The sequence below is a fragment of the Pagrus major genome, chromosome 10 (genome assembly GCF_040436345.1).
Source record: "Pagrus major chromosome 10, Pma_NU_1.0".
NCBI lineage: Eukaryota > Metazoa > Chordata > Actinopteri > Spariformes > Sparidae > Pagrus > Pagrus major.
In genome coordinates, this window is record NC_133224.1 from 12693988 (window position 1) to 12838166 (window position 144179).

A 144179-nucleotide genomic window follows, 5' to 3' on the forward strand; every position below is an offset into this window, starting at 1 on the left:
GACTGCTGTGCCTGCAGTTTAATCTAATGTTGTTGTTTTCCTCTTTTGGTGAGCGGAAAGATAGCCATGCTTCATTCATTCATCTCTCTCTAAACACTGACACCCGCTTTGACACGAGCTCGAGGTGGGCCCCTTGTGTACCTCGCAGGGCCCAACACAACTTGCGTAGAGTGTGTATAGGGCCAATCAGCTGTGGCCATACACACACTTCATCTGCCTTGATTCATTCATGATGTTTATTCAGTCTAAAAAGACAAACAGACGCAGGAACACTTCCCTATAACTGTGGATACATACTGTGACATGAGCTCTTGCTGATGCATGAAGGCCTTTACATGCAGGGACAAGTTATTGTTTCTCACAGTTTCAAATCTGCTATCTTAAAGGAATAGTTCGTCCAAAAATGAAAATTCAGTCATTCTGTATTACCTACGAAAGTTGGATGAAGTTTTCGTAATCCACAAAACATTTCTGGAGCTTCACAGCAAAACAGCTTTGCAGCATTCTCCTAAACAACAGAAGTACATGGGGACTACTTGGAGGTAATTCAGGTTTCTGGAAGCCTGAGATCCCAAACTGATTTAACAAGATGTTATTTATGAGCCTGTGCATCCACTTCAGTCAAGTTTTTTTTTGGTGTAAAAGGGGGTGTAAACAATTCCATATGTTCCTCTTTTGTTGTTTGTCAGGTTTTTATTTACAGCCCCCTGTACTTCAGTGGTTTGTTGTGTAACTCCAGAAATATTTTGTGGCATATGAACTTCATCTGACTTCGGCATGGGGCTGAGAAGATTATGACAGCATTTTACTTGTTGGTACAACTGTTCCTTCAAGATGATAAAAGCCATTTTCAATGTATCAATCTGTTCAAAAGTGTGAGCAGACACTTGTAAAGATGGAGGGGTACTTTTTGTTTTGTTTTGTTTTGCGGTAAATTATTTTGAAGCATTATCATACATCTGTATTTCTGCCCTTCACTCCCTTAACACTTCTTTCTCTAGTCGTTATTCAAACTATTGCTTTTGTTGTTAAAACAATAGTTATTCAAACTATTATATGAATAAATATTGTTTCATCAACAAAAACAATTGTGAGGTTATTCAAACTATTACAGGTTTTTGAATAACCTCTTTACCCTCTTTAGTTTAGACTAAAATGAATTTTAAAAGCTTTGACAAGGTTTCTCTCACATGACATGGCCTTTATCAGCAAATGCAGATCAAGTTCAAATGCTTTATTGTCATATGCAGTGACAACAGTTACAGTGAAGCAGTCTTCTAAATTATCGGCTCCCTCCAACAATGCTTAAATACACATAAAAAGAAAATCATACTGGTAAAAATGTCGAGCCTAAGACGGTGCAGAAATTGAAATACAGGAATAAAAATAATACATAATAATATATATAAAATAAAGTGTAATACTTTAAGATAGCCTATATTTTTCAGTGGGCATGAAAATGAATGAACTGTAATGTGGAGAGGTTACTGTCAGGGGAGAACAGGAGTTTAGACAGGCAGGTTACCAACCTTGAATCCATTTTTTTTTGATGAGGAGTGTAGGATTCATAGCCCTTTGTATGTGCACATGTAAAGTTTTAGGGAAACTAAGAATTCATATTGATGCTGAAAAAGAAACTGCTTCTTCTCAGTCCTCACTTTGATAAATAGAAGAATAAACTCAAAGAGCCTCAGTTGTCTCTGAGTTTGACTTGAATATATGAGTTTCACACAAACACAAAACAGAGAAAAAAGATTTTAAAGCAGGGACACATGGGAACAGTCACATTGGATTTGTTCAGTTTTATAGGGTTTTTTTTATATGTCATACGTCACACAGATTCCTGTATCATCATGTCATCCTAAAAGAGGGCATCAGACAGTGTGTGTGTACCTCAGTATTACTGAAGGAGGCTGGATTCTCCTCAAAGCTCATCTTATCTGTACCTCTAGTCTGCTAACATGTAGCTTTGCCGCACCTATAACTTCTATAAGATTCAAAGGATGCAGGAGTAAACAACCTCACACAGGAGCACTGAGCCAAAACAACAGAAGTTGATCATACAGTGTGTCAAAGCTGAGTCGACAGCTTTGGTCCACTGCCCCCAAGTGGCTTAAAAAATGAACTAGTGCAGTTCTAATAGCAGTGATGGTAGACGTTAGCTAAGGAGTGAAGTTACCAAAATCATCAAAGTGTGACGCCTACCTGGAACAGCTTAAACATTTAAGCAAATCAAAAACTCTACAAAGAAATCAAGAGAAATTAAAGAAATCAGGAAAGAGATGACCTGTGGCCCTTTGCTGCACGTCACCCCCCTCTCTCTCATCCAGTTTCCTGTCACCTCTCACTGCTATCCGATCAATAAAGCTATGAAAAGGCCAAAATACATTACATGAATTTAGGCCGAGTGGGGCGAGAGGCCAGCAGAGCGTTTAAAGACACTGATGTGTGATTCAAATGCTAAACAGGCAGAGATCTGTATCTGTCAGCCTTCCCCTCGATGAAATGGAAATGAGCCCAGAGAGATGGAAAACAGGGAGAAAAAAATCTAATTAGATATGAGATAAACTGTGGAAGAATGGAGCCTTTTCCCTCTACTTCAATGAATTTTATATTTACACATCAAAACAGCAAATCAAAGTAGGAGGGTATGATGCAGGTATATGGAAACCAAGCAGAGGATGGGGAGACGAACAGAAGTGTGGACTGCATACACACTAAAGAATGTATCCTTTCTTTTGCTGCTTCCATAATCAAACCAATTATTACTCTGTAATATGATCAATCATTGATTGAAATAAAACAACGGTCATTGTCTAATCTTCTCATCATTCCAGACTTTGATAATGAACAAAGAATCAAACTTGAGATTTTTAAACAGTCAAAATTTTGCTTTTGAATCACAAAAGCATCTGTGGCCATGCTAGATGGCATGCTAATGATGTTCAGCAGATTGTCTTGTTGTACCATGGTGTTTTTTTTTACCTTTAATTCTTTAGCTTTAGTGTCCTTGAACTTAGCTGTTTTGTCTATCTCTGTGTAAATACATTGAGAGCATGACAAAACATACTGGGCTAATAAAGCTGATTCTGATTGTACATCATTGTTCTGGTATTATGAACATCATTCATTTGGGAAGCGGTGTATTTGGTCATAGACTAAAAGCTGTAAGCAGAGTGAAAAGTTAAAAGGTCAGGGGAATCACTGAAGTCTTTATTGTTTATCATCTGGGAAACATCAAATGTTCTCCCGATCCATCATGGACATGTGCATATATACAAGACTGACCTCATGGTAAAGGGATAACCAGTATTCATCCTCTGGAGACCATACATGTATGCACAATATACTGCATCAGCACAATCTGTCCAGTAGTGGCTGAGATATTTTAAACTGGACCAAATTGATGGACCAACAGACCGACCAACATTACCATCTCTAGAGCCCTGCTGCTTAGAACCAGGAGGTCAGTGATTTATGCACTGCAGCGATATGCAACTAGTGTTTTAAATAAGAAAAGGTGACACTGAATTTTGTTTAATACTGATGGAATGACAAAGTCTCATTAGAAATGTGTGACCCATGGACATGTGAAAACAAACTGGATGCTGCATTCAAAAAAATGTGCCTGAGCACCGTTGCTGTGTGAAGCCCTTCATTTCAAGGCCACACATTTAGCACTTTTTTTCAACCTTCTTGAAATTCCTAACCCACCAATTCATCCTTTATTGAAGGAGCACGAGTGTCATGGTAGAGGAGAATCAACTGTGTAGGGCTGTTTGATGCTGTGGACACGCGGATGGTGCACCGGTCCAAAGAGAAACATGGAAATGATTTATCAGCCCAGCATCACTTGGAATTAGAGCAGCATCTTAAGTATGAGCGTGAGTTTACTGGAATTCCATCTTTTACATTTTTTTTTTTTTTTATCGGCGTTTTGGTTTAGTTTAGATGCCATAACCCCATTATTTTCCTAACCTTGGCTACACAGCAGTTGCCAATATGCAGATATTGTAGAAAGCAGGACTGTTAAACACTTTGACGTTGAACAGACTCCAGGTTTGTAGAATCATCCAATATCAGCGTTCTTGTCTGCCAACAGAGTTGCATGCACAATTTTCTTTGCTTTTCTATGCATGCCTTTGTGTACGCTTCTTTTATTGAGAAGGGGAGAAGGCCTATGAATCCAAATGTTTTTCAGTAGAACTTGGAAATAGTTTCATTTGATCCCATCCAAATTAAGAAGTGACACTGGTTTGTGTTATGATATTATTGGATTTTTTATTTCCCTTGATGACATTTACAATATCCAACTAGCTAGTATACAGTCCAGGTAGTGTTTGTGCTTGAGTGTGTCTGATAGCTGTTTTTGGAGTTATTTCAGTGATTTTATTTGATGCCAGTATCTCATTACCTTTCACACACACATATTCTGTGGTTTCATACAAATCTAATCTCATGTGATCGCCATCAACCACAGCGTTCTTGGCATGGCCCGCCTCATCACACTCCACTGATATCACTGTGTCCAACTGTGCTTTGTATCTCAGAGTAAACTCTGGTGTTTGGACTAGTTGAGCTTCGCCTAACACGCCAAAATCCTCAAAAGGAAATAATGTTGGTGATGGTGTGGTGATCAGCATCCTGGGGGGCTCACACTGCAGATGGCATGTTCTGTATGAGGTGACAGATTGGACATTAAACACTGTTCTGGACTGGACAGTGTAGCCAACCAAAACCCAACTGACACTTGACATGTATTACATTGGAAAAGGGGATTTGATTACTGAAATTTTGCTTAAATTATAACTATCAATAGAATTAAATTGTAATTCTAATGTGATTATACAACAGCAACTTTTTAAAATGATTTGGGGGGGGGGGGGGGGGGGTTATGCCTTCAAAAGATAGTGATAAAGGTGATGACAGGAAACAAGGGAACCAAGGGTGTTCAGGGCAGGGTTAGATGCAGCACCAAAGCTGTTTTGGCTTCCACCTCAGCCAAATTAATCTAAAATCAATGTGGAGAGCATCAGAACTAACTAAACGACTTTCCTTTTATCTAACTGTTGTACTTAGTCCCCAGTGGATGAAACTGCATATTTTTTTTACTGATAATGTAAAATTTTCTTAAGGGATTATCTTCAAACCCTCTGCCAAATACATGCAGCTTAGTCTTCCACTAACCTAAGGAAAACATTGGGTTCACAGTCCATATTTAGTGTTTTTTAGCCATGTTAGCAGCATGGCTCTATATGGCAATGTCAGTCTGTTGGTTGGCGTGTTGGTCAATAGGTCCACCATTCTGGTCCAGATCCAAACTACAGGGCTGACTGCCATGAAATGTGGTACAAACATTTGTGCATCCCTCGGGATAAATTGTATAACTTGGACTTTTCATCTAACGGCATCATTAGGTTTGAATTTAACTTTATGACCAAATACCTGCAAAACTAATGACATTCCCGTTAGCCTCACCTACTGTTTTGTGTATATAAGAAAATGTTAGCATTCAACATGCTAAACTAAACATTTTACATGCTTGATATCAGCATATTAGCATTGTCAGTGTGAGCATGTTCACATGAAAATTTTAGCATCTGGCTTGAATCCCTGCTGTGCATAATTGCAGCCTCACCCAGCAGCTAGCATGGCTCAGACTCTTGGTCTAGTTCGTAAGAGACGGTGTAGTCTGCAGAGGAGCCTTTCATGTTTCTCTGTGTCCACAGCTGAATCCTTAGCAGTGCCGTCCTGATTACTGCTATCCTGTTTTCAACATCCATCCATGGCAGTTTCAGAGGACTGCTAGGCTACTTTCCAAAGTGAAATGTCTGTCTAAAAAGAGAATATATCACTCATATGTAGATTTAACCCCAGTCAGTTATCTTTATGACGTCTAACTATAACCTAACCAGCGCTAAACTAACACCCAGGGAGGATAACAACTAACAAGCCAACTTTATTGGCTTTATATCAGCCATGGCTGAAGTCGTTACACAGTGTGAGAAGTGCAGGTTGGATTGTTTTCCTCCAGTTTCTTACAGCAAAATTCACACCATATAGTATGTGAGTATTGTGTCAGGACACTCTGCACGAGTACAAATGTGATCATCTTTGAAATACAACATGAATACTTTGTCGTATAATATAAAAACTCTTTAGATTTTTTGTGAGATTGATGATGATAAAGGATCACAGGGATTTTCACCACAATACATAAATACAATCGTTTCTATCTTTATGTGGAGGAAGTACTTAATACTAATCAGAAAAGATGTTGATGTATGAGATGTGACAGGGACACTTCAAATAGCTCATCACACCTTCAGCACAATACAGTTTATTATACAGGACAGGTCAAAGAGACCAGCTGTGTTATCCCTGTTGAACTGTAGCGGCGTTTTGTAGAACAGCTGACAAGAGGCGTGCTGAAAGAGGTGGTTGTTGGTTCTATTCCCGTCCTGTCTGAAACTGTTTCCTGTCTGAACCTTCGCTGACCTTTGAAACTGCTTTTTTCGGGCTGCTTTAATCCGACGGAGAACAAAGACATAATGTACCCACCCATCACAGCAGGTGGCCACACACACACAGACACACACACCTGCGGGCACACGCGCGCATGAAACAGACTTGAAAGCAGGAGTAGATGTTGGCTGAGCACATCAATGACATGTTAATGAACATGAGTATGTCCCTGCCACTCCATTACACACAGAGAGAAATGCAGATCTGAACAGACACACACATGCACACACTCTCTCTCTCTCTCACACACACACACATGATGAAGAGAGTGGGAACTGAGCATACTTTGTAATGTATTATGGCTCTCAAAGGATCTATTCAGTAGAAAGGACACAGTCTGTTCTGACTAGTCTCTGCAGCAAAACACAGACAGACGAGTGATGATTCAAAGAGAACTACAACTGGCTTAATTTCAAGTATTTGTTATTTATATTTGCTAACTTCATCTACATGCTGTTTGTTGCTGAGCAGACTGTGTACAGTGGGTTTATCAGAGCTTTCATTCAATGAAAACAGCTGCTTGGAAGGGTTCAGGTTGATGAGAACACTGAGAGTGAAGCAGAGAGGGAAGCTGTGGGCCGGAGAACCAAAACAATGAAGCAAGAGATGCTGAAAAACCTCTGTAGATCTGAGAGGAGCAGCAGGGTTGGGTAATAATTCTCTGCGGGTTTATCACTGTTAGCAGCCGCTTTCACATTACACATCAACATCTGAGTCTTTGTTAAAGGAGAAGCTCACCCAAAACATGAAAATTCTTCTGCTCACCATCATTCTGATGAGAAAGCCGAGTGAAGTTTCGTTGTCCACAAAACAGTTAACGGTGTTGCAGCATTGTTCTTAAACACTGAAGTTTATATATATATAAGTATTTTTAAGTTTTACGTTTTAAAATAAGTCTCCATCTGCTTCTATTTATGAGAATGCTGCAACCCTGTTTTGCTGTGAAGCTCAAGACATTTATTGCGGACTACAAGACTTCACCCGACTTACCATCGGCATGGGGGTGAGTAGATAATGACTGAATTTTATTTTTTTTGGTGAAACTTTTTCTTTAATATAAGAATATCGATCAGAGCAGCTTTAAAATGACAGGGAACGTAGGCAAACGACTATACATTAATAAACATGTTCAAATCTTCTTCTACCTGATATGTTGCATACATTACATTATGATGTCTCAGTTATGAAGCTCTTGACATTTTCTCCTTTTACATAACTTTCAGCTGACCAACCTGAACTTTAACATGCAAATTTCCTTTGTTAACCAAGAGCAAGCTATCGTGACAGTGCTGACGCTTGAGAGGGATGGAATTATTTTGTTTTTCATTCTGGCCCTGAGGGTTTGCCACCAGAGTCCCTCTTGTTTATAGTCTAGTCATCTCATCTGAGACTGTTGGATGCAACCCAGGATGCAGGATAAGTGCAGTCGAGTTTTACACTGTCCCATCATACTAGGAAAAGTAAAGCAAAAGGTCAAGTATCCAGAATCTTGACATGTGAAATGAGGAGAATGAGTGACAGTGGGGAAAAAGGAGTGTCCTGGTCTGGATAGCCTCCCTGCTGGCTTGTACAGTCTCCAAGCAGGAGAGGAGGAGGAGGGGAAGGAGGGAGGAGAAAAGAGGGATAATTAGAGGGAGATTGGTGTATCGCTGGAGGCTGGTAAGGTCCCTGGTTTAGGGACATGGGGAGCAATTATTATGATCCCATCTCTGCTTCCCCTTCTTACTTTCTGACACTCTTCTTTTATTTTCTCTTTCTCCTCCAGTTCCAAAAAAGGATACGGCTAAAGCCAGAGAAAGGAGGGTGGGGGTAAGACAGAGGGGACAAACCAGAAGAGGAAACCCCCTTCTTAGACTCCATCACTGCATGTGCATAAGTGTGTACGTTGAAGCTGCAGAGGCTGCCCAGCAGAGCCGGAGGGACTTCTTTCCACAGCCATGGGGTGAGTACGATACTCAGGCGAGGATGGGGGCTGCAGAATAGACACACCACAACCGCATGATAGAATTTCCTCTGTGCGTGTGTGTGTGTGTATTTTTAAGTTTCCTGTGTGTGAGGACAGAGATGAAGCGAGGAGAGTTTTGTGGTTTTTCCAAGGAGGAGGAAGAGTCTGCAATGAAGCTAAGCGCCCCTCGACTGTGTACGTGAGCTTTCTGAGCAGACCTGTTACTATAATCGATTACATAACGGAACAATCTGAGCGTAATTCCTTTCACATCACACTGAAAGAAGAGTTCAGAAGTGTTGCTGGCATTTAAAAATAACACAACTTAACAGGACTGCTGTCTCAATGGGAATTCAAAGTCATGGCAAAGAAAAACTTCTAAGTCATCCTTGTTTTCCCCTCGATTTGTGTCCAAGTCCTTCTTTACCCTCCAGCAGTGGCGCAGCTTCATTAAACGAGTGTCAGACTGAGCATGTCAACTTTCACACTTTAACAGCCCTCCTCACTGATGATATTTCACGTGTCGCCATCGCCGCCCACAGAGGCTAATATAAATAAACACATGCCGTCACTGTAAAAAAAAAAAAGGTCGGCGCTGATCCCACAGTCCAGCATCGCGGAGCACTAGTCCCAACGAGGTCATGGGACTCTTGGGCTGACTCTGAACCGGTTCCAGGATTTCAGAGACTGAGCTTGAAAGCCAAAGCCAGGAAATCCTCACCTCTGACCTTTTTGAGAGGGGACCAGTGTGATTGGCTGGGTCAGCTAAGGGAAGCGGAGACTTTGGCTTGATGACTGGTCAGTTTTGTTTTTGTTTTTTGGGATAATGTGTGTTTTTGTATTGTCGTCTGTCCTCTGTGCCTTGGTTTCTTTTTCACCTTTTTTCGAGATCAAATTCTTTCTGTCTTAGACAACTTTTGCAGACATACACATCAGGCCTCTCAAATTCTTCCCTGTGTTTTTCCCCACTGAGCTCAGGATTCTTGACATTTTTTGCTCCTATCTTCTAAAAGTGCTCATCAGTTCTGGTGGCTTATCACTGAGCTCTAGTGAGGTCAGCATCCCGACTTGTTGGCTACCTGAGCCCATGGATAAGTTTGTTCTGACTATATAAGGCCTCTGTCTTCTCTCCTCTGGCCTCGCTCCTCATTCAGCAATCTGGCCGGCTTAACTGTGGAAATATCTCAAAGGGCCTTTTTGCTTTGTTTTCAGCACGTAGGATCAGAGATGTTTATTTGCAGAGTTCTTTTTAAACGATGTGGGAAGTGGATGTGATGTAGCACGTAGGGCTGGTTCAGCTCTGAGTGTTGATGTGTATATGGTGGAGGAATTATAGATTTGGTGGGAAATGAAGCAAAGTAGAGACTTTGTCTTTGCTGCCAAATGTCTATTTTGTTTTATTAGTACATCCTCATAAGGACATCAGAAGATCGACAGCTTAGTTGGAATTTTGCTTCAATTTATTTACACTACCACTGTTTAGAGCTGAGGGAAGCTGTAGATTTGGTGATAATTCACTGTGCTGGGTGACACTTAAAAGGAACCCTTCACCCAAAAATTAAAACTCACTCATCTCCTCACCCCCACGCTGATGGAAAGTTGGGTAAAGTTTGGTAGTCTACGAAACATGTCTGGAGCTTCACAGCAAAACAGGGGTGCAGCATTCTCGTAAGTAACAGATGCAGATGGGGACTTATTATGAAATGTAAAAAAAACAACCAAAAAGAAAAACATGACATGGCTGCATACAGCTTGTCCTGCATAGTCCAAGTCTCTGGAAGCCATGAGATCTCAAAGTGATTTGAAAAGATGTTATTTACACCTTTTCTTAAGCTGAAATCTTCACTGTAGCTGCTAAGCTAAAAGCATTAGCATCACCAGGCCTGAAGTCAGTGTAGGAACTTGATGCATGTAAATAACATCTTTTCAAGTTGATTTTGATCTCAGGGCTTCCACAGACTTGGATCATGCAGGACATGGACTCCTTTGGTTTTCACATTTTTAAAACCAGTGTCCATCTACTTAAGTTTTTTAGAAGAATGCTGCAATGCTGTTTTTCTGTAAAGCTCCAGAAATGTTTCGTGGACTATGAAACTCCCTCGACTTTACATCGGAATGGGGGTGGGTAGATAATTAACATTACACATAATCTTTTCATCCAACATTGATGTAAAACCACTGATAAGAGCAGCTTCAACTCTTCTGGCACTACTTTCTGGTCCCCACACTGCCAGAATAAATAATAACGCCTTTATTGATTTATTTATTTTTGTTGACTTAAATATTGGAATCTGCCCCCAAAGTACCCACCACGTGTACGTTTTAATTGTAGAATGTGAGCTCCCTAAATTACTAGATGCACCAAGTCCCTGCAAACATACTGAGGAACTGGCTTTATTGTTATCAGAGGTAGCAACTGTAAATAGGCAACTGTGTGTCAGTCTATAACACATTTAGTTTTCACCATATTTTACTGCCCCTAGTAGCAACAAATCAAGTAATTGTTGCCATTTATCGTTTAAATGATTAATTGTTTTTTGGTTGCTGATGAAAAGTTATCTTTGGTTTTTCAAACATTCATTCGTTACAGCTACACTGGTGTTTTTCTGCAGTGACTGAGACTGTGCCACATTTCTAAAGCCTGACTGGATATAAACACTGTGAACAGTCATGTCTGTTTATAGAGAGATATATTTGCTCTTTCTCTAGCGGGAAAAACTCTTTGGGGTGTAACGGTTTGATTAATGGCCCTGCTCTTCTGCTAGATTTGGATTAGGCCTACAAGCCCTGCTTGGAAGTTATTACTTTATAATGGGAACATGTAAGCAAAGGCCATGTGCTTTTCATCACCGCAGGAACGACAATTGCATAATGAAAAGTGTGTGTGTGTGTGTGTGTGTGTGTGTGTGTGTGTGTGTGGGTTGGGGGGGGGGCAGAATCAAAGATGTACATACAGTGTGTGATGTTTGGAAACGGGCAAGTGTCGCCATAAATCTGGGTTTTTGTTGTTTGTTTCTCTTTCCCTCGACCCCCCTCGGCTCGCTCTTCTTTTGCTGTGGCTGCAGTCATGTCTGTTGGGGTTACATGAGTCACTTATTCCCTCCGGGGGTGACAGTGATGGAGCCAAGTTCCCATTGTGTTCATCCCAAATTTCCATTTCAGGATGCAAGCTATTCCAAGCCATACTTGGTTAAAAATAAACCTGAAAAAAAAAGATGTGATGTAGAAGAAAAGTGGTGATCCAGGGGGAGAGGGGAGGGACCAGAATGAAGTGAACAGATGTGGAAAAGCTGTTCCACGTTTCATTTAGCTCATCTAGATATCTGCCAAATGTGGCAGACTGTACGCTGAACTACACAGACAGTGCTGATTCTCATCTGTGTCTTGAGATCAATACTCAGGAGGACAGAGATTGAGTTTTTCACGCCTTTGTTTCACACCTTAACACCTCTAGCAGGTTTTCTACATCAGCTCAAGAAAAAAGCTTGTGTCTAAAATGTGATTTACACTAAACAGACTGTGTTCTCCACGGTACATATCAGGGGCTACAACTGCAGGACAGAGCCTGACCAGCTGGCTGATGTGTCGAATCTAGGACACGTTTCCGCTGCAAGAGGTGAAGTGTCAGGCAGCCGGCGCCTCAGCGTTTATGTGAGCTGGGAAATTGACTCAATAAATCTGTGAATGGGTGAGAATAAACAGAATCAGGTCTGCGGGAGGAAGGTGACTGCTTATTATGGCCATGACCAGAGCTGTCCCTTGAGTGTTGAAGACAAATATTCACAATCACATCTGCTGTATGTCACTGATATACTCAAGACATAAAGATAACATGTTCATAGTATGTTCTTACACTGTCATGCCGTATCTGCCAAGTAGATATTCAGTCTGCACAGTGTGATTTGTAGAGTGAAGACAAGTCTTTAGGTCCTTGGCTGAGATAATTAATGGTAAACTGTAAATCCGGCCTAAAAAATTGGCGACTAGCAGGTCACATCTATCCAAACCATTAAGGTCCATGAAAACCAAAACAGTAAGCTAAAAGGCACTAAAAGTCTCAGTAGACCTGAGGGAGATTGTAGTTAGTGATAATTGTCTGTGGGTTCTGAACTACAGGCAACACTATTCACATCACTTGCAGTCATTTTGGATGCAGCCATTAGAAATTAATTTAAAAGTATCGTTACTCCCAGGCTTATTCTGCCAGGACAAATCAAACGTCTGCCATGAAAACAGTCATTTTTTCTTTTAATTGGCTACTACTGTTGCGTATTGTTTTGGAAATAAGAAGAACATTGTGAAATTATGTGTGTTGAGCTATGGAATTAAAATGAATATTTTGTTCAGAAACACAGAACAAGATGACATCATCATCCGGCATGCAACTAATCAAGCCCGTACCAGCTGTAACTTTCAAATTTCCAGAACTCAATGAAACAGTACGTACGAAAAGTACGAAAAGATATATAACTTTTATCAAGTGATAACATGATCAAGGTCATATGGCTGCACGTTCCAGTGTACAGAACGCATTATTTTCTTTACTTGCCTTCTTGTTTTTCCTCGTTGGAGATCTGGCTGCCAGTGTGTTTTTGAAGACAGAAAAGGAAGTGATTGGCTAGGTAGTACCACAGAACAACAAGCCAATAATTAACACGGGAACACAAGCAGTCGGCACCACAACAGACCACAGTGTTTTCAAATTTGACAAATTTATGTGACTATGTAATTAAGAAAAGTTTTTCTTTTAAAATAACCCAATATCAATGTTCATGTCGGGTGATAGGGTCAGGGTACCTACGTAATGCATGGCCAGAGTGGAGGTATTGGGGGTCAGTTGGGGCCCACTGCTTACTGTACTCCATGGACCTCCATATTGGTTAATTTGGCCATGCACACTGCTGTATTATTGCCAAAGATTACCAAGTGTTTTAGTCCAGCACCTTTGGAAATCTATAAATTGTTATTTTTAACGTTTTGGAAACAGAATATCCAATGAAATGTGCACATGACTTTGGAAAGGTAGTCCAGTCGCTGCAACGCACCACAGCAGGCAAAGGTCAGTTAATTCTAATAATACAGGAATAGAAACTCCCTCCCACTGGATCTTTTTCAAGGACATGTGAGTAAAAGAATATGTGGTCTTCTCTGACTTTCACACTTCCACGAGAGAAGTGTCTGCCAGCCCGCCCCCCCTCAGCTGAGTGCCACCTGAGTGCTGAGCATCAGCATCCAGAGCAGACCTCCCTGGTCGGTGATGATTATGATTGATGCCCAGCACCCACTCTCCCCCAACACGTTACCTAACACCTACTGCTGGCTATTCATCAGCAGGCTACTGCACCAGGGCTAATCCAGTTAGCAGAGCAGACATGGAGCACCGGAGCTCACTGAGGCAATAGAGCGCATAGGTGTATATTTTCATCTAATAAAATGCCACAGGAGTGTGGCTGCAGTGATTTATCCTCTTTGTGATCAGTGTTGAGTTTTCCCAACTAAGCAACACCTGTCACATTTTGTATTTTAAAAACAAGGTTTTCCTTTTGTATAGAGCCTGAGAATATTCACTGATATTCAGCTGATTAATGTATCAATTTATGAGGCCTAATTGATGGATGGATGGATGGATGGATGGATGGACTGATGGATGGGTGGGTGGGTTGGTACACATGATTGTAGCTTCAAAGTAAAGTCAAACAACTCCAGTTAAATTGGAATATTTAATGACAACAGCAGTTATACATCCAGCAGTCACTTTAGCATCCATTTAGAGATGTGTTGGTATCCATCTGAAACAGTTAGCTCCAATTTTCACTCCTTTAAGGTACAAATTTGTCTCCACCAACTAATGAGAGAAAAGAATTGGCTCTTTAGCTGCTAAATCCTCCATTGTGTGCACAAGCTAGTTGCTAACTTAGTTATATTTTGCTTAGCAGGTTTCGGTTGAAACAATACTCTTGAAACAATACTGTCTGGTGTGTTCAGACTACCGGTGACATAGCATCAGGCTACAAGTCATTTCAATGGAAGCTGACTATATAAAGCTATAAGCTGATACCCGTCACAGACATGCTACAAGTCAAAGTTGCTAGCTAGCCTAGACTTTCAACGATGACTTGGTGACGATGTAGTTCGCCAGGCAACTTTGCCGCTTGTTGTGTGAATGTTTCATGAGCAATACAAGACAGTGAGCTGAAACAGGCTGAAAAGGTGAACAGAAAAAAATTATCTAATATCAACTTTGGAGGGACAACCACATGACATTTTCTCATGAGCAGTTTGAAGAGGACACCAGATGTAGTGCTATAACTCTGACAAATATTCTGTCTGGCCAGCTAAGAAAAACTACACTGGTACTGCAAACACTGGAGGTTGTGTTTACAGTTCTGTATATATATTATGTAAATTGACCTAGATATGAAGCGTCCATAGCACATAATAAAGATAAAGAACAACCCTCTCCACTCCCTCTTTCTTCCCCTTCTCCTCTCCTCTTTGTGTATCTTGCGACCTAGAAATATTCACCACATGTATGATTTGGAGACAGAGTAAATAAGGCATTTACAACAGAATAATTTTAATTTCATTTTCCGTCTAGTAGTCTTTATTTTTGTGTATTATTCCGCCTTAGTTTATTGGTTAGACAGAGAGTATGATGATGATAGTGGAGTAACAACACATCATCAGTCTGCGCTGTGTGTTGGTGTTTTTTTCATTGATGTGTGGTTGCCATGTGAGATCCAGCTGCAGTACCGGGGAGTATACATTTGCCAAGTCCTGTCATCCTGAGGGTGCAACATGTACTTTTAGTTTAGTGTACATATTGATTGCTTCTTCGTATACTGTTGTCTTATTTAGCTATAGACTGCTTTTTCCAAAAACACAATCTAATATATTTGTTTATTTCTATACACTTTAGTAGTATGCTTTAATACACACTATTTCAAAATCCTACACTGTGGATGGATAGACAACTATCACTGGATTACTTTGACACTCAAGAAGACACTGAAGATGTGTGACTGCAAGAAGCTTATGCTAAATACTTACGTAGGAGGATCATTTGTGCATAATGTCTGTAGAGACATATGGCTGATGACAACCACATGCAATTGAAAAGCTTTTGCAAAAAGTACTAAGTACTAAGATGGGGAAATATATCAGAGGTAAAAAAAAAAAAAAAGCGCACTTCAATCTGCATAACAATTCCCAGAAGGTAACAGTTTTTCAGAAGCCTGAGCAGCCGTACCTTAGATTAAAGACACGTAAGTCGCTACACTTACAATAAAGCACCTTTTACAAAAGTAACTGGATCCTGTGATGGCTGTCTGCCCTTCCTTATGTCAAGCAACCCACATCTGTGATTAGAGAGACTGAACAATGACAAAAAATAAAATGATTTATTGCATCAACATATAGCTTTTTGTGCTCATTCCCTTCACACGTGACATTGAGGGTTCAGCCAAGTGCCTTAAATTTAGATGATCAGGATAGCTACACATGTATTGCCTGTATAGTGCCTTTGAATGAAAAAATAAATTATAAACTAAATGTCTTACACATTTTAATTCATAAGCAATAAAATACACCTTGCTTGTTTCAATGCCTTCAGGGGTTTTGCTCTCAGCCTTACTTAGTCTCGTATGGCCAGGACTAGGATTGGTTGCCATTGTTAGCAAACTTCAGCTAGACTAGGAGCAACTTGACCACAGTGCTATTAAAATTATCATTTGTGCAGCTATAATTAATATGTGAATAAATCTAGCAGGGAGGTATGGTGGCCCAGAGTGTCACCTGGCAGCAACCATGCAATGCAATGCAAGCCATTATGTGGAGAATCTCTATGTGATTACAGTGGCATGTTTCAAATTGTTGTGAAGAACAAATGTTGGATTGTGAAACAATCATCTATAAGAACTACACTTCTACAGTCACAGTGTTCCTATTCTTACTTCAAACCAGGTAACCACTACGTGCACAGTGCCTTTCACTATGACTCGTACTGTAATTATTGACCGGGGAGCGTGTGGATGAGCAGTTTGTTCTGATCAGGCCTGTGTGGACACAAGTGTATCATGGGACAGACACTGTGTGAGTGTGCAATTTGCATGTGTAATGTAGGTTAGTAACCAAACACCATCTGAGCACAACCCTGGGGCATCACACACACACACTCACACTCACACACACACACATGCACCTATGCAAACAGCTTTAATGAGTGTGTTTCCACTTCACAACAATTTTTTCCCCCGTCGTGTTTCCACAGAGTGATTTTTCCAAGTACATGCACACACACACACTCACGCAAACAAACACACCTGAAATACATAGGTAAAGGTAAACGAGAAAGTACAAAACTAATATTTATATAAATAATTTAAATAATTATCTGGAACATTTCAAATATAATTAAGGTTTGCGTTTGTTTTAACCCTCACTTTTTTAAACTATTTAACACCTACATAGTGAATTCATTTTTCAGAAACACTCAGACAGGTATTTTGTGTAGTTATATAGCAGGTAAATAGACTGCTTTTATATGGCTCATTTCTAGTCTGATTGACCACTTAAAGCCCTTTACAACTCAAGTCAGCGATAACCATGCATACACACACTAACATAGCGATGGAGCCACCGGGAGCAATCTGGAGTTTAGTATCTTGCCCAAGGACACTTCAACATGTAGACTGCAAGGTCCAAGGATTTAACCACCGACCCTCCGATTAGTAGACAGTCACTCCTGAGCCACAGTCTTCCCAAACAAGTAGAAGTCTGTCATTGTGTGTGTACGTCTCTAAGAACCAGAGCCATAACATACCTCAACCTCTTAGAGGTACGCTGTCCAGTACATGCTCAGTCTAATTACCACAGCTGCCATGATGAATCATAGGTGTATTTCCCTTTCCTTCATTTACCTCCAGGACATTAGACCACTGCACTGCAACATGATCCACAGAACACAAACCATCATGCAAGAATCCTCCTGCCAAATTAGGGCAGCAATCAGTGACAGCTCCTCCAGACAAGGTTCAAATTCAGAATGATGTCACAGATGAACGATGCAGTAAAATACTCGGGGTATGTTTATTTTATTTGCCTTGCAAACTGATAGATGCCTTCCAAATGGGAACGTCTACTGTAATGCTTCTTTATTTGAGTTATTGGGGCCATTACGACTATGGAAACTATCATAAATCTGGACAGTAATTGAGATCAGGACAAGCATCTTTCATGGAGTGCAGATGAAAGAGAAGCAAAGAGCCAGATGCTTCTGGGTGTCAAATGGTAATGGTGAGGGCGTTGTTGCTCTACATATTTGTGGTAAAAACTGTATAATATGCTTAAAGCCCAGGAATTCAAAAGGAAAATGTCATGTTTTTGGCAAACAAGGCATTTCATCAGCTCACAATTGAAAGGTTCAAGCCAAAAGAAACAGAAAGTATGACGGTTTAAGACAAAAGGTTAAGAGTAAGTAGAGTAGGGAGAGTAAGTTCACAGCAAAAAAACATCCGTCTGAAAAGTCAACTCCAGCTTCGTGAGCGATGCTGACCTCCACCCGAGATGACCAAAATGTTTGTTCTCCCTTTCACTCCAGGAACACTCACCTTTTTACATCAATCAATCAATCAATCAATCAATCAATCAATCAATCAATCAATCAATCAATCAATCAATCAATCAATCAATCAATCTTTATTCGTATAGCGCCAATTCACAACAAAAGTCATCTCATGACACTTTCCAAATTGAGCAGGTCTAAACCTTACTCCTTGATTTATTTTTTTACAGAGACCCAGCATTTCCCCCATGAGCAAGCACTCTGCCTTTTAACAGGCAGAAACCTCGAGCAGAACCAACTCAGTGGTGGGCGGTCATCTGCCTCGACCGGTTGGGTTTGCCAGTTTTTCTCACATGGTCTTTTCTGTTTGGTCACTGAAGGTTTGAATTGAGTCTGAAGGTGATATGATGCCTACAATAAAGCTGTCTAAGATTTGGTTGACTTCAGACTTCCCCACCTCTGCAAAAACTGTAGCAGTACAGATATAGTTTTAGTCCCAGATTCCACTGCTGAGACATATCTCAAAATGACAAAAAGAACAGAGGAGATGCAGCTGAGATGGGAAATCTTTTCTCATCAAAACAACTCCAACTCTGAGCTCATCTGCATAATGCTCATCAAGAAGCGAAGAGGCCATGCAAATGGATGATAATGTTTCAGCCGGGTGCCTGTCATCATGCGCCACTTATCCTCTATGGGGGTGGAGAGGCAATCAGTTATGGCATCACTCAAAAATGGAAAAGGAGAAGTTCACAGCTAAAGCCTCTGCATATACAGTATGTCTATAGAGAACCTGTACCAATATATTTTGACTGATGAGAGGTTTTCTTGGGAGATGACATTTTCTATGTTCATATTAAAAATAGGTGTCACTGAGGGAAACACGGGTCTCAGATGGAGGTTGCTGAGTCACTGTAGCAGCTTATTATAGCCACTAATGCTGCACACTTACCTTAGAGATTAACCTTGCCTGTGGATTTCACTTTGACTTTTCAGAGATGTTTTAAATAGTAACAATTGAGTTAGTTAGTTAGTTAGTTAGTTAGTTTTCACCTTTTTCCCCATTAAGTAACTTTAGAGGGGCATATTGAAAGATATGGCCATGATTTTAGTTTGAAACATTAAACAAATGAACTAACATTATCAACAGAATGTGAAGAACAGTGTTGATGTTATGTCATCTTTGAACTGTGTTTCCCAAAGATGTCTACTAAAGTTAGCATGCTAACCAGCTAGCCCCTAGCTGTAAATCACCTTCATACTGTATCCTCTGTGTTCAAACCTGCATTTGTCAGTCTCTAAGGCTGTGTTCAGTCCCAGTCTGGTGTCCAGTCATGTTTGCTTGGAGGCTGCTGAGTCTAGTTGAGCTGAGCTGGGTTGCACATTTGAACATTTGATGTAGCAGCAAACAACTTTTGGCTATATAAAGATATAGTGGAGTAATGGCATCCTGCAGAGAAGAAAATCACACTTCCTATGTGTGTGTTGTTATCCAAGTTACTCTGTTCTTTATTTTTGTAGCTAGTTCGGTCAGTTCACCACCTACACTCCTTCCAGCGGTGGCAGCAGCAGCCCAGGCTCAGGCTTCAGTGTCTCCACTGCCGCTTTCTATACCTGAACATTTCTCTGGAGATGAAGCCAACTGCAGAGCTTTCCTGGTCCAGTGTGGTCTCCACTTCAAGCTTCATCCAGTGGCGTTTCCCTCTGACCACTCCAAGGTGGCTTACATCATCTCCCTTCTGTCCGGACACGCAGAGGCATGGGCTACTGCTGAGTGGGCTCGTAATTCCTCCATTTGCCAGTCTCTCGAGCTCCTCACGTCTACCCTTTCTAAGGTATTGGAACAATCAACTCCAGGCCCAGACGCTGCTCATGCCCTGATGAGACTGGGACAGGGAGGGCGTTCCTTAGCGGACTAAGCCATAGAGTTCCGCACCCTGGCAGCTGACTCGAGTTGGACACTGCAGCGTCCCAGTGTTTGAGTTCGAGTTGTGGCCCTTTGCTGAGTGCAAAGACTTCCCCTTTCTGAAGGTAACACCATAGTACTCACTGTGGTGGATAGATTTTCTAAGATGGTGCATTTCATTCCCATGCCTAAGTTACCCTCGGCTAAGGAGACAGCTGAGGCGCTGTTGAAACATGCTTTCCGTCTGCATGGTTCAGTTCTCTCAGTCAAGCCTCAGTCAGCCTCACCTCTGGATACTTTCCCCAGTCCAACGGTCAAACAGAGAGGTTGAACCAGGAGCTGGAGAAGGGCCTCTGCTGTCTCATCTTGCCCCTCCTTGTGGTGTAAGAACCTTATCTAGGTTGAATACGCTCATAATTCCCTGCCTTGCTTGGCCTCTGGTCTATCTCTCTTCCAGTGTGTTTACGGCTACAATCCGCCCCTGTTTCTGGATCTGGAGTCGGAGGTAGAGGTGCCGTCGAGCCTGGCACCCATTCGCCAGTGTCGGCGCACTTAGAGTTGGGTCCATCGTCAGCTTTTCCAAACTTCCGTTCAGGATAAGAAGGCGGTGGATTGATATTAGACTCCAGCTCCCATTTACCAGCCAGGCCAAAGGTTTGGCTCTCTGCTCGAGACCTGCCACTCCACATCTTATCCCAGAAGTTGGCTCCTTGCTTCGTCGGAACCTTACCCATTTCAAAGATGGTTAACCTGCAGCCGTCTGCCTTAAACTCCCCAGAGCCTGGAGGATCCATCCTACCTTCCATGTGTCCTGCATCAAGCCAGCCAGGAAAGCTTTCTCCACTCTGCCTCTGCCTAGCCCTTGAGTACTGTTTGCCTGTTCTGTTTGGATTTCCTGTGTACCGACCTGTTTCCGCAAGTAAACTCTGATTTTAGTAAAACCCTGTTTTTTGAGTCGTGCTTTTGGGCTCAGACCTGTGTGCTAAGATTTTATCAGTAACTCCAAAGTTGTCTAATATAATGATTAATGTGACAGGTAATTAGTATTGAAATTTTTCAAGTAACTTGCACATGACATAATCATTCACATTTGTGTACAGGGAAATATTTGAGCCAGCAAAAAGGAACCAGAATTTCTCTTCAAACTAGTTTGTCAGTCAAATTGTAACTGTGATTGTAATTTCAAAATGAATTTGCACTGGAAATCACCTCCTCTTTTTTGGTTCAGCACTGTCAAACTCTGAACTTCCAAAGCAGAGCCACAGCGGGAGACTGATTTATATTTCTATACAAATAGATATATTTGCTCATTTAAGCCACTCAGGAAATTGCATTCTTGTTAAGGATTAGGAACATCAGCGTTGACCCCTACTTTCATCTGATTCATTCAAACTCTCTGAGTCTACTGTGTGTGTGTGTGTGTGTGTGTGTGTGTGTGTGTGTGTGTGTGTGTGTGTGTGTGTGTGTGTGTGTGTGCGCGCGTGTGTGTTGTTTGCTGGGACAGCAACTCACTGTAGTTCCGGCCAGGATACTTTTATAATCATACTTCCACCCCAGAATGAAAGCTTGAGGCCAGATTATGTCAGTTATTTTAACTGCTGTCACTTTGCTCATATGCTATTGTAGGCATTTCCCAAGATTTCTCAGAAAACACACTTCCATTTGAGCTGGAAGGGAATGACTCGGTGTCGCTCTCCCTCTCCCATTGTGAGATTTATTCCTGTCGTCCCCGCTCTGTGCTGACATTGTGCAGACACGCGTCTGTGTTTTCTCAAACATTTGCTGGATGGAGCGAAGCCATTAAACATAGCTCTGCTCGCAAACAGCCCTGTTTTCAGAATCTGAGGTGATGCTGAAAAGAAAGCTTTTATCTCCTAAACTGAATTTTCGAGGCATAATGCTTCTGGCACGGCCACCTATGCTGTATTGTGTTGCAGACAAGTCAGACTTTGAGCTCTTTGGCTGCAGCTTGAATCCAAATAGTGTAATAGAGACATGTGTAGACTTAGAGTGTTCGTTTTGTGTTTCATGAGCAAGGGTGGAAGATTTTTGTCAACCCTGAAAGGAACATGGAGTCCTCCAACGATAAGTTTATACAGTAGTGACAACATCGATATCCAAGCAGAGTGAGCTGATGTGTGAGTCTTGTTCAGGTACGACTGACAGTCTGGTCAGCTTTTTATTTCCTCCCTTCGTCTTTCAGATTTGTTTACTGAACATCTTCAGATAGAAAAGCAGCGGATAATGAGTAGAAATATCCCCACCTTTATGTCTTCTCACTATGTGTGTGTGTGTGTGTGTGTGTGTGTGTGTGTACTGATGACTACTCCTGATTCATGTGTGCATGCCTGTTTGCATTTGATACAGTGCCTCAGGCATATTATTGTTACATAATGCATGACTGTGTGTGATATGTGTGTATCTGCATTTGATACAGTATATTGTGATTTGAATAACGTGTGAGTACCTCCTGTTTACCGTATGCACGTGTGCGTGCATTTGTGATTGTGTGTATGCTGAGTGTATCTGGCAGATTTTCAATATGTGCTTGTATTATTTTGCTTTTTTTTTTTCATCATCCAATTAAACTATGCGTACATTTGTGTGTGTGTGTGTGTGTGTGTGCATATTTGTGACTTTTTCCCTCTCTGATCGGTGTGACATTTTGTTCATTTGATACAGTAAGTATGAGTCTGTGTGGCCTGTGCACTGTGAATGGAAAATTTGGTTAGTTATTTGAGAGCAGTTCAGAGAGACTGGTTTACAACAGCGACCTGCTTATGTATTCCAATGTGTTGTTTGATGAGAAGGTGACAGCTTCAACGTCTGGCTCTCGCTGTTTAAAAGGAAAATGTTATTTTTGTTTATTACATGGGCTTTTACCCAAACTGTCCAATGCAAACATCCACCACAGTTTACAGTATCTACTGTGTTTTTGTAGTGGTTTGTTCAGTTTTCCTTTGCAATGGTGGATTAATACAGACATTTTGTGTGCCTCAGTTTTGAATTTACCTCCAAATAAAGTGGTTTAGATAGTCTCGCTAATGTATAATTGTGACATCACAGTGTAAGTGGCTCATTTAAAGGCCCAGTTTATGAATACAGGTTGTGCACATTTCTCCATGGATTTAGCGTTTTCATACTTTTACAGTATTTATATAGCATCTAGACCAATTTAATTTTCTACAAAATGGGACCTTTACAAGGCACTACTAAATTCAGAGATATCATTGCTGCTTTTCAGACTCAGCCAAACTTTACTGCACTATCACTCCAACACACCTTAAATGGACTTGCCGTCTTTCTCTATATACACACATATATTGCACATGATCCCTGACCGCTCAGTCCAACCAGTGTGTTAGAGAAAGCCTTTCAATTATGTGACCTCTGATCTGACCACAGGGGATGGACAAAGAGAAATGGATAGTGGAGTGGGATATCAGAGTTGTTTACAGGACTTTCCTCTTAAGCACTGCATTCTGCTTTCTGTGCAGCGGCTGCAGGCATAATGTCTGTTGCTGTTCCGCTCTGTATGTTTATCACATTTACAAATCTACTATGGTCCTGTTGTAGTACTGTTTTACTTGAGATGGTTTTATCCTTTGTGGCCATTGTTTCGAGAGAGGTGGAGATGCACAGTTAAAGAGGGAAAAGCTGTGTGGTGCAGACAAGTATTTCTAAGTGCTGTATCAGGACATCTGCAGTCTCATCGTGCCCCTCCTGGGCCCCAACTGGACGTGTTACAGTTTATTGAAGACGTTTCACCTCTCATCCAAGAGGCTTCTTCAGTTCTAACTAGCTGGATGGGAGTTACAGGCTTTTAAACTCTGTGTGGGGGTGACTTTTAAACTTTGTGTGGGAGTGACAAAACAACCTCTCCATAAACGAATGGCACAACACATCCACTTACATCAGAAGGAGACAAATCATTCCTTTGAGGACAACAATGTAAACATCTTGTCCAGAGAAGACAGCTGGTTTGAAAGAGGAGTAAAAGAATAAATCTATGTGAAACTGGAACGACAGTCTTTGAACAGAGGAGGTGGCCTAATTACCTATCACCCACCTACAATGCAGTACTGAGTGCCCTCCCCAGACAGCTTAACAACCATTCACACCTGGGCTCACCTAGCCCTAGCAACCCACATGAAGGCCAGTTGGTTCAACGACCCACAAGTGGCCCTAACAACTCTGAAACTCAGAGCTCATACAACGACTTGATAAGGACACTCCCACACAGAGTTTAAAAGCCTGCAGCTCCCCTCCAGTTAGTTAGAACTGAAGAAGCCACTTGGATGAGAAGTGAAACGTCTTCAAGAAACTAAAAACAAGTCCAGTTGCCTACGATACAGCACTTAGATTTACCATGACCTGGATGACTGAGAACCTTCATCAACATGCAGACAAGCTGTGACCAGTTCGGCTCAGAAACACATTAAAAGTTACTTCAGGAGTCAAAGAGCCTGAGGGACTTTCCTTTATGTGTGTTATACAGGTGTGCAGTGCAGGGTAAAGTTACCTGAAGTGTTCTTTATGCACCTGTTTAGTAGTGCGAGGTTTTTGCTTCACATTCTAAAGCTGGTGTAAATCCTAATGTGAATTCAGGATTTACTGGGCATCAAGACATTTTTTTTTGTTATATGTGTTTTTTTTAATTTAGTGGTGATGGTCATAGCTCAGTGACTGAATACATTGTATGAATTTATGTGTTTGTATGCCTCAGGCATGTGTGTTTGTGACTTTATTTGGTTACGCAAATACACACATTTAATCATTTCAATGTTATGACCAAAAACATACCAACAGTGTTGGCCAGTCTGCCAGTCCAACCCTTTTGTATACATGGAAATATCTAGAAACTAGAACAACACTCTTGGTAGCCCTATATAACTCAAAATTTTAAACAAGCCATAACTGCTTAACCACAATTAGCCTCACCAGACATAGGTTTACTAGGATCCACATCAAGTTGTACTCACTCATAGATACTGTAACGTGAGGGTTCGGTGTGTGGTGGTTTGATTGACTCTTACTAATAGGAAAGAGCAGGATGGAGACGGATAATTTCTTTATGCAGCACTTTACTTTCCGTTCCGCACACTAGCTTTGCAACTACAACAACAACACTTCCTTGTTCTCCTCCCATGTGACTGAACCCACCAATCAGAAGCTAGAAGGACCTAACTGCGGTACATGTACGGTAACACAAGAGGTACATTAAACACTGCGCTAGTGAAGAGATTCAGACATGAAAATATGCAAACAACAACTGCGAAAACAAACAAACAAATAGTTACCTGTGTACACATCAACTCAAGGATGAATTAAATATGACTTAACTTCTAAACTTTACAATACCATCAAGATCCATGTGTTAATCCCTGAGAAACTAACTTTAAAGCAGTTCTTGCTGCTCTTGCTCACAAATCATTGGCAGTGGTGTCAGTGTGCAACACTGATATTATTCATGCACTTTATATGTATATTAGTAGGCCTTTTTCAAATTGTAGATCTTGGCTTTTATTTTGACATGAAAAGTGATCTTTGCTAGAAAAAAGTTGGTGATCACTGTACTGGACTAAGATGAATCCTAATGACTTTGGCAATCCCGACTATTCACACAGCGCCACCAAGATTCCACTGTCTTGCATGCTTTGGACAGCCTCAACTGTACTTTGTGTTTGGTGCAGCTGGTCCTCATCAGACTAACGACCACATAGGTGGACTGTGAAAGCTGCCTATTACGAGCCATATTTACGTTTCTTGTCAGGCAACAACTTCTAGTGGTTGTAGTAATTACATGAGCAACGTCATTATTTTAACCCAAACTACTTTGTTTTCCAAGAACCTAACCAAGTAGTTTTCTTGCTAAAAACTAACCAAACTCTGACAGCGCGACAAAGATGCGATTCGCCTGTTTCTGGTACACTGCAACGTGCATGTTGTTTTGGGAACAGTGTATGTTATTTTGGGAGTCACTGGCAATTGACCTACTCGGTCATTTAGGTATGAGGATGTGTTGGTTTAGTGCCACTTAACAATGTAAGCATGCCATGATAACTAGCATATTCAAAATACTTATGTCAGCAATTTGCAAGGGCCACCTTGCCGAAGTACATGCTCACAGAGCTGCTAGCATGGCTGTAGTCCTGTTGTATTGTTTGACCATTTTAAACAAGTGGAGTTTGTCTTTGCTAAGTTTAGTGAGTGTCTTTTCTACTTCCTTTAATTCATGCTTTGCATCTGTTTCCAATTATTTTAAGTTTCCAATTATATATGTAGGAGGCTATTTCAGAGTGGACAGCATAGATACTAGAATAGTACAACAGAAGAGAAATTATCTCAAGACACAGATTTCTTTAGTCATTTTTCAAGTCTGCATGGTGCATTAATTAAAAAGCTGCACAGTAAATAAACTGACCTGAAAATGTGTCATCCCTGATCTGTGTCAAACAGGAGTTACATCAGAAAGGCTCAGGTCATAAGTAACATACACAGGACAGAAAATAGCACTGGGATACAGAAGGACGAATGTATAGATGAAATATACTGTGAAGATGGGCTCTGTTGTCTCTGATTGGCTGTGCTGTAGGTTTGGTGGGAGGCTTGAAGGGGGTTGGGATGCTGCTTATGGGTTCCTCCCAGGAGGACCAGCCACCATCTGCTGGTAAGGTAACACCATCAGTGGGGGCCAAGTGTCCAGCTGAGGGGACACTGGAGACCAGCACGGCGAGGACAGACACAGAAGCTGAAAGCCATTAGACTTCATCAATAAAAGCCTGCAGCTAAGTGATTCACGGGATAATTGTTAATTATTTAAATTAATTATTGCTAGGGTTGATTGTGAATTGTTTATTTTGAATTAGCAGCTTGATTACAGTGTACAGGCTGAATAAGGTCAAAAGAGATGAATAAATGAATGATTTGGGGTTAACTCGTGAGGACTTTGCAAAGGAATTTCTTCAATTTGCTAAATTTACTCCACCTCTGAATTTCAACCAGTGTCAAAACCACTGTGACACATTTCTCACAGTTAATATTTGATTTGTTTGTGTCTACTCCTTATTGGAGTGAAAATGACCCATCTGCCTCTTTCTGGAGAATTCACGACTACAGATGGGGCTTAAAGCTCGACATTAAACAGCATCGTACAAACCAAATATCTTCACAGAAATTAACAAAACACCTCTGTATAGCCAGTTCCCTGGAGATGAAGAATGTGCATTATGATGTAAAAGCCAAGATAAATCGATGTACACAAACTCCGTCTGTGAGTGCTCAGCAGTGAGTTATTTTTTAACTGACGTGAGTTCACCAAGTCCAGCTATTGCGTGCCATGTTACACATACAGTGACAGAAGACAGCAGTTCCAAGCTCACCATAACGTCAAACAACGGGACAGACGATTAGTTTCTGACCACTTTGTACTATATCAGATCAGGGCTTCCATAGGATAGGCCATCTGTCTCTCACACATGAGTGAGCACAAGTGAAGCGCACTCACAACCATTAAGTTTTGTTTTGGCCTATAACATACTGTTCAGCTTTCATTTTCATGTACCATGTTAAATCATAGTGTAGGCACTTTTCAATTTAACATGAAATGAGTTCATGTGTACACATGAACTCATTTCATGTTAAATTGAAAACTGACATGTATACTCACTCAACAACAACAGCGTCCCCTGTTGTTACAGTTGGCTTGTAAAATAGGCTATGTATATGTGACTAGTGTCTCACCTAGTATAGAAGTAAATGTTTTGGCTCAGTCTTTTCCAGTTAATTATGCCCTTTCCAAATGTAGTGTTTTTCTCCAAGATCATCATACCCCACTAGTGGCTCTGCTGTGGACTGAGTTGAAGGTCCCGGCGGCCACTCTGCTGTGGAGTTAATGACGGCCAGGGCGGCGTCGGCTTTAAAATATTTATTTATTCATGTGTAGGCAACAATACATATTTTTATTGGACCTATTTTAGACTCAATGCAGTGACAGTTTTTAGCTGCTTTTTTTTCTCCAGGAGCCAGGCTTGTTTTTTCCCCATGCTTCCAGTCCAGCTGAGCTCAGCTAACCATGACCTGACTTCTTTCATTTCATTTAGGGATTTTACAATTTCATTTTGTTGGGATTATTGTATAAAATCTTTGACTACTAAAGCACTGTAGCTACATCAGAGGGCTACTTCAGAGAAAAATATAAAATAATAACTCTGTCATATTATAACATACAGTATGTATATATTAGCCATGTCTGATGGCTACCAATCAAACGTGTGATGTTACCCACAGATTGAACAGTAAATTCATTGTGGCCCACTGAGCTCCCTCCTTCTCTCTGATTGTACATCCGACTACCAGGTCACCCAGGTGGTGTGGACATGGGAGAATAGCCAAGAATAGGCACTCAACTGTGGATGCGGGTCCCACTGATCTCCCTCCCTCTTGTCCAGTGGAATACCAGGGACATGAAAATCTCTGTCAGCATAACTGACATGTTATCATTTCCTAACTGTATGTTCAGTGGCTGTGTGGTATAATGGGCTGTGCTCGGATTTTTCGCTTTGGTTGTTTAAAACAAGCAGCCAGCGGTGGAGCTGATACACCACCATGACTGACTGTTGCAGCTGCAGTGTCTCTGGGCTCGTTCGGTAGAGCGACAGACTGGGTGGTGAAGCAGCACCAGGGCAGCCTGCCTGACCACAGAGTGTCTCCAGAATATAAGTGACCCCGAGAGTAACAACAGAAGACTAGAAACTAGTAATTTTAAAAAAAAGTGGGTGGTAGCCGTCATTGTGGCATGTGGCATTGTTAGTTTTTAACCGTATGGGAACATCTGCCTAACGTTTCCAGAATGTTTCTCTAGAGATTGTTAATGGTTATTTTATGGAGCCCTTATGTAGGCTGCCCTTTTTTTTAAAGGGTTGGTATAAGAGAGATTTAAGATGATGCCATATACATCTGCATCAGCTTTATATGACGAATGAATAAAACTGAATGGAGCCTCTGACATGAACACGCAATGTGCGCCTTGTGCGCCTTTTCTTTAAAGGCACACTCCACCAGTTTTACACCAGAACATTAGTTTACATATGAACAGTGCAACTCAGTCAGTAAGGAAGTGTATGCTTGTTTTGTCATGTCTGGTAACATCAGAGTAATGTTATCAATGGTTATATTGGGATTAGGTTTACAGGCTGCACGTTTTTGAACACAGAACCTGTGTAACAGAGACAGGTAGCGCCCTTCATCACACTGAATGAGAGAGAGGGGGTAGTCTATTGCTTCTCTCTGCCTCTCTCTCTCTCTCTCTCTCTCCCTCTCCCCCCCTCTCTCTCCAGTAGTCTCTTCACCAACTAGGAAGCGCACAGTCACCGCTCCATGATTCGCGCACCGACCGACCGACCTGCCCCCGCGCACCTCTCTCCTTGAGCCGCTTTCTGTCCGTCTCTCTGTCTCTCTGTCCGTCTGTCTTCGTTGACATTATTCGGTACCGGATCTTCCGTGTGTAGATGTAGACGGTAACCGGAGCTCACAGTGGCAGACTGTTGTCGCCTTTGCGCCATGGATGACTGCTGTTCCCCGGAAAGAGAGAGGATGGAAGCGTGGCTGGACGACCACTTGGAGTTCACTCACTCCTACTTTATCAGGAAGGCGTCAAGGTAAAAAGAGGGGAGGGAGAGGGGGTGCTCCCTCAGTGTGGACACTGAAGCTGATTTTGAATGTGAGTGTAGTTTCCAGAGAGAAACTCAGCTTAATTTCCTCTGTTAGTTAGTTTAGATTGTTTTGTTAGGCATCACTTCACCTCTCTGGCTGTGTAACCCAGCTCTGATATAATAATATCTAACAGTAAACAATCCTTTCCAGCAGAAAATGGGTCTTTAAGTGCCATCCATGACCTGGAAACCCTGCGTCCCTGCTCAGGTAGCGTACCTGCAGAGCTGGTGATTCCTCCTCTCACAGCTCAGCTCTGTTCCATCCACTTCACAATCAGTAACAGCTCTCAGAGTTGCACACAGAGCCCCTTTAATCATTAACTTTTACTGCTGTTTAATTCTCAGCCCATACTGTTGGATAGGTCCAGGGTGATAATTATACAGCCTTCTGCAGAGGTGCCTGGGCTATAAATGAAATTGCTTTTCATCTGTGGTAGCCTCTTTGCTCTGGACCTCAGAGAGCGTGGCTAGGAGCAAATTAGCCGTTTAATTTCTTAAGCAAACACAGAATCAGTCTCAGGCAGTTAGAGCTATATAAGGCATTTTTTGCATGAGGCCATGTCATCAGCCATGGCAACACTTCATCAGGACACTCCGGGTCTGCGTTTGTTTTCATGACAAACCCCTTCAGACCCATTTATCCACTTAAACCACCATGGCAACTTCACTTAGTTTGCCTTTCATCCACTAACTGCAATGCACATTATCTCAATCCCATCCCCATCTACCGAATATTTTCCACCGTCAGAGGACACGGTTTCCCCCTCCTGCTGTTTTTGACCGCATTATGAGAGCAGTGATTGACAAAAGTTGATTGACTCAGTGCAAGGGGATTGCACACATCAGCCGTTCTGCTGTTCTGGTTGAGAGGCATTTCTAAGAGAGGTATTGATTCAGCCACACCTCCACTGGATACATTAGGGTCGGCTCTGTGGGGAGGCCGGCAGCTCAATGGGAGATGGAGTTAAGGAGAAGTCAACCTGACTGGCAGATAACAGGCCATTCTCTGTGGCGCCTGAAGTTTTTTTTATGCCTGGCTCAGAGCCCAAGATACCATGGTTAATTTCATGACTTTCAAGGATTTTGGCCTTCCACTCAGGTGAACAGAGCCATGAATCATGTGACTGACAGCTGAAAACACAGAGGAGCATGCTTGAAAGTGTGTGTGTGTGTGTGCTCGTGTTGTAGGAGTTGATTAGACAATGTGTTGGCTGATTAGAGAGCTTCTCCGTAATCACATCCAATTTAGTTTCCACACACAAACCTACATTGTCTGACACACACACACGCACACATTAGATTTGTTCCAGCAAATATTCAGAGGGCTTTCAGTCAACAGTGAAATTAGTTAATCACATAATATTAACTGTGCATGCATTCGCTTTTATTGCACACGATCATTCGTTTTATCGGAGAATTTTTGTATTTCTTTTTATAATTGTCCCAGTAATGACACTGTCAGTTGTGTTTTCATCATTTGCTGTATTCTTGCTGTTATCACTGCAAGATGATGTTATTTTCTATCCAATTTCACAGCAACGTATTTTAGCCGAAAGCCATTACAAATAAGTTCTTCTAACCTCAAGTTATTTGTTTACTTTTCCTAATCTTGGGTATATCCTTGGTCTAAAGCTAAACTTTGTCTGTTTGCTGTTTGGTGCCGAGCAGGTAGTGCTTGATGGATCTATGACAGATTTTTAGCTGTAAACTGCTGCCTGTTGATGCTGGAAATGAGGGTGATGAGAGCAGTGACAGCCAAAAACCCAAAAAAAGTAAAAACAAATTAAGTAAATTAAAGCAATTTACTAAGAGAATCTTAAAGCTACTACAAGGAACTTTCATTTTTCAAGTTCAAGTTTCTTTTATCGACCACATGGTCAGGCTGGTGGAATTCATTTCAAGTACAGATGGACTCGCTGTGACAAGACACCACATACAGCACTGGTGACATAGAAGAAAAACATAACTCCAAAAGAAGAGAGATGGAGATAAATGCAAATTGAGTGCAAAAAGAAAAACCTAGTGCAAACACATCACATCACATATTTAGAGAGTTAAAAAACTGAACGGCCCTGGGGAAGAAGGAAACTCAGATTAAGGCATTCAGTGCTGCCTCCCAGAGACTTGTCTCCTGTCAGGGGGTGATGTGCTGGGTAGAAAGGATCATCTGTGATCTTTCTTGCTCGTGAGATGGTGCGTTGTGTGTATATGGAGTCCAGTGTTGGGAGTTTACAGCCTATGATCCCAGACGCTCTAGTGATTATTCTGTCCATTTTCTTTATTGTATGTTTTGATGTGTTTCCGTACCATACAGTGATTGACAGTGACAGGATGCTTTGAATTATTGCTGTGTAAAATTGAACCAGTAGACTTTGTCTGACTGTATTTTTGAGCTGTCTTATAAAGTCTCTGTTGGGCTTTCCTTGTTTGATAATTGGCCTCGAGGTCCCATTTCAGCAGGGTGGTCGCATTCAAGGTCGGGATGTGTCGCGCCAGCTCATTAATGGCCCGATCGCTAATCTCTGTTACCTGTGTGGCTGGACAATACACTCCTGCTAGGATCACTGACACAAACTCTCTTGGGAGACCAGATTGGTTTGGATCAGCAGCAGGAGTTCATCAAACTTATTCCTGAGTGATCGGATGTTTGCGAGCCACAGAGCTTGTGACAGTGGTTTGAAGGGACATCTCCTGTGTCGGGATAGGGTTCCTGACCGCCGCCTGCTGAGTTGTTTGTGCTGCGGGGTGTGGTGGGCCTCAGTAGGATTCAATTATCGCTGTCCAGGTGAGGTGCTGTTTGTTTGTATCTCTTCAGGTAGAGGGCGGACATATGAGTATAATCCATAAGTAACGCTCCCGATTTCCAGTTGTGTGTTTTGATCATATATATACGATGGCAAAGTAGTAAAACTTTGTTTTAGTGCCATACCATCCGACTACAGAGCAGCTTCTTTCCTCAGACTGTGAGATTCCTCATTTCGTCCCCAGCAATTTTTATTTTACGACTTATTCAATTTGGATAAGTTGGAATCTGACCCAGTGACGGGCATTAAGAATAATAACTATACAGAAATATCCAACATTTTTGCTTGTTTGCTTATGTAGGTCATAGCAGAGATGCTCACAAGTCTTTTCTTGCAAGTCCAAGTCAAGTCTAAGGTCTTTGGTCACAACTCCTTTCCTTTAGTTCATAACTGTATTTTGCCTTGTAACATTAAAATACAGCTACAATATAGATCAGGTACTGACCTCTCTAGGTGCCAGTATTAAACTGAGACCGTTTCTTAACCAGTTAAAAGGATGTTTAAGAAATTAATCGAAAGTCAGCATGCCATGATTATGTACTTGAGGCCATTGTGATGGCTGTTGTGCAAAATACAAAGCCTTGCTTTAAATCCTAATTCTTAACTCAATTAAACTAGTTTCAAAGCCAAATCACATTGAAATAGCACTCTGTAGAACGCATATCTCTGCCATTCCCTTTGTACTCATGGATAGCAGCAACTTAAGCAAGTTCAGAAATAATTGCTGGATTTGTCCCTTTATCTGGATCTGCACTAAAAGTTAACAGGGTCTGTTCTGGGTTGAGACCCATCCTCCATCCAAGTTTAGTGGAAATTCATTCGGTAGTTCTGACAAACCAACCCGACCAAGAACTTTGGAAATCCATTAGCCAATAAATGGTTGGTGCTGCTGCGAAATTTTTTTGATTGGTGATTTTAAATTCATACCAATTAAGCACAATTTCAGATACTTTAGGCTAATGAGTTGGGTTTATAACAACTCAAAAAGATGGCAAAATGCATCCTCTCATTAAGTATATCTAATGTGATATATGATATGATATCATGCTATCATATCATGATCATATCCTATTTGACCTGGTTATATGACGGTAATGCTTGATAAAGCGCTAGGGGCTTTAAAACGGCAAGACGGGCCATTGTCAGTGAAACTGCCTGACCAGCTCAACAATGCAGCGCCAGATGGCCAGTCCACCACTGCACCAGGTCAAATATCAAGACAGCGCCTGACACTGAAAGCTCTTTGGACTGGAGGAAACTTCTTCGAGGAAAATTTCTTTCTTCCTTTGCTTCCATTCTGGGATGCGGCCATAGTCAGGCACCGTGACAGCGCCGTGATGGACAACTGCGGTCATTGCATATTAAAAAAACTGATGAAGATGTGGAATGATTAGATATTTTAAGTGGTGGCGGCCTGGAAATTGGCGGTGGCGCCCGCCTCCAAAATGAATATGCAGGAAAAACCCTGATGTTGTAAGTATGGAAGCACCCATCTCCAGACTCCCCAGCTCTGGTTTGCTTGATTGGGCCAAGTGTGTGTCATATTAGGGATTGTAATTGTTCACTGTTGGAACCAATTGCCAATTTTAAGAATGTGGTATTTTTATATCTGTCTGTTGGTTTCGGTACAGGGACAGATGAGATGAGAGATTTGTGTTTTTGTGCACTTTTGTGTTTTGTGTTCAGCCAGTGTGTTGTCTTGGGTATTTACTCATTTGTTCAATATGTGCTCTTTCAACTGTCAGGAATCAGAGGTTGTATGTTGGCAGAAATAGTGATAGTAAGGGGTGTCTGGTCTTCATTAATAAGGTCTGTTAGTCATGAACTACATTAATCTGTGTTGTAGGTGATACTGTGTTTCCTGACACTTACTTACTTGCAACCTACAGTACATCTGTAACAGCTGTACAGATGCAGTATCTTCTGTGACAGCAAGGCCAAGTGTCTGATACAGTTTGCTCTCTATTTCAACAGGGAGATGGTAAATGCCTGGTTCGCTGAGCGTGTCCACTCCATCCAGCCATCTGCCTCCAAAGAAAATCCTCCACAGCAGCGGGCCCACCAGTCCTCCACGGACTCCACTGCCCCCTCTGCCTCCACCATACTCCCACCCACCCTCAGCCTCCTGGACAACCGCTGTCCATCTCCGGCCACAGTCTCCAGCCCGGCCCCTGGAACCCCGACTCGCAAAATCTCAGCATCAGAGTTCGACCGCCCACTCAGACCCATTGTGGTTAAAGACTCTGAGGGCTCTCTGACGTTTCTGAGCGACGCTGACCGTGATACTGTTCCTCTCCGGGGCTCAGTGATGGGTGAGGGTGGTGTCAGTGGGGGAGGTAATGGAGGTGGATGCAGCGGGACAGGTAGCGGCAGCGGGGGTGACCGCTGCACCAGGCTGCTGGAGCTGGTGAGGGATGTGTCGAGTCACCTGGATGTGACAGCACTCTGCCACAAGATCTTCCTCCACATCAACGAGTTGATTGCTGCAGACCGCTACTCACTGTTCCTGGTAGGAATGGAAAGGGCTGTGGGTCACACTATAAACAGTTCACTTTAAATTCTAACTGGTTTAACTGGAGCACTGTGATCAGCCAGGGCAAGAGGAAGTGAGACATAAGACTCAACAGTATATATGGGTGCTGGTGAAACATCTTTTAAAAACTCATTACAACCATTATAGTGTTTAATAGTAGTTCAACATTTTTAGCTGGGATGTTAGTGCCAGTTTGAAAGCAACATATGTTCTACTACGGACAGAACTTCTTATTATCATTCTTCTGGGCCTGTTTTTTTCGACACAAACTCTTTCCACATTTTTTAATGTGGAAACATCATTCAAACATCAAAATCAACTCAGTTAGGACCATTATGCTATTACTTTTCTTAGTAATATCATTCATACTTTCAGAAATATTCAGCGTTTTTCATTTAAAATGAATGGCGGAAGGTTAAAAAATCCCATATCTTCACACTTTTTCGAGCATTTTCAAAACTTAGTTTCAAAACTAAGTATTCATGCTTTGAGCTAGAAACTCCATTCAAACTTTGAAATGCGTCACATCTTTTCTACATTGTAGTTCAGTCTTTGAAGCTTAGATATAATGGATGTCAATTAGAAAACCCTTCAAACCCACTCATTTTCAAACAGAGAGTGGGGGCATGGTTAATAGTCATACGTAGCTATTACCATCTCAACCAGAGTGCCGTTCTAGCATCAACAAGACTAGCATGCATTATCGATAGCATCGATATTAGCATGGACAAGCAATAGCATGAATATAAGCAGGGATAGTTCTAGCTGTCATTAAACAGAAGGACTTCTTGTGTATTGATGAGCTGCAGAGTTTATTCATGGTCAGACTGCAACCTGTACTGTACATTTACTGCCACTAGACAACTTCTCTGCAAAACTTTCCTCTCTGCTCCGGTCACTAACACCTATCTGCTCTGAACACAATCACTATTGCTATCTCTCCTTCTCTTGCTCGACCACTCACACACTACACACTGCCCTGTTTCATAAAGGAGCACATGGCTTTTATAACCTCTGTTGGACGATGATATATGACACCCAGATTCTATTATAGTCATACATCACCATTCCATATTAACAACAGCTTAAATTTAGTGAATTTGAGCACAAGATTAAGTTCAAGTTTCAAAAAGTATTCTACAAACAGTGTGGCTCATCAACATTGCCAGCAAAGGACTCAGAAAAATAGAAAATATCATAAAAATATCAAAAATACACTGGAGGGGGACTGAGAAGGAAATATATTTGGAGGCATGCAAATACAGCAAGATAGATAGATAGATAGATAGATAGATAGATAGATAGATAGATAGATAGATAGATAACTTTATTAATCCCCAAGGGGAAATTAGGTTACCATAGCAGCTGGTACATTCAAGTACAAATACAGTCAAAATACAAGGGCAAATATAGAAACAATAAGAAGCAATAATGTACTGTACACAATATACAAAAAACAATGAAGTACTGCTCCACTAGTCACATTTTTGACAATACAAACATTTCACTGTGCTCAGCAGCATTCATAGTTTCTACCATAACGCTATTTAAATTATAGCAGTTACGGTCTTTCAGGAAGAAGCATGATTATCTGAGGTGAACCTCAGCTGAAATCTCTATATAATCAACTTTTTTCAATCAAAGTTACAAGTACCAACTTACGTTACTATCACTATGGAAACCTTTGATTCCAAGTGGGAGCTGAGACAGATTTGCCAGTGAGTGCAGATTAACACACATGTTCGCACACACACACACACACACACACACACACACACACACACACACACACACACACAAACACAGTGAGACATGCACACAGAAGCCTGCACATTGACCATCCAGACACAAACGCAGCAGAAAATGTGCGTGTAAGCATTTTGTATTGCTTATTTCTTTACCACTTTTCCAACAACTTATACTAAATTAAACTATTATCTGCTAATGTATTCTTAAAACCAGAAACTCCATTTAAATATTAATGTTTTGGTACATTATGAAATGCGTTCAACTTTTTAATCCCATTCATAGTAATTGACTCTTCCCCACTGTTGCTCCTTCAGTGACTTCTCACTATTCACTATTCAAGCCAACATCGCAGGTTAGCTCAGAGTCTATAGTATTTTTTGAGTCCTTCATTCTCACCCCACTATTGACTCTTCATACTCTTCAGATGCAACTTCAAATAAATTAAAGCCACCAATTCAGGTCGGTCATCTGCTGGAGACGCTTTTCAATGTCAGAGTGTCTCTGAGCTAGTAAGGTAGGGTGGACAGACTGGGTGGCGGAGCAGCAGCAGGGCAGCCCACCTGTCCATGCTACCTAATGAGCCCAGAGACACAGCGAAGAGCGGCTCCGGAGGGTGAGTGACCCAGACAGGAGCAGCAGAAGACCAAGTGAGAGGCCGATGACATTAGTGTGTATTCCTGCAAAACTACAGCTCAGACACCACTGAAAACAGACATTACCAGAGCTACTGTGTAAGTTAAGCCAACCAATCAGATGCAGAGTATGCAACCAAGAAAGCCGACCAATCAGAGATGGAGTAGGGCAGATCTTGCGATGACATAAGTGGGATCCATAATAACGCAGTGTTGTGGCCTGTGTGTGTGGTGGTCACAGGTGGGCGAGGACAGCTGCAACAGGAAGTTCTTGGTGAGCCGCCTCTTCGATGTAGCCGAGGGTTCCACACTGGAGGAGTCCTCCAGTAGCTGCATCCGGCTCGAGTGGAACAAGGGCATTGTGGGACATGTAGCCGCCACGGGACAGCCGCTCAATATCAGGAATGCTTATGAGGTGAGGATGCCATATGGGTTTTCTTCTTTTATTACATTACAGGGGTCAGTGTGAATGCTGGTGAAGCCTGTAAAGAGGCGTGTTTTCTTTGGATACATTTGGTGGTTCCTGCTGACAAAAACTCAAGGGGGGGAGGGAGATCATGGAAGGGCAAGTAGGTCAAAGTGCTCCTGGGGAGGGTTCATCTTCACAAGACACACGCAGGCACACGCACACACACTCGCACACACACACACACACACACACGCAAACACACACAAACTCAAACACACCCTTCTTATGCTTCTCTAGCCGCGGTGTCTGGTGACATTTTGACCCCTGACAGTTTCAGTGCATTGACCTTCTGAGTGATCAGGTTTCAACACAATGTCACTCTCACTCTTAAATCAATGATCAAACCAACCTGACTTTAAATGTATCAACAGTGATTTGGTTTATACTCCTCTTTTACCAGGAGTTCCTAGCAAGCAACAGCAGGGTGGCTGATGAGGCTAAATTGATTAGTTGTTTGGTCTATAAAATGTAAGAAATTTTTGAAAAATGTCAGTCAGTGTTTCCCAAAATCCAAGACGACATCGTCAAATGTCTTATTTTGTCCACAACCCAAAGATATTCAGTTAACTGTCATAAAGGAGTAAAGAAACTGGAAAATATTCACATTTAAGCTTTTTCTTAAAGAATTACTCAATTTGATCATCAAAATTGTTAGCGATTAATATAATAGTTGACAACTAATCATGAATCATATAACTGTCTATTTATATTTTAATCAAATGAAATATAAAATGTCTGTGAGTTGTGCATGATAGTGAGCTTTAGAAATGATGATAGGTACATGTAAACTTTCGACACAGACGGGCTAGCTGTTTTGACCTGCTTCCAGTCTTTATGCTAAGCTAGGCTAACCACATCCAGACTTCAGCCCCAGACATGAAAATATTCTTATCTCGCTCAAAGAAAGAAAGCAAAAGTTTGTTTAACAAAAGGTTATATTATTCCTTAAAATAACAAATGATGTATTGGTTATTGGCATGAATTGACATAAATAATGTTTCCTCAAGCAAGATACTGAGCCCCAAGTGTTCATGATGGTTAGGCCAGTCGCTTGAATGGTACAGTAGCTTGCTACCATAGAGTCAAATTGTGCTAATAATTAACTTATATACTAACTATAAAAGCTCCCCCTGTGTGTGCGTATAATGTGCACATGCCAGGTTTTCATGTGTGCAGGTTTTGAGAATAAACGCCATCAAGGAGCTCCCTTTCACGCTCTTAATCAGTCTTTCTTCTTTTGCCTCTTTTTCGGTGCAGTGTCTCCTTCCTCTTCAAAACAAAAATAAAAACCAAAGCATTCTAATACCAATTTGGATGTCAATTACTATGGCAACAGTTGAACCTTTGAAGCATTCGGATCAGCCCTATTGCTTTCAATAAAAGCAGCATTTAATTGTAGTTAGTATCATAAAAACACAAATTAAATAGGTGAGTTGACTGTAAGCCCGAATGCAGAAGTCACAACACGAATGCAAAAGCTGCAGTTTGGATTTCAGCAGTGTGACCTCTGCCACTGACTAAACCATCCAGCTGCTTCAGACAGCAGCTTTCTTTTATTTTTCTGCAAATCTGATCCTCTGATAGTGAAATACTTTTATTCCAGAAGGATGAGATAGAGGGGACAGGAATGTAGTAATACACTATTAAGTGTGTAACTGTGTGAGTGCATGGGTGGGTGTGTCTTTGGCTGCACACCAAGTGCGACCTCCTGGAAAAGTTATGAGTGTCTTCAAAAAGAAGCAGATGTGGTTGTCATGTTTGTGTGTGTAGGTGGAGGACAGAGAAAGTGGGAGTAAAGGCAAGAAATATATAGAGAGAGTATGTGGCTGTAATTAAATGCATGTGTTCTGTGTGGTCATATCATTTTATTAAGTGTGTGTGTCCTTGCATGAGCGATCTTTCTCTACAATAAATAAGTGTATAAAAAATATGCAAAAAATATAAACTTACAATCTTTTATAGGGTTAAATTCATAATGTCTGTAATATTTCAAACTAAATGTTAAGACTTTGGACAATGGAATATTACAGTTTCACTTTTTCCAATGTAAATCAACTCTGTGAAACACAATTGAAGGATTTTCTTTCATATCGTGTCTTTACCTTGATATTCTTGGGCCACACAGCAGCACTGACCAACTTGATGGGTAGAGAGAGGTCACATTCACCAGATCATCTCAGCTGACTGTCCCAGGAATCCAGTCCTGGTCCGTAATGATGTATTCATATGTTAAAACACCAAAGTTACAAACAAACTAACCCTAAAACTGTTCTCTAAAATGTCGTGCTAGGTAAAATTACTGTTTTTATCAAAGTACTCTGGTGGATTTGAAGAGAGCACAGATGGATAGAACAGCTTTAGTTCCATGCCAGTAAATCCCACATATACAGCAGTCTGTCTGTGCAGGGTGCAATCGAGGTTAATCACCCCAAATCACCTTTGTCATATTGTCTATAACTTTTTGTCCAAAAACAATCAACAAGTCCTCTATTGTTATGAGTTGTGATGTTGCATGTGTTTTGCACAACATGATGGGTTGTTGCCTTTTTTGTGAGCGCTCAGAAAAGTCTACCTCATTAAAGACAACGATGCTGCTAAAAACAACATCTTTCTCATGAGTATTGCTAGATACCAAATTACTCCACTTTAATGAAATACTTTCCCTGTCTTAAAAACATAGCATTTTTATCACAACCTAACTTTCTCAAGCATAGTAACTAGGGATGTAACGATCCCAAAAACTCACGATATCACGATAAATAGTCCACGATACAATGTTTATCACGATATTACAAAAAACAAAGAAAAATTTAACATGAACAATGTGCCTTAATAATAAATCTGATTTGTATAGCATTTATTATTGGTATACAATATTTGTTTTTACTTTTCACTTAAGCTACTTCTGCTTTCCTTCTAAAACATTAAAATTAAAATAACCATGACCTAAGCATGTGCAAAAAGCAGCCATGAATTGTCTAATTGGCAATTAATGTACATTTAAATGACCATGCACATTTGCAAAACAGTACAGTAGCCAGTAGCCAGTAGCAGTCCCTCCCTCCCTCTGGTTGTACAACAGGACTACCAGGGCACCCAGGGGGGTGTGGCATGGGAGGACAGCCTGGAACACGCACTTGGCTGCAGGTCCCACCAATCTCCCTCCTTCATGTTGTCCAGATGACTAACAGGGCCATGAAAGTCCCTATCGGGGTAACTGACACGTTATTATTTCCTTACTTTATGTTCAGTGGCTGTCTGGTGTTGATGTGTTGACGTTTGTTTTTACAAACCGCGAGAAAAATACAACAGCCAGCAGCGGATTGTGAGCTGTAGTTTCCCTGCAGGTAGACACAGCTACAGTGTCTCTGGGTTCGTGAAGGCAGCCCTGGTGGTGGAGCTGTGGCAGGGCAGCCCAGCAACAATCCGCCATATAGACAGTTGGCCTATTTGCTCCACCTAAAAAGTGAAACACTATTGCAGTGAAGAGCAGCTCCGGAGGATGAGCGACCCCAACAGGAGCAGCAGAATATCGGGAGAAAGGCTGAAGAGGTCGGATTGTTACTGCAGCTCCAACTCTGCCAAAGTAGGACATTAGCAGAGCTACTGTTGGGGCAAACGGTTTGAGTCAAACATAGAGAATGCAAGCCAACCAATCAGAGGCAAAGTAGGGCGGGTCTTATGAGAATAGATTTATATGGGCGGAACCTCTGAACAGTGTGATTGCACCCTCTGCTGTTCAAACACAACAATACAATGACAAGGAGAGAGAGGAGACTGCAGGTATAATGATTACCCTGTTAGATCCATGAGCTTTACGAGCAAAATAACCGTGTGATATGTCGGTAGACACTGTCACAGTCCCAAGATGGTATCGAAATTCTTTAGCGTGAAAGTCGGTATAACGTTACATCCCTAATATTAACGTTAAACAAAACAACAAAACTTTTCTCACTAAAATATGATAATATGTATGTTGTAACAAAATACTTCCATGCATGGCTATGAGCAGGATGAATATTTACTCACTGCCTTAAGAGAGGACATGTTAACCTACATTTACATTGAATATAAAAATTGACAACGACTGGTTGGAAGTTTCGTAGTTGAAATTATTTTTTTTACAATAATTTTAACATTTATTTTTACATTATAGTGACATATTTTCTATATATTAAATGAATCTGTTTGATAAGACTTCTCTCTTATTATATAAAATGTTCTTAGTATTACAATATCAATGTGTAAGGACGGTAATATTAACGGTAGGACACTGCTAAAAAATATACTTTCACATCTTGTTAGAATGAGCTAGAGATCCAGTCAAAGACTAATCATTTACATCAGGGGATGTCATGGTGTAAACACACTTGTTATGAATTTATTTTTAAAACTCATTTACAAGATAAGATTATTTTAAATGGCTCACATTTTCCATTCCTAATGATAATGTTCGGTGTTTCTAAATATCATTCATCATCCCTTGTGCCTCTGATCCATGACCTTCTGTGAGTCCCTTGTCACAAAAAATAAAGGCTTTATTTTTGTCTCACAAAACAATTGCAGACTGTTTCTGAAACATCACTGTTTTCATGCTTCAGGAAGCACAAAACAGCACGATCAGCGTCTGACATCATTTGAGAGAGAGGGGGAGAGAGAGATTTCCTGGTTTATACCTTCCTCTGGTTGCCTGCCAACCACGAGATGATGATGATGATGATGATGATGATGATGTGACTGAGAGAGAGGAAGAGAGAGAGAGAGAGAGAACTGTGTGAGAGGGGACCAGGCGAGAAAATGACAAATAAAGAAGAAGAGTGGCTGATGGGAGTGTCCACCAGTGTCCAATTAGCTTGCTGTGTGTGTGTGTGTGTGCGTGTGTGTGCATCTTCTAAGTAAGTGCCCTTGAGCGTTCAATTGTGGTTTTGAGTGGGTGTGTCTTTGTGCACGAATGCGTGTAATTAATGCTTGTAAACACATATGAATATGCGTAATATAATAAAGTGTGTGTGTGTGTGTGTGTATCTGCATATGTGTGTGTAATTGTGCTTGCTTTCAGGTTAGAGCAGTTTTTGTGTGTGTGGAATTGTATGTGTGTATGCACATGACATAACAATGTGTATGAATTAATGTGTGTGTGGGTGTGTGTGAGTGTGGGTTTTATGCTGTGCAGTAAGTGACTCAATTAATGCACAGTGTTTCTCTCCATAATCTGAGTGTATGCTGTATTTGTGAAAGTGTGTGCGTGTGTGTGTGTGTGCTACTGCAGAATCTGATACTGCTTCCATGAAGTCCATCTGCGTCATCTGAGGGACTCCCCAGCTCTCTGATTGGATCTTTACTCTCCCAGTAGTGTTCTCAGGATTACATTGATTTCAGCCTTGCGATGAGAAACAACCGCCCCCTCTGCCTGTTTACATCAGTTCAGTCCTCTGTGGGCTGCACTAACGAAGTGTCTGCCAACAGCCTGGGTCAACCCAGTCTAAGAGAGGCTGGGGGGGCAATGGCCTTATCAATGCCTGCACTGTACTGCATCCAAAATGCAATCTCTGGGGAAAGAAACATGGGGGAGTTATCTATAATTCACTGAGGTTTGTTTTGATTTCAGCTGATCCTGACACATATTTCTGAAGTTTTGAAAGATAATTGAGTATGTAAGCTTTGTGGGCGGATAGTTTTCTTGCTCTGGAGTGAGGTTAGCAGTAGTGAAAGGCTGTTGTGTTTTTTTGTCGGAGTGTGTCACAGTGAAACAGGCAATGGTTTGTGTTGGAGTTTTGATAGGAATTATTCCAACTTGCTGATTTTTGATAGACATTAAGCTAATGCCAATGAAACTGAACACTTTAGATGTGTTACATGAGAGCCTAACAGAAAAGAGAAGGTTTACACCCCTTGAGCCACAGGAATGCTTTTAACTTCTTTTAAACATCTATGCAGGAAGTTCCCACTGCCCATCTGTGTGCGGGCATAGGGCGTGTCACTGGGCAGACCACAGCTACAGCTAGGCAGGCCACATTTGATCAATAACCTGAATTGACATGGGGGCTGGACATGCGGGCCTTGTGTTTGACTCATGTGGTTTAGAGGATTATGGTTATGATAATGGTGACACGTTTTGTTTGCTCTTCAGACACAGACTACATCCACATAGATGGACCACTAGACCACTCTAGGGCTGTAAACTGTGGGCTGACCAACATTCCTCCTTGAGTGTGTTTTACCCTGCTCCTCTCTATACTACTATAAGACACTTTAAGTGTCTGAAATAGTCAGAACTATGTGCTTAACTCTGTAAATGTATGTATGAAACTGTAACTCTAATATTTAGAAATCAAATTACTCTCTTCTAAGTAGAGGCCAGTTTTCTTTCCACACAAAGGAATTAATTAGTAATCAGTAAAAGAACGCTAAGGATCCTCTTTCTTCCGAAGCATGCCGACAACACGTGCCATCCTCCCTTTTTGGGCTCTTTCGGTCCTTTCGGGTCATCCTCTTGTCCCTTTGGGTCTCTTGGCTCTTGACTTTTGCTCATCACCCTTTTGGGCTCTCGGTGGGAAAGCCCCTCTGCTTGGCCATGCGGTCGACAGGCATGAACTCTAAACTGAGAACAAAGAAAGCAAAGATTCCTAAAAGCCACAAGCACAGCCTGCTGTTTGCTATATGAATGATCTTTACTCTTGTAATCCTCCTTTTTTATGTAGTTAACTTTTTGACTTTTGTAGACTTTTTCGCTCCATGCATCTGAACTCTGCAGCCTGTCACTGAACACAACAAGGCCTGGATAACACATACTGTGTCTCCTCTGTGGCCTCAGATAGGTCTTGCCAGTTATAAGACTGAGTCATTTGATGTGATTACGTTTCTTCATAATTAATTAATTAATTAATTAATCAATCAATCGGTTAATTAATCAATGCCTGTGGTGCCCTTTCTCACAAGTGGGCTAACAAAACTATGTATATGAGGCTTTTGCTTTGGAGAAGAGTGGAATTTTGTGAAGAATTCAGTTTCTTCTGCAAATTGTTCCTGCCTTTGTTGTCACTGCAGGTGGTTTGTTAAGGTTCATGAGATGAGATGTGGACTAAAGCTGCTGATGGCATCTAATGTTTATCTAATGTCTTTTAATTGACAGTTTGCTAACTGACTCCCCTTGCTGTCTTGTGTTTCATGCTTTTTGTCTTGTGTTTCATGCTTTTTGTCTTGTGTTTCATGCTTTTGGTTCTTGCAGTTTGTAGTGATAAAAGTGGAAGATTTACCGCTCGAAATTCTGGCAGCAAAAATGGGCGAGACTTACGGAGGGTCAATTCTCTTCTGGGCACCATGGATATCTGGAGCAAGTTTCATGGCGATCCATTCAATAGTTGTCACTAAAAACCAAATGTCATCCTGATTGTGGTGCTACAGATAGAGCACTCTGGGTACCATAAATGTTCACACAAAATTACATAGCAATCGACACAGAGCGTAGCCACTAGCATGGCTGGAAGGTTGAATTTCTGGTTTTGCTGAGTGGTATGTGCCAGAATATTTCTTGGCGGAATACATTGGCAATTTTGTTATTTATTTATTTATTTATTTATTTTACAAACTAAACAAACAAGATATAACGTACTTGTTTCTTACAGTTTTCAGTCATTTTGCTAAGATAAGCTAACAGTCTCTGATCTTCACAGCTAACTCTCAGCTGGAAAATGAAAGGTTTGGTTTCCTAAGATGTCAAGCTATTCCTTGTCAGACCATTAGTGAGGGAATAGTTGCTTGTGGTGTCAGAGGTTTTTTTTTATCCCAAATCTAAAAAGGAGCAGAACAAACTCGCTGACATTCAAACTCTGATAGTAGCGATAGCTATCAGGAACAGTTTCCACAGTGAATGGTCAATTTGAATGCTTTAGTGTTTCAGTAGGTATGCACCAACAATATCAGTGGTGAAAGACACTGACCAGAGCAGATCTGATTATCAAAAGCTGATATCAGTCCCAAAATGTATCTCTGACCCTACTGGAAAAGGTTTTTATTCTTTTGTAGATGGGATTAAATTCTTTATATATGCTTTGTCTCCCCAGGACCCACGGTTTAATGCTGAAGTGGACTTGATCACAGGTTACAAAACCCAGAGTATCCTTTGCCTTCCCATCAAGAACCACAGAGATGAGGTAAGACAATATTCACTGGAGTGGAAGATTCTGTGCAGAGTTGGCAAGCTTGCATTTAATTACTTTCAGTGGATCTGAAACCAGATGGATAGTGGTATATCTTAAAGGATACTTTGATTTTAGCAGGCAAGGGAAGGCTCACGTGTATAAAGCCAGTGTCAGAATGGTGGGCACGAGTATTTAAGTTTTTCATCAATGTCCATTACTAGCCGAATCTCATGTTCTTCTTCGGCAGATGGACTTTTCTCAGTTGTGATGGAAATGGCTAAACACAGTCTATAAGTATGGAATTTCATGAGATGGCAACTGCACCATCTCCACCACAACTGAGGAAACTCCTTACACTGAGCCCATGATGTACTTGAAAGCTCCAAAAATGAAACACTAGTAAATGGACCTTGCATTCAGATTTTCTTTCTGGTCGAACAAAATGCCCAACTATATTTTTCCATTTTTAGCTGTTACAAGAATCAAACCTGAGTTTCAATGACTTTAAGTAATATACCTTTCCTCTCCAGCAGTCAACATTACAGAACATAAACACCCAAAAATGGAGGTGACCTGCTCCTGCAGTCAGGTTGATACACTGGAGTGAAGTGTTTTTAACCCCAAAAGTTAAAAAGTCATCTCTGAGCTCTCCTCCTGATGGTAAACGGCTCCAGATAAGAGCAAACTCCGGGTCTTTATTGCGACAGATGGTCTGGCTCTGCATTTGACTTTCTGTTTCTCTATAGAGCTGGCTGGCTTTGGCCTGCTAAGCAGCACCTCTGCCTCCCCAACTTGGCAAATATCTTTTGTTTTGATAGAGAGACCACACAGCGGCAGAAATAACATGTTGTGCATATAAATGTGTTATCTGCAACAGAAGTTCTGCTCCCAGTCCTTTCTCTTTTACTCGATCCATCAATTTGTGTGTTTCTGTGTTTTTGTGTTCCGATGATTCCTTCATTCTATCCATCACAGGTAGTTGGAGTGGCTCAGGCTATCAATAAAAAATGTGGCGAGGATGGTGCCTTCACTGACCAGGATGAAAAGGTTTGTAAAGGTCACTGGTTCCCTCACTGAGACCCACATTTTGAAGCATGTGTTCTGAAACTTAAAAAATGTCATAGGCAGGAAACGTTGCTTTTCACTAATGTGTTGACAGATTGCCTTACATCTGTTTGCAGAAATATAACCTCAGCTGAACTGACCCTTGTCAAACTAGATACACTGCATATAAAAAGTCTTCCTTCACCTCTGTCCATCTAGTTCCTGTATATGGCCTTCCTCTTATCATCCATCATCTTCCTCTGCTCCTTCTTCACTGATGTATCTTTTTTCCATTCAAAAGCCCAGTCTTGTTTCCTGTAATTGCTTCCTTACTGTTCTTTGTACACGGTGCTCAGATATTGCTCTGTTCCTCTCGAACAGGACTTCTCAGCCTATTTGGCCTTTTCGGGCATCGTCCTGCACAACGCTCAGCTCTACGAGACGTCGCAGCTCGAAAACAGACGCAATCAGGTGGGTGCGGATGTGTGTTTCTGAAGGCATGTGTACTCGAGTGTGTAGACACAACTCTGAACGAGATGCATTCCTCAGGTGCTGCTGGACCTGGCCAGTCTCATCTTTGAGGAGCAGCAGTGTCTGGAGGTTTTGCTGAGGAAGTTCGCAGGAACCATCTTGTCCTTTATGCAGGCTCAGGCTTGTACCGTTTTCATCACTGACGAAGATTCAATGGTCAGCCCACACACACACGCACACACACACACACACACACACACACACACACACACACACGCACACACACACACACACACACATCGACATGCTCAAATGCTTTATTATCAGAAGGAATTCATCACTTAATACACATTTGAAACCCACAATACTGTAGAAGTGGAATCTTGACCAGGAACAAATGTGTTGACATTAGATCTTCCTGTAGAACACGTCACACCTACATACGACTTTGGAGAAATACCTTCACAAAATCAAATTGTCTGTCTTTCAACCTGCAAATGCAGCTTTTTATCAAACTGATTAAACAAATGAGTGTTATGCAACCACATTTTCACTGCTTGAAAAGAGGGCGAAAAGGCGTCTGAGACGTTCAGACCGAATATCACCCATTTTTCAACTAGAAATCATCGTTGAAATCCCAGTCGGTGCTCACTGGGATCACCTTAAAGGCTCTAAAATGAATTTTTCAGGATTTCCAACTGTGAAGCTTCTGTCCTGTCAGTCTGCAGAGCTAACGTTAGCTCAAGCAGCTAAAGTGCAGAGCTGTCAACTATAAAAAGAGAATTTAGTTTTGTTTGTTTGTTGAGTTGAGAAACACCAAGTGGGAACAGGACTCAAAAATCCACTTTTCTTACAAATTGGACCTTTAATGTTAATCAGCTGTAATGTTAGCTCTCGTAGTTTGCTTAGTTAGACAGCCTCTTGTCCATGAGATGATGATGCCCACTTCCTTCTGCTTGGTGATCCGGAAAGAAAACTGTTCTGTGACCTTTGATCCCATTACTATTTATTTATTGCAATTCTAAAATATATTCTGCCACTAGGTTACATTTTAATCTACAGGTCAAATTTTACATGTTGCATGACATAAAATGGAGAATGTATTCTATTTTCATTTAAATGAGCTTTTTAAAATATGCAGTTTGTGATGCATGTGTGGGAGCAGCACTGAGTCACTCGAGTGGTTGCTGTCACCGTTATTGATATTTATTGAGTCCGTGTCAGTGTGTAACAGTTTCTCAAGATAGTTTGCCAGTAACTATTGTTTATTTTCATATTCAGCAAAGTGGAGGAATGTGTTTTGCACGTAGAAAGAATGAACTAATGTATAACATTTGCCGAATTTCCAAGAAGGCCCAACTGAGTAAGAATTTGTCATAGAAAGTGTTTCAAAAAGTTTATGAAGTGTCTCCTAACTCAACAACATACACAATTGAGCGATTTTGTAAGGGAGTCTGGAGAATTTATCTCCCTCTTTATCTCCTTGCTGTTCTTGACTGTAGTTGATGTGGCTGCTTTGTCCTGTAGTATGTTGGTATTCAAGTTTGCCATCTGCTGTAGTGCAAAAGATTTTGTTTTAATGTGTTGTTTTAATGGATCAATCAAATTATATTTATTTAGCCTGATGTGTCTCCCTGAGAAAATGTGTCCTGCATACCAAGAGAATCACACACACACACACACAGCACAGCGCATGCTTGAACATAACAACAAGCCATTCTTAACGATAGTTTGACTAACACTTCAAAACATTTGTTACGCACAACCCCAAGGATCTGACAGGTCTGCTGTCCTGACTGTCGAGTTGCCGTAAATACTGTTACAGAATGGTATGTTATTGTAAGTACTGATAGGATCAACTTCAATGCACATCATTGCCCATTTAGCAGCTGATGTGTGGGCATTATATAAATTTAACATTGAGGGATGAAATCTTTTGTTTATCTTTGACCTCATCAGTCTCTTGAGGAAAATTCAACATGCAGGATGTTTTATTTCTCTGGAGTGATAAGTAATATTGTCCAGTAAACAGGAATATTACTTACTCCAAGAGATTGTAAGTTTATCTACACTAACCTACATCACTACACTTGGCTCCGCACACTGCACCAAGTCATGTCCAACCTCACCGCCAGTCCCAACAATAAGGTTTCATAATTCATTCCACTGGGCTGATGGCCAGCTGCACTGAATTTGAAATTAATCTCAATATTGGGCTCACAAATTATCAACTATAAAGCCAATTCTGTATTCAATAAATAACTGTGCCTGGTATTTATTATAGCCATGTGAGACCCATTGAGATGAAGGCTTTTAATAACAGATGTTTTCAAAATACTGTCAAGATAGATTAACCCAAAACTCAAATCATATCGCTTCAAGTGCAGGGGTCTCAAACTCAAATTAGCTTGGGACCACTGCTGGTATTGTCATCTCATAGGGGGGCCACTACAGTTTTCAAGTGCTATAAGAAAGTGCAATATTTCAGACTATTTGGTTTTGATATAAATGTAGATCGTAGGCAACTGGACGTGGTTTAGCTGCCTGGATGACTGAGAACCTAAATCAACAACTTATTGAAACCTTTACTGAACTAACAAATGAAAAACATTTTTACTTTATTTCTTGCCAGACACCTGGCAACACTTCTGCTCATATTTTCTTCATATTTAACACGAAAAAACCATGCAAACAGAAATAAACATCTGTACGACATTAGGTTTTGACTGCAAATCTTTTTTCCTTATAAATAATAATACAATTTAAACCTTGCACTAGGCTTGCTGTGGTAGTCAGTGTTCCCGGTGTTACATGGTGGTCGGGTGTACACACAGTACTTGCCCACCACCCACACCTGCGTTGCACACAAAAAATCAATAGTCCGATGAAGGACGCCTGGATTACAAACTGCCGCAGACGTCTTCTCTGTGCAGCAGCGGGGCCAGCAGCAGGGTCGCACAGAGAAACAGCAGTCACATTTAACTTTTAGCATGGAGAGAGTAGGGAGAACTGACTGATAAGACGATGGTGGAGGATTTGTTATCACCTGTTTGGCAATATATTGGATTTAAAGTCAGTCAGAATAGGGAAGCTCTAGATGCTGGTACATATCTATGAACTACTTTTATACTATTTAATGTTTCAAGTTAAGGTATATATGGATATGCATACTTGTATATTATGTCTGGCACATTGGTAAAATGGGTTTGAAAGTGTATGGGGGATTAATAGGGGCCCACAGCCCATTTTCACCCCAGAGCTCCCTCACAGGCTTATCTGTCCCTGCTGTTAATAGTGTCTGATGTGGATCCTCCATAGTAATAGGATATTGCTTGAGAGTTTTGGCTTGAGAAATATTATTTCCACTGCTGTGAGCACCACAAATGGAATTAAAAACCCACAATACCATTCCCAACCCCAACGAATATAAAACCAAAACCATCTGCATTTATTACACCAGAGGAAAATTAGAAATGTATTTCTTTTTGTGATTAGGGTGAACCAACTCTTTATCATAATGAATCAAGACATTTTATTTCATGTATTCTCTGACCTCCATTGGCTCTGTCACAACCCACTTCATTACACTGTATGCATGTGTTTGTCCCTCTCATGACCTCAGGTTTGCCAGACCAGCTGTCTCCCTTTATTGTATACCCTCCCCCCATCTCTCTCTTCTCTCTCTGTCCTTACTAAACATTTACTCTGAGATTAGGAACTTTTACGGGCTAAGTCTGCCAGACAGCCCTCTGTATACAGGTGTCAGTGTTAAATGTCTGTAGTTTCTCGAGCAGGACCCACAGGTCTGTGGATTTAATCGTAAGCTTTTCTCAAGGAAAGGAGCTTTTCTGTAGGAAGTATAGTAAATGACAACGCTGGTCAGACGACCGTACCAACAATAACACAGGAGTTTTCTAGACTTTGGCCTGAGTTGGCTCACTTCACTTTACTGCAGTGTGACATCTGTTTAGAAACAGTGATTTGCATGTGTTAGCATGTGTGTGTTTTCTTGTGTTCAATATATTGTACAGTGTGTATGTAATGTATTTGCCTTGTGCTGGACATGCAAAAATCATCGGTTTGTGTTTTGCTTGTATGCATATGTGTGTGTTTTGTTAGTATCTGTTTGCATGTGTGCATAATACCATGTTTGAGTGTGCTGTCTTTTATATGGTGAGCATGAATGTGTGTGTTTTGGGTTTGGGTGTGTGACTCTTATATGATAGGGTTAGACATCTGGCTCGCTTCAGAGATTGTTTTTTTTTCCTTCTGTGTTGTTTAACTCACCTAAGTTATAATCATGATTATTCAATTAATCTTTTAGTCTATAAAATGTCCAAAAAACGAGGAAGATGCTCATCACAATTTCCCACAGCCCAAAGTGACGTCTTCAAATTACTTGTTTTGTCACAACCCAAGTCCAAAACCCAAAGACTCTTTATTTACGATCATAAATGACAATGAAAAGAAGAAAATCTGTATATTTAAGAAGCTGGAACCAGCAAATGTTTCACATTTTTACTTGAAAACTGAAACAATAAATCGATTGTCAAAATAGTTGGCAATTTACTTTTGATCGACTAATCAATTGATCAAGTAATCTTTGCAGCTCTAATGTCAGGCTACCTCTTCTTTAGCTACTTAGAGAGGACCTGACTTGTGTAGGCCACTTGTTAGAAAAGCATTTGATTTAATTACAATCAGATTTTATTCCCTTTGTTTCCTTTTCCCAATGCTCAACTCCACTATTAACACATAAATCACACAGTTTGTTGTGTTATGTTATGGATTAAGAAAATGCCTGGAGGTCCATAATATAACATGAGCAGAATGCATGAGATTAATGTATATGCCCTTGACTCAGATAACTGCGTAAGAAAATCCTTACAGACATTACCAATGAACCATTCCCTTGTCCTTTCCTGACTGATCCTTTTAAAGTATATAAGAAGACAAGGCCGATTTATTTCAATATTCCTACACTCAGGAAAAAAATTCCATTGTCTCATGTCATCCTGTTATAAACTTTCCCCCTCGCCAAAACCCCCAATAAATGTCATAACATTGGCAGGTCCTATTTCTGTTTAAAACAGCTTTATTACCATCACCTAGATAGATCGAGGTGAACTAATACCACCGAGTAAAGGTGTGTGTGTGTGCACGCAAGGGTAGGGGGCAAATTTTTCCAAAACGAATAAGCCTCGTCCATCTTTAACATCCTGTCCCCACGTCTTAAAAATGGAAAAAGGATTCTTTGTGAGGGGTTGTGAGTGCAGGTTGAGAGAAAACAAGTCCCTATAAGGTGGGGAAAAGACGAAAGGCGTGCTGGAATGTCGAAATAAACTCTCCTTCTGGCAAGGCCTGAGGGATAATAGATCAACGTCCCTTTTCTTCATGCTTGGAGACGTGTTTTAGGTGGTGTGCATCGCACCACTGGATGTTGGGTTTAGCTTTAATGGTTTAATTTGAGGGAATGAGGAAATTGATACAGCCAGAAAACATACAGGGTGGACCTGCAGCAAAGCATGAAAGTCATTCTCTTTAGGTGAAAATCTAGACCATACCAAGACCCTGTCTGTATGTATGTTGTCACCTGATTCTGATGGCATGGTGCCAAGCAAACGTCTCCTCCCAGCAAGTCCCAGCTACATCACTCAGTCTGTAATATCCCACACAAATAAATGTACTTCTATTCGTTTTGCAGAACTCCTTCTCCAGTGTCTTTCACATGGAATACGAGGAGCTGGGTGAAGTCCTAGACGCCCCCAAAAGGTAAGCGATCGCCCTCAACTGAAACCCGTTATTAAATTAAAAGTCCTACAGATAAGTCTTGAGGAGTACTCCAGCTGTTTCCACCAGCTATTAGCACTAATGTTTCCCTGATTTTGTGAATTACATCAGAGGCCCTTGGATGACATTTGTGTAACAGGCACCTTCAAACAAATGCATTATCATCATGTAATTTCGAAGGACTAGCACAAAACTAATGTTTTGGCAGTAGTGAAAGTCTTATTGTGCCCATTCAGTCACTTTGAATTGCAACGAAAAGACAAGCCAAAGTGGCTCAGTCCAATAATAAGTCAGCAGAGCTGATTTGGAGCCTCATGGGATCTTTTTGAGGTAATCCGCCTTCTTCCCCGTCGAATTCCCAGACACTTGATTGATGCGAGTTTCGGCTCAAAGCTCTTGTTCTCATTAGCTGGGTTTTGTTGGCTCAATATGTAGTCTTTAGGGCTGATTTGACAGCTCCTCAGTCACAACCTGTATGTCATGATGAGGCAGGCGGTCTGAGACCTTTCCAAGAGGTTCCGACAATTGTCTGTCACGCACAGACTTTTTTATTAGGTCAACATGCATTCTTATTGCATATGACAGCTATATTAGTTGCATATGTGGAGGAGCAGTTCTGCTACAGTGGATGGAGGTGTGCGGTGAAGTTCTTCTCAGCCAGAAAATATTTGTTCATGTTGCCTGTGTAGATATTTGCAATACATATTACAGCTTACATGTGAAGCATCATTGAAACATTGTAACATACAGCTACCTTCATATCCCCACCATTAACATATGAGACCATTGTTGCATTGTTGATGTGTTTTTCTAATAAAATCTAAAATCTTTATTTTTACCGGAACAATCTTCCTTTTTTTCATCCCCCATAACCCAGCTAAGATATTCTCCTGCTGTGTCATCCATGCTTCCTACAAAATACGTTCATGTTTATGCCCCCCGGTAGCCAAATGGTTACAGAGCATGCCACTTAGTAACTGCAACATCCCTGGTCCAATTCAAGCTGGGGTCCTTTGTTGCATGTCATGCCCCTCTCCACTTATTTCCTGTATGCCTCTTCACGATCAATTGTCGAATACAGGCTAAAATGTGGAGGGGAAGAAATACCAAGAATTGGAGCAAGTGTGACTTCTTCTTGGATTGTATTCTCTGGTGAAGTTTTTTACAATTCAGGAAATGTGATGTTCTTAAGGTTTACTCAGAAAGTGCTTATGGGATGGTTAAACTGTGTCCTAAAAACTCTTCTCTGACAGCTGTTTTATTCCTCATACAACTATGTGTGCCAGTGTTTTGTGTAAGTGTGACATCATGAATTAATTTAAAGGAAAAACTGCCTGTGTCTGATCTCTTGTGAGGTTTAGGTCCACCAAAACTTTGATTAAAGTTAGGGAAACATTGCTGTCTTTCTTAAACATGTAACAAGGAACTTTTAAGTGGTTATGATGGTTGTGGTTTAAATTTAATACTGATGCCTCTATATGATCTACATAAGCAAACTAAACTAGAAGATCGGCTATATTGTATATATTTACCTTCACCAAGGAGGTTATGTTTTTCCATGTGTTTGTTTGTTGGTTGGTTGGTAGGTTTGTTGGTTGGTTGGTAGGTTGGTTGGTTGGTTGGTAGGTTGTTTGGTTGGTTGGTTGGTTGGTTGGTTGGTTGGTTGGTTTGTTTGTCAGCAGGTCTAGACAAATACTTCTAAATGGACTTCCACGAAACTTGGGTCTTGCCCCAGAATAGACCCAGGATGCAGTTAACTTACTATCCATGCATCCAGGGGATGCACTATATTTTATTCCTGATAATGCTACATTGTGAACAACAAATCTGTATTGAAAAATAAAGGGAAACTTGCTATTGAGACAGAAAAAAAAATCTGCGGGTCACCGTTTCCAACCAATCATCGAGACATGATACTTTCTGCTGCAACAAGACCAATCATGACACACAGATTTCAACAATCAAAGCTACAAACTTGGTATTGGTGAATAAACTAACTAGGCAGTTGTCAAGAATAATCAGCTCTGATCTATTCTTAATTCTCTCGTGACGATGATGACAGATGATGCTTCACCGTTCAGGAGAGAAACCATAGAAATTAACCACTATTTAGTTCATTTGAATTTTGTAGATCAGGATGGTGTGATAGGGCTGTACCTGACCCAGGATTTGGTCAGGGGAATCAGATTTGGCTGTTCAATAAAAAGATTAAACTATTCGCCTTTCTCAGTCTAGCTCACACTAAACTTCTTTATCAGCCTACATCAGTATGTTTTACCTGCAGCCACAGACTTGCATTGTAACGTCTTTCTTCATTGTCTGTGATGTGAAAACATCCGATTTCCACACAGTATCCTGCTCATAGTTCAGTTATAAAATCCCAGCAAGTGTCTCTCCTGTCGGGCTCCTGACAGAGCTGTCAGAGCAGGACTGTTGACTTCTGACACTGACTTCAAGCAAGTGATATATTAATATATATATATTAATATATATCAATATTTAACTAACCAACAAACAATGGTGTTTCGCATACTTCAACCTGCCTTGAGTTGCCTGAACATTACCATAAAAATGTCAACTGGTTTAGTTGAGGCAGCGGATACTATACATAAAAACAAATGAAGTACATTACCAGTGAAAAATTAGAAAAAAAACACAATCTGAGCAGCATTATAATACTCAGTGTCCATCTCACAGCTTTCATTAGCAGACTTATTACTGCTGATGAAAACTCCTTCTACTGACAAAGAATGGTAGATGCTCTTGAAAGCTCAGGAAATACCTAGTAAGTTGATTTTCAATTAAGAAGTATTATTTTCAATTGGAAGCTAACTGTCCCATTTGGTGCAAATTAGATGAACACAATTTTTAGGACACAAGGTTGGCTATGTTTACCAAAGCCAACCCAGTGTCAAAGAAATTATCCCCCCAGGAAATGATCATTTCTAGGAGAGATAAAGAAAAACAATAGAAGCAATAGAGGATAAAGAGGCCAATAAGAGAATCAAACGGTTTAAGGATGTACAGGCAGGATGAGTAGAGGTTCAGGATGAGAAGAAAAGCACAGCTTCCTGACATCAACTCGTGCTCCAGCCAGGAGGAGTAAATAAGCAGTAATCTGATTTCAGACGCAATGAGATAGAAAACCCTGCCTCCTCCCCTGCCCCCCTCGTCTCCAGGGTGGTCTGGCCTCCCCAGTTGCTACGCAGCGTCTAAAATTCAATCTTTATCTCAGCTGAAGCAACACAATTGGTCTGTGTGTATATGTGTGTACAGTTGTGTTTGCTGTATACTGTATATGTGTTTATTTACCAATATTGGGTCCTATATTGGTCTTAAATAGGTTTCCAATACTTTATCGGAAGATTCTCCATCCTTACAAGTATAACATTCTAGAGGATACACTTAACACTATGAATTCCTCAAAATAATATTTGGCTCAACTTGCAACTGCTTCAAAGAAGGCGCCCAAGAAATGTGACAAAGATGTCGACTTGAGCTCTTTGTCATGTTCCTTGGGCCATTCCTGAGTAGTTTTTTGCAGTATGGCAGGGTGCACTGTCCTGCTGGGTGGGCCACTGCCATTGCCATGAAGGGGTCAACAGAGTCTGCAACAATGTTTGGATCTTGGTGCTTGTCAAGTGGCTGACCTAAAAACTGTGAAGAATTGACTGTGTATCTGGAGGGGATTTTTCCCTGGAGAGTACTAGGAAGACCTGGAACGGAGTTATTGTGGAGTGGTTTTTGGACTGGTTCACTCATGCACTCATTCACTCACTACGGATTCACTGACTATTCAACATTCAATATATTTCTTGTTGCATTTAAAGAGAAGTGGTTGGAATCATCCTGGTTTAATGGGGACACCTTGCAATGTTTTAAAAGGGTTCATGAGAGTTATACTGTGTATTCTATACATGCATCCTTTGCAGGGTTTGACCAGACTCTGACTATAAAAACTGTCAGGCTCCGACCTGACTGGCACCCCAGTAACTTTAAGTCCAACCGCTACAAAGGTGAATGTGACTCCTGTTGTGCTGCAGCTCTATTGCTGGCCCCGCTGCTGCACGGAGTCACGGATCACCAGTCGTAGCATCCGTCATTGGACTTTTAAATAATTAAAAAGGCCGGTGGTGCAGTGGTGCAGTGGAGCAGTGGAGCAGTGGTGCAGTGGTGCGGTGGTGCGGTGGCCAAGTAATGTAATCTGTGTAAGCCAGAGAGCGCTGTTTGGGGTGGCGTTTCAACATTTGTAGGCGTGAAACCATTTTTAACAAGACGTTGGAACATTTTCCAGCCATGTTTGTTGTGTCTGAACCCTGCAAGCTAAAAAAAAATGTTCTAACCCTAAACCTAACCATAAGCACAGTCATAATCACAACATAAAAATGAAAACTGCGCCTAAAGAAACGTAAAGTTGCAACATAAAGAAATGTGACGTTGAACATTGCCAAATTTTATTCTGGCAATTGGGTTGATCAAAAACAGGAAGATCACAGTTAATGTCTTTTTTATATATATCCGTGTACTGGGAACAGGTCCACAAACAATACTTTCAGGTTCCGGTTTTATTGACTCTGTGTTGGCACTGACACCTGATCCTAGCAGATATAAAGCTAAGAGGCATAAGATCAATAAAACCTGATAGAAAACACGGTTGGTGACCTTTTTTTATTGGTGAAACAGATGGACCTCAGATCTTGTGAGCTTCCTGTTTTGAAACTGAGATTTAACATGTTTCTCCTGGGTCTGACTGACATTTAACTAAAGCTAGTGTATCTGTGTGTGCAAGCAGAGCTCAGTATGTAAGTGAGCTCTGCAAAAGAAAGGAAAAAGAGGCAGTTGTGAAGATTCCCGACACTGTCAGCGATGACACAAACCAGATGTCTTAACTTGTCTCGTCCTCCACAAAGTCTCATTTTTACAGCCAGCTCTCATGGCTGTTTCTCCCCTGTTTAGATCTAATAACTGACTTCAGATACTGATGTGTGTATGTGCGTGATTCCTCTGGGAGGGCTGCGATATGGTAAAACCGGGCAGTTCCTCCAACAGGGCCAACATGGGAGGGGAGGGGCCCTGCAGGATGTTAGCTTTGACCGGCTGGAACCGCAGGAGGCTTTTTATAGTGACATTAACCTCGGGCTGCGGCTCCTCAACGACAAGGCGTCTGTTTCGCCAGGAAGTTCAGTTGAGCTGAACCAATCGCAGGAATGGCAGGCTGAGCGCTTCAGGTTGACAAAGTCGGGCAATTCAGTTTTTCTGGGTCTAGATTGTGGCCCTGAATTGAAAGCAAGCATAGTGCTGTGATGGGTTTCAATTATGCCTGCAGCTAATCTGTGGCCTCATTTAAGTGAAGCACAGAGAGCAGGGAAGAAAACTTGGATTTTAAGTGTGTTTGGGTAATTAAACTCCAGCACAAATACACATACTGTGCAGCATGTCCACATGGACTGTGTGTGTGTGTGTGTGTGTGTGTGTGTGTGTGTGTGTGTGTGTGTGTATGTGGGAGTTGAGGCCAGTCTGGAGAGAACACATTTTTAGAATTAGCCTGAAGCCTTAAAGTCATCCGAAATGAAACTGTTAGTGGAGGTATGTTGGAAATCAAGCAAAACACACACACAGAAACACACACACACACACACACACACACACACACACACACACACACACACACACACACACACTTATGTACTTATTTGGTGGAGGACGTATTCAGGTTAGAATACTGTCTAAAAATACTTTAGACTTTTACTAGAGTAAAAGTCCTCGATCAGAATAATAAAATAAAAAAAATAAAAAGTAAAAAATAATGCAAAATGTACATAATGTATCAAACATATTCATCATGCAAAAACACTGCTTTCAGATTGTTATATTATTACATTTTGGGGAGTAGAAGTATGAATTAGCATAAACATAAAAATACTCAAGTAAATTGTACAAAACTAAAGTACTTCAGAAAATGTAGGTGGTTTCATTCCACCACTGGTTTCCTTTCCCTCCCTTTTCTTCTCCCTAACACACACACACTCACCCTGAAACACACTATTTGTCGTTCTTTCTCTCATCCAGTTGCACTCTCTCATATTTCCTCCCTCTGGCTTACACACACAAACACACACACACACACACACACACATAACGGCCCACCGCAAAATCCACTGGCTTTTGCCTTAACCTCATGTTATGTTTGTATATCCATTTTCCATCATTTATCATGCAGTATTATAGCCGACTCTGTGGTCGGACTGGGAGAAACTCAAGATAACAAACAGGCACTGAGAGACGTGACTGACGGCTTCAAGTCTCTGAACTGAGCCGGGGTGCAGGCTGGGCTCAGGTGCAGTTTCTTAGCTGCAGTTCTCTCATTAACCAGCAGATGTTTTATTGACATCTAAACTGCTGTTTAGCTGTGATTTTAAGGATGCAGGTTTAGATTTATAATTGTTGCAAGATAAAATCCAAGAAGCAGCTGGGTAAAGGAATAGTCGCAAGTGACTGATAGTAGATGGGAGGTGAAGATCGTGGGGTGATTGTCACCTTGTTAATCGATGGCGGATGGCGTCATTCTCATGGACGGATTAAAAAAATATAAGTAGACTGTAAAATGCTTAAGTGGGTCTTGGGCGGCCCGCTCAAATAAGCTGTATGTGAGGGAAACAATGATATTTTAATAGATGAATTGAGGAGTCTCACAGCCTGGGAAAAAGAAGCTGCTCTGTTGTCTGGTGGCACGGCACTAAAACAACATTTACTTTGTTTCTGTTTATCTTCATCATGAAGTTATAAATCTAACGTAGCCACAAAGAGATGCATTACGTCACCGTCATGTCCCATGCAAACAGCTGGGTATAAAAAAGAAAACTAATATTAGAAATATGTTGTGTCTTTCTTTCACTCACTTCTAAAACAAATTAGCCAAATCAAGATCTTAAGACACAAGGCGGCGGTGTTCATACTCAGCATAAGTTCCTTGTGACTGCTATAATCCAGGTGAGCTTGGTCAATATGAATGGATACTCATGAAGTTGTTTTGTTTTGTTGTTCGTCTCCTCAGGGACTGTGATGTCAGTCAGATTAACTACATGTACGGCCAGTATGTCAAAAACACCATGCAGCCTCTCAACATCGCAGATGTCACCAAGGACCAACGCTTCCCCTGGACGGTCAGTATATGTTTCCTTTCCTTTTGATTTTTTCATCCATTTTCTTTTCTCTTGTTTTTCAAAATTCTGTTATTATCCTTCTTACTCAATTATCTCTGACAGAGTGAAAACCCAGATCACACCAGCAACCAGATTAAGAGTTTGCTGTGCACTCCCATCAGGAATGGCAAGAAGGACAAAGTTATAGGTAGGATCACTCTCTTTCTCTCTCTATCTGGTGTAGCCCCCCTTTTGAAGTACTAAACCTGGGCTTAAACCACCTCTTTTTCATCTGTTCATGACAGCAGCTTAGCTGCAGTGAGATCTGTTGGGAGAAATTTAGCCTGTACTGACATGGACATGTACAACAGCAAGATGTTAGGTGTAGACCATCAGCAGAGACTGTGTAATTAGTGGTGAAATGTTCCTTTAAAGTGTATTTTTATTGCTAGCAGCCTCACACATTAGCCAACAGTTATATCAGAAGAGATTGCTTCAGTGATGTAACATCAGCACAGTTGTAAGAGGCTTTAACAACCTTGTATCACAGGCCTGAGACCACATTAAGCACAGCATAGTTATTACCACTTTTATGATCTGTCCATGAATAGTCCTGCCACTCCATCCATCAAAGTGATTATCATCAGCATAATTAGCTGATAGCAGCTCCATTAGTTGACTATGAACATGACTAATGACCATGGATGCACTTAGTGATCAAACAAAACAGGTCCTTATGGCCTGTCCTCCAACCTGTAAGAGTCTTAGTCATGAGCAGCTTATCACAATTAAATGTTCTGTGCCCTTCTTATCTAACATATCAGTTAAAACTACCACATTTATCTTCTTCATGAATACATTATGAGCATTTAGAGATGCAATATTCAGTCATGTGTCCTTATAAGGCACAGGTTTGTGTTCACATGTAAGCAAAAACTGGCAATCTCATTCCAGTCACGACACAAAGGTACAAGTTACAAGGTAGATTTATTTTATTTTGTTTGTTTTTAGTTAAGGTTTAGTCCTTGAGTCCTGCTACATTTTTTGTTGAGGATGAGTTCAAGAGTCTCAAGGCCTGAGGAGGCTCCATAGGCCGGTGGTACGGCAGCGAATACTTCTGTATCTTTGGCCAGATAGGAAGACAGGAAGCGAAGCAGATTTATGGCTTGCATCCTCCAATCACCTGAAACTACTGTTCTTCTCTATTAGCTCACCTCTCTCATTTTGCTCTAATGAAATGATTAGACGGCCCACCCACCCACCTGCCGTACCTGCCTGCCTGTGTGTGCTCCGCTTGTTCAGCCAATTCTCATGACCAGAGTCTTCCACAAGGCGAGGCAGGTGTATTGCTAAAGCTATTAGTGAGCCAGTCGCATGATAATGGCAGTGAAAGTTCCACCACAGTTTGTCAATACTAACATACTAGCTCGACAGCGGCGATTACTAACAGTAGCCATGTTCGTTGTAAGCATTCATTATGATAATACTAGATGTTTTCTTACGTGTGGATAAGTCATGAGGCAGTCGGATACAGTTAGCGATGACAACAACGTGCTGTACTCACAGCTGAAACTGCTCTTCAGCAGCTACACACAGCGCCTGAGCCAAAAACAGAAGTTGCTGACGCTGACAAAACAAAATTTCAAAAATGTATCTGTTTTGTTTAATGCCTTGTCATTCTTATCAGTGAAAACACCGAGCGTAATGTGCACTGACTTTTACATTTCAAAAAATACAACTTATTTGTCTGTTCCTGTTTGTGTGTGTGTAGGTGTGTGTCAGCTTGTTAATAAGATGGATGAAGCATCGGGCAGCGTGAAGGCCTTCAACAGGAACGATGAGCAGTTTCTGGAGGCCTTTGCCATCTTCTGCGGCCTCGGCATCCAAAACACACAGATGTACGAAACAGTGGAGAGAGCCATGGCCAAGCAGGAGGTCACTCTGGAGGTCAGCCTCATGCAAACACACACACACATGCTTAATATTCTTTCTTAAAATGCATCATGAAACTTTGATTTCAGTGCGTTCTGTGACCCATGCTTACCTGGGTAATAATGACCAACCCCAGAGCAGTATGGTTTTTTTTAAACATTTCTTCACAGGATTAGCAAAACGAACACAGAAAATCCTACCGTACAACATCAAAAGATGAAAGAAACCTAATTACATCACTCAGCTCTGGAGCAAAAAAAAATACACAGGTTCAAACAAGGTCACCTTAAATGGCAACCAACCCCTACAACTCCCCAACAGGGATGTTCCAGCAGCATGGCAAATGCCACATCTTACAAAACATTAAGAGACAATTAGTCAGTATGGCTGAGTAAGACATCAGAGGGTCAGTTTGGCTTCTAAGATTAATACAACATTTTTTTTAACTTACGCACTCGAAAGCTAAAAGTATTAAATGATGAGAGTCCAATTGGTGACTTATAGTACAGTAAAAAACGGTCTAGAAATACTGTACCCGTTTATAGCCGTTTAATGCAACCGAACAGCCTTGCAATACATTATATCACTGTAAAGCTTAGTCTTTTATATTATCTATATTTGTATCATCTGTCCTTGTTTCTTCCTTTTTTGCACTCTTCCATCTCCCTTTTCTTAGTTATAACTTTACCTGCTCTACATACATTGCCTGCTGCTCTGTCTTTGACATTTTATCAAGTGATAAAGTGTAGTTCCCAGCAATCACACACATTTTCTTCAGCTGACTTTTTGATTTTCTTATTTCTATCTAAACACCACTCATAATATGTTCAGTTGTGGACTTTGATATAGACAAAAAGTACATTCATCCATAATAATTATGTAACAAAAGATAATATGTAATAAATCACTATATCAGAGATAGACACCAGTAACTTGACATGAGCATAACAAATAGGTGAAGGCTGAAAACAAAAACATGTAATTTTATAACACATTGTGTGTGCTTTTCTACTTCTATCTTTGTGAGGGATCCTTTCGAAGTTTAGACTTTAACAGGTTTTGGGATTACGATCAGGTTTACGGTTAGGGTACAATTTGAAATGAGGCATTTAGATGATGTGTCATCGTGATGAGGAGAAGTGAGGGTCCTCTCAAGTATCCAAGTGTTGAAAAGTACGGTGTCTGTGAGAGAGCATCTCTAATGTAGCTGTGTGTGGGTGTGTGAGTGACAGTGATGAGACGATGCAGGAGGATTTTTCAAGCTGCTTCTGACACTTCCCTGCCTCCAGCCTCTCTGAGCGGCAGCCAGAAAAACACAAATTCATTTTAACTGAGCCCACACACACTGACAATTGACTATTTCACCTTAAATTCAGTTTCATGTATTTCCTCTCTCCAACTTTCAGTCACATGCACGCATACACACTTGCTGTTTTTTCGGCGGTGGAGCTGTCAGCTTCAGGGTGCCAGAGGTGACGCCTCCTCTCGGCTGCAGCTGACGGCCACATTCTCTGGCACCCAGCAGGATCCACTTTACCCAGTTAAAGCAGGCCTCACTCCAACTGGTCTGGACCATTGTGCTGCCCTTCTATTCGCTCTCCAACTCTGTGCATATGTCCAGCTTTGTGTGGCTGCTGTAGCCAAAAAAGAAGAGATTAAAAAAAGGGGACAGCTGATTGAAGAAACTAGACAGTAGAAATGTACAAATTATACTTTTATCACTCACCAGACATCAAAACTTTGGAGAAACTAAACCTCCAAAATGAGAAAGTTGAAAAACTGATTTATGCCAATATGGGGAGTCTTTGATCACATAAAATATCATTTTCTGATAATTACATTACATCCAAGAGGAGCAGGATGAATCCTTGGACAAATAGTGTGTTGATTTTAATTCCCTGTGCCGGTCAACGATATCAGTGTATCAGTACATGGGTGTATGTGAATCCGTGTATCATTCGTTTTTCAAAATAAAACCAAAAATAAGAAAACGAAAAAACAATTCCTTTTCTCAGTATTCGTTTCCTAAACTAAAATGAAAAAACGGATAACGACTCGTTTTTTTCAGTTTTCGATTTTATGCTCAAATGAATAATGGAAAAAACGGATAACGAGCGTTTCCCGTTTCATGTTGCAAGCATTTGGTACCTACACCGGAAATTACCGTCACCCGGAAGTGGCCTGGAGCAAAGCTAACGTTAGCAGAGCCAGTCAATTCTCTGACGTTACCAGAGCGTGGTAGAAATCTCGGCATGCGTTTTACCATCCTCAAAAAGCTGTCCAATTATATCTGCATGATCCTCAAGTCCTGCCATTATTTTTGTTTTGCGCGCCCTCGCAGTACAGAGACAGAGACGGTCACTTCCGCTTCCGGCTCATTGAACTTTTTTCAGATCAAAATGGGATAAAACATGAAACGGGAAACGCTCGTTATCCGTTTTTTCCATTATTCATTCGAGCATAAAATCGAAAACTGAAAAAAACGAGTCGTTATCCGTTTTTTCATTTTAGTTTAGGAAACGAATACTGAGAAAAGGAATTGTTTTTTCGTTTTCTTATTTTTGGTTTTATTTTGAAAAACGAATGAACGAATGATACACGGATTTATGTGAAGCTTATGAGCTGCCACTCATAACATTTCAAATCTGAATTAATAATGTTTATCATGCATTTCTTAATATGCGATATCTTGTTGATATCCGGTATCACTGATGAGACTGCCACCTTGACAAATCTCTAATCCCCAAGCTCTTAACAGACAGCGATAATGATTTAATAAGAGTAATGTTAAATTAAAGTTTGATAACTGAGGGGGACACAGGGGAGAAGTTTCGCCTCTGATGACATCACACCTCCCAGTTTCAAGACCCCTTTAAAGAAAGGGTGATGCTCTCTTTACGTTGCAACGGTAGTTTCTCTTCACCGCCGGACGCCAGCTGGGACACACCTCTGCTGGCTCGACCCCGGCCCCTGCCCAGATGTCAGCTGCATGCTGGCAACTCAAGCAGACTGTTGTGCCCACAGATACCTGTCTCCACCACAACATCTCGGATCAAGCTGGTGCGCTCGACGGGCATACCGTCCTCCAGGCCGACAGAGGACGAGGAGAGGTTGTGGAGCTTGGTGCTCACACACAGTCAAAGTTGATGGACAGTGTTTCCCAGATGTCAAACTTTTGATACGAAGATGCCGACCACATTATCATCACCATCTTGCTGCTGCTGCTTAAATACACCCTGACGCAGATCCAAAAGATGCACTACGCGTTTATGCATTTTTGTATATTAATAACTGTAAATACAGTCGTGGCCAAAAGTCTACATACACTTGTAAAGAACATGTATATCATGGCAGTCTTGAGTTTGAGTGATTTCTACAGCTCTCTTGTTTCTGTGATGGAATGAGAGGAACACAGACTACTTTGTCACAAAAAACATTCATGAAGTTTCGTTCAGTAATTAATTTATTGTAGATCTTCTGACAATGTGACCAAATCTGCTGGATCAAAAATATACATACATATACATACTTAAATGATCGATTGTGGTCATTATAGAAAGTTGTGTCAGTCAAATTTGCTTTGTAGCATGGCCTCTTAAATCCTGATTGATAACAGCTGATAACTTTTCTGGGCCCAGTTTAATAGGGACTACAATGGGAAAGTCTAAGGAGCTCAACATTGATCTGAAAGAGTGCACAAACTAACTGAGAAAATTGGTCAGGATGGTCAAGAGTCAACCAAAAAGCAAGTCTGCGCTGAATTAGAAGCTGCTGACAGGTGTCAGCGTCAACAGCGGGTTTTGCATTGCCATGGGCTGAGAGGCTGCTGTGCAAGAATGAAGCTCTTGATCCAGATGCAGCACTTTAAAGCTTGACTGAAGTGTGTTGCTGATCACATGGACAAAGAAAAAAACCTTCTGGAGGAAACCTCTGTGGTCAGATTATTAGAAAAATTGAGTTGTTTGACCACGATGAGCAGCAATATGTTTAGAAGAGAGAAGGTGGGCCTTTAACCCCAAGAACACTATACATACTGTCAAGTGGTAGTATTATGCTGTGGGGCTGTTCTGCTGCCAGTAGATCTGCCACTCTAAAGAAAGAAAATCAATAACGTGCTCTTTCAGATCAATGTTGAGCTCTTTAGACTTTCCTATAGTAGTGTTTGTGGCTGAGTCTAGTGGGTGTATCAAACAAGCCTGATTAAAATGGGCCCAGACAACTGTTATCAATCATAATCACCAAAATTGATCTTTAAAGTTACTGTATGTATATCTTTGACCCAGCAGATTTGGTCATACTTCCAGGAGCACATAATATATTCATTATTGAACCGAACTTCATGAATGTTTTTTGTGACAAAGTAGTTTGTGTTCCACTCATTCCATCACAGAAAAAATGAGTCGTAGAAATCATTGGAACTGAAGACTGCCATAATATACATGTTCTTTACAAGTGTATGTACATTTCTTACCATGCCTGTATGTTCTGTAATTTTGTGTAGCATGCAGGTGTTTACAAACTTTAATTTAGTTACACAACCCTGTGTTGTATAATGAGGAAGAAATTGCCTTGTACCTTGAACCTTGTATGCTTGGAGACAAGAACTTACAGGCCAGAGGCCTGCTACACCTTTGTGTCCTGACCCAACAATGTCAGGACTGAAGAAACTGGAGATAGCCTGCATACCTTCCCAAGGGTGCGTGAAACACCACACCAACAAAAGCCAGCTGGAGGATCGACACAACGCCTTTCCAAGGATTGAATGATATGGTAGATGGTTTACAGATTCAATAAGTGTAGGAAAACACCAAGTTCTAACTTAGATTTCTTGATTTCTTCCTGGTTACTCTCAATACTCTCAGCTTTGAACTGCACAAGCACAGTCTGTTTTAAAGTTCCTCCATTCAGAGTTATATTGTGTTGCTGTTCACAGCTCCATTTACATCTACCATCTCCAAACCCAAGAACCTCTACGTTCTTTGTCCAGTGTCTCATCACCATACTTAAGTCTGTGTTTTGTTGTTGTCACGTTTTTGTCTGTAGATAAAAGAATAAATGACTACAAGTCATTGTTTGTGGTTCTGTACATTTTACAGTTTACCACATAATGAGACAGGGGAAATCCATAACAAAATGTGCAAAAGTAGGTGTCACTAAAACGTTCTTATTACTGTCTGTTGTAGAAATGAAATTCCCAAATTGCCTTTGATCTGTTTTTAGACAAAAAAGACACAAAGTGGTCTTGTTTTACTGGCAGTGAACTCCAGAGCATGATGGCTTCTTCATATTTTGGATTTAGCTGACATGTAGGAATGATGAGCAGCACCACTTTGTCTCTTCTTCCCTGTATAAAAGTTTGTTCATCTTCAGCTTTCGCAGTTGTTGTGACAGCCTTGCAGCATCAGAGGACTCTCGTTTTTCTTTTTTTACTTTCCTGAATAAGTCAGATTCATAGATGTTTTTCAGCAGACTTCTGAAAGGAAGAATTTAATATTTGTACTTGGTCAAAATATGTTCTGTGGAAAAACCTATTAATGCTTATTTTAATCCCAAATTTTCCTCCCTGGTCTTCTGCGCACTTAAAGTAAAAACATGTTAATGTAGAATCTAATTATCACAAAATGATGGTCACCATGATGCAAAAGGCTGACCTTAAGAATTAGAGATGTATGTCAGAGAGCAGTTGTGTAGGTCCTGTGTGTGTGTTTTCCTCAGAAAACATGATACGACCCAAAGTCTGCACACCTCATCTTTTTTTATATGTGTGTGTTCCAGGTCTTGTCGTATCACGCCAGCGCCGCAGAGGAAGAATCCCGGGAACTCCAGGTAACCGCGGTAAATTAAATTTTTTTCATTTAACAATACACATTTTCACGCCCACATGGAACATTAGTCACCACCAGTGCATGGATTATTCAATACACAGCCATAAGTACAGATAGTGACACACACACAAACATAGGAAGCTGTTGTCCTTCAGTCATGTAACACAACACCACACTGCTAAATCTGCAAGAAAGCACCAGTAGAGAAATTCTATATGTCTACTCTCCCAACTAACACACAGATCCACATACACTTGTAATGGAAATGTCACTAAATGCATTGGAGTAAGTTTATTACCTTGAATTGACTTTGCTTTACATGAGGCGTCCATGTTTGATGTTTAGGCACTTAATATTTTTCTTGTAAAATATGATATATGTGACCTATTAGAAAAATCTGTATTTATGACTTGGATGTCGATATCAATGGTATTTACATGTAGTAAACAGGTCATTTTGATAAAGGTCACATGACATGGATGAGGCATAATGGTAGTACATGTAATGAGCTCCAATGTACAAGTTTGAGAGGGGAAAACATGATTTTTAGGAAACCCTGTATGGTGGCTACAAGGTGCAAAACACAAAATTTCAGAAAGAAAATTTCAGAAACATTTAACAAAGTCGACATCTCCAAAAATAAATAATAATGATAATAATAATAATAATAATAATAACCACACAACACAACACTTAAAAAACACTTGGCAGAAATATTTTTAGAAAACCAGAAATTTCAGAAAATCTTTTATGAAAAATGATTACAGAGAAGTCAACCTGTCAGAAAACCAATTAACAAAAAATAGACAACACATTATATTTCAGAAAGCAAAATGTATAAGAAAACATTTTAAATTTATGTATGAGAATGTCTCAAAATTTTACAACAATAAGACAAGCTGACATCACATGAATGAACAAAAGAAAGAGAAAACACTTTAGAAAACATGATAGTGATCTAGATAAATTACACAACTGATCTGGTTCATAAAACAGTGTTTCAGAAAACATATTAATGACAAATTGATATTTCAGAAAACAAAGCTGCATCTTCAAATTTCCAGGAAACACAATTTGAGATATGACTTTTCTGAAAACAACAACATTTCGGAGATAATTCAGAAAACATGTTACATTACATGTTTACATGTTTTCTATTTGGTTCTTTGAGTCTTCTGACATTTGCATTGCACTTAAGGATCTCAATAGCTCATGTACATTTTGAATGATGCAAAAATGCCATTTGGCAGCCATGGCAGCAACTTTACTTTCCACCATAGCTGAAATATGTTGCAGCATATCTACTGAACCAAAGATGATAACAACGTCTGGCCTCATTTAACCTATTGTTTAGCAAATATTTAGAATAACATCACCAAGATGCATGGGAATAGTTTAGATTTTCATGCACTAGAAAATGATCATGAGGCTATATTATATTATCAGACTGCAAACATCAATTAGAGTAAAAACACTCACAAAACCACAAATGACACGCTGCCTTTGGACACAAATAATACAAAATATTATTTTGACTGTCCCAGGATTTGTTAATGAACTCCCTTGTAAGTGTTAAACTGGTTTTCTGATTGCAGCTTTGACACCAGTGACACTTCATGACTGTCTCAAAAAGGTTCTGTTCTGCTCTCCTCTTCCTGTGGTGTAGTGGCTGAACTAACAGCATAACCTGATTAAGTGGCCTCAATTGGGTGCTAGAGAGAGGATTTGTCACTTGGTATCTAGGACACAGGCTGGAGTTTTTGGGTAAAATCTACCCAAGAGACTGGGTGACATATTATAGGTTGAAAACCCCTCATAATAATGTATTTAAAGCTGCTACTGTAACTGCAGCAGAGCAGCAGTCAGTTTTGTAACTTAAAATAAAATAAGAATTACATTTAAGAATCTGGAAAATGATTACAAGAGATAAGCCCGACTAAATAAAGCAGACGATACACTTTTTTTTGTTTGTAAAGATTTGTTTTATTGACAGATGCTAACTTTACAAAGCAATACATAGAATATATGAACATTTCCATTTGTACAATAGAACAGTTTGAAACAAAAGGGAAACATATATGCAGACGATACACTTAATATTCATCTGGTGTGTCAATGACTCCACAGCCTCCCTGAATTTCCAAATATTTTTGTGTGTGTGTGTGTTTGAAGGTAACCACAGTGCCATCAGCCCAGTCTTTGGGTCTCCTGGACTTCAGCTTCAGTGACTTTGACTTGTCAGACACTGAAACCACACTGGCTACTATCCGCATGTTTGTCGACCTCAACCTCGTCCAGAACTTTCAGATGAAGTACACGGTAAGAACTGTCCTGGGATGTTATTAAAGAATATTACACTTACTTATATTTACTATACATTTTATCTTTATTTAGCCAGTAATATAGTACTGGGTGTAAACTTAAATATAGTAGTTAATATAGTACTGGGTGTAAACTGGTTAACTTATGGAGCTTCCAAACAAAAGTTATGTTTACATTCACTGTTTCTCACCAAAACATGTTTTGTGTATCCACGAGCTCATAACCAACACTTGCTAAGATGATTTCTTTTTTCATTTTTAATCAAATTCTAATGTTTACATAATATTTACGAGCTAGGAATCTTCTCCCTACCTTTGTTGGTGCGTTACTACACTTTGTGCAGTACCGCCACCAACAGTCAATCAGCAGCATAGCGTTAAAAAGGCAGCGGAATTGTGTAGTTCATGTGCATGCATCTGTGTCCTTGTATGTGTGCACAATACAAACAATACTGGTCCTCGTATAAGATTTACTCCATAATGCTACTGGTGGTCCAAACTCTTTTCCATTTATTTTTGAGTACACAAACAAGCTACATCCTTTATATGAGCTTTAAAGGGGGTTGGTAGATGCATCAATTGGGCTTTGGAGAGAACAGTTTTACTCTGCTTCTAGTTTTTATTCTAAACCATGCTACTTGGCTCCCAGCGTCAGCTCAATAGTTATAGTTATAGCCAGACCTCATCTGTCAGCTTCTGCCCAACCTTTTTTAAATATAATGAGCTTGGCCATAGGGGCCTGTATCCAGTTCCACTAAGTCCGGCTCTCCTTTGGTTACCTGCTTCACCGGCTGTCCATGATAACTGGGTGAAGCTTATTTTCTTCTATTTTACTTTCTTGGGTGAACTCAGGGTTTACTAATCCAGCTCTGAGCATGTTTATATGAAGGACGCACAGTTGTTAATAACAAGCAATGTCATGACTGAAGCATTTAATATAAAATGAAATGAAACAGTGATTTGGCTTGGTAATAGCAACAACCAAAAATGATATTTAATGAGGTGAAATTAGTATATACACATAACTAGAATAGAATAAAAAGCTGTACAAACACTGGAAATAATTTCCAAATATTAAAGTTAATACCTAGATAAATATATATCTCCTCAACCGCGAACATTAGTGCCTGAGTCACGTATGATGGATTTTCATCATTAATAATGGCTGTTTAATGGTATGTTCACCACCTGCAGATGACTCATGTGACTTTGACCACAGAGTCATTTGTGTTTGCAGCCAGATTACTTTACTGTACATTAGACTTTTGTTCCTTTTTCTTTTGTTTTCTCCCTCTCCTCTCTGTAACATTACGTTCATGTAATAAAGTACATTTCCCCTCCGGCTCCAGTCAGCAGTTTCCAGTACAGAACATAAACACCTGAAAATGGAGGTCACTTCCATGGATCGCTGCTGCAATTTCCAAATATTAGAGTTAGCCTACAGCTATACAGTACATAAGTGCATTATTACATATATGTCTTCAGTAGAGTGAGTCTGATGATGAACAAGTGAGAGATCTACCGATTAATTGGGCCAGTAGGAGGTTTAATAGACTCTCGGTACTGACATAACTTGGCTCCCAGAAGGGCAGATGGCTTTGGCTAACCCACCAGCCTCTCTCTCCAATGTTCAGCGAGGTTAGGGTTCTGTACGTCAAGTGGAGGAACCGCCTTTCTGGAGAGGATGCTCCTACAAAAAACATAGACATAACTTTTAACATAAAAATGTAAGAAGAGAGGAGAAGAAAAGTAGTTAAGGCCATAAAGCTCAGAGGGCTTATTTTACAAAATTAATTATGAAAATGTTACAAGAAAATACACAGGGCTTTATTACTATGAAGAGTATCCTGGCAACAAACAACAGAGGTTAGAACTACAGACATCACCACCATATTATCCTCATTATCCTGACATGACTTTTTGTTGTTGTTCTCAGTACATGTCATGGAAAAAGACAAGAACAACTTCCTGCTTAATTGATTGCAGAAAACAATCTGCTTCTCATTGTCAGCAACATTAGACCATTAGAACATGAGTGAGTGGATTTACAAGTGAGTTTATATGTGTGTATTTGCCTGCATCCTTAACTCAGAGACCACTCACACACACACGCACAGCTCTGACATTCACCTAAATCACTCACACACTCCATTACCACCGTCTGTCAGACCCATCGTTCTCCTCGTCCGGCTCCCCCTTGGTGGCTGATTGCTGGCAGTTTGACTCGTCCTTAGTACGCTCCGTCACGTGAAGAGGTCCTCATGTGTTGGTGGCTGACCTCCAGAGTGCCTGCGGACAGAGGCCTCATAAATAGAGCTTTCAATAGGAGGAGATTAGGGCCCTCCAGTAACACATGTGTAAGCATCACAGCCCTGGTGTTAAACTGTACAACATGTTATTGAGTTACTATTCAAACATCTTTCATGTAGTGGAGTTGTTCATTATAATCTAAGAGTTCTAATTTATGAGTGTTATGACGCCTGTAGGGAAAATGAAACATAATTGGAGTTTAGTTTTAATTACTGCGTGTTTGAGATGGAAGTGCAGCAAAGACTAACAAGCACAGAGCACTGATTTGCTGGCAGGGTGCTCAGTGTTCACTTTGAGAAAAGGAAAAACATCCTGACAGTTTGCTCATCACATTTTTCTTCCTACAGCTGTTATTTTACCTCCCACTCAGAATGTTTTTGTAGCTTTTCCTGCCTTTGGTCATACAGTACATAGCTCATAGCAAGAAAAGCTAAAGTTATAACTGGATTAGTGGGCTGCAAGGCAAAGAGTCGCCAATGTGGCCAAGGTCTCCAGGTTTCAATAAATCCAGTGCAACCAGTACTCTTCTACTGGAATAATATCTCATTTGAGATATTTTATATAAACGCAACTTAACTTTGAAACATACACCGTGTTGGCACATGTTGGGACCAATAATAAAAAAATATATATAAAATTAGATTTAGTGCATACCTCCAGCAAGGCCCCATCCCCTTGGATGGCAATTAAATGTTCCAGTCTTTGTTATAGGATATGATGGTCAGTGGTGTCGAATGTAGCACTAAGATCTAACAAGACTAGAGAGACATGTAGATAGTCATATAGGTGATTGCCAACTGTTTTCTCAAGGATCTTAGAGAAAAGGGGAAGGTTAGATATGGGTCTGTAGTTGTTTAAAACCTCTGGATCAAGTGTAGGCTTTTTAAAAAGAGGTTTGATTACAGCTACTTAATAGGACTGTGTGATTAACGGACTGTGGTGTTGACACCATGTTGGCGTTGGTGACGTATATTGAGCGAGACGATGTAGTTTGCTGATTGGTTTTACACAAAACTAAATGGTATTTTACTCTTTATGACAAACAGGGACTTTCTCTGCAAAATGATCTTTTTACTTGTGTAAGTGTATTCATGGCACAATTCAACCAGGATCAAAAGTTTATTGTCTCTACCCATTCACTACTGTACATTTTTTTTTACGAACTAAGGTCCATTGGGGCACACTGGAAGGGGCGGAACTTTGACTCTCTATATCAGCCACCCTAATATGGCTGATTTTTTCATCTCTGTATGTTGCAGTTTTTTAATCTTTGTTTATCTGCTTCTGCAGGAAAAGTCAACTCTTCCTGCTCAGGTGTTTCACAATAAAAGCTTTTCTTGTTCTTGGTGAGCTTTTAATCCGTCTGCAGAAATTGTTCCGTTTTAATTTACTCCCACCCAAAAATGGAATGAAATTACTGCTGCATAATGGACATTATACCGAAATTAATATATGAGCTATTAGAGTCCAGGCAATTCAACCCCTTCTCAACGTTTTTATCTTTAGTGACTGGCCTTTATTTGATCATGCTGGCCATTATTTTAGAATGCCATCTTATGAATACCTGCTTTTACCAGAGTTAATGGTGCACAGGCCCTGAGGGCACCATCTGCATTGTTATCTGATCTCGAGGCTCTACATTGTACAGGAGCAATGAGTTTTAATGAGTTTATTATTTCTATATACTGTATTCTTCACTCATGTGGTGCAATTCCAGCCCTGGGAAAGCTGCTCACAAGGGTTAAATAAATCTTTATCTGCTTGCTGTCTTCTTTGTAGAGTTTATGCCAGTGGGTTCTGAGTGTGAAGAAGAACTACAGAAAAAACGTGGCTTATCACAACTGGAGACATGCCTTCAACACGGCTCAGAGCATGTTTGCCCTTCTCAAGTCAGGACGCCTACAGGTCAGTTATTACATACAGATGTTTTAAAGGACCAACCCAGTTATTATGCATGGAGAACAGAACTTGCTTATGATAAAAAAAAAAAATCCAATGTGGAGGCTGCTGAACCTGGTTAAGCTGAGCCTCATTGTCCGTATTGATTCCCCCCATGATTTAATGTCACGGTCCAGAAAGACTCCAGTCAGATCATTTTAAGCTCCACAGCAAACTGAACTAACTAACTAACAAAAGCTAGCTACAGCCAAAGATAGCTAGCAAAGAGTATAGTGAGCTGGCCGTATGTTTTTGGAGCTACCATGGAATTCTGGCCATATCTTACACGTCCCCCCTTTAAAAGTTTGGTATAGAATTAGAAATATAGAAATTGTAGGTATCTTGTTGGATAATCTAACCCTGGAGACGAAAAACAGAACGTGGGTGTTGTGCTATGTAAGTTTGGTCATTTCTTGCCTTGAAAAGTTGTACAGCTGTCTCTCAGATCCCAAATGGCTTCACTGAAGGCAACACAACTCCTACTTACATCTGCATTACCATGCAACAATAACTTCCCTTCAAACAAAAAATACGAATATTTGACACCATGTGATGGATCTTAAGCAAGTTGTAAGTTTCTGTTGGTTGCCTTTAACAGTGAAGTAAAATTATTGAAACCAAATTGTCAAAATGGTTGGCAGAAATGATTTGTAGCTAATAGGATACATTAAACAAGACCTATAATAGATGGTTAAGATGTTTCAAAGGATCTCCTACACCACCAAGAATAAAAGTGTTTGGGAAAACACTGAACATTTGTGGCTTCTGTGACACAAAAACAGTAATTCCTGCTTGAAATTTTGGCAACTATCAGCAGCTTCAGTCTGAAAATATTAGTATCAGCCATGCTGGAGTCCTGCTTTCAGCTTTGTTTTAAAAGCTGTTGAGTCATATGCAGAAACAGTTATGCTGTCTACACCAGGCTGCGTACTGAGCGCCCACACTGCCAACAATGTGTGGAGAGTCACAACGGCACTGTGTGTACACAGCTCCGAGGCTCTTGTTTGGTTTGATTGTGGCAACAGGTTTGTTAACCAGCTGCCGTTATGTGGATGCAGTTTCTGTGTGTGTTTTCACTCCCATCCTGTCGTCTTACTTCATCCACCTGTTGTTCCCCTGACAGAATAACCTGAGTGATCTGGAGGTCTTGGCTCTGATGATCGCAACTCTCAGCCACGACCTGGACCACAGAGGAGTTAACAACTCCTACATCCAGAGGTACAGCAGGAGAGAATTATTCATATAATTATATGTGTATGATTGTATATGCATGTGTGGGAGTGTCCACTCTTTGTGTTTCTAACTTCTTGTCTATGTGTGTGTGTGTCTAGGAGCGACCACCCACTGGCCCAGCTCTACTGCCACTCGACAATGGAGCATCACCACTTTGACCACTGCCTCATGATCCTCAACAGCCCCGTAGGTGCACTCACTGAAGTAGAGGAAAATATTTGTTGATGATTTTGTTGTTGCTTGTGCAGATTAAATGGAAATCGCAATTTTTGCTCCCAATTTCTGCATGGACTCACATCTGTGTTTGTTTCCACTCAGAGCATATCTAAAGAGACCATAAAGACCATATCTGTTAGAGCTAGTTGATATATTAGCCGGACTGATACATCAGCCAAATATTGAAAATATATCAGGAGCATACTTTATAATGAATCATTTAATTTAGAAACAATAGAATGAGCACTGACAGGGTTATTGTTTTGGTGTAAGATATCATGCTCAACATGTATCCAGTGTCAGTACACATCCAGCAGACACAGAGCAACATTAGCATTCATTTAGTGTTGTTTTTGTGTTCACCCGAGGAATCTAAGTCCAATATTCAATTTCATTTTTTAAGTTGTGTTTTGGTCTCCACCAGCTCCTGAGAATAATGTCCGGGTAGATATTAGCAGGTAGTGTTCTTGCTCAAAACCGTTGTCTGCTGCTGCTGGAAACAAGGTTGATGACAAGCAGTGAAACTGAACCAAAACTGTAAAAGAGAAAGAAAAGAGCTGAGGGGAACAGCGGAGCTAGATAACAATTAACGTTATCATTATGAGCACAGATTACACAGTAATTCAAGATAAATTACAGTTTGCCATACAGAACCATAGTCAGAATTCATGGGAACTGAGGGCACCGTTGTATACAAAATGGCGTTGTCTGTGTACAGATGAATTGTACCTTTACTAACTTTTTCACCTAATGTTTGCAAATGCAAGTAAAAATTGTGAAAGGAGCTGGTCATAGAGAAGACAATAGAACCATGTGGCAAACCACAGTGAATACCCATTAAACTGGACTGATAGCCATCAGTCACAACAGCCTGTGTTCTGCCACTGAGATATTTTCTAATCCAGTTATGAAAAACGTAGCTCAGGCGGCTATAGAGCAGGTCATCCAGTAATCAGAAGGTTGCTGGTTCGAATCCCTGACTCCCCAGGCTGCATGTCGAAGTATCACTGAGCAAGACACTGAACCCCCATTGCTCCACCTTGCATGGCAGCCTCTGCCATCATGAATGTGTGTGTGAATGTGGCAAGTGTCGTAAGGTTCTTTGAGCAGTCTGTCGACTGGAAAAGCACTGTAGAAATGCAAGTCCATTTACAATCAAAATCAATAGACGTTTTAAAAAGAGTTTGATCGACAGTAGATAAATCAATAAAAAGGGCAGCACAATCCTGTTTATTATCTAATGCACTAGTAATATCATTCAAGAGCTTTTACTGACTGTAAACAGTAAACCTGATTGATAAGAGTGTTGAGATAAAAAAAGAAAATCAGCCAGAGGACTGCCAGAGGCCTGTGGATGGCTATCAAAAGCAACTAACTGAGTATATATATAATATATCATACACAAGTATATCCACCTCATGACAACACTACGGATGTTTATGAGAAACTGATGAGATATTTCTTGGAAACCAACTATTAGTTACTAAGAATATATTTGTAAATGAATGAACAAATGAATGAATGAACCAAACTGTGAGGCTCTTTTAAATAAATACACTGAAGATGCTTTCAGTACAGGGAAACAATGTTGTGGTAACAGCTGTTTCCAGGAGCTTAATGTTATTGACATCTTAGGGTGCACTCCCACTTGGCCCAGATGCTCTGTACCTGTGGACCCACGATTGTCCCTCCCCCCGGTCCCCCTGCTGGCCTGCACTCACATTGCTCCGGACGCAACCGGGCCTGAGCACGGTTACCTCTTGTACATATGTCATCACGTTGTTGCGGGGTCACGACACAGTGGAGAAAAACACAGAGAACATGACACTTTACTGATTTTTTTTGTGGCTCATGCTGTGGCGTTTTTGGTCCCAGACGGCCCTCTTACATGTCCACGTTGCCAACCTGTGCTTGTGCTCGTGCATGAGCAACCGTACCGTGCCGAAGCACACCTCTTCCAACTGTGCCAGGGCCAAGAAATATACCGGGCTTGAGCATGGTACGGAGCACTCACACTTGTCAAGCAAACTGGACTCTGGGGGTCAAACATGCTTGGGCATGGTACAGATTGCCTAGTGTGACTGCGCCCTTACAGCAGGATCCTACATCTCTCTTACTTATTTTCCCCGTTCTGCTCATTTTCCAGCTGCTCACCTACCTCAGAACACTCTGATGGCCCGATAAAAAACAGCCCGCTCTGATCTTTATGGCCTCTAAACAAACACTACAGCACCACTTAACTGTACTGCTGCTGGACATATTCAGACATTTTCACACAGAGGCAAGCACACACACACACACACAGACACACACTGTTGTAAACCTTATCATAGGCAGGCTGATAAGCATTAATGCAAATACACACTCTTCATAGCACTCGAAATGGAAAGAACGTGGAATAATGTGTCAACTTATCTGCTAATAAATACTCAAGACATGTGGATGGGACAAGTTGTTTGGTTTATTTGTGTTGTTTATGTGTACAGTATGTGCATTGTCATGGCAACCCCTTGGCGGCCTATCACAGTACAAACTGCGGTCAACACTATCAATACATATTATCTACTCCTTATAGATAGGGGGTTGCTATCACACTGTGCGTACACACACACTGTAAATCTTCATGTATACTAAAACATGGAGCTGTCCTGCACTAAGTTAATTCTCTCTCTCTGTTTTCACTCTTCAGGGAAACCAGATCCTGAGCAGTCTCTCCCTGGATGAGTACAAGGCCACTCTGAAGATGATCGAGAGGGCTATTCTGGCCACTGACCTGGCTCTGTACATGAAGTAGGTACCAAATGTCAAGCCCAGATGGAAATCTGAGTGGAGAGGGTTGGAGAAGGGGGAAGATAGAAGAAGAAAAGTCAATTTGGGCAGAGGGAAGGGAATAGAGGCGAGTGGGTATTTTGACTGGGCATGTTCACATTCTGTTAGGACTTCACAAAACTATTTTTATCTCAACAATAAAGCAGAGATTGCACTCATGTTGTCATCCCAGGATACTGAACGTCTTTATTATTTCCCACTTTGAGCACCAGACAATAAAACTTCAGTGTTTTAGCAGCTTTACATCAGCAGCTAAGTTAGATAACATGTCACATAATGGAGGATGGGTAAATTAATAAAAAAATGAAACGTGACTGATGAAAGTTTGCAGACCATGAAACAAAAATGAGAAAGAGTTTCTTGATAAGCTTCAGTGAGTTTGTGACTTTGATCAACCCCTTAACATTGATCCATATCGCGAATATAAAATATTTATTAGAGATTATAGAGAAATGACTGCTTCTTACATCCACTGAAAGACAATTTTTAATTTTTCTAAGTTGTGTTTCAGTGTTCTTTTCCCAAAATGTTGATGCTAATATGCTCTATCTTGGTTTTGGAAATACAAAACATAGCAATAATTTTGCCAAACTTGAAAAACCTGAGGATAAATGAGAGTTTACTGTTATCAAACCTGTTCCATCACTTCCTCTTTTTCTAACTTTTTCTTTTCAGTCCTTCACCTCAGTGATTTCGGCACTTATCTCATTCCTCTTTCAGTCTAGACAGTGGGTGGCGGAGGCGGCACTTCAGTAGTTATATATGAGGATAATTATCTGCTGTGTCATTGTATGTGTGTGTTTGTGTGTCGTCAGGAGGCGAGGGGAGTTCTTCGAGCTCACTAAGAACAGCCAGTTTGTTTGGGAGGATGAACATCACAGAGACTTACTGAGGTGAGTACCAGTCCTTCAGAAAGCACAAACAATGGAGCTCAGTGTTGATGAAGGTTCTCAGTCATCCAGGTCATGGTAAATCTAGGTGCTGTAGGCAACTGGACTTGTTTGAGTTTGTTGAAGACGTCTCACCTCTCATCCAAGAGGCTTCTTCAGTTCTGACTAACTGTAGGGGAGTTACAGGCTTTTAAACTCTGTGCGGGAGTGCCCAGGTGTGAATGGTTGTTAAGCTGTCTGGGGAGGGAACTCAGTACTGCGTTGTAGGTGGGTGATAAGTAATGGAGCTCAGTGATTGGTCGTTAGGTTCACACATTCGCAGCTCAGTCTGGCTGATGGTTGATCAAGTGAACATGCTGCTGCTCTGCCCCACACACCGGGGCAAAGTTACTCAAGGGGTCGTAGAAGTCGCAAAATCTACGCTGCACATAACAGAGCTAGGCTAACTGTTTCAAGTGTTCACGCTAAGCTAGGCTAAGCACATCCTGACTCAAAGTCCAGACTTAGCACACAGACATGAGATTGATATCAATCTTCTCATCCAACTCTTGGACAGAAGGCATAACATTTCCTAAAATGTTAACTATTCCTTTAAGATGGCAACTGAAAGACTCCTATGTACTGTTGATTTGTGTGCTATGAAATGACTGTTGTTAGTTATTTTGTTCAAATCAACACTTCTTTATGAAGCAGTAAATAATTATTATCAGTAAAACAATTGTAAACGTCTGTGCGACAGCTGCAGCTTTAATTTCCCAAATTCTCTTTACACAGAAATGAATGAATGAATTAACTCACATTAGTATTCAAGATGACATTTCTGAGATGCAGTCATACACACAAAATATACTCACGTTTGACTCATAACTTCACTTAATGGTTGGATGATCAACGTGTGACAATGTATCTGCCCTTTCAGGTCGATGCTGATGACTGCGTGCGACATCTCAGCCATCACCAAGCCCTGGCCGGTGCAAAAAAGGGTAAGAATTCCTACACAGGGTTCTGATTTTCTGATTTGAGAGGCTGCTTTCAGTGATTTTAAACATTTTCACAAACGCAGTAATGTCACTGCAGTAAATATCTTGGCACATTTAATCAGCAAGAGGAAAAGCTGAAGAGGAAACTCTCCAAAGGAAACAGAATTAAACTTTTAGCTTCTGAAATAAATATTTTTCAAAAGGATCTCAGGATTTATCAGGACAGCTTCTTCATGCCAAACTATATTAATGTATGAATCTGGACTGTGTGTTTAAGCTTCTGATGTGTATAAGAACACAGAACACAACTGTCGGCGAGTCGGGACTTTGAAATAATCATTGAAGATTATCAGCTGTTCCTCATGCACAAATGTGCATGTTAATGTAGAGACACTACATTTCTGCTGCTGGAGGATCGCTGCAGGTAATGTCATTAATATTTTCCTCATATTTCAGTCCTCTCATCCCACCCGTTATTGATCAGGATGATACTTTTTATGACCCAATCCGCGTGAGTGAGATCAGCACACCCACACAGGGATGCGTAGCAGCGCTCCTCCTCCTCCTTTCTGGAGTTTCACAGCAAAACTGTGTAGCGTCATTCTCCTAAACAACTGAAGTAGATGGGGACTTGTTTTAAAAAGTTTTTTAAAAATAAACACTTTAGCATGTGCCCCATCTGAAGTGGGTGCACAAGCTTGACTGCGAAGTCAAGGATGTACTACAAAACTTCACCCAATTTTCCATCGGCATGAGGGTGAAAAGATGACTGAATTTTATTTTTGGGTGAACTTATCCTTTAAAGTTTTCTATCCGTAAGGTCAGCGCAGCACTTTTGCTTCTTATTCATCTGTGACTTTGCCATTTAACATTCTAGTTACTTCTTAACACTCTCCCTCCCTCCATCTTTTGCTCCGTCACTCACACACACACACACACACACACACACACACACACACACACACACACACACACACACACACACACACACACACACTCCTTCTCCTTACCCATCTCAGAGCTGTGTCCCTGTTGTTTCATCTCCCTGCTGACCTTTGCCAGTCTGCACCTCATTAGGAACCACAGGCACAGTGGAGTGAGGTTCAGACAGGCACACACTCTGTGTGTGTGTATGCAGTTGTGTGTGTTGACGAGTGAATCCTCATTAATTCGAACAGCTGTGCCCCGTCCTCAGATGACACCTCGAAAAACATTCAGGGCAGTAAACATGAATACACATGCAAATATGATTTCTCACTTATACACACACACGCTAGCACCTCATCCAGATCTCATTATCGCAGTGTGGCTCTGACCTAAAGGGGGGATTATTTCCTCTTTTTCTTCTTCTCCTTTTTTAAATTTTTATTAATTAACATGTGAGCTAAAACATAGCTCATAACTTTGGTTTAGTTTAACATTTGATTTAAAAGTTTTAACTTTTAGATTGAGAATGGTTTAACTCAACCTTAATCAGTTAGATTTTTTTTTTTTCTTAAGTTAACTTTTCAACCTAACCCTCTCCTTACCCTGTGGTAATACTGCTGGCGCTGCTGTTGCAAAAAGACAGCGTTAGCAACATGGCTACCTCTAACGGTCCAAAGCGAATCACAAGTTTACGAATCTGACCTAGAAACCCTGCTCTCACTGATACGAAAAAGCACAGTAAACACTTGGTTGTATTTATAAGTGGCCAGGTTTTGTTTCTTACTAATATTGTAGAAAGAATGCCATGAACCGTCTCCAGCTGGTATCAGCAGGGTAGCAGATTTTGACTGTGAACAAAAAAATAAAGGTGTCGTAAAGGCGAGGCTCCATTGCGGAATCTCTGTGTGAAAAGGGCTTTAGTCACAGATAAAGGATAGTTCTGGGTTATTACATCTTAAGTCTTATTTTCATAGCTTAGGCTTCCAGTTTTGATCGCACTCTGGTAAACAATGTTATTTCTGGGATCTGGGACTGCAGTGACATTACGAAAAAGAAGACAGATAGGACAAATAACACGAGAATCATGCAGGTTTATAAACAAACACTTACTGTCGTTTAGTCAAACCTACTATATGTGGAAGTCAAATGAGAGCAAACAATTGTTGCTGTCTGCTCAAAATGTTCATTAAAGATTACAGACTGAGTTGCAATTAAAAATGATTCCAACATTCCAGTTTGACCTCCAAGTAAAGTGGTTGAGATAATCGAGCTAAACTGTTGGTTTGTTTACAACCTGTCTGATGTTCTGACTGCCAGTGTTTCTTGTCCCATTGGACTTGGTTATAGTGATATCAGCACATTCCCAAATCTCCACAATTATTATTGGAATATTACCAAAATTCAGTTATTACCAGAATTTTGATGTTGTGGTATCAATCTCAAGTCTCTTGATGCTGACTTGATGCAGGTAGCCTTAAATGACCAGTGATCCCCACAGTTATGCTGGCTTGACCACACTGATCATGAAAGTTATGTCTTCAGTTTTCACACGCGTCCTCCAAGATAAACAGTTTGGAATGCGATCATAAATCCAGCAGTCTAATGAGCCAGTCCCTGACCACTGGAGCTGACTTGCTCTGCTATGCAGACAAAAAAAACGTTGGTATTTTGACTGACATTAGGGTTAAGTCAATAAAGACAAAGTTACTTAGCCTCACCTGTTAACATTTGCCTCATGCTCAGTGTTGGTTTTAGTCAGCTATAACAAGCTTTTCTCTCTGCTGCTCTGTAGAACTGAGCCTTGATTACAGTCAATCAGTGAGCTGCAGATGGCGTTAACACACATACACACTGAGTGATGCTGATTGGAGCCCCAGGCTGCAGTCAGATCTCATTTACCTCCCTGTAAACAGATGGAGTCCATTAACTTGTGACTACTACTCTTTTGCCATACCTCTCCCTATTTCAAACTTAATTTTACTTTGTTCTCCTCTTGGCTTGCCTCCACACATACCTTCCTCTCACTTACTCGTCTTTCTAGCTGTTTCTTGCATGCTTTTGTTTTTCCTTGTTTCTTCAAGCTGTCACAAGTGTTGTTCCTTCCTTGCCTTATTGTGTATATGCTTAGTCTATTTCTTTTCCAGTCGTTCCTCCTTCTCCATGGAAGAATGTCCCAACCTTGTTAAAATGTCACGACTGAAATACAAACTGACGCAGGTATAAACCAGAGAGGTTAAGCAGAACAACAGAGCAGCATTGTGATTTCACATACACCCATCTGAGATGGAGTCGTGTCAAAATAAGGGGGTCCAAAGGGGATTTGACAGTTTCGTTGACAAAGAAAATTGTGAAATCTTAATTTGCAAATGGCATTCTGTGCAACAATGTGTTCTCCCTGCTGTGATAACTTCATAGAAAACGACCAATCTTTCCAATTTTTGATGCAGATTGCAGAGCTGGTAGCAACTGAGTTCTTCGAGCAGGGGGATAAGGAGAGACGCGAGCTGAACATTGAGCCCAGTGTAAGTGCTGTGTGTTATTTGAATGTGTTCCTCAGGGACCCGTTTTGTGTCCTATTTTCTAATCTTCGTGTGCTGTCACTGTATCTGTAAATGTGTTTTGACTTAAACCAGGACACAAGTCAGTTGTTTGTACTTGGTTACTTGGCCAGAATTTGGACTTTTCCAGCCTCCCTAATCTCTGTATTTTTTCATTCTGAATGATATAATGAATCATGTCTCAGACACAGTCACAGAGCAACTAACCAATTATCATGGTTTTATCTGGCTTCATTTCTTTAATGGGCCCTTGTGTGGTCTCCTCAGAAAACAATAAATCTTCTGCCCCACTTTCGAGTAGGATCTTTTTTTAATTGCTGCAGTGAGTGCAGCTTTATGTGCTACATATTTTTAAGATTATTTTTTAAGTTATTAAATAATTGTTTGGGCTTGCTACAAGATATGTCTCTGTTTAGGGCTGAAACAAGCCACTGATTTCATGGACTAGACAGTTGATTGAGAAAATAATCAGCAGATTATTTGATGATGAAAACAGTTGTCAGTTGGACCCTCTATCTCCAATCTTGTTTAAGTAATGAATCTGATGCCCCCGAGATCATGTGGTAGTGTCCTTTTTATCATTTAGTAGCTTTGAGAGGCTGCTGTCAATAGCTGTGGCTCCCTGCAAGGAACTTTATGTTCTGTAAAAGAAACTGAAGACAATGGGAACATTTGTAATTTGGCAGCATTGGAATACACTTTGAGTACACTTTTGCACTTTGTTCATTTGGCTTACGTGTCATTTTTTTCTTCAGGACCTGATGAATCGTGAGAAAAGAGATAAGATTCCCAGCATGCAGGTGTCCTTCATTGATGCCATCTGCACACAGTTATATGAGGTAATGCAACCAACTTAACACAGCTGTTTCTGTCCCTAGAAACAACTATGCCAAATGAAAATCTGTAAGAAAGCATTTTGCCACTGATGGACATGTATCCTATTATTTCTCACTTGCTGGAAAGATGCTGCCAGCCTGTCTCACACTGTGAATAAATGTGTGGAAATATAAAACAATATGTTAGATGCAGGAAAATTGTGTTTAGGAACAATGTTCACTGAATTTTCCTTGTTAAATAAATCTTTTCTTTGTCACTGTCGCAGACCTTGGCTGGCATGTCGGAGCATTGCTCTCCGTTGTTGGAAGGATGTCAGACAAACCGGCAGCATTGGAAGCGTTTGGCAGAGGAGTGTGAGAAGGGGCTGGTCAACGGCTTGGTGTGATCCCATCACCAGTTTTGTTTTCCACCAACACAATTTTCCGGGGATAACCCTGTGCAACCTGGGCTCACAAAATATAATGAAATTGGCATGATACCGTAAAGGACAGAAAACATGTTTTATGCACAGAAAGTGTGTATAAAATTCCTTTCCTGGCCAGAAAAGAGTATGTTGCAAAAAGAAAGAAAAAATAAAACTCTCTCTTCCAACACTTAAATAATAATAACAACTGACAACATCGGTCTTCTTGCAACTCCATCCTATCTGTAATAATAAGGTTGTACTCACCAAGTTAATTGCTAAGATCCTGGAACGTGGCAGCATCACTGAGCAGGACTAACCTTCTGGCTACTTTGAACACGTAACATGGGTGGACAGTTTGCGAGCTGGCTGCTGCAACGCTTGCAGGATAATTAGTTAGACTGACTACACCAGGCGTGAGGCAGTGCATAAGCCACGGAGAGACACTCTACAAACATAAAAAGTCTATCTGTTTGTATTTTACATGATGTGTGCCCAACCTTTTACACAGAAATGGGTCATTTCTTTTTTTAAATTTAAACTCCTGTTAGACGGGTAATGCTGAATGGCAGAGTTTGTATGATCACATGCTTCCTGTCACCTGCTTTCTTTGATAATCGCTGATTAGAGAGATTGAAATAGCAGACAGAATGCAGGGAAATTATAAAAGTATGTTAAAATAATACTGCGTTAATTTAGAACTGGAGGAAGGAGATCGGAGTCAGCTCAAAGTTCAAACAAGGGTTTAATCTTGTACAAGAGGAGCATTCACAGAGCAACACACAGGTTAGTTACAAAGTGAAGACTCAATATCAGAAGAGCAATGCTTGGCTTATATCTGTCTCTGTGGGTGTGTTTTCACTCTAACAGCTGCTCATTCATGCCCTCGTGCAGAGAAGAGAGTGTTTACCTTCAGTGATTACTCAGTACCTTACATAGGTCATAAAACAATATAAAACAAGGTCAAAAAAGAGGTCACAAGTTACAGGTCACAGTTCACATTTAACAATAAAATCTCTCAATAGGGCTGTGTAAACGTCAATTCACATTCCTCTACATGAAGTACAAAATTCTTATCACAAAGTAAATAATAAAAGAAATGTTGAGCAATAACCAATGACCTAACGTGCATATTGGCTACATGGCTTCCAACTTGGGGTCTTGATCCAACAGGTTCACAATGACAATGCTAGCATGCTGATGTTTAGGGTACAGTGGTGAGGTACTATATGTTCCGGTATTCACCATCTTAGTTTTGTGTTGTGCTCTAAACACAAAGTAATACATTTTGAATAGTGCGCCAAAAATATGTTCCTAAAAACAAACAGCCAGTGTAGTTACTAAATTTTGGTTTATAGTTTAATGCCTTGTTTCATCTTTTTTAATGTCCTTTTGGACCAGCAGTGGTCGCCGTGTTCCCAGATCTCAGCAACACCTTTAGTGAGTACACAACAGATAGAAATGATGGCCAAATTGTTACATTATCTGAATTTAGGAGATATCTAGCTCCCATGACAAACAGTCATGTGCAGTTTCACGTTCATAACACCTAATCCTTGTTTCAGAGGTTGTGCTCAGTCCGCCACGCTTTCTGAAACTTGTCTTCCTGTCGCCACCGTTCTTTCATGGCTTTCACTCACCAGAGATAACAACAGTCACCACTAAGCTATATTTATTACCATAGCCATTTTTTATTTTTGCACAGAGTGACTTTCATCTTGAAGTGTCACCTACACTATCTCTCTCACACACACTGAATGGTAAGACATAGATCTCTGAGGATCAGCACCATTACAGTGGGATACAGATATTGTACTTGCGCTGTCTTTACAGTGACAAAATAATCTGATAGTCTTAAATATGTGTTTGTTCACAGCACACATGCTACAAGGGTTTGAGTCTTTTGTGAGTCATTTTTTTCACTCATTGTCTTAACTATTGCATATTTATTTTTGTTTTGTATATTTATTAGAGTTTCTATATTGTAAGGTCATCGTTTCATCAAGAGCACACAATTCTTTATATTGGAAATGTAGTTTTCATACTTAATAAATAATCCCATCTCTGCTTTTTGAAGGAGCTCTCTTAGTTACAACTCTTCAGATGACATTTGAAATGTACTGTATTGTGTTTGATTTCTTTTTTTTTTTATGTATAAGAGCCAAAGACTAGGCCGGCAATTTCAAATGGAAATGGGTCTAGATTTTTCCACTGCCTTGTTATGATAAATAGGACCAATTCACTACTAAAAGAAAAATCTTTATTTGTCCGTATGCTTTTCCCCTATAAGAAGTTGTTTTTTACATCCCATTTTTATAACTGAATGGAGTAAAGTTTGTGTTGAATTGAAAAAGACCGTGTTATGATTCACTTTTTTGGTGTCACTTGTATTTCAGCCAACAAAAAACCTAAGGGAGCTTTCATATTAAGGACCCGGGCCTAAACCCAAGTGCACTTGACCCTGAGGTCCAGTTGGTTACTCTCTCAAGTGTGAAAGTAACTGTACCAGAACACGGAAGTGGACTACCATGACTGTTATACATTATTATAAATCCCATGCCAGGCTGCCCTGCCGCTGCTCCACCACTAGGCCTGTCCGCACTACCTAATGAGCCCAGAGACACTGCAGCTGTGACAGACAGTCGTGGTGGTATGTTTAGCGGAGCAACTACAGCTACAGTCCGCTGCTTGTGTCTGTTTTAAGCAATCACAAGAAAAACACGACATCAACCCATTAACATCAGACAGCCACTGAACATACAACAATAATAATAATAATACAATTAAAAAAATGACGCATCAGTTTTGCTGACATAGATTTTTACAGCCATGGTAGTCCACTGGACAAGAGGGGGGGAACTTGGTGGGACCCACACCCACGGCTGAGTGCCTGTTGTTGGCTGTCCTCCTGTGTCCACACCCTCCTGGATGACCTGGTAGTTAGCTGTACAATCAGCGAGAGGGAGGGTGCTCAGTGGGCCACAATTAGTTTAATGTTTAATCAAACTACGAAAGACACAAGAATTAGCTACCTAGTGTGCTTTTTCATATTCAGTGGCTGTCTGGGTTGTGCTTGTGTTTTTCTCACGGTTGTTTAAAACAAACAGCCAGTGGCAGAGCTGATGTAGCGGACAGTGAGCCAAAGTTGTCCCTTTAAACACACCATCATGACTGGCTGTCACAGCTGCAGTGTCTTTGGGCTTATTAGGTAGAGTGGACAGGCAGAGTGGCGTAGCAGCAGCAGGGCAGCCCGCCAGCAGCCTGCCTGTCTGCAATCTTTAAAGATCAAATCTATCAATCACACAGAGCAGAAAGCACTGTACTTCTGTGAAAGCTGTACTTCTGTGTAATGGTTAAAACGTATTATTGTTTTACAATTCCACTGACACACTGCCAAACATTTCAGGCCACAGAGCAGTGGTTTCCAACCTATTGGTCAGGACCCCCAAAGAGGTCCCTTGATAAATCTGAGAGGTCACCACCACCTCCAGATGATTAAAGAGATACGAAAGAAAAACATATCTGTAATACAAAGTTGAATGAAAATATTGGAGAAACAAAATTACTGCAGGGTTGAACAGGGTTCAACTGTGTTGAACACATTAGGGATTGGTAATTGGTACATTTTGATGCTAGTTCTAATACCATATATGAGTTTCAGACCAGCAAACTCAAACAGTGGGATGAAAAAGGTAACGGTGCTGAGAAAGGGTCAAAGTTGCAAAAAAGTAGTGTAAGATAATAGATTCTTGTTGGCACATGATGATGTGTTTTGTCAATTTTTGATTCACAAGTAGCTACTGGATGCATTAGCATGAGAAAAACTGAACATGAGCTCACCAATAACTGTACTGTGTACACACATACACACACACACACACACACACACACACACGCACACACACACACAACACACAGTCTCTCATAGTAGAGCTGCTAGCTGAGCTACAACACAAGTACCCACGCAGTGACTCTCCCAAACTGTCGGAGTCTGACAGTAGCCTCCCGTGGCCGGTTAGCTCTGACTACCAGTTCTACATTTCTATCCATGCTACACTGAGCACTGGTCCGTCTCCCACTTGTCCCCTGACCCTCTGGACAAGGTTATATTGTGTGGTGTGGCCGCACCACACCACACAATATAAAAACTCATTTTGTGTAGTGAAACATTTTTCATTCAAAATGGTGTTCAGCCAGGGCAACAAACCACACTTTGCCGAAATGAATGGTCAAAAACTGAGAGAAAAGTGATTTAAATCAAGTTAAAGCTTAGAAATGTGTCCGGAAATCAACGCCAGATTTTGGTTCTTGGCAGTATTTGATACTTAGAGTTTCTATGCCCAAAATTTTTCCCTTGGAGGGCCAAAACTGAAACTAAACAGTGGACGACATGCCAAAAGTAAAAGCTTTTGTATTATACAGTATTATTCAAATTCAAAATGGTACTATTCACCTTAGAGTTAACCAAATAGAGTTGAGTAGTTATGAGTCCTAAAACAGAGTTTTTGGTTATAAGCCTGAAATAAGGTCTGTGGTTACTATAGATATTCACACGTTTTGTTCTATGACATAAAATACATCATTAAATGTCCCTCAACTGAATTATAAAGCTCTTACTTGTCTCAAAAACAGCCGATGCTAACAAGTGATTAAATGAGACTTCAGAAGTTGTCGGGGAGATTAAACGTCATCAAGCAGAACACAGAGACTGATCTACTCACTAGTCCGTCTTTACAGGCCGACTTCAGTTGCAAATTATTCTAACTCTAACTTTACAACTTGTAGATTAATCAATTTATAGACAACATGTATAGTAATTGTGTAGTAAGATGCTTAGTGGTGGTGATGTTTCAGTCATGCAACCGCAATGTAATGTGTTTATAGCCTAACATTAGCTTTTAACTTCTGGCGATTTGATTTATGCTTTGAAAATCACAAAAGTGGTGTTCATCTGTGAAGATTATCCAAAATCCAATTAAAAAAACCCTTGGCTTTTGTCGAGGGAGCTAGGGAGCAACTTAGGCTAACTTATGGGTTAGCCTACAAAAATACGTCATCCATACACCATTCTATAAGGAGCCAGAGACGAGCACAGCCATTTTTTGTGCAAGTCTTCTTGTCAAGCACTTCTGCCTACTGACTAGCTATTAGCTACCTCACTTTTCACCACCACAACTGTGCGAAATCACATGCTAACCTACTGCCTATTACATACTCAATCATTATGTACTGCATACTGCCAACTGCATAAACAATTAAACATTTTATTACCAGCAGACCATTCACACTGAAGTATAATAAAGCATACGTCTTCTCTGCATCACAGGACTGTTATTACAAATAAAAAAACAACATTATCTCAGTCACTAAATGTCATATTTCCCAGTATAATTTTAAGGCAAACAAGAGAAAAGGTGGGACCCTGTGAAGGCTATTATTTGTGGTTCACTTTTGATTTAAAGTGAATTACGGTGCCTTGGAGGCAACTCCTAGTGAGAAGAGCCAGATGGAGGTGGAGGATGAGGGATGTACTCGGCCGAAACGTGTAATACAAGTAAAATGAGTCGATATCCTCACTCGTGATGAAAGACAATCATCAGCTATGTCTACATCATTCTGTGAAAAACTACATGCTCCACTTTCACGTTGCCGCTCTGTCACCACAGGGATTCCACAGGGATTAACAACAGCCCCACTCTGCTCTCCTCTTGCTTCTACAGCTGGTAACTTCTCCTTCCCCTGTTTGTTACTTTAGCTCAGTGGCTTGGAGAACTTGGCTCGTATTGGGCGAGGTGCAGTCGTGAGCCACAACTCTCACGCTGCTGCTATCGGTTAGTTATTGGCTCATTTATAACTCGGGTTGTAGAATATCTTCACTTAGCTGAGTGCTTAGCACAAGAATACAGTCACAGGGCTGAATACATGTGTATCTGTTTGCATAAAGCACTAAAATTCACATAATCCATTCATTTCAATAATAAAACCGGAGTATATATATAGCAGTTGTTACTGTTGTGGAGGCAGATTTTTCTGTCTGAGGTATTGTTTTATCCCTTTTCCTTGAAGGTACTAGCTTTACATGGCACTTGAACACTGTTCCCCTGGCATCTCTGCAGGTGCTGTCTGCAGTCAGACCACAGCTAGCTGGAGGTAGCATTAGCCTTCTGGTCATTTTCTTTCAGTAACCGGTTGTATTTGATTTTGGTAGCTTTTCAGACTTTATTCTTTTTTTCTTTTAGTTTATCAGGTAACAAGGCTGATGGGTTGCCATATTCTTGCAGGTGCTTGGACGCTGGGTGGAGGTTTCACTTTCTTTTGCATACTATTTTGCTGTGTCTACCTAACCACTTTGGAGCACTATGGACTCACTCTCCTGCCTCCTGTCCCCCTCCCCTGTACCAATAATGTTTTCTGTCTAATTACATTTTAAATAAATATATTTGGTAATAAAATTAGTATTTTTTTACCTGGTTCATTGGAATTTTTAACAAATTCTGGCTCTTAAAAATGTAATTAATATTCTGCTTTTGGAACTGGAAACTCTCTGCTCCCATTATCACTGAATTTGTGTACTGATGGATTTGTTATTCTCTGGATCCCAGAGTGGCATTGTCAGGTCTTCACAGGCTGAAGTTTCTCTCTATATACGCCAGTGGCATAACTATAGCAACTTAAGATCAATCCATATCTATTTCAGGCTTTAGCCACACTGGCTGCGAGTCATGCTCCTCATGCCGTGTCAAGCGAGGCTGCAGCGGCGCTCAAACAAGAGATTTGGAGTCTGATCTGTTTTTACAGAGACACGTGCATGGTTCTTTGCAAGAATAGACCTGTAAACAGTCATATTGGCATCATTCCAGCATTTCACTACAGATTTAATGTCTGTCTCTGTAGAAAATGTAGCAGACAGAAAGGAAATACACTCAACAGGTGAAGGGCAATTTTTTCCTGTAAACTCTTTTTCTTTCCCTTTCCCACTTTCTCACTCTTTCAGCAGGGGTAAAGGAAAATCCTGTCATCATTTAGTGATAATTATCAAAGGCAAACTATGTAAACGAGATAGGGCAGGCAGGAGCCATGCTGCATCAGGGACACACATGAGTGAGCAGCAACAGCAGCTGACCCTTCTGGGCCACCGTAGTAAGCCGACCAAGCAAAGCAGTTAGTCAGCTGGCTAGTTAGCTACACCCACAGATACTTATGGAGCCGCTCAACTCCAAAAAGTATTTTAGAGATGAAACAATACATTGTAAATAAAACTCCAGTATGGTGCCTTAACAGTCTGCAAGGCATCGAAGTGCCACCCACAAATCTCAGATAATTGCTTATTGGTCAAATGAAAAACCACTTGGAGACAGAAAGTTCACTATATAGTCTTCTATATAGAACTCCCTAGGTCGGGGGTCAGCAGCCTTCGGCTCTGGAGCCACATGTGGCTCTGTTGCTCCTCTGTGGCAGCTCCCTGTGACTTTGACATGAAAATGGATGATTATTTCTATACACACTGTAGGCATTCATCGATTGTGAAAACTCGTATCTTACACACAGAATAGTATCTGTTCTCATAAGTTGTGATTGTGTCAGTGAATTGAATGAGCCTGAACGGATATGGATGTGCTTTATGCTCAAGCTGAGGAAAGAAAAAAAACAAGAGCATTACCTCACATTGAGATACTTTAGTCAAAATTACATTTAAACTAGCCAGATTTTTTTCTTTTAATTGATTATTTTACCTTTACTGTTTTTTTTTAAAAAGGTAGGCTGCAGCTTTGTTTTATTTATACTTTATTCATTTTACAAACACAGAGGATTCAAGTGGCCTGCACAGTTCTGTATTGATAATCCATTTCACATAGGCCTTCACATGTCAGTGGATACTTTCTTCACCTCACAAGTGTTGCAAGTGTTCAGTTTTGTGTTTTGTTGGTTATAACCTATTCCAATAAAAAATAGCATTTAAAAACTTTTGCACCAACACATCGTATTATTGTATTGGAAATGCCAAGTACATTATGAGAGTAGATAGCCCACGGCAGAGTAGCCACATGTGAAAATATTAATTAACGCTCATTAGGGACGATTGATAATCTTGTAAGCTACACCGTCAGCTAAGTAAATGGTGTGTCCCATTTGAGTGTGATGCATATTATTTATGTCTTCTGTATAAAATGTCATAGTGTGTACACTGTAAACCCAAACAGAATCGCCCAGAACCAACCAGTGACTTATGTTGCACTGCCACCAACTGGTCAAAGGTCATAAAAATCACCTAAAGAAACATTTGTGAAAGACATTTATTTATGACATTTCATAAAAGTTTAACATATAAAGCACTAGCTACTAAAACAGAGGCTGACAGTTTGAGACAAAGGGGGACAATAATAAAGAATAGAAAGAATAGAAAAAGACACACTTCCTAGTAGACAAATCACTGCTAATGAGAAATATTTACACCAGTATAGCCCGAACAGGCTGCTGCCACATCCTTCTGAAAGACACTGGAAAACAAAAGCAGGGGAACACTGAATACTCTCTACTAGTAGGACAGGGCAGTGTAAAATTTTCTCTAAGGGGCAGCTGTTGGTGCCATGTAGAGCTCCCTGGGGTGGTGGGTTTAGAGGATTACACCGAGTCGGTCCTCTTGTACGCCACCATGCTGTTCACCTTGTGTATAGAGGTGGTGAAGGAGCGTAGACGCACCTCCTCTGATTGGTCGATGATCTGCGGCCCAGACTCTTCCCACTTTTCAGGAACCACCATGTCTTTGTCTGTGTAGACGAGGAGGTCAAATGCACCTGCAGAGGAGGGGGCAAATAATTGGTCAATGAAAACTATACATGTCCATGACCCATAACTGAAACTGAGTGAAAAACCAGATTGCTAGTAGAAAGAAAGAGAAAACTGTGTGGTTACTCACATGGCGTCTCGAGAAGCGGCAGGAAAGTAACTGTGGCTGTTATCTGTCTGATAACAGAGCGGATCTCATCCTGAATGGTCTTAATAGACTTGTCTCTGGGAGCACTGGGGAAACACATGAGAACCCAGTTAACATGCAACATCTAAACTACTGTGGGAGGTAACGTCCAAGGGAGATTCGTCAGGTCATAATGGCCGTGAACATGTGTTACTTATCAGCTGTACATGAATAAAATGGCAGATGAACCGATACAAGGGTTCCTTCAGAGCTCCATCTGAACTAATGTGGTGCTCTCTTTTTGCAAGACTCTACCCGAGGACAACATAAACTCTGTGTTATAATCAGCTGAGTGATGACTTGGTAAATGTTACCACAATGTGGTGGTGCTGCAATAATTTGCTCTAACTTTAATACTGCATAAACCACAGACAAAACAGGAATTGTTCAACTACTGGTTTTAACTTTTTATAATGAAAAAGCCAAATCACCGCAATCAAGTGAACTTGGTTCTGTGGTAACAAGTCTAGAGCTGAAACGATAAGTCGATTAGTTGTATAGTAATACATTTTCCCCAACGTTTTCGGTAATCGATAAATCGGTCTGAGTAATTTTAAGAAGTAAAAGTCTAAATTATTGGAATCCAGCTTCTTAAATTTGAATATTTTCTGTTTCTTAACTTAAATATCTATGGGTTGTATAGGTTGTATATATTCTCTGTTTCTTTCTAGTCAACAAACTCAATAAGAAGACCAAAATCAACAATGTGTTAGTCTGTCTCTCACTCACTATCTTTTTCTGTATGCATCTCTCTGCTCTAAGCCCATCGGTTTCATCTGAACATGTAAATCTTTAGGGTCACAAATTTATAGTCATATTTTGAAAAAAAGACACTAATTTTCAATCAACATTACTCAAACGTGAGTGTGTGTTCATGTAATTAAGAACAGAACAGTGGAGCTCTATAGCACAGGAAGAACATATATAAGGCTTTAAAACCTCACAAAATACTTTACTAGATCGATTCATTGTTGGTTTGACTCTGCACACAGGAATGAGAAGTAGATAATTAAATATCACCAGACTTAAACAAACAGTGTGTGTGACCCTGGCAGATGGCTCATTGCTGCCACCTGCAGTTTTCTGATTGGACTGAGGCTTCATTAACACATCAAGATTGCTTTAGAAATTGTTACAAATCCACAAAAATTAATTATCACTCATCACCTAAACTTGAAAGCAAAGTAGTCTCAGATGTGTCAAGTAGACGGTAGAGTATCTGACCTGCTCTCCTTGGCCGACTTGTCACACTCGATGTCAAACTGCCATCTCTCCAGCACCTCATTAGTTTCCAGACATGTGATCACCAACACCAGCTTCTGTACTGTGCACTCAAACAGCCACTCTGCACCACAGAGAACAAACACATTCACTGACTTGTACCCTGGCACGTAATAGTCTGAATGGGTTCTAATACAGTACCAGTCTTCTTCAGACGGTACAATACAGAATTATGACAACTATACATACGTAGATTTATTTGTTAAGTCAACTTGGGTCAGTTAAGAGCTAAGGACTCCTGTTCTTCTAACTACATTTGCTCATGATAAGATACAATAAAATGTGGCCAATATTACAGTTATACTGGTATGCACCTGGTCACACATGCATTTTCACAATGTTAAAGTAATAACAAATTCAAGTGTACCTTTATTACAAGATGAAGATAGTTAAAATTTCAAGTAGGGATGAAACAGCTGTTTAATTGATTAGCATGGGGACAGAAAATTGGCAACTACTTTGATGATTAATGTGAGAATTTGTTTCTTTACCTGGTCTTAAATTATAATGAACTGAATATATCTTTGGCTTTTGGACTGCTGGTTGGAAAACTCAAGCTATCTGAAGTATGGATGCACGTTACGGACCTGTTGCACGTGGCCAATTACATTTAGAAACTGATAATTTCACATTTTTGTATTTTAAAAAGAAGTCCCTAACCTGTAGTTTATGCACACCTGAGGGTAACAAAGGATTTAATAAGCAAAGATGCATGATTTAATATTCCATTGCTCTAAAAAGATTTGCATTGTTAAAACTGGTACTTTTTTCCTCCTAACCAAACCCTTGTGTCTCTTTCTTCTGTTTATTGGTGGATTGCAAATGAAAGTTTTTAGATGCTTTATAATCAAAAAAAGATCTTCATCATTGGTGTCAGGTGTGGTTATTTACAAATGTAATGTAGCAAGAGATTTCTCTCCTTTACTGTGCCAATACTCTGTCAACTTGTGCCATGTTTTGCAAGTAGACATCCAATTTCAAATGGGAGCAGTGAGCGAGACAAGAGCGTAACCAGTGTGTTGCATTAGCATGTTGAGCAAAGTGTAAGTAATGAATGATATAAAGCAATAATATTGCTTTCGGTGTCACGTTTGGTAGTACAGGTCAGATTCAGTTAGTTTGGGTCTTGAAGACACAGGTATGAACCAGGCTCAATTAAGATTCTCTGTTGTTGTCTCTACAAAGTCAAACAAGCCTTGCAGTGAAAATTATTGTGGAAAGCACAAATGGGAGTCATTCGAGGGATAAGGAAACAATCCACCGGAGTTACCTTTGAGTTGAGACACGACGTTGGTGAGGTAGTTCTTCAGTTTGGGATCAGTGGAAAGCTGAAGGCTCATGTCATAGTGGGTGACTCTGCTGAATGTCTCTGGAGGATAGATGCCGCGCTGGTACAGGATGCTGTTGATGCCAAATGCTGCGGTGGAGAGAGTGAATTGAATGGTGCAGCCGAGATGAAAACTCAGTTATCAGAATGAGTGTGTGTGTACATATATACATAAAATATACATATAAAATGTGCAATTTAAAAACCAAAATGTAACGGAAGTAATGAAAATATACTTTACTACTCATTTACAAATAACCGAAGGCAAATTTAGGTACAGTCTAACTAGATGAGTGAAGACAAACATACAGATATATGTTTTACAGATAAATATACATATCTACGGTTAACATGTAAGTTACATTAAGTTACCACTTTTCTGTTTATTGTATTGTTTTCAGTTTTAAAGTGTCTGCCGCCTTAGCTTTTGGGTTGAAAATAATGGAGCATCGTCACAGCTGCTGTACATCTGGTTTAAATTTAGCATTGGGTGCACAGCTACCGAATCTCATCCACAAACCGACTACGTAGAAAATCTGCCAACCTTACCAGCAAAAGGTACGACTTATAGACGGCGACTAACATCTTTCCCGAAACGTTAGTCTTGTGCTAAATTCGGCATATATAAAAACACACCCAAGAACACAAGCCATGTACAATATTAACTGACAACTAAAAGCTCTCTCCTGTTAGTTTGTTACGCTCGACGTCTTCCCTATGGTGAGTGAGTGACGGGCGTTACACCCGACTGTGAACACGTTCTACCTCAAAATTTCAAATTTTAACAAAACAAAATGACTTTGATTGGTTTTGTGCTCAAATGAAGAGCGGACTGTAAGTATTTCCGACCCAAATGCTTCATTTTCATCATTATTTCGCTGCTTCTTGTGTCACATTGAGCGTAGTTCTAAAGCTGCACCACACAGGGCCTGTAGCATGTTAGCCGTGCGTGTCGACAGCGCTCAACACGACCTGCTAAAAAAACACACACCAAAAATGAAGATACTCACAAAAGAACTCGGCCACCAGCTCCGCGCTTCCTTTCAGAGTAATTCCTTTCAGTGTGCTGGTCATTTTCAGACAGCTTTGATTAAATTCTCGACGATGAACCTCAGCTGTGTTTTTTTGTGTCTCGACTTCAAGTACCCGCCTCCAGTTTGAATTCGGCTTCCGTCACCACCGCACAATCTTGCGCATGCGTGAAAGGTTTCGGCGCACTGTTGATGACGTGGAAGTTGCATTTACATATTTCTGACGATAGATGGCAGAAACGCTCAGTGTATGTCACGCATAAATTCACAAATCTTATTTATTATTCCCTGTTCTTTGTTTTTCCCCTTTTTGTCTTTCTCCTCTTGTTATGTAGTTTATTGACTGTACGCTTTCACTGCATGATGGGTAAAAACTTTCCCCTGATCTGCATAGGCCCACAATATGGGGTGCCGAATGTAAAAATTCAGTCACACTTTTCTAGCTGATATATTTCGAATATTTAGCTCACCTTTCTCACATTTAGCTCACTTTCCTCACATTTAGCTCATTTCCTCACATTTGAGGTACAAATTAAATGGTGAATCTAAATCTAAATGCTAAATCTAAATCTAAATGTGAAATCTAAATCTAAATGCTAAATCTAAATTTAAATGCTAAATCTAAATGTGAAATCTAAATCTAAATCTAAATGTGAAATCTAAATCTAAATGCTAAATCTAAATTTAAATGCTAAATCTAAATGTGAAATCTAAATCTAAATCTAAATGTGAAATCTAAATCTAAATGCTAAATCTAAATTTAAATGCTAAATCTAAATGTGAAATCTAAATCTTAATGTGAAATCTAAATCTAAATCTAAATGCGAAATCTAAATCTAAATGCTAAATCTAAATTTAAATGCTAAATCTAAATGCGAAATCTAAATCTAAATGCTAAATCTAAATTTAAATGCTAAATCTAAATTTAAATGCTAAATCTAAATGTTAAATATAAATATAAATGCTAAATCTTGGGTAGCGTGCTCTATCAATTATATTTGTACTGTGCTCTTCAAAATAAAGGTTCTCGCGTATGTCTCGGCCTTTAGACAGTGCAATGTTAACACAAATATATTGCGACAGACAGACGAGACTACGTTATGATCACAGACCATACTTACATTGGCGGCTATGACGGCCTTTAGCTTCATTATAGCTTCATTATGCTCTTACCGAGCGGTGCCACACATGATTTTGTTTTATGACCTTCAATGGCAATAAAAATGTTTTTCATATCAAATGAATGACCTTTCATTCATTTTTGAAATGTTCTGCTGGTGCATGGATTATAAAGTAATGCAAGAGAAAAAGATAGCCTAAATAAATAAATAAAATTAAGTAATGCAACAGCATATTGTATTGACTGTTAATGTGCAGCTGATAGGCTAAAACGCAACGTCTGTTTTGAAAATGAAAGAAAATGGAAGTACTATAGTACGTTACGTATAGTACGTTTCTAAAGGATGCACTGTGAACAGTGATGTCTGCTCTCAATAATTAGAAATAGCACTGGCATATGGCATGTGGCAATGGGAAGCATGCCAAAGGTAGTTGCAAAAAATGACCAGCAGGTATCGCACTATGTGAACCTTTTCATCAATAGGTTTCTTCTCTCAAAAAATAAATAGAAATATGGATATGTTTACAATCACAACAAACACAGACAGTGAGCATCATATGGAGCAACTGTTGTGCAGTAAAACTTTCCTTGACATCTCATCCAGATACTATCAGTTAGAATCAGGCTCCCACTCGACTGTAGCCCCCACAGCTGTGATCACATGAACCCACTTGATAACAGGCAAAACACACTCACTGTAATACTGCAGACTGGTTAGAGATTCATCCTACCAGATATGGTCGAGTAAAAAGAACCTCCTAGTTTTCAGGTCTACTCGAGCAGACTGACTATATATGTACTTAACCAAATGCCTGAGTAAGAAAAAAATTATGATTTAGCACAATTATGCCTGTAGCTGCTATCTATGATGTTATCCATCATGCTACCTGATGTGATTTTGAAATTAAGAGAGGAAGTAATATCTAGGTATGTGTATTAAATAAAATTGATTTGAGTCTCTGTATGTTTGCCTGTGTTAACACATATTTAAATATACAATTGACACAAATATTCAAACAGTATTTTTTATTCATTCAAAACAGAACAATAGAACACTGACATACATGGGCTCAAGTGGCACCTGACAAAACGTTAACAAAAAAACAAATTAGGACAGAACATGTCCATGGACCTCCAGGTGCGAGGAGGCATCACTGAGCTCTACGTCAACACAATGAACACACAAAACTGAACATCTCTGAACTCTTCATGGAAGGGACCTTAAAAAGGCCAGTGCTGTAGACAGTCCAGCCACCTCTGTGTAGACTGGCCGATCATGTCCGCACTTGAGGCACTGGGAGGATGTGTTCCTCCACTCCTCGATACACAGTAGCAGGAGGAAAACATGGGCTGAGAGTAGGTAGAACAGACTAGCTGTAGAGTAGTCCTTTAAAGCAATAACTGTTCAAAAAGTATTTATACATAGTCAAATTATTATACAGTCACTGTTCCAACACCAACTCTAGTACTACATTTGATTATTTGCGTGTTATATTGAGCAATATTCAAACAGATGCAAAATGAAAACAATACCTCTGCAAACCAAGCAGGCAAATGCCTGCTTGACCTCTGGTCTTTGTATTGGCACTAGGTCATGGCTGGCATCCACTATGTCATTGATTTTTTTAGTGACATCATCAAGGCCATGAGACACCTCGAGCAGGTCCTCCACCTGGTCCCTCAATGAGTGGACTGATTGCTCATTTCTGCATTTGGAACATTTTGTAAATAGTTAGCAGATCAAGTAATTTCAGTCATTGCTTTCAGACAGATTTCTATATGAAGAAATTTAGCAGTGTTTGCAGATACATATTCCAAAGGGAATAAAACTTTACTAAACAAACATCATGTCAAAAAATATTTAACATTTTTTGACATGATGGGTGTAGCTATGGCAAAAACACATGAATATAATTCTTATTTCTTACTTTCTTATTCTTAAACCCCCTAAAATCTTTGTTATCTAAACAATACCTGGTTCTCGACCTCCTCTGGCGCCATTGCCTGAATGCAGAAATAAAAACTATAAAAAAAAAAATTCTGGCGTTTTGCTTCCAGTAAAAAGACCCTTGATGAGTCAGATGCAGAGTAAAGAGACAAAAAGAGAGAATTTAACAAGACGACATATTGTTGTACTGCCATTAATTTCAGAACATTAGCAAGAATACATACAGTATGTATGTGAGAGACCTGGCGTGGCCTCCTCACGTAAAGGGGATCCGGGCAGACTAGATCCAGGTAAATGTAGATGAAACCACGAGCCAGCGAAGCTTCAGATGCCAGAAAAGGGCTTTTTAATTGTCCAAACAATAATGAAAATAACCACACATACTCTGAAGGCACAGAAAGGCAAACAATGGCGTTAACATAGCCTCACACCAGGCTACTTCCTCTCAGAGTTCCAGATAGCTGAATGAAGCTCCCTTAAATATGGCAGCATGCTAAGCCCAATTGGGGCAAACCATTAATGAGGGGGAACACCAAAACCATAATGGTCCACATCTGCCATTATACACATAAATATCCCCCAGAATAAACAATACAAAATCCCCTTTCGACTCACACAATATTTCACCTGTCACCCTAAAACCTCTGCATGATAATCACCCACACCACTATACAATATCAAAACTAACACCCCTGAGTGCCCTGGGATGCGCCCCCCTGGCCCCGCGCTCGATAAAGACCGCCCCTGCAACGGCGCTCGCTTCCGCAGAGGAGCAGTGGAGCCGGACTGTGAGCGCAGGTGAGTGTATGTGAGTGTATGCAGGACCAGAGTCTTTACCAGTGAACAGATGAAGAGCGGGACGAGTAGTGGGTACCTCACTACACGCCAGGATGATAGAAAGGAGGGAAAACTGTCACAGGTGAGTTGTGGGTGTGGTGAGTGTGAGCCGCGGCGCACCGCGCTCCCGACGCCGGCGCACGGCTCACGCCACCCACGTTAACAAAACATGACACAATACCCACATATCATAAACAAAACCATCAAAAGAACCTAGTCATCGAGTCCTTAGAATAATATGTGGGAGCGTGTGCGGGTGTATGCATGTGCGTGTGTGTGTGTGTGTGTGTGTGTGTGTGTGTGTGTGTGTGTGTGTGTGTACATATGTCCAAATCCAGTCTCTCTTCGCTCCCTCATGGGCCACGCCACACACTGGCGTTCACCCTAGGAGACTGTGAGAAGGGGGGGAAGGTTGCTCACCTTCCCACAATGTATTTGACACAAATGAAAAAGTATTTTACTTACCAGTTGTCCTTTCCAACTCCAAAATTTCATTTCCAGCACTGTCCGTAAGGACGTACTCCTCGTCGTTTGCCATGGCCAACTTGACCTTCTCAAGCATGACAGGGATTCCTGTCAAGCAAGCAAGCATTCCCTCAGCCTCCACAAACCTGACCACGACTACCTTTGTGGACACAATTTTTCCATCCACAATATCCAATACGTGAACTGACCTGTAATGCATAAAGAAAGGTGAAGCAAACCAAGCTACCACATAACAGCATGCAGTCTACACTGCAATTTGCAGTTCAAGCTGTCTCAACAGTCCTACTGTACATAGTGTTCTTTGGATCAGTTCCTCTATTTACATTTTAGCATTTTACATCTTTTTTTTGTACCTTATGATTCCTCATTAAAACGGCATTCAGAGTAGAAGGCAAAGGAAGAATTTCATTTTACATGGAAATTTGTCTTTAACTGTGCATATGACAATATATGCTTTGACCTGAAAGTGTGATCGCATGTAAAACTCAGAATACATCATGCATGCTCATCTCTAGCCTGTGGACTTTTTGGTGAATGGAAAATCAATAAGCTCAAAAACATATAGGCTACATAATTTAGTACAAGACAAGTTGTAGGTTTGTAATTCCCTCATCATAATCCACAACAAAAAATCCACTGGACCACTCTGTTCAGTTATACTGTTTATTTCACACAAAAATAATTGGTATAAGACAATTGTCCATTTTCAAAGTTATCCAAAACTGAGAGTTTTAGGCTCTTACACAAGTGTTACTCAAAGTCATGTCTAAGCACATTAATGTATAGCATGAACCTCACCCTACCTTTGAAATAACCGAGGTGTGTTCACTGATCTACACAGCTGACCCATGTTTGCAGTAGACAGTGGCTGACTATGACGAAAAGCAAACGTTGGTCGTGGCGGAGCTGGGGCTGTCGCGGTGCTTTGACCTTCCCCAACTTCTCCCCCATGAACTTCATAATGACCATGGTCGTTGAGGTCCAGGGAGCTGAAGCACCCATCATCCATGGGAAAAATCACCATGTTTGACGCATCAGTGATGTAAATGTCAGCCGTGTTGACCTAAAAGAAAATAAAACAATAATGTTGTAAATAATTTTGCAATTGCACTATAAATTCATTAAATTGTTCTAATGCCTTTTCATGTTTGCACTGTTGCACTTGCATTGTTTCTTGCTCAGTGTCGATTTCTACTGTCCTTTGTTTTGTGGTTTTAGTGACTTTAGTCTTATTAAGAACACATAAGCAGTTAAATCTTCAAAATGAAATGTCTATTCAGCCTACTTTTAATAAAAAACAGCATCAATACAAAATCTAAATGTTAACAGGCTGAAACACTGAACATCATCCAAGTTTCATCAGTTGTGTTAGTCAGGAAACATGAATTTTGAACCCTGACAAGTCTGCTAATATCTTTAAGGGCTATTAAGGCTTGAATTTCAGGGTAGGATTCGTTAAAAGAAAGCATTGGTTCATTAATCAAATGAGTCCCATCTGACATTTAAAAAAGTTATATAAAATTAGGAAGGTCAGTAGTCAGTAGGCCTATTTTATTTTATATTTTGACCACAGCCCACACCCCATCACTAACTAACACAACAGATGAAGCTACATGGATGAGTAGCGAAACATGTAAAACTGAGCCTAATTCTACAGTACAGCGAGAGATTTACTCCTTCACTATACAGGATTCATGGATAATTGGGATGAACTTACCAATTAAACTAGCAACTCAACAGTGATGAACATACCTGGAAAATGTGGGCGATCCTGTCGATGTGCATGTCATCTATTTTAAGAGTAACTCTCTTGCTTCCTCTGAAAAGAGCAAATGTTTCCATTTTATGCAAGTTATAGTGGATTAAACAACAATTTGCTTCCTATCTGCACACTGCTCTGAGGCGCCAATTCTGCAGGGGTAGATGGAGGGAAAAAAAGAGGACGTAGCGCACCTGCGTTAAGGCCACGGCCAATCAACGCAATTCATTTGGCTCGATTTACTTGAAGGTTGCTTTTGCGCATGACAGTACCTGAAAGTTCGCGGGAAAAAACCCACAGCTGGAAGTCCAGGTTGCTCAAGCAATTAATGAGGTATGCTGAGACAATAAAACGGATTATATTGTTATGATTGATATCCACATTGCACTGTGGATATTTGATATATTTTACAAAACTTGGTAACCTTTTTGGAAAAATTGAGCTATTAACCAGTGAGCAGAAACGTGCCTGTTCGTTACGGTTTGTTTGGCCTCTGTTCTGCTTACATCTTTCTCAAGAACCTCTCATCCAAACTACTTCAGACTGACTGTGTAGTTATCAAAACATTAAAACACAAGCTGATACCTGAGGGCTACCCACGAGCTGACTTTACACTCAGAATAGAGTCAGTCAATATACAGTTCAAACGAGACCTATTGACTAGGATTTCTCATGTTTATTTTTCAGACCGGACCAGCATATGGAAGAACAATGATGACTGGCTACCTGGCCTCAAAAGGAATCCGAGCATCAGAGGGACGCGTTGGTCGCGTCCTCCGACATATTAACCAGCCATATCATGCAGATCGTTATCATAGATAAGGCTGATGATGAAAAAAGATCATTGATGAACTGCAACGATGAAGGGATATGACCCCCCTGATACATGCGCGTTCATGACGCAACGGCACACGTCGTACGCGCATCAACTGCTCTTGCAAACAGTCACCACTTGGCTGCCGTCGTCGAGGCGGAGATGGAGTGGGCCGGGTGGTCGACGGATGAGCTTCTCCAAAAGCTCGAGGAGGCTGGGATACACTTGACCGGCGAAGAAGCCCAGAAATTTAGAGGTAAATTCATTTAAAAATGAACTGAAGTTGAAGATATATAGAGCTTTATATGTTCGAAGCAGCCTTTCGTCGAAACTGAAGAAACCAGTGATTAAATCTTCAGCTAGCATTAATGTCGTCTAGAACATGATGCTAGCTCGGAAAAAAAACTCAGACATTCAGCTTTAGTTTAAAAAGTCAACATGACCAAATGGTTGTTGAGACATCTTTTGTGCTTTGTAACGTTAAGTTTAATCCAGGTGTGTCTGAGTAGGCACAATGCTCAGACACACCTGGATTAATCAGTTTTTTAATTTTTAATCAGTTTTTTCTCCCAAATTTTTTCACTTTCATGTTTTTGATAAAATATAGTGAAAGTTTGGAGCCTTGATATCTGGCTGTATCAGACTGTATTAACTGATCTGTTTTATTTGTTTCACCATTGTTTTTACATTTCTTGCAGTGTGACAGTCCTTATCCAACTGTACAGCTGGTAGACGGTGATTGGAAGATGGCCTTTACCAGGAAGGTTCCCTTTTCAGTCAAGGTGGACAGTGTGGATCTGTGCCAAGGAACAGGAGTTGAAGATGGGGTAATGGCTGCCTTCTGTGCCTATTTTGTTTTCAACCTGGCTTACCCAACCTACATGAAGAAGACGCTGACCTTTCTCCAACGCACCATACTGAACATTACTTTGGTGGGTGACAAGGCCCTTCCAGTCACTGTCACGCGAATGATCAATCTACTCTTCTAGATATGCCTCGACCATATAAATGTCCCAGGTGCCCTTCACCTTAATGAAACTGATTCAGCATGTTGGTCTCATCCATGCACATGAATCCAACTTTAATAGACCTTTTACACACTTCCGCATTTTTTGACCGGAAATACGTAGACGACGTGTAAAGCAACTTCCGCTTTCTATGGAGAATGGCGGAAGCAAGAAACAAAAGTTTCTGCAGTGTACCAGGCTGTTCTTGCTCTGCCCAAAAACAGCCGTATCTTTCTTTTCATTCTTTCCCGGTTGACAGCGATGTTAGAAGCAAATGGATTCAGGCGATCCGGCGGGAGGAAGGGCCGAATTTCGTCATTAAGAAGGGGAGCACGTATGTCTGTAGCAGACACTTCACGTCTGAGGATTACATCTTGGGCTGCAGTGTTAGCCGCTTAATACCCGGGGCTGTTCCCAGTCTTTTCCCTTGGAACAACTTTACATCTCATCCGAAAAGAGAGTCTGTTTATGAGAGATCCAACAAGTGGCTGTCTGTGACGGCCCAGAACAATGAAATAGCGACGAAGGTGGCGAAACTCGACCACGACTATGCAACGCCGCCCCCACCAGGTGAAAGATTCTACCTCGAGTATGCCAGAATGTGTTATGTTGTGCTGTGTGATGTTGTGTTGTGTTAAACTTGATTACAGACTCAGGTCCATATGCAAGACACATAGTACAAAACCAGACAACACAATACCTGCGATAAAAGATGATGAGAGCTAAAAGTTCATATTTAATAACAATCATCATAAGAGATTATTAGATGACATTACAGCTACTGAATACTTAGGTATTATCTCACTGTAGGAATGAAGGGCTGAATTAGTTTCTGTCTTTCTTTTCAACCACTAAAGGTGTTCATGATGAGGCAGTGGGTTATATCCAGGACTTGGAAGCCAAGCTGAAGGAGGTAGCCTTACCATCCCCTGCCCTCTTCAGCCGATATTGTGCGTCCGACGACCAGCTACGATTTTACACAAAATTTCCATCTGAACGTGTGTTTAAGATCTTCTGGGAGTCCATTGCACCATCTGCTTCTCGATTGGCCTACTGGAGCAAGGCAAAGAGGATAGGTGAATCAGACATCACACCCAGCCCCTCTCGTAGGATGCCATTAATCGATGAGTTTCTAATGTACTCTATGCAAGTAGCAGTTGGGATGAAAGAGCAGCTCATTGCTGACATGTTTGAGGTCAGTGTAGCCACCGTGAGTCGAGTCACCATCACCTGGGCCAATTATCTCTTCCTGATGCTGGGGTCACTTCCTCTCTGGGTGCGCATGGACAAGGTGAAGTCTGTCATGCCAGCAAAATTTAAGATGCACTGTCCCAATGTCCGTGTGATACTGGACTGCACTGAAATTGCTGTGGCGACTGCTAGACTAGCAGGAAGGGCCCTCAGATTTTGAGGTACCCCTACCCAAGGTAGAACAAAACACCGCAATGTTTTTTTTAAATCTTCAGGGTCTCCCATTCATGAAATGGATTGTTGTGAACTTTCATTTTGCGGCAAAAAGGATGAAATCAATGAATAAAATGATGCATTTCATAAACTCAGAAAGAGCAGATTGAGATCTCCCTGGAGGGTGCAAGGGCCATGTAATGTTGTCTTACTTTTCAAGGGAAGCTCAGATCCTGCTCAAATTTTGTATGTGAGTAGTCAGGTATCTATTGCATATGTATCAACAAAAGTTATGTTGATAGTTAATTTAATTTGTGTGCTGTAAACCATAAAAACAGTGATACAATAGGCGGAAATCATGAAAATAAATTTTCATAGTGGAATAACATTTTACTTTTTTATGTATTTAAAATTAAATGGTTTTCAAGTAAAATTCCTTCTCAGTTAAGATTGTCTAGCCCTGCCTGAAAGAAATGTATTAATTCTTGAGTGTTTGTTGGGGGTATGGAACCCACAATAACCTCTGAAGGGCAATGTGGTTATGAGCAAAATAGAGAACCGTACTCAATTGCACTAAGAAATGTTTGGTTGTTTTTCTGTGTCTCCCTCGACAATTTTGATGCTCACAAATGCCAAGTACATCTCTACTAGAAGGTTGAGATGTGTATATTGCAGTACTTTCAACATCTTAAACCTGAGTATTATGATTGGCAAGTTATGATAAGTTTTATCCAGGGAGAAGAGATTCTTTCTTCCGAATAGGGGAAGGGCAAAATAAAACCACGTCATTTATTAATGGAAATCTATTTTGATAAGATTCACAAATTCAATATTCAGAACAATCTCTTCTACACATTCAAACAGAAAGTGTATTAATAAATTGATTTAGTTGGGAATTACAAGCCTCTGAATCCAGAGAAGCGCTGCACAAAATGGATTCCTATGTGAAGTTGCTACATCAAGTAGCATTAAGTAAAAGAGATTAAGTATAGTTTACGTGTAGTTTGCATGAAGTAAACAGCTTGAAAAGTAGTACGTAGATTAAGACATCAGAATCAGAATCAGAATCAGCTTTATTGGCCAAGTATGTGAAACACAAACAAGGAATTTGACTTGGTTTTTTCTTCGCACACAATGTACATAGACATAGACATGAACATAAACAAACATAACATTCAACTAGAAGGAACAAGAACAACAAAGAACAGTGAGTTAAAAGGTGTTCAGAAGTCCGGACTATTATAAATATATAAATATATATTTAAGTATATTTATATTATATTATTTACAGTGTGGATATATGTTGTTCAATTATGTACAGGTAGAAATATATATATATATATATATATACATATAAAGTGCAATTTGGTCTGTGAATCTAAAGACTATGAGTGGATGGTTTTTGGAGTCAGGGGGGTCACTAACACTGGGTGACTGATCAAGTGTTCATCAGTGCGACGGCCTGGGGGAAGAAACTGTTCTTATGTCTGGTTGTTTTGGCGAACAGTGTTCTGTAGCGCCTGCCGGAGGGGAGAAGTTCGAACAGATTGTGTCCAGGGTGTGATGGGTCTGCAGAGATGTTTCCTGCCCGTTTCCTGACTCTGGATGAGTATAGGGCCTGGATGGTGGGCAGTTTAGCACCAATGATTTTTTCTGCAGACCTTATTGTCCGTGTCAGTCTTTTCCTGTCCTGTTTGGTGGCTGATCCAAACCAGACGGTGATGGAGGTGCAGAGAACAGACTGAACTATTGCTGTGTAGAACTGGATCAGCAGCTCCTGGGGCAGGTTGAACTTCCTGAGCTGACGCAGGAAGTACATCCTCTGCTGGGCCTTTTTGATTATGGAGTCTATGTGGAGAGACCACTTTAGGTCCTGGGAGATGGAAGATCCCAGAAACCTGAAGGTTTCCACAGCAGACACGGAGATATTTAAAATGGTGATGGGGGACAGTATAGGGGGGCTACTCCTGAAGTCCACTGTCATCTCCACAGTTTTGAGCGTGTTCAGCTCCAAATTGTTCTGACCACACCAGAGGGCCAGCTGTTCCACCTCCCGTCTGTAAGCAGACTCGTCACCGTCACGGATGAGGCCGATGACCGTTGTGTCGTCTGCAAACTTCAGGAGTTTGACAGATGGGTCTCTCGAGGTGCAGTCGTTGGTATACAGGGAGAAGAGCAGTGGGGAGAGCACACATCCCTGGGGGGCGCCTGTGCTGATTGACCGGGTGCTGGATGTGATTTTCCCCAACCTCACCTGCTGCCTCCTGTCTGTCAGGAAGTTTGTGATCCACTGACAGGTGGAGGCTGGGACGGTGAGCTGGGTGAGTTTGGAGTGGAGGATGTCTGGGATGATGGTGTTGAACGCCGAGCTGAAGTCCACAAACAGGATCCTAGCATATGTCCCTGCGGAGTCAAGGTGTTGCAGGATGTAGTGCAGTCCCATGTTGATTGCATCATCCACTGACCTGTTTGCCCGGTATGCAAACTGCAGGGGGTCCAGCAGGGGGCCTGTGATGTCCTTCAGGTGGCTCAACACCAGTCTCTCAAAGGACTTCATGACCACAGACGTCAGGGCTACGGGCCTGTAGTCATTTAGTCCAGAAATTGCCGGTTTCTTGGGGACCGGGATTATTGTGGAGCTTTTGAAGCAGGAGGGGACTTCACACAGCTCCAGTGATCTGTTGAAGATCTGGGTGAAGATGGGGGCCAGCTGGTCAGCACAGACCTTCAGACAGGAGGGTGACACGCCGTCTGGGCCTGGAGCTTTCCTGGTCTTCTGTTGCCTGAAGAGCTGACACACATCCTCTTCACAGATCCTGAGTGATGGTGGGGGGTCAATGTAGATTAAGACATTAAGTAAAAGAGATTCTATGGAGTAAACCTGAGGCCTTGGTAGGGAAGGTTACAATGAGAATGGGAGGCATGCACATCACAATGGCCTTTCTGGCAAGTATTGGAAAGTTGTATGCTGATGGGGGTCTCTTTAACATTATAACTGAGTCCGGGGTGTATGCTGAAGCAACAGCTCGACAGATGCTTCAAGGAAAACAACTTGCAAGAGGTGTAAGGTGCATCAAGCTTGTATCTGAGGCTCTGTTCAGACTCTTCTGGTTTGCTATAGTGTCCTGGCTTGACAAACAAGGCTCAAGTCCATTGACTGGTGCACAAAAGCACCTGCTGCAAGATGTACAGCATGCCTTTTATGGCAACGACCAGGTCTCTGCCAGACATTTCTTAAATGAAGTGGAGACAGACCTTCCTGAGCTGAAAAGCAAAATACAGCAGTTTTCAGAGAGTGGAATTCAACAATCAACAACTTTTAAATACTGGCTGAATTTCATCAAAAGGGCTGATCTCTTACTAAGAATGCTACGTTCAGAGCGTGAGGCTAACTTTGAACTTCATCTCAGCTGCATGTCTGAAGCAATACCATGGTTCTGGGCTGCTGGTAGGATGAACTATGCAAAATACATGCCAGTGTACATAGCTGAAATGAAAACTCTTGAGAAAAGCCAACCAGATTCCTACAAATTCATGAAAGATGGAGGGTTTGTGGTGCGACGTTCAGCCGAGAGAAACTTTAACTGCGTAGCCACAGATCAAGCTCTTGAACAAACCATAAACAGGGAAGGAAAAAGTCAAGGGGGCATTGTTGGCTTCACTCTACGAAAGGGAGCTTTGAAAAGGTGACTCATGACAAGGCATGTCACCAGTGAGTACTGTGATGCTATGACAGAGCTCTGTGATGGAGCAGCACATGCACCAAAACCCCACAAAGAGCACGGAGCAGCCCGAATGGACAGGGATGAAAGGGACATTGTACAGATAATGGAGTTTATGCAAGACAGGCAGAACCCCTTCGATTTGGAGAAAGTTCCTGCTGAGCTAATCAATATTGCAAGTGGACAAGTGGCATCACAACAGGTGACAAAGTATCTCTCAAGCTTTCTGGAAGATGGGGAAAAGAGAAGTGCAGCTTTCATTGATGAACGCCTAAAGAGTGAAACACCAAAAAGTTTCTGGGACCCAGAGAAAAGACCAAAAATGGCAACCTTTACAGATATGAAAGCAAGCATTGCAAGTATTAAATTTAAACAGCTTCACATGGATTCAGATGTACTCTTCAGGAGGCTCCTGGCTGTTTCAAAACAAAGAGATGTGTCATTGGAAAGTGTGATGTCTCATGAATTGGCTGCTGTCCCACCATCTCTCTTCTATGATGATGGGGCGATGAGAAAATCCACAAAAGCAGACCTTGCAAAGAAGCTGGAGTCCGTAGTAGAAGTGATGCAGGAGCTGCCTGAAATTACAGAGAAATCTGCTTACATCATTGATGGCATGGCTATGCTACAAAGTCTCCACGATTCAGCGTTTGAGACTTTCAGTGACCTAGCAGAATGCATTCTGAAGAAGATATTGTCACTTCTGAATAGGAAACAAGAAATAAAATGTGTGGTCATGGTATTTGACAGGTATGACAACCCACAGTCAATCAAAGACATGGAGAGGCAACAGAGAGGTGCAACTGATGGCAGACCTACACATGTTATAACTGGGAATACTAAGGTTCCAAACTACAGGAATTACTTGAGAAGTAGTGGAAACAAGACTGCGCTGTGCATATTTGTGAGCAACTACATCATCACTGCAGCCTCACAGAGAATGCACTCAGATGACTCCATCATCTTGGCAGGTGGATTTGAGAAAGGTGAGGAGGTGAAAAGTGTTTGCAAAGCAGGTGTCAGCATTTTGACATCACTGTACAGTGATCAGGAGGAGGCTGACACAAGAATGGTGTTGCATGCCATACATCTTTCAGAATCATATTCTCGCATCATTGTTAGGTGTGATGACACGGATGTGGAAGTACTGCTGATTTATTATGCAAGCAAAGGAATGTTTGGCTCGTCCATAGTGTACATGCATGCAGGCCATGGAATGAGAGAGAGATATGTCCCCATCAACACCATATCTCAGAAACTTGGAAAAGACATGTCAAGCTGTCTTCCAACAGATGCAGCCTCTGCAAATCTGTTGTAATTTTAGATCAACTTGACTTTATGATGTTACACACATTCTGACTACATGGTCATGTAGTACAATCACCAGTTTTTTTCTTCTCCAAGTATGATGACCATTAGAGTGACCATTCTTAACTTATAGGCTATTATAACACCCATCTGTAGCCATGTTTCCATCCAAAGTGATTCGCATTACTGGGCAATGCGCATTAAAAGAAATTCGAATCATGTGTGTTTCCATCAAAAGAACGGACTTTGGTGAAAACTACAAATTCGCGTGAGTTTTCTAAGTCACGCGAGATTTTCCGCGGGTTGGCATGGCAACCAGCCTGTAAACATTCCGTCGTCTTCCTGCCGGTGTTTTGATGTGGTGTTTTAATGGTTTACAATGGAGAGAGGACACAGAAATCTTGTATCCGCCATGTTGTTTGTTGTCTTCTGAGTGACCCGCAAACACCGGAAGCAGTCGGGGTGAAAGTGCGCTACGTCACTCTTGATTCGCATACAGCTGTTTCCATCCCATTCGAATCAACCAAAACCCGGCCATAGCGAGCGTATTTCATTTTGTGCGAATCAGGGGATTTTAATGCGAATCACGGCGTTTCCATCACCATTTTCCCGATGCGATACATCTAGATGCGCATCTAAACAGCTGATGGAAACGCACCTACTCACTCGGAATGACCTAATTTGGCTGTTTTTAGAGAAAAGGTTTGTCTAATCTCTTTTTTACAGAGATTGGGGTAGTTCTAAATAATACCCCCAAAAACAAATTTTGCCCCAAAATAAAAGTTCACAACAACCCATTTCATGAATAGGAGACCCTGAAGATTTAAAAAAACACAGTTGTGTTTTGTTCTACCTCGGGTAGGGGTATCTCAAAAACTAAAGCCTTTTTTGAGGACTTGCTGCTAGACTATGCCTCTTCACTAACATTGCAATCAGAAATGTTCTCCCACTACAAAAACAGGACGACCTTGAAGGGACTGATCGGAGTCGCTCCCAATGGTTTGGTAACGTTTGTCTCGCCCCTGTACACTGGAAGCATCTCTGACAAGGAGATAACAAAGATCGGTGGAATCCTTCCCTTACTTGAGCCAGGTAACGAAGTGATGGCTGACAAAGGCTTTCTCATTGAAGATCTACTTTCTAATGTTGGAGCAAAACTCATCATTCCACCCTTCAAGCGTTCAGCTCAATTTACAAGAGAGGAAACCGAGAAAACACAAGCCATCGTCAGTCTCAGGATAGTAGTTGAGAGGGTAATAGGCAGAGTTAAGTCCAACCACATCTGGGACTCACCTGTACCACTCACTCTGATGGGCACTGTCAACCAGATCTGGCACAACTGTTGTGTTATGGTTAATTTTCAAGGACCTTTGTCCTATGAAGAATAAGTTGCTGAGAGGATCAATGGCCCCAGCAACCGACAAAAATTATACATTTGATTGTAGTTATGAGCATTTTTTCAAAGATGTACATGTTGTATATTTTTATATATAAATGTTGTGGTTCAGTGTAACAGAAATGGCAAATAATCCAACAGAAAGTAACACTTAATGTAATATAAATGTATTTACCTGTAATTATTTAATCAGAATGTGTGAAAATAAACCTTTAGATGAGATGATTTGTCAATAAATTAATTGGAGAATAGGTTGCTGAGAGGATCAACAGCAAATGATAAATTTGAATGTGAACATATTGACTAAGTAGTTTTGAGCATTTTTTTTTTCAAAGATGTACATGTTGTATATTTTTATATATAAATGTTGTGGTTCAGTGTAACAGAAATGAACAAAAATCTAACACAAAGTAACCTGTAATTATTTCATCAGAATGTGTGAAATTTTACCTTCCGATAAGATGCTTTATCAATAAATTAATTGGTGCCCAGATCAGTACTGTTATGCATGTCAGTTATGTTACCTCATAATAAATTATAATGGTCAACTTACTTTGAATCCTTTACTTTCCTCGAAATGAACCAACAACAACTGATTAAACAACTCATTTATTGAATCAATTCACCACATTTCACAGTCAGTAGGTAAGTGGGAGCATCATCATTTTGGGCCTTGTGTGCCATGAGCAAGGTGTTATGCTGTAGACAGGTAGATGAACATGAACTGATTCGATAAACATCAACATTTTGATTTTATACTGTGCAAAGATGAAAATCAACTAATTAATTAGTTAATATGTAAAATATAAAATGAGTAAAAACAAAAGATTAATTAAAATTATTCACAGTAAATTACATCAGACATCTATTGAGTCCTAAACAGTTCAGTGTGATTCCAAGTAAACATTCATGTATGTGTTGTAGTAGACAAGGTCTAATTTGTCCTTCATTTTGATTATGAATGAATCATCTCGCCAAATTCTTTCAACAGACAAACTTGTCTGTGTGTCTGTGACAAAGTCACACCACTCTAGGCCAGTTACTGCTAACTGTCCCTGAACCTGCCAGTAGTAACGGTGTGAATGCCTCAGGCTGACAGAGCCATTTTCCCTCTTAAGGTGAGCAACCTGCGAAGCATCGTGTTTAGTGGTGCTCTTCACTTCAACAAGTCCAAATGGTGGTGACTCTGAAGGATCATACACCCTACCATCTGGACTCGCCCCGAGATGTGGTGCTTCTGGGTGAATGACAAATCCAGCAGGGAGCACATTAACCCGCATTACTTCAGCATAACTTGCCAGGACCTCTGACTCCATTAGGAGTCATTGCAGCAGTTTGCTTTTTGGAGCCTCTTATCATTTGGACAGCGAGGGCCTTTGCTGCAGACTCTGGGTCCACACTTCCCTCCCAGGAAGAGCAGGCCTCTCGAAAACGACTGGCAGTTAACCGTGGTTGACGTAATTGTGCCCATGCAGGACATTTTGACTGCTGCCTGGTTCCCTTCTCAATTTCACTGGTCACTTGTGGTGACACTTGGAGTGACTGGAGGTGCATGAGCTGATGCAATGTTGGAACAAAGTGCAAGTTGGAAAAAGTATGCTGCATAAAAGGAAGACCTGGGAATTCAGGAGCCAAGTGGTGCAGGATAAGGTCACTGGACTTTTCAGGTGGGCAATGATATGACAGCGGGGATCCTTGTGGGACAGGCCCAAATTTAGATGGAGTCAGCTCTATCTCAGACATGCCATCTAATACGAGAGCAATGAGAGGCTGGGGTTGCTCCTGGCGTAGCTTGGCTCCAGATGCCATCATGTCAGGGTCAGGTACTCAAGTACTCAAATTTGCAGCCTGTCTAATCAACTGCTGCTTTAAACGTATATGTACTCTAATAACAACTCTCTTTCTGCTCCTGTTTAATGGCTTTGTAATAGAAGCTATTTTCTAACCATAATAATTGTTCTATGAAAGTTTTGTGGCACTGAAATGCTGCCATATAACATTTCATTAGGGGGTTGACAAATAGTAAGTCATAACCATTGAAATCAGCATTACAGTTTCAAAGCAACATTAAAATGACTATAAATTATCACCTGAATATGCCTGGTACAATGTGGAGCTAAGACCACTCTTGCCCACCATTGTTGGCTTTTGCACCACCACGTCATTCACAGGTTCAGGATGGATTCCCTTAAAATTTAGAATAAAATGTGATCACTTTTGCAGGATGTGCTATGACTGTGTGTGTGTGTGGATCAGTACTTAAACACCTGTCCTTAAATAATGTGAAAACAAAGTAAATACACAGCATGATCGTGAAAATAACGCTCTAAATGAAAATATTCTACTCTTGATTTCACTTATCTTACACCCACCTGTGTTCTCGGTCTATGCCAGCGTTGTAAATCACTTGTGCTGGCCAGGGGTGGTGGAACAGTCGGCAAACTGAGCTGCGAATAGTGTGCAGTCTGGTAAAGGAGGGCTACTACGTGGTTGCAGAAGCCTTTACCAGCTATGCAGCTGCAGGAATAAGTCATCAAACGTCCACTGTCAGTGGCCAGTGACATCTACACACAACAAAAGATAATAATTATATATAAAATCATAACATTGCATCACCGTCAACAGTAACATGAAGTAAAAGCCTATAGAGAGATGAAATAGAAGTATGGAAAGAGATGAAAGAAAAAGAGCTAAGTCAAGGCTGTGACTTTTGCTGGAAAATATATTTTGTCCCTCTCTAATCAAATAACATAAAACGCAGCACTCCTGGGGGCTAGCAAGGCCACACAAACAAACAAGAGTGTGTGTGAACTTTTCCACACTTCTAGCTGTGTAAGAACTCCGTAGAAAGAGCTGCAACTGCAGCAAGTGCACAGAAGTAGCCTACTGCAACGGCAGCAAGAACAGTAGGCAGCAATAAGAACCTGGAGCTTATGCCAACTGGCAACTGGCACTCTCTATTGTCAAACCTCTAGTTTGTGAGGCTCCTCGTTCTTCTTCATGGATTTGAAGCATCTAGCCCTCACAAAAACCTGCCCATCTAGTACATTTGATACTATGATCACACACAAACACACACGTAAGGGAAAAATGTTAGCTACATTAGCATTCGGCTAATATTATTGTCGCTACGTAGAAGACGTTCACTTTGACAACCATCAACACAACAATCTGATGCCATATTGCTTCACTCAAAACAGAGTATGATGCTTTAGTATGGTCGGCTATATCCTCTTATACTTTATACTTTACATAAACTATGTCTTACAGTAGACGCGCTAATGATTTGTCATTGTAGCTAACAGTTCAACCGATATCTCTACTTACCTTGATAACTGTGGACAAATTCCTCGTGGAAAAATTTGTAACCCTTGTTCAACTTGTTGCCTTTTGTGCTTGAATGTGCCTCCACACTTTTTATGACATCTGAAAAAGAAAACTTAGGTAGAACTTCTATGTTTGTCAAGTGGACTCTGCCGGTATTCATCTTTGTTTACTAGTGACCGGAAGTCACGTTACCCGCCGTCTACGTATTTCCGGCTAGTGTGTAAAAGGTCTATAGAAGTTCAACATTATTATCACATTATGTTATTGCTGATGTTTCTGTTCAACATTCAGAAGATTGATTAATCCCAGTTATGAATATGATGTATTTTACAAGCTAAATGATCTGTATTGATTGTTTCATTGAAAATGAAATTGTATTGTATGAATTTGCATTGAAATGTTTTATTGAAAATTATATTGTATCGATTGTTATCGATGTTTCAGATAAATAAATTGAATGAAACATTTTTTTGACTATTTCATGTTGTATGGAGTACAGATTTGATGTCTTAAGGTACAAATGATTTGTCACTGGGGTTAGGAAAGCAAAATAAGGCATTAGTGTGACCGCACCCGGCTAGCCATGCCTTTCTGGTGTACCAGCTACGAAAGAAGCCTCACATGTACTGCTTCCCTTTTTCGCTGGCCTGCTGTCTGATTGCGAAGTCAGGTTGTTCTGGGCCCAGCTCTTTCACCCGTAGCTTCTCCGCCAAAGTTCTCCTCTCAAACGGATCTTGAGCGAGAGATTTTACCGAGTTAGGTTTGGGTCTTGGAGGAGTAGTGATTGTGCTCGCCGTTGTCATGTAGTAAAAATGGCGCCGTACAGACTAGTCCTGACCTTAGCAGTGGCTACAGTTAGTCGGGTCAGGCAGTGCCGGCCCTGACCAATTTGGTGCCCTAGGCAAGATTTTGGCTGGCGCCCCCTTGCATCGCAGTCAATTTCACAATCAATTTTCATACACTCACACAGAAACTACATGTATGTATTCAAGATTTTATTTCTTTTAAGTCAAAAATATCACATTAAATAAAAACTGAAGAAAGAAACAAGTGATAAATTAAGAATACAATATAAATAAGGTATTGCACAAACATATTAAAGAATATTCTATTTACATACAAAATAAAAACAGTCTGTATTCTTTGGGAGGAAACCTTTTGCAGCAGAAGCAGTGCAAGCTATCGTTCTTTTTTGAGTACATCAGCCAGCTTCTTCTGATTTTTTCCCCACTGACTAAGACTCTGGTAAAAAAGTCATGTGGACACTTTGTCCCATCTTTGTTTTTGAGAAATGTGTAACTGTTTTTTTATTTGAAATGGTCCTCTGTGAACTAACTCCTTTCTTACTTTGTCAGTTAGAAGAGATGGCCAGTCAACAGGGTCTATTGGTGCAGCCTTTAGTCCTGATGCTGTGTCACTCTCTGTGCTGAGGTAGAGGACAGGAGCACCTGATGCTGTGTCACTGGGGGTGGTGGTGAAATATTTTAAAAGTGCATCTGAAGAGAGAAGAGAAGTATATGTGACCACTGGATGTTACATTTTAATAAAAAACAGATGCTTGGTGTGTGCTATACATAAGACTAATATAGACTAATAATGAAAATACGATTCATTCAACTTTATCATCATTGCAATGCAATTCAGTCTAACCAGAGTGCAAAAAGCAGTAAAGTGCAGTGAAATTTATATATAGCTATATATATGTAGCCTATGAATGATATGGGAAAGCTAAGGTATGGTGAATAAACAGTAATACACTTTAACTGCACTTTAACACTGATGTAAACTTTAACAAACATAAACTGTGACACAATAAACCAAAGTCTTACAACTACCCTATACTTATAAAGGGGATGGAAAACTTATAGCATTTTAACTGACATACAAGCAGGAAAACACAGCCAACAGGTTAAAATAACACCTGAACAGGCCTGACGTTAACTTTCCAAATGTCCCTGATGAGTTTAAGGTGGAGTAACATTAACTTACGTCGACTCAGCTTTTTACTGATTATTAAACAATGCTACTTTCTTCCGAAGTAAGCGAGCAAGCTAACACTCTGCTCCAACAACGTAACTATGATGCATTAAACTGTTAGTTTCATGCACTTCATCACATTGACGTTACTGTACCTCTTTCTTTTTCATGTTTTTCTTCCTCTGCTTTCCTTCTTTTCCTTCCTGGGCGCCGGATGGTTTCAGTCTTTTGGACATTGTGGTTCCGCTACAGTATCAATAAACGTCTCTCTTGGGTCACGGCCCGGTCAGATTCAGGCAGCTCGCCTCTCGACCCCGCCCCCCACCCTCACAGAGGGCAGGTACAGTGCAACGAAACAGCCACGAACCCAGAAGAAAGGCTCTCCATTATTTAATAGGCTTTGCTATGAAGTTATGTTGCTGTGGGCTTATATAATATTTCGAAATAATAGTAGTAATAGCACTGGTAAAAAATAGTATTATTATTTTTTTTTTTTCTCTCCCCCCGTTTGCGGCGCCCCCATGGATGACTGCGCCCTTAGCATTTGCCTATACTGCCTATGCCCAGGGCCGGCCCTGGGGTCAGGGGTCATAGGATGATGTCTGGGTGACAAGAGAAGTGAACTAATGATGAGATTGTCTTATGCCTATATTTATGCCATAAAATTAATATCTGTTCAGTCAAATTTAATGATAGTGATATTAGTTGCAGCACATGAGTTTTATATATATATACCTGAGTTTTGCAATTTTGTTTTGATAAAGGCTAAAATATTATACACTCAACAAAAATTAAATGCGACTCTCTTGTTTTTTCCCCCATTTTTCACAGGTTTGAGTAAAAGGTTTAAGACTGTATGTATGAATTTAGCTCTATCCTCCTAAGACCCGGCAATTCATTTTTGTCCTCTGTGGGGGACATGAGTCTGAGATCTCTAATTCAAGTATCATTAATATAATCTATCTGAATGCTACTGTCCCTTTAAGAGCAGACAATGGGCTGTCATTTAATGGCCCAGTTGTGGGGGAGGGGCCAACACAACACAGCCATTGTCTTTTCAAAATGGCGGGAATTTCATCTTCCACATTTTATGGCAACAAGAGAGGTAAGTCATCACTTTTTTCCAGATATAATGTTTCTGTTGCCAAAAAACAAGTTGTTTCTTTAAAATAAATGTATTGTCTTCCATTTAGTAAGATTTTTAAAAAGTCACATTAATTTTAACCCTTTCAAAACACAACTTTTATTCAATGTCCTCTGTAGTGGACATCAGGACTTACTAACGTCCATTTGTGATACAGCAGGGAGCAGAGGGCTAAGTGAGGCAGAGAGGATTTTGTTAAGAATTGTGGAAGGACATTCTGATCTAGAGCTGTCTGAAGATAAGGTGGAGGAGGGCCAAAGAGTGGAGGAAGATGAAAGTTCAGAGGAGGATACTGCAACTGTTGAGGAAGATGAGCCTGAGCCAGGGAAAAGTAATGATACACATCGTGTGTTATGGATCAAGAGCAATGTGTAAGCTAGAGTATTGAAGTTTATTGCTATTACAGTGTGTAGAAAGGGAAATGAAAGCAGTTCTAGTTCACACTGTTCACACACGCGCGCACACACACACACACTCAATCAGTTAAAATCTTGGCTTGGCAAATTATTGACCCTGTTGATACACATCTGCTAAAAGTGCATTCAACTTACACGTCTCCTTTCTTTATCACTCCAGTTTCAACCCCATTGTCGAAGAGAGTAATTGTAATGGAAATGCCGGACCCAACCATCAGAATTGGAAGCCCACTGACTACTTCCAACAATACACTGATGACCAAGTTTTCAAAGACATGTCAGAATACATAAACAACCGTGAGGTGTTCATCACTGGAGGAAATCTAAAGACCACACCAGAGGAGCTGAAAACATTCTTTGGCATGTCTATGTACATGGCATGCCTGGGATACCCTCGGGTCTGGATGTACTAGGCAACAAAGACAAGGGTCCCAGTTATAGCTGATGCAATGAGTCGTGACAGATTCTTTAAAATAAGACAGTCACTCAAAGTAACCAATGACCTTGATGTTTCTGATGAGGAGAAGAAGAGTGACCCCCTCTGGAAGGTGAGGCCACTCTTAAACAGAGTGCAGCAAGGCTGCCTCAATCTGTCCAGGCCAGAAAAGGCATGTGTAGACGAACAGATGATTCCATTCACAGGCCGGTGTCCTGTACGGCAGTTTGTCCCAGGGAAGCCAAATCCCACAGGACTCAAAGTATTTGTCCTTGCCAGTCCCAATGGTCTGGTACTGGATTTTGAAGTGTACAAGGGCAAGAACACCTTCAGTGACCAGCAACTTGGTATTGGAGGAAATGCAGTCATTCGGATGACACAGTCTCTTCCAAGAGGAACACGCCTGTACTTTGACAGGTATTTCACCTCCATCAAGCTACTGGATGGCTTGAAAGCAAATGGTCTCCTGGGAACAGGGACCATTATGAAGAACAGAATCCCTGCACCATGCAAATTGAAGATCACAAATGACAGAAAACTACAAAATCAGGGAAGAGGTAAATCTGAAATAGTTGTCAGAAAACCAACTGAGGTTGCTGTGACAAAGTGGCAGGATAATAAAGCAGTCCTGATGGCCTCCACTGTCCATGGGATAGAGCCTGAAGACAGCTGCAGGAGATGGTCAGCAAAAGAGAAGCGTCATGTTACTGTGCCAAGACCAGCTGTTGTAGCAGAATACAACAAAAACATGGGTGGCGTCGATTTGTGCAACCACATGTTGAGCTTTTACCCTATGTCAAACCGCACAAGAAAGTGGACCATCCGTACCATCCTGCATCTTGATGACCTGGCCGCCACAAACAGCTGGATCAAGTACAAATCCGACCACCAAGTATCTGGAAAACCAGAGAAAGAGAGGCTGCAGTACTTCGACTTTAAGCTGCTGCTGGCTGAGGAGCTGATTGCTCAGGCACAGGGAGGTCAACAGGCTGCCAAAGTGTCAAGTGATGATGATGATGAGGTGAGGTCTGATGACGAAGACTACCTTCCACCAAAAAAGAGAAGATTTGTTGAACATCAGCCTGACGACAGTGTGAGAAAATACGGGGCACTTCACTTGCCAATGATGGGGGATGCCGCAAATTCTTCAAGGTGCAGAAGAGAGGGATGCAAAGGCAAAACCTTTGTGAAGTGCATCAAATGTAACATGTTCTTGTGTGTCTCCAAGACCAAGAACTGTTTCCTGCTCTACCACTCATGATCTGTGGGCGTGATTTGGTGCTGTGGTGTGACCTAAAACATACAGTTGTCCTGTATTCGGTGTTAATTTGTTGAAAATTTAAGTATTCAAACAGTGTTATGCTCAGTTAATAAATTTGTTTAAATGTTATTGTTGTATTGCTGTACATTGTTGCCCTAATTACTGGCTGGCATCTTTTAATCTTTCATCTTTTTACATCTTTCATCATTAAATTACATTATTACATTCTGCATGAATGAAGTCCCAATGTCCTCTACAAGGGACAAAAAAAAATTGGAAAAAAAAATTGTTGCATCATGTTTCTTTCAACCATAATACTTAAATTATCATAAAAAAATTAAAAAAGCAAAACCTTTTTTCCCTTGGGTCTCAGGAGGCTATCCTATGGTATCATGTAACACTATCAAGCTATAATGCTAGCTAGGAGGTGGTTGAATGCTAACTTATATTGCCAACCAAATATGTTGTTTAACCTTCAAAATGTGGCCCAATGATGGAGTTTTCACCATCATTCATCTTTACAGTTGCTGACCAATCAGGAAGCCATAAAAAGATAACGATTTGTCAGATTCACTACATTTATGTAGACAGACAATTACGGCAACATTTATTTTTTTACTACAAACTGGAACACAGAAATACAACATTTGATCTTTACACCCTGAGTGTGACGTCAGAAGAAAATGGCTGCCATCTGAATATGGTCTATAAAGGGACGCAGCTGTATCTGCATAAAATCACACTTAGCATTGTGTTTACGCCGTTGAAGTCCTTTGATTTCATTATTATCTTGTCTCTGTTGGTGGTTATTCAAGTCATTATAGCAAAATTACACTTACACTTATTACACTTTGTTACTTGATAATTCTCCTGACTCCTTTGTGTGTCGTTTTTAAGCTTAAAGCATATTAGGACTGTTTCCAAACATGTTCTGTTGCTGTCCACTTTTAACCTCACAGTTAATTTCAAAGCAGGAGTTTAAACTTACAGCAGGAGCTCTCATAATGTTTGTAGGAGACAGATAACTCAACCTTATTGACCTGTTGCAGACACGTCACAATGATCACGTGACGCGGGAGGCGACGCCATGAGGGACGGCAGGAAGTGCTCAGCCTACAGTACTGTGTATGGGTGCCGGCACAGCGAACAGACCGAAAAAAAAAATATTGCGACAGATGAGTATATTGTTATTAAATGTTTTAAATGTAAATGATGGCTGCAAATAGCAGTTGTCATGTGAAGTGAGTCACATTGAAGGACGGCACAAACAGGAAAACTGAATATATCAGACAAATATAATCTATTTTTTTTGCTTTAACATGCATAGTATACTATAATAACATCATGTTATTAAGTACTGTAAATAAACATCAATTATATACAACCAAATCACACAAACACACAATGAGAATGAATTACCTTTTCAGATTTGACCTCTATCTCACTGCTCTTGAGTGAGTGAGTGAGAATGTAATACAGAATGAGAGTGGAGCTAGGCTCAAAATAGCATAACACAAGGGTTGTTGCCTTAACATGAATGCCACACATTACACTATAATGAATAAACATCATCATTATATATCCACAACCAAATCACACACACCATAAGAATGAACTACCTTTTCAGAGCAGTGAGATAGAGGTCATGATCTCAGCTCATGACCTCTATCTCTGCTCTGTTGAGCTGTGTGTGTGTGTGTGTGTGTGTGTGTGTGTGAGTGAGTGAGTGAGAGAGAGAGAGAGAGAGAGAGAGAGCATGTAATAGAGAATAAGAGAAGGGCAGAGTGGAGCTAGGCTCAAAAACGCAGGGTTGTTGATTAACATACATGTAACTTATTACACTATAATAACAAAAACTGTTAAATACTATGAATAAACATCATCATTATACACAACCAAATCACACACACCATGAGAATGAACTACCTTTTCAGAGCAGTGTGTGTGTGTGTGTGTGTCTGTGTGTCTGTGTGAGTGAGAGGCAGAGTGGAGCAGTGCTCAAAATAGCATAATACGACGGTTTTTGTGACAGGAACTGAAACGCCTCACAAATTCATTCATATCTAAATGCTTTGCACGCCTGGACTCGATGGTAAGGACCCCAAGATGACTCAATCGACTGTCTGCCATTGTTGATCGAAGATGGTTTTTGATCAAAGTTAAGGCAGAAAAGCTGCGCTCACAAGCAGCACTGCTCACAGGAATGACAATGGCAATTTTCCCTAGCCTGAAAAGCTCATGAAACACCTCACTGAAAGGTTCCAGGAATGCCACAAACTCAACAAGTGTTGTGAACCTCTGCATCCCACCCTTTCTCTTTCCTCTCTAGAACTCTCTTTATCTGGTACAGTTCATTGGACAGGTCTTCAACATTGGAGTCAAAAATTTGGGCAAAGTGCAAAAGTGTGTCTTCCTCCAAAAAGGTGGTGCTTTGGGGGTGAAGGGCTTGAATCCCCATCATTATTTTGCAGTTTGGCTTTGAAAAACGCCTCTGCAGTTCTCCAGTCATAGAATCCAGAACAGGATAAAAAACATGTGCTCTGAAGTTTTCCTTGTCATCTCCACTGACCTGACGCTCACCGGTCGATGTAGTTATAATGTAATTGCTCAGCCTCATGTTCATCTTCTGTTGCCTTTTGCCTGTGTTCTTCAAACTGACGTCACATTTTGCAGCCACTTCCTCAACTTCGTTCCACACACCTTCAAAGAACTCTTCACTCCTGTAGTCCTGCAATGTATGCAATAATGCATCCACAAGACTGACAGCTGAGACTAGGTCCAGTGAGGGAGACTGTAACATATCAGACAAAAACTTGGACTGCCCCAGGACTTTGTTGAAGGTCACTAGAAGCCCAATGAAGCTAATGTCGATTTGGGCTAGCAAGCCTCGAGCATCTACAGCTCGATCACCATGATTTTCCTGCCCTATTTCTTGAAGTAAACGGGTCACTGCTGGCAGTCTATCCAGCAGATTGCGACAGGCTGAGTACCTGCAAGCCCATCTTGTGTCGCTTAATTTAGGAAGTTCACGTGGCTGCCCACCATACATCTCTCTCTGTATGTCGTGCCATCTTGTGTGAACATACGATCCTGACAAAAAACAATGGAGCTTTTGCAGTAGAGAGAAGAAGCAATCAGCCTCAGAGACTGACTTCACACTATCAACAATAACCAGATTCAAACAATGAGCACTACAGTGCACTTAAAATGCATATTTGGCAAGTTCTTGAATCCTTGTGCACACACCTGAATGCTTGCCACTCATGACGGCGGCACCATCATAGCCCTGACCAACTAGATTGGTACGATACTCTAGCCCATGTTTTTCAAGGCACTTAATGATCAAATTAGTGAGCCCTGCTGCGTCTAGACTGTCAGCCTTTACAAAGTCAAGAAAACTCTCATGTACCATCCCACCATAGAAATACCTGATGACCAGTGACACTTGTTCCTTCTTCTGAAGGTCTTTGGTTTCTTCAGCAATTATGCTGAACACTTCTGTTTTACCTCACTTATTACTTCCTCTTGTACCATTTCTGCTAAACATTCCAACATTTCATTTTGTATGTTTTTGCTGGTGTACTTGGCATTTCCATGTGCATTCATACGCTTCTCTATGAAAGAGTCATGTTTTGCTATTTCTTCTAAAATAGCTAAGAAGTTGCCCCTATTATTGGAGTCCTCAGACTCTCTGTGTCCCCTTTGGGAAATGTTCTGTGTGGCAGTTAATAACAGTACCTCTCCAATGGTTTTGATATATGCCTGGTTCTCCTTAATTTTCTTTTCTCTCTCTTTGTTGATTGAATCTATCATACATGAATTTGTTTGAGTCGCATTTCATGTTGCTTCCATGCAAACATGGCATTTCAGTGATGTTCTGATCTGGAGTGGTCTTTGAAGCCACCTTCTTTGCACAGAGCTTTTTCCAGTTGGCGAAACCAGTGTCTGACCTGAATACAGAAGATGGGGCATATAATAATAATAATATGAACATGAGCTGAAAAAAGAAAAGCAATAGCTTTTGTATCGTTTCATAATATCATCAAACCATGATACCAGACAGTAGAGTTGCTGTTGTTGTTGCTGTGCATAGACAACTTCTGACCTGGTGAAGGGTCTTCACTGCCCTGCTCTTGAACATGACCAGCCACTGGTGGACCGTCACGGTCCTCTGTTGCTCTCTCCCTGCTCTCTCCCTGATTTTCAGCCTCTGGTACATGGGTACGTTTGGCCAAAAACCTCTGAATACCCGCCTGAGACTGGCCCTTTCTTTTCATACTCTAAGCTGCTATGGAACATTATTTACGTTAACACAAACATGCAGAGAGAGTACTTTGATGAGCAAATTCACGTTCAGTACAAACGCCATAGACAGTGTGGTAAAGTCAAGTGAGCTGACATGCTAATAGCTTTCTGCTTCTTCTTAATTTAGTGTTTGTCGGACTTCAGCTGGACAGCAAGCAACTAATATAATGTTCTTTCAAACATTAACAGCACAAGCTATGGACAATTGTGACTTACCAACGATATCTTCCAAATGTCGTCAGCCGTCGGTCTGTCTGTTTTCGCGGTCTTCTCCGTCGTCTTCTTCTTCTTCTTCTCCTTCTTCTTCTGTGCACGCACAGGGAGGCACAACGGCCCCCTTGCGGCATTACTGCCACCAATGGTTGAGCGTGGAATTGCATTCATCCATAATCTCATCCTCTCAGATAAGTGACAGTCATGACCAGGACAGGGGCACCTCAGGGGGCCAATAAGATTTCAGATGGGGACAATGCCCCTGTGGCCCCACCCCTAGAACCGCCCCTGGTGTCCCCATACACTGGAGCTGATCTCAAGGCATATAAAAGCCTGGATGCCTACCAGTTCTTCGTAGCGGGTTGGGTCGCCGAAGCGCGGTGCTATAATGATCACGGCAGAGGGATGTACCTGATCATGGCGAAGGTAAGACATGGTGTAGCTTTGATAACGCTGTGAGAACTAAATTTCAATTAATACAGTACGAATTTCTGCAAAAACACTTAGCATTAATTAGCCGCTGCTGCCATTAAGTCCTGACAAGTGCTGGTGGTGGTGTGTGTAGCTGTATGTTTATGGCCTGTGTGTTGATGTTCAGTTGGGTAATTAACTGTAATCATGTTTAGTCTGAGCGTGTGTTATTGTATGTGAAATCATATAATCGTTGGGCAATCATTTAATCATGTAATCATGTCCAATCTGGGTAATTCTGCAATCATTGTTAACTGTTTTATGTTTTGAGGACTACGAATGAAATTTAGCATCAGTGCTAAGTCTGTGTATTTACACTGAATATTCATGTATATCCAGTGTTCATTAATATGCATAATAAATACATAGATAAATAGATAAATAAATAAATAAATAAACTAAAACAGTCCCTGCACTCTCTGTAATTTCAGGACCATCATAGTCAGGCTCTGTCTGCGACCCAGCTGAAACCATGGGTCTCTGTGAAGAAGGATGGAAATGTTGTCTGCGGCCACTGCACATGTAAAGCAGGCCTTGGAGAGGTCTGCTCCCACATCACAGCTCTGCTGTATGCTCTAGACTCCGCTGTGAAACACCTGCAAGACAGAAGCTGCACCGATGGGCCACGACAGTGGGGACAGCCTCCTGTGAAACCAGGCAAAGCTCTGTTTGAGGAGGGATTGGGAATCGATTTCTCAAATCCTGCTAAAATGCACTGTGGTGTACTGAACAAACGGGTCAGTTCAGGTCCATCAGGGAAAAAAGCAGATGTGTCTAGAGCAGCCATAGAAAAATGTTATCAGGATCTGGACAATGCAACCCCAAAACCTTCGGAGAAGAGTGGTCTCCTACGTATATTACCGAAGTACAGTCACCAGTTCCAACCAAAGGTGGTGTCTCTGGGTCTACCACACAGGGTTCCCGCGGGGTCTTAAAAGCATTGAATTTATGAATTTGGAAATAATACCTTAAAAAGACTTGAAAAAGTCTTGAATTTTGATATCTGGGTCTTACATTTTGTGCTGTATTTAACTTCTCCGTATCGCATTTTTCGTCAAAAGTTTCATTTGTCAACCACTATTATTTACATACAGTCTACGGCGGAACCGTAGACTGTATGGGCGGAACCAATAATTGCGAACGCAACGCAGCCCCGGAGAAATTGCTCAGAACACGTCACTGAGGATCTCCGGCTACAGCACCACAGCACTGACGCAGACCACAAACAACAAGGCAAGCAGTTGTTTTAACATTAGCTGGCTACTTAATTCATGCTGGGAATATGGGGATATGTAAATTTAATGAAGCGTGGATGGATAAAATTTCTTTCCGTCATTGGTTAAAACCTGTGGTAGACAACGTTTTTTAAGAACTACTGCACCATGTGCAAGAAGAGGATTCAACTCGTAACAATGGGAGTGAAGGCGTTAGACCAGTGGTTCTCAACATTTTTTAAACAAACGCCCCCCTAACCATACCATGATCCCCGTTGAAAAACCCTACGTTAGACTCTCATGCCAAATCGACCAAGCACATGAAGTATGTTCGAGGAAAGGAACAAACTCCTTCCATGCCGCCGGGTTTCCTCCAGCTAATGTCTTTTTTGGGGGGGGGGGGCAAATCTACTATATGTTCTGGTGTTTGACATGTTCTTGTAGTAAACAGTGTGTTAAGACCGGAGGACCTCAATTGACATCGGGTTTTGTATGATGAGAGAAGCCATTCGTTTGCTTTAAAGTTCCTGTTTTTATTGGATTGGAGGTGTATTTATGCCCCCGACAACATGATGTGCTGTTGAGCAAATCTGACCATTGTATAGGAAATGAAAGCATGGATTTTAATTTGAACATTGCCTCCAAAATGTATGTTTTTGACACATACAGTAGGTCATGTTTGTATATAACTCAACACTATGCCTGGAGAAACTGGTAAACAACATGGAAATGTTATTTTAGTTGTAATGGGACCCTGAGCTCTTGAGTTGCTAGGATCTTTCTGCAAAGAGCTGTGAGATAGAATTTAAGTCAAACTGGTGTTTCTACTGAGAGAAAGGCCACACAGCCTTTGAGGATGATGAATGAATTGCATATTGAGTCTGAATAGAAGTGGTTAACGTTCATATCACTTCACAATATCACAACATTTGAAAATAAACCCAGGTGTATTAAGCAACGTGGAACTTGGGAAGAAAAATACCACCACAGCAGAATTTGTTGAAAATGAGTTTTAGTGGGCTAATGTAGTCAGAGATGCCAACAACATGCACACTTCACGTGAACAACTGTGAATGAACCAATAAAAAAACAGAAATCGCTCGTGCGTTAATTAATGCGCTCGAGGCTTATTAAACATTTGAAAAGCAATGGTCATTGCCTGAGGACTGAGATGCTGACATGAACCAAGGAAAATAAGAATTTTAAAAAAGGCTATTTTAAAGAAGGGAACTATATAGGACTGTACACGCTTTATTTATTTTCAAAGCAACCTAGTGAGAGCCCTGTGCTTGGTGGACTGCTGCCAGCTTTTTCACGTCTGGACACTGGGATGTTAGTTTCAGTCTGAGAGCGCCAGAGCTAACCAGGTTCAAACGGTTGCGGTATTTCGTCTGCATGTGGAGAGCTTGGCTGAATCCCTGTTCGACGAGATACGACGTGGGGAAAGCGAGGAGCAGGAGATGGACCCTCTCCCACAAAGGGGGGAAAAGGCTGACCTTGCGTTACCCACATCGCACGCCAACCAGAGGTCCGGAACGTTGCTTTTGCCTCTTCGTCGTTCTGGAGATCAATGAGGCTCTCCTGGATTTCGGGCTCACAGCTGACAGCATCTGCTCGACATGGCTCCATCACCCAGTCAGGCACATCCGACTGCTTGAGACCCCTGAACCGAATCGCCATGTCGGCCTTGACTGCCTTCAAGTGGTCGGTGTAGAGCAGCAGGTGACTATCCATCAGCTCATCCAACACCTGAACAGGCACAGTAAAACTATTATTTCATTTTATCATGAGAGCAGAGATAAAACATAGTCTAAAGGCCTGTTCATACTCATGGTCAGGGCATTTCATAGGCTAGCTACTTCAGGAGAAACTCCTGGGAGTCCCTCATACGCAACGCCCACTGCAGTACACGTAACGCGCGCTATGGGAATCCCCTTAGCGGAGATGGCAAGTTTTGCGTTGATTGAGGAGGAGGAGAACAACACGTTTGAATTAGCTTATTATGCGCGATTGCGGAGGAGATGGAAAGAAAGAGGCAACGGAGGTGGCAGTCCAACCTCTAGTATGAAATATGAAATGCCTAATATTTCCAAATTCTGACCAATCACACATTTCTTTCTTCTTGCATAGTATGAACAGGCCTTAATTAAAAAACCTACCTTGGCTAACTGCGGAAAGTGAATTAATTGTCGCCTCCCCAGGTTCTGTTGGTAGAGCTCCAGTTTTGCAAGGAAGCTGCAGATGGTGGCCTTGGAGTGGACCAGCATCATCCCATCCCCCTGGAGCTTCAATGTGACCTCATTCATCTTCCCGAAGAAGTCGGAGAGGTAAAAAATGTCATGACGACAGGACCACTTCAAGGTTGCGTCTGCCTGGTCGAGAAATTCAATAGCTGAAGGGAAAAGCTCGCACAGCCTGGCCAAGCAGTTGCCCTTTGACAGCCAGCACACCTCTGTGTGGAGCAGCAGGCGCTTAAAGGCCTCATCATTTTCCCCACACAGCTGTCTGAAGAGCCGATCATTAAGCGCATGGGCTTTTATTTTGTTGATCACCTTGACCGCAACATCCAGGGACTGATGGAGTGACGGGGACATTTTTTTGGTTGTGACGGTGCAGTACGCAGTGCACTGTCAACACCTGGGGGACTTGCTGCTTGAGGAGGGTGGCGAATCCCCAGTATCTGCCGACCATAGCTGGCGCTCCATCCGTGGCGCAGGCGATGATGTTCGTCACTGGGATGTCCCTCTCCCGCAGGAACTCCGTCAGGGCAGCGAAGATGGTTTCCCCTCGCGTGTCTGTGGCCAGGTATTCCCCGAACAGGAAATCTTCAAGCAGATCCCTCCCTGACACATAACGGACATAGGCCATCAGGAGAACGTTGTTGTCGGCCGTGGTGGTCTCATCCAGCTGGACACTAAAGCGACAGCCGCGCAACATAGCACACAGCTGTTGCTCAGTGTCCATGGACATCTCCCGTATGCGCCGGGCCACACTGTCGTTGCTGAGCAGGATGGCCTTGGTGACTGGCGCAGGGTCGCGTTGCATGACGGTGGAGATAGCCTCCTTTATTGCGGGAACAACTAGAGACTCCCCTACAGTGAACGGTAAGCCGGCCTTTGCAATTAGCAGAGCTATATTATAAGATGCCACCAACCCGCTCTCTGTTTGGTTGGCGCTCCGAGCGAACATGGTGTTGATCGTAGGGCGCCTTGAATGCTGATCCCTCTGACTGGAAGTAGGCCAAGTCTTTTGATGCCTTGTCAGGATGTTTTTTTGACAGATGCTCCTGTAATCGCGACGGCTTCATTGCCTCATTCGAGAAAACCTGCTCACATAGCAGGCACATCAGCAGATGTACATTCGTCGGTGATGGAATAAATCCATAATTTATGTAATTTGCATTGTACTGCCGGCACTTCTTATTTTCCGCCATGTTTGATTGTAATGTAAATGGATTGTGATTAAATGTGATTACGTAGGCCTAATCGTGCTTGTGTACGTTTTCATTGGTTATTGAAGTGTTAGCCCGCGAACCATTAGATGGGCTCGAGGTGACAGCTGTCAAAAGTAGCCAAGTGTCGGAAAGGGGTCTCCAAGAGGTTTCCCGGGATTTCCCGGGGTTTCCCTGCTGCTGTAGTTTGTTTACGGGCGTTACTATGGAGACCGCTTCTACTCTCGCTCGCTCACCTCTCTCGACCACACACACACCACACACTGCTCTCGCTCTTAAAAGGACACACACCGATCTCATAACATGTAGCTCAGTAGAATTTATTGAAACACCCATAAAGTAGATTATTTAGGTCGGTTATTTGCACTAAAAAAGTTGGAAAACCATAAAAGTTTAAAATGTAGAGTTCAAATGAACTTTGTACAAGCCAAGTTGTGGCACCCCCCATTCGTGCCTGAGCGCCCCCCTCTCAGCCCTCATGCTCCCAGCGCCCCCCACAATGTTTAGAACGCCCCCTGGGGGGCAGTACCGCCCCCGTTGAGAAACCCTATTCTATAGGATTATCAAAGTAAAATAAGTTTGTTTGCCCTTTGGGCAACTTTCAAGATTCTCCATTCATTTGTCCTATAGACAAAATGAATGGAGGTCAATGGGACATGTTCACGTGGCCTTTCCCTGAGTTTTGTGCAGCAGTGATAGATGTCGGACACACATATAAAGTTTAACTGAATTTATTGTTAAACACAAGGGCAATACTAACACACTTAAAAGAACAAACCATCTCTAGTGGCTAACTCACTGGCAACTCACAGGGCCTAATGATAAGAGCTGACATTAACTAAACTTCAAACTTAATTGCTCAGCCTGTGCCAGAATCCGCTCCACTGAGCAAGATCAACAGGGAAAGAGAGAGAGGAAATGGAACCTGAACTCTGAACCTAGCCAGTGCGTCTCCCCCCAGATATGTCTCCCCACCTGCCACCCAAGAGTAACCCTCTTATTCAGGGATTAGCTTGCGTTTGCAGCAGTGAAGGTTTGGCTGTTGGCTGCGGTCATGTTCAACTGCCTGCAGCACATTCTGCAGGTGCTGCTCCTTCCTGGCCACTGCGACAAAGTCGGATGTGAGCTTGACGCCACGCTCGGCACAGTCATTGACCACGTTCATTGCATGTACATTGACCTCACTTTTTTTGAACGCAGCATTGGTGGCCCATTCCTTCACATCGAGAGACAGAAATGCTGGATCAATGTGCAGCTGGTGCATCCCAAACCAGCAATCTGTATTGGCAAGGTCGGCCAAGCTGGTGGTTGGCAAGAGGGTGGGGAACTTTGGCTTGCCAAAGCGCTGCTGGGGGACGTGCATGGGGAGATCAGCTGGCTTGTGCTCCAAGATCGCACTGGCAAGTGCACGCTTGTCATCAATGGGCACCTTGCTGCTGAAGAGAGCCAGGGGTAGCATCTCACCTGTCAGGTACCAGCGATGCCTCTCTAGTGCCTTGATCGCTGATGCTGCAATGCCCTCATCTACAGCCTTGTATGCCTGCAGGTGGTGGTAGAGTGTGAGGTCATTCCAGGCAGCATCTACAGCTTTCTCGCAGGTCAGCCACCACTTTGCATAGATGTGTGTGATGAAGTTGGAAAATGCTCGAATCTTCGCCACCTGCTGCCGTGTGGTGATTGTGCCCTGGGGAAGCAATGTGATGTGCTGCTCCATCAAGGCCAGCTTGAGAGTGTAGACAGGGTATCCGCGGTGTCTTAAAAAGTATTAAAAGGTGATAAATCAATTTTGGGAAAATTAAGACCCTTAAAAAGTATTAAAAAAGTCTTTTCACGACTTTACGAAGTCTTAAATTTTTAAGGTATTTTTTCTGAATTCACTGTCCAAGAGTTTGGGTCCTAAAAACATCGTAAACGTGTAAAAAATGTATTCGTTTCCTTAAAAAACAAAGATGAACCGGTACATAAAAAACTACGCTATTGGGTGCGTTCGTAAATTGTCTCCGAGAGCGCCAGAGTGCACTCGGTAATTCACAAAGTACGCTCTGGCACTCCCAGTGCATATTACGAACGCACCTATTGTTACATGACGCTCTCGGCGCGAAAAAACGAAAGAGAAGGCTTGGTGAACGGTCATGGGGAAGTGCAAGTTTGCGGAGTCCTGGCTTGACATGCCGGACTTTAAAGAATGGCTGCAGCCAGTGGAAGGGAATACCAAGGAGGCATATTGTAGAATGTGCAAGAAGAGGATTAACATCGTGTCTATGGGAATTCAGGCATTAAGGTCCCACATGTGTTGTGCTAGCCACAAAGCTGCTGCTAACCGCCGAGAGCTCTCCATTGCTGCTTTCTGTGCACCACCACAACCTAGTGCCGTCGCACTACCACCGGCAGCCGCACCTGAACCGAGAGATACGGCTACGACCTCGGCTCACTCCACCTCCTCGTTTTCTGCCGACATCAGGGTGGCGCTGGGCGGCACGGCAACGCTGCGTGCGGAGGTGTTGTGGTGTCTCCACACAGCGGAGAAACACCACTCGCTGAACAGTAACGAAAACTTGGCTGACGTTTTCAGGGCCATGTTTCCCGATTCAGACATTGCCGAAATCAAATGAGCTGAGACACATGTCATGCCTGTCCTGATTGCGCGTTGTCACAGCTGTATTCACACTGATTATAAACTAAATTGTTTGTTTTTTTACACATGATCACCTGCAGCTGTAACTTACCTGTTGTTTAACCGGCTCGGAGCTCGGTTATTGATCCTTGTTGTCTGTGTATTGACACGGTAACGGCTTGTCAACTCATTAGCTTAGCCACTGGAGAGCTAAGTGTTTTGTTTTTTGATAATGGAGCAATGTTTTTGTTTTTAATAAACTTTGCCCTTGAGTTATCATCCCAGCCCATTTTGAATTCTGTTGTATCATAGCGGTCTTAGTGGTCTGTAGTCTATCACAAACTAAAACAGTTAAGTTAAAAGTGTCACTGATGTAAATGGTTACATATTGAAGTGGCGGTGAGGTATTAAAAAATATTGGGATGGTCTTGAAAAAGTCTTAAAAAGGTATTAAAATTAGCTTCAGGATTCCTGTATATACCTTGGTAGAGCAGCTGGTCCATCTATCGTGCCTTTTTGGAGTGCTCCCGGACGTTGGAAGGTCACTGCACCATCTGCATCCAGAAACACAAGACACAGCTGCACAAACTCACGGTAGTCACCTCGCTTGTAGTCAATCACTTCTTTTGCACACGTGACAAGTTCAGCACGTAACTTGCCCAGGAATGGTTGCTCGGTGTTGCCAGATCAACATCAGCAGAAGTTAATCCAGAGAGAGAGACTTTAGAAATCCTCGTCTTATAAACAACGTCCTGTCTGACTGTGGAGACGACTGAATCCATCTTCATATGCTCTCTAGAAGAAACATGACACTTTTTTAAAAGTTCAGTATGTGACCTTGTGTGTTACTCTAAACACGGTGCACATTATTTAATGAACTATGTCAGCGGGTGCTGCTATTTAAAAGCAACACTAGGTAGTCTGGACTCATTACTACCCCCAGCTGGTTGAGAAGAGGCGAGCCCAGGAAAGTCTGGAGAAGTATGGAGCAAGAGAGGCTATGAAAAACCTCAATCGAGTGCCAACAACAAGCTAGATTCAGAGACAGAAGTTGGTAGTTTGTTAGCATATAGGCTGCACAGCACATTAGCATGCTAGAATTATTCTCATACCGAGTTGGTTATAGTGATTGCACCGACTAAGTTACTTCCAAAACATGATGCTTGGGCGTGAATGTGTTTAGTAACATCTGAAAATATAACTGTTTTCCGGAGTTACTAAATACAATCGCAAGTTGACGTTGTGTTTGGTGTAATAACTACAACCAACTCGGTACGACAACAGTAAGTAGCATGCTAACGTTACCGATAACAACAATAGCCTAACGTTACCTTCCGACCACACTGTTCAACAATTACGTTGATTATCTGCATGAACTAAGGAATCTGCAACTTTTCAAGACAAGATGTTCATAGTGTTTTAGTAAGTGAGTCATCGTTTACAGTCACTACATGAAAACGTGCAAGCTATCGAAACGGACAGCATTAGATTATCTTCCGGCTTTACTACGGTTATAAACTGTGGACAAATAGTGCCCTAATGAACACCACGTAACAACAAATTATCTCAAAGTAAAAGTCGGTAAGATAATAAATATGTATATATGTAATTTATGACTTACAAATCCAGTAGCATCAAGGCTAGGTCGCCATCAGTCTTGAAACCCATTTCTTACTCAGCTCGCGCCACCGAGTGTAAGCTGGTCCAATATTTATCCGTGTCCGGGCTCTGTTCTATCACTTTCTCTTTTTCTTTTCTTCGCCTCCTCAGACAATACCTTCTTGGCTTTTTTAGCTGGCTCCACCATGGCGTTGGTTTACGAAAAATCCAAGTAGCTGCTGGCTAAATCCACCGACGAATAAACGCGTGACGTATGCCGTAAAGCAGGTCGCACTATACGCCTTTACGTCAGATAGGTTCCTACCCGCTCTGGAAAGTTACACAGTGCAGTTGCTGCCGGCGCGACCCCCCTCAGGCTGCAGAGACGTCACCATTCATCCTATTAACCGTTTTTCTATCACTTAACTGACTTTTGAAACATTATTTTAAGGTCGAAAAACTACCTAGTGTTGCTTTAACACACCCCTGATATACGTTCGTCTTGAGCAAATCACATAAATTTGACGAATGTGACACATCCTGTTTAAAGGAGAGGGGTTGAAATCCTCAACGTGCAGATGCTGTTCACTCTCAAGAGGTTTTAATGTGAACATAGGCCTATCTATACAATAGGCTAAAAATAGAGGAGGGATTTTAAAGGTGCTCTGGATGTGAGGGGAGAAAAATGGTGGAAAATAAGATTATGTTAAAATTGGTCCTGAAAGTTGTATAGTTTTCATACTTTTTATTTCATTTATTAGTTTAGTTTCTTTTCAGTTTTATGTTACTGTTTGGTTGGGGCAAAGGTGCAATATGTGAGAATAAGCCACTTGTCGAAGTTAGACTCCAAACAAATAGGGGGCAGCATAACAACCAAGTAACTTTTAAGTCCTGCCAACTGTAGCTACCGTCCGTTGCCATGAGCACTGGGGGAGTTGAGGTCCAAAGTAGCTATGGGCAAAATGGTTAGCATTCTTACTTCAATAGGTATCTCTGCAACCCAATACAAGTGTTTGACATAACTTCTAAACTACATCATTTTACACTTTTTGAACATTTAAACTAAAATTCTTACATATTGCACATTTAAAATAAACCCTTTTGAAAGGATAACTTCTCCATGTGCACACTTTTCCAGTCTTTTTCTCCATGTCACAAAGCTATGACATTACAAAAAAGTGACTGGTCAGTTGCAATATTGTCCTGGAGCAACATTAATTATGATGTTCCAACAACACCTCAGAGATATCAGATCATGCAACGAAGGTTGTGTTTTCCCCCAAATGTAATTGAATCACTGTTTATTGAGTCATGACTATTTAATGTTAAAAAAGACTGCTTTAAGTATCATAGTTCATTCCTGACCTTAGAAATAGTGGTTCGATTGTTTTGCCAGAGGACTATTTCCAAGGTCAAGCATGAATTTTTATGCTTTTACAGTCGAGTGTCATCTTGACTTTCTGTCCAAATTATAGCAAAAAGCCTTCCAGCAAAAGTGTGTTCAGCTGAGTGTGTCCTACATAAAGTTTATGTAAGACAGAAACAGACATCTCACTAAACACAGTTAGCAAAGTATTTTTATTTTTAACTGAAAAGCGGCTAAATCTTCATGGCAACAATAATAAAACATGATTGAGCATTTGAAGGATTTCAATGAAATTTAACCCTTTCTTTTTTTTTCCCAATTTTAAGATGGACCTGGTGATTTTTTTCTTCATCTAGAACAAGGTAGAGCACTGAGTAGATTTCCCTAAATCACAGCTATTCAGCTTAATGTTACAAGTGTCATGACAGACCCAACTGCTTTTGGCCAAAACGTCTTTCCTTTCCTCATAAATTTACCAGAGACGGATGAGCTCCTATCTGTTAAAGGAATAGTTCACTCTAGAACGAAATTCAGTCATTATCGACTCACCCTCATGCTGATGAGAAGTCTGGGGCATGTGAGTCGAGTAAGCAGTAAGGCTGCAGTTAACTGGGGAGTGAGCACTTCACACAAAGAAAAACAGGCAAAATCCGTAAAAGGCAAAGCTTACTTTAGCTACTTGGAATTTTGGGCTCTTGCGGAGGGCAAACTGTGATTTGACTACCCACAAAGTTAGCCTGGAGGCTAACTGGTTTCAAAAAGACCAACACCCCACGGACGTAAACCGAGGTCTCTCCACCGCAAGTGGACTCGTGTCGGTAAGTTTTGCTGCTTGCCAACGCACCTTTCATTTACCTAAGTCATACACCTGGTCATCGCAGTGGGCTCCAACTTTGGAGCCCTTGCGTGTAAGTAACATCAACTGCCTCAGACTTCCTGCCACCACCGGCTAGGTGGCTACTATTCCCTCCTACACATAGAACTGTGTACTGTCAGTTGTTTGTTTCTCTCTCCCGAGCATGCCTCCACTCACCCTGGCGGAGCCTGAGCTGTCCGGCCTGAGGTCCGAACTACGCTCTATTGGGTTACACCCCGCCTTTCCGAAACCCTGCTGTTCCAAAAATAGACTTCCATTCTTCATAATGGCGGGGTTTCCCATTTTTTCTAAAGACCCCGCTATTCCGAAAAGGCTATTGGTGAACCCCTAACCCTAACCCTAACCCTATTGGGAAGTAATTGGAAGTTGAAAGTCGGATTCGGGACAGCGGTGTTTCGGAGTGGGGGTGTTTCGCAATGGAGGGGTTTCGCAATGGAGGTGTTTCAGAATGGAAGGCCGTCCCCGCTCCATTGAGGGTCTCCTGGATGATGTCTTACAGTGGCAATCCCTGCGTCTTGCCCGGATGGATGCACTGCAGCAGGACGCTTCCAGCTTGACCAACGTGGCTGTTCCAGGCACATCGGCCGTTCATTCTCCCTCCTGGGCGACCTTTGCTAGGAAGACGAGACGGGTATCTCTCCCCTTATTTACTCCGGACTCAGAAGATGATGACGATGATCCCATCCCGCTGTCCAACTTCTTTACTCCATTGGAGAAGCTGACCGAGCAAATAGCCACATGCTCACACACCGCTCTATCTCACACCCTCCTGTGTTAACTAAAGAACCCTTAAATATTTCAACATTGATTAAACCCAGACTCTACAAACCAAAAAACTGGAGGTGATGTGGGAGTGGTGGTGTGCATATTGAAAACCTGCGTTGGCTGATGAAGAGGCCAAAATCAAAATGGCTCTCCTAAACACCCGGTCACTATCCAACAAAACTTTTGTCCTTCGTGACTTCTGTTACTCTCATGCCTTAGATTTAATGTTTATAACTGAGACGTGGTTGCGTGATGGGGAAGTTGCACCCCTGCTGGAACTTTGTCCTCCTGACTGTAGCTTTTCAGCTCTCCTAGGCTGACTGGTAGAGGTGGGGGAATTGCCTCATTTTTTAATAATAGTTTTAAATGCAAATTAATTTATTATTGTGATCATTTCACTAGTTTTGAATTGCAGCTTTTTTCACGATAAACATACCATCTGTTGTTCTAATTGCTGTGATTTACCGTCCACCGAAGTACAACGATCAGTTCATCCCGGAATTTGCTGACTTTTTATCCAGATTTATATAACATTACGAGAAGATACTGATCGTTGGTGACTTCAATATTCACATTTGTTGCAACAACGCCTCTGGTTAAAGACTTCTTAAATGTTATTGAGTATTTTGATCTCATACAGTTTGTTTCTGGACCAACACATCAGCATGGACACACTTCAGGTCTGGTTCTAGGCTATGGGTTGTCTGTGTCAATGAATGAATTTTCTGTCTTGCCAATTTTAGATCACTCAGTGTTACTTTTTGATATTACGATCCTTAATCTATTTTCCTCTTAAAAAACATCCCCAAATATGAGGTTGTCTTGTTATATAGGACCTGGGGTCCTGAATGATCTTAACCTTAGACTGCCGTCGACAGTTAACTCAGTCTTCACCCAATCCCTCTCAGTGGACAGTCTTACTGAAAACTTTAATAGTGCACTCCAGGGATTGTTGGATTTGGTGGCTCCAGCAAAGTCTCGGAAGTGCTCTCAGAAAAATCCCATGCCCTGGCTAAACGAGGACTTGTTAAGCCACGAAGGCAGCCTACTATTCTAATCTGATTTTTAATTAACAAGCACAACCCAAAGCTGTTATTTGACACTGTTTCTAAGTTGACGCAAGATCGACAGCTAGTCATCAGCACTGCCCTCACAGCACAGGATTTTATGGAATATTTTAATAATAGAGTGGAGGACATCAAATGCAGAGTAACCCAGACTTTTGCTGGGGGATCAGACTCTGTTGTCAATATACATAGCTCTGTAGAACAAGGTCTCTCTGTTTTTGAACCTACCTCCTTGGCCGCTCTAACTAAGGTCGCTATGGCTGCAAGTGCCAGTCAAAGTGCGAAAGTCTTCCCGAAAGTAGATCCACCGCTAACTTCCTAAAGGTTTGATGTTTATATCCCAAAAGTTACTTCTTCTTCTTTCTTCCCTTCTATTGTTCTTTCAGTCGTTGGTCATCAGACAGAAGACCATGAGTAGAAAGGAGTTGGGATGCGAACCTCTCTGGGCGGGACCGGAGTTGACAATCACGCAGCTGGACCTCCTACTCATCTCCTCATCATGTCACCCCTCTGTCCCACTGAGCTACAGCCCAGGAATGAACACAAATCAGAATAGAAATACAGTAAAAAGACTCTTTCTCTGGTCTCCTTGGAGCTTCATCTTCTTCCACCTCTCTGGCTCTCTTCCTCTTATTTTACCAACCTTCATGATCACTCCATGATCACTCCCTCCTCACCCTCTGTATTTCTGCTTTATCCCTGTCTCTTTTTCTTTCTCTGTCAAATATTTGAAACAGATGGATGGAATACAGTTGAAGGAAAATGGAAAAACAGCATGTAAACAAATTTTGGACCCAAAAGCATAGTTCCCTGGTAAGGCGCATAAGTTAAAAGCTTGGTTTATTTGGTTGTTGATGCAGGCAAAGGTTGGCAACAGATAAGCAGTCAAAACAGGCAACAAAAGGGGAGTCAGGAAAAAATAGACATATACCCACACTGAAGGTAATTGGGAATAACAGGATCTAAAACAGCAGTTGAGTAAGTGGCAAAATAGACCGCAAAAATTAAGAGCTGGCTGATGCTATGGCACAAACTGTCATGTCTAAGAGATACAAAAGGAAGGAGACGTTGTAAAAGACTATTTCATTCAAGTGGGTTTTTCAATAAAGTTTATTTAAAGCTGTCTCCGGGGTGGTCCCACACTAAAAGGGTCACTGAAAGTACTCTGTTTGTATCTGTGTAAATATCTGACTCAATTAGAGAAGAGAAAGGGGGCAAATAATAGAGAGTATAGAGAGAAAGTTGATGTCATTTTACAGAGTGGCTGGTTAATGTTTGATTAAAACTTTCTTGGCTTGTTCAAATATTTGAAACCTTTGTCAGATCTATCCTGGTCCGCCTTGTTTAAAGTGCTGGAGACAGAGAGGAAGGATGTCCCACTTGACACTTTAGTGGGATTTAGTGGGGGGAAGGAGTTCTGATATATAGGAGGAAGCTGAGATATATTCAATATTTTGGTTAGAGGACTTCATGAGTAAAACTAGTGCTTTGGGCTGGCTTGATTGTCAGCGCTGGGCATAAGTCCTAAATTACTTCTAGGATATTTTGGAAGTTGGATCAACTCTGTCAATCAGAAGCTTAGTAGGGGGCAGGTCTTCGTGAAATACAAGCTGTGTCACTGCTTAACAACCAGCATGGAACCGCTTAAATATTCCGTTCCTTAGCAACAGAAATAATGAAGAGGTTAGCAACAGATTTAAGCTGTGTCCAAATTCAGGGGCTGCATCCTTCGAAGGACCCAGCCTTTGTGGACTCCGAAGGCCGGGTCCTTTGGAGAGTCCTTCGACGGCCGCGTCAACTGTTGTTAAATTGGACGGTCTAGCCTTCGGAGTATTTCCTGGTTGCGTCACCAGATGTTCCCGCCCTTACCCTTACGTCACGATTTCTGCAGCCCAGGCCCGCGAAAGACAGATAATTTGGCAGACAGAAGAGTTGGAGACGAAGATGTTGGCTTTAGATGTTTTAATCTTTTTAATCTTCCTCATGCTGGAGGAAGAGGTGATGCGGGTCCGTCGGCTCCGTCGGCGCCGCCGGCGGCTGGTGTATCTCTGGCTGAGAGAGGAACGTGGAGAGGTAAACCTGTTATTTGAACCCATAGTAATGTTATTATTATCATTATTAGCTAGCTAACAGTTTGGGGTCATTAACATACCAATACATTACGTTAATGCTAGACATATAAACTGTGAAATACTTGACAATTGATTAATAGTTAAAGAACCCTGAGCTTAATTTAATATTAAATATTTTGTCATGAATCATCAAAACCAGATTGAGAAGATAGACTGATAAGTGGATTGATAAACAGATTTAGTATTATCTACCAAAGCTCTAAAATGAACTAGAATTATCTTATTAACTAAAATTATGTAGCTATTGTCTAATTAACCATTTTTCTTCTCCTGTTCTGCCTCTCCCTTCCCAATCCAGACCAGACCCCTGTACTGCAGGGTCAACCTGGCTGTTCCCGTCCTCGACAGGTTTTTCGAGGACGGGGACACCAGGCAGGATTTCCGGCTGAGCAGAGAGTCCCTGGCAGTGCTGCTGAACCTTCTCCAGCAGGATCGGAGACACGGATGGGGTGCCACAATAGAGACCTTGGTGTTCCTCTTCTGGCTGGCGAGTGGGGCGTCATACAGGGTGGTCTCAAGGGTGTTTGGGATGCCTCGCTCCACCGTCCACTGGATCGTCCACCGAGTTACTGGGGAGGTGGTGGCCATTCGCCACAAGGTCATCCACCTCCCAAAGACAGCTGAAGACCTGGCTGCAGTAACTCGGGGGTTTGCAGGGCTGGCAAGACATAGAGCTTTTTTAAAAGCTGCTGGAGCGATCGACGGCTGCCATGTGAGGATCAAGCCACCAAGCGGCCCTGATGGTCACTGCTACAAGAACAGAAAACTGTTCTCCTCCATCATCCTGCAGGCAGTATGTGACCATCAGGGCCGCTTCATGGACACGTACGTGGGCTGGCCGGGGTCGGTGCACGACTCCAGAGTACTCCGGCACAGCCCACTGTACAGGCAGGCTATCTACCCTCCTCCAGGGCACTTCATCCTCGCAGACGGCGGGTACCCGTGCCTCCAACATCCCCTCCCCCTCATCACTCCCTACAAGCGGCCTGTACAAGGTGTGGGACCCCAGCGCTTTAATGTCCATCATTCCAGGGCACGCTCTATCATTGAGCGTGCCTTTGGAATGATGAAGACCAGGTTCAGGTCCATCTTCCTGCAAGCGCTGGAGGTGCACCACACCTTTGTGCCTCAGGTACGTCATAACACAACAGGAGTCTTTTTTTGTTTCTTTGAGTACTGAAGCAGAGTAAATGAAAATTAATGAATATTTTTTTTCATTTCAGGTCATAACAGCTTGTGCGGTCCTGCACAACATCTGCCTGGGGGCAGGTGACATCATGCCCCCAGAGGATGAGCTGCAGGACGTCATGCCGGAGGATGAGGGGGAGGGGATGTTGGAGGCAGCCAGTGGTGCTCCATGGCGGGACCAGCTGTCTGCGGAGGTGTCTGCCCTGGAGGAGGTGATCCCTGACCACGACTATCTTTAGTTGGCAAGTAAAATAATCTTAAAGGCATATTCCAATTTAAAGTGTTTGGTTGATAGATTTGTTTGTTGTAAGTCTTTA

General features: G+C 41.3%; 3 protein-coding genes across 3 annotated transcripts; 1 reads left to right on the plus strand and 2 right to left on the minus strand.

Annotated features, from left to right (window-relative positions):
- Window positions 1-29499: 29499 nt before the first annotated feature.
- On the plus strand, window positions 29500-87972 carry pde5ab (phosphodiesterase 5A, cGMP-specific, b). Its single transcript, XM_073474647.1, has 22 exons — window positions 29500-29597; window positions 34430-34964; window positions 37611-37784; window positions 45902-45991; window positions 46955-47026; window positions 47405-47494; window positions 47573-47710; window positions 53199-53266; window positions 60339-60447; window positions 60550-60634; window positions 62198-62373; window positions 68134-68184; window positions 70356-70502; window positions 74594-74719; window positions 75876-75970; window positions 76084-76171; window positions 78891-78991; window positions 79846-79923; window positions 80840-80903; window positions 84275-84349; window positions 85141-85224; window positions 85488-87972. Exons 1-22 carry the CDS (start codon window positions 29500-29502, stop codon window positions 85605-85607), a joined length of 2664 nt encoding a protein of 887 aa, XP_073330748.1. The 3' UTR covers window positions 85608-87972.
- A 5929-nt stretch (window positions 87973-93901) lies between these two features.
- On the minus strand, window positions 93902-98381 carry mad2l1 (MAD2 mitotic arrest deficient-like 1 (yeast)). Its single transcript, XM_073475267.1, has 5 exons — window positions 98218-98381; window positions 97151-97297; window positions 95824-95944; window positions 94543-94646; window positions 93902-94420 (listed from the first exon to the last, which is right to left on the minus strand). The coding sequence occupies exons 1-5, from the start codon at window positions 98279-98281 to the stop codon at window positions 94248-94250; spliced, it is 609 nt and encodes a 202-aa protein (XP_073331368.1). The 5' UTR covers window positions 98282-98381; the 3' UTR covers window positions 93902-94247.
- A 31693-nt stretch (window positions 98382-130074) lies between these two features.
- Window positions 130075-131992, minus strand: LOC141003324 (zinc finger BED domain-containing protein 5-like). The gene is made up of 4 exons (XM_073474649.1): window positions 131423-131992; window positions 130963-131376; window positions 130310-130552; window positions 130075-130221 (listed from the first exon to the last, which is right to left on the minus strand). The coding sequence occupies exons 1-4, from the start codon at window positions 131990-131992 to the stop codon at window positions 130075-130077; spliced, it is 1374 nt and encodes a 457-aa protein (XP_073330750.1).
- Between the last annotated feature and the right edge of the window lie 12187 nt (window positions 131993-144179).

Excerpts from the sequence above, each read along its gene's own strand:
- pde5ab (XM_073474647.1), top strand. The coding sequence starts at position 29,500 with ATGGATGACTGCTGTTCCCCGGAAAGAGAGAGGATGGAAGCGTGGCTG. Across the intron at positions 29,598-34,429 it reads TTTATCAGGAAGGCGTCAAG|GGAGATGGTAAATGCCTGGT; the intron begins GTAAAAAGAGGG and ends CTATTTCAACAG. Across the intron at positions 60,635-62,197 it reads CAAGAAGGACAAAGTTATAG|GTGTGTGTCAGCTTGTTAAT; the intron begins GTAGGATCACTC and ends GTGTGTGTGTAG.
- mad2l1 (XM_073475267.1), bottom strand. The coding sequence starts at position 98,281 with ATGACCAGCACACTGAAAGGAATTACTCTGAAAGGAAGCGCGGAGCTG. Across the intron at positions 97,298-98,217 it reads GCTGGTGGCCGAGTTCTTTT|CATTTGGCATCAACAGCATC; the intron begins GTGAGTATCTTC and ends TCTCCACCGCAG. Across the intron at positions 94,421-94,542 it reads GCCGCTTCTCGAGACGCCAT|GTGCATTTGACCTCCTCGTC; the intron begins GTGAGTAACCAC and ends CCTCCTCTGCAG.
- LOC141003324 (XM_073474649.1), bottom strand. The coding sequence starts at position 131,992 with ATGTTCGCTCGGAGCGCCAACCAAACAGAGAGCGGGTTGGTGGCATCT. Across the intron at positions 130,553-130,962 it reads ACTTTCCGCAGTTAGCCAAG|GTGTTGGATGAGCTGATGGA; the intron begins GTAGGTTTTTTA and ends GTGCCTGTTCAG. Across the intron at positions 130,222-130,309 it reads CTGGTTGGCGTGCGATGTGG|GGATTCAGCCAAGCTCTCCA; the intron begins GTAACGCAAGGT and ends CTCGTCGAACAG.